This window comes from Cygnus olor, chromosome 11 (genome assembly GCF_009769625.2).
Source record: "Cygnus olor isolate bCygOlo1 chromosome 11, bCygOlo1.pri.v2, whole genome shotgun sequence".
Lineage (NCBI taxonomy): Eukaryota > Metazoa > Chordata > Aves > Anseriformes > Anatidae > Cygnus > Cygnus olor.
The window spans coordinates 18,068,957-18,190,852 of record NC_049179.1 but is presented as its reverse complement, the minus strand read 5'-3'; the positions used below and the strand labels follow the sequence as shown (position 1 = coordinate 18,190,852).

At 40.0% G+C, this 121,896-nt stretch overlaps 2 protein-coding genes across 3 annotated transcripts; both read right to left on the bottom strand.

Annotated features, from left to right (window-relative positions):
• Positions 1–23,087: 23,087 nt before the first annotated feature.
• Positions 23,088–76,237, bottom strand: LRRC28 (leucine rich repeat containing 28). 2 transcript variants are annotated; one of them, XR_005823284.1, is made up of 11 exons: positions 76,111–76,219; positions 73,538–73,766; positions 69,574–69,614; positions 66,906–66,943; positions 66,011–66,148; positions 43,391–43,597; positions 36,937–37,039; positions 33,155–33,330; positions 30,496–30,655; positions 27,224–27,476; positions 23,088–25,535 (listed from the first exon to the last, which is right to left on the bottom strand). XR_005823284.1 is itself a non-coding variant. In XM_040569806.1 (10 exons), the coding sequence occupies exons 2-10, from the start codon at positions 73,703–73,705 to the stop codon at positions 27,404–27,406; spliced, it is 1,104 nt and encodes a 367-aa protein (XP_040425740.1). In that variant the 5' UTR covers positions 73,706–73,766; positions 76,111–76,237; the 3' UTR covers positions 23,088–27,403. The 2 variants fall into 2 exon arrangements, 1 of the variants encoding a protein (XP_040425740.1); XM_040569806.1 differs by having other exon boundaries at positions 23,088–27,476; positions 76,111–76,237.
• A 20,660-nt stretch (positions 76,238–96,897) lies between these two features.
• SYNM (synemin) lies at positions 96,898–120,492 on the bottom strand. The gene is made up of 4 exons (XM_040569651.1): positions 119,582–120,492; positions 113,557–113,681; positions 106,035–106,108; positions 96,898–104,497 (listed from the first exon to the last, which is right to left on the bottom strand). The coding sequence occupies exons 1-4, from the start codon at positions 120,365–120,367 to the stop codon at positions 100,680–100,682; spliced, it is 4,803 nt and encodes a 1,600-aa protein (XP_040425585.1). The 5' UTR covers positions 120,368–120,492; the 3' UTR covers positions 96,898–100,679.
• Positions 120,493–121,896: the final 1,404 nt, after the last annotated feature.

The following is a 121,896-nucleotide window of genomic DNA, read 5'->3' as shown; positions in this document are numbered from 1 at the left end:
AGTGCTGCCGAGTCACAAGACAAAAACCAGCCTGGTGTTTACAGCAGGGTAGGAAATACCAAATTAAAATAAAAGCATGACAAGGGAGGAGTGCGGACTTCGGGGGAGAAAAAAATGAAAATAAATCAAAACCACCTCTAAGGTCCTGGTTTCTTTGTCATCAAGTCAGCGCATTACGGAGAAGCTCTGTTTGGAGCAAAAGGGTTTTTGTGAAGCTTTATCTTGGCCTTTAGCAGACAGAACCGACAACCCTGAAGTGGCAAAAACCACTTGCCAAGTGCCACCTTCAGCGAACAACGGAACACAACACCATGCACCGAACAGCAAACTATCAGCTCCCAGGAGGAAGTGTCATTTTCACATCCAGTTTGCTACACAAGAGTGGGAGAGAAGCTCCAACTGTTTTGAATTCATGTGTCAAGTCAATCACAGGAACAGATAATATTGGAGTTATATAAAATTTCGGAAGGAACCCCCACCCACCACCTGCAACACTCACTCGCCACTGTCAGAACAGCTCTGTAACTGAAGACAGCACTGAAGAGAAGTTGTCCTCCTGGCTTTCTGCAAAGTAGCTGATAGGATCACCACAATTTCATTTTACATACGAACTGAGGCACAGGATGAGTGTTTCTTTTTGCTCCTATCAGGACAGTATCTGAGAGTCCCCACTAGACTCTAAGTGCTAACTGTTTGGTACAAGTTTAAAACTCTTCCATCTGATCCTAGAAATTTGAATTCTCAAAAGACTTCACAGGATCTGCATGGAAGGAAGGAAACATTAGCAGCATGCCCTGCAGACTGCTCCAATCCCCCCCCCTCCTTTTTTTCCCCTCTCTGCAAGGCCTTGCCTTCCCCTCTAGGGAAATCAAAGCAGATCTCTGTAGCTTCCTCTGAGTGTCTTTACTTGCGACTTTTGTTCCTGCACACAGATGGCATCAGTGTCAGAGCTGCGAAGTTAGACATCAAAAGCTCTGTTCAGAAGAGCGGGTCCGAGGACGAACTGAAACATGCTGAGCTGTGGTCCCTGCACATTGCTGTGCACCTTACTGACCTGGCTGGAGTCCAGGCCCACCGCCTCCACGTGGGCAGCAAGGGATGGTCTCAGACTTTCTGTGGGTGCTGTCACATAACGTGCTTATTCCTGTCCACACTTAAACCAGGCAAATGGCATTAACAAGCACTGAGGAGCTGAGCCTCTCCAATTATTCACCTCCAAAGAGTTAAGAGCTTGCCCTAGGGTTCTTTCCGAGCCCAGGCAGGAGAGCTTTGTGTGAAGGGTACCTCAGAGTCCTGATGCCAGGCACCACGCTGTCCCTGCGGAGACCCCAGGGCTTCCTGATGCTGGAGGCTCGCCCTCCGATCTTCCCCAAAGCCCTCCTCTCTTCCTCCACCTGCATCCAGGGGTAAAACCCACGGAGTGCAGTTTCACTCTGTTGTGCTGCAGTACACCGAGAAAGAATTGCACCTGCCCTGATTTCCCCATCCACCATTAGCCAAATTAAAGCCGCGCCAGCCCTGTCCCCTTTTACAAGCTCTGTGTGAGCGCAAAGGGAGAAAGCCACAAGGGGAACAGATGCTGCGGTTTGAAGAAAAAGAGAGAAAGAAAAAGATATCATTGCGCTCTGAAAGCATCCAGAAACGTTTCTATTCAATTCATTCGGGCCTACACAAGATCAGGGAGAGCACAGGACTACTGTGAGGAAAATCTAGGTCACATATGATCACAGCAGCACAGCTGCCATACTCTCAATGGCCATGTGAAGCAAGGACTGCAGCAAGGACCTCGCTTTGCTAGAGAGGTTTTTTTTTTTTTCAGTCCGGTTTTACAATTCCCCCTCATTAAGGTGTATTTTCCGGCAGGCCTGTGAGTACATTAGGTCTTCAATTGGGGTGAAGGATTTAGCTATAAATCCCAAAAATGATTCAGTAAGTGGAATTTCTGTAGGATCGTTTAAATAGTTTATAGGCTGCCAGGCAGGATTTTAACCTTCTAACAGCGACAGGAACAGTGTTACTTTCCTGCTCTTTCGAATGCCAACACATTTCTTAGTTCTCTTTGTTTCATATCTGTTGTGGAAAGATACACATTCCTCCCATTTTCATTAAGGAAACAGGAATCTTATGCTATTTTAATACACCTGTGAAAACTTCTTGAAATTCTCACATTCAGTGCTCTCTTTTTATTAAATACACAGGTCAGTCCCTGCGGTCCCTTCCCACCCTTCAAACACAAGAAATAAAATAGATGCATGTGCAGAAAAAGACTAGGACAATGTAGCCCCCAATCATTACTTTTTTTCCTTACATTTAACCAAACGCTCTGTCACCCTCCCTTCTCCCCTTTTCTACACCTGAATAAAAACAGGAAGGATCTGAAGCCAAAGTACTGAACACTCCCACAATTCAGGGGATTAGAGGGAAAGGACAAATGTTCATGGGTGCCATGCAGCTAAGCCAAGCATCTTGGAGCAGCATTCATTACGGAGCTCTGCCAGAAGTCCTCACGCAGGCAGCTGTAGCACGAGCAGCTGTGCGGCTGGGGAGCAGGAGGAAGTGATACACAGCCCAAGTCAGGAAAATAATGCACGGGGGATCCTTTTGGTGGAAGCGAGGATGTTATAGATAAAGCATTAATAAGGATTTGTTCCCCAAAACAAGCAGCCCAGACAGCAGAGCAACAGGAAATCAAATCACCTAACGGCAAAGAAACTGACTCATGCCTATTGTTAGGCGCAGCCATTTGTCTCCCAAGGTTTTCTAAGCCTGACGATGCTGCAGCCCTTTCCAAGCCCTGGGACCAGCACAAACCGCTTCCAAGCTTAGGGGAAGAGGGGTGACACTCGGGGCTTAGGGCAAGGACTCCTTTGAGTCATGGCTGCTAATTATATACATTAGTATGTTTCAAAAAGACAGGCATTTTAATGCATGACAGCTGCAAGAGCAAGGACTTCTCTCAGTATCTTAGGTAACACGTCTGTTACCAGGGACTAGAAGCAAAGTCTCTGCTCTAATGTTAAAAATCTGACACAGAATTCACCCTGGCTTGAGATCGCACGTGCCAGCTAACCCTGGCAGCACAGCCCCCCTGCCTCCCCCTGGGGAAATCCTGGGGGCCCCCGATCCTTCCCCAGCTGCATCAGCCTCTGAGATTTGTGGGGACTGGGGGAAAGGGGCCGGCAGGCTGTTCCACAGTGACTCTTATGCTCCGATTTTGCAAGTGGCAGAGAAGTGTCGTGCCTGCGTGTTAGCTGGTTTGAATGCAGAATTCTAATCAGGTGAACTAAGTAACTTTCAGTCTAATTAGGAGAACAGTAGGTTTGTTCTTAATCCACCACCATTTAATCTTCCGACTCATTAATTGTGCACAGGCTCTATGAATATGTATATATGGGAGGAAAAAAAATTCTGTGACCTTGATGAGAATGATAACAGACACGAAGTAGGTGCGCACTCACCTTTCATCACACTCACTTTATTATGTAGATTCAACAATTCCTATTGCTCCGAATCAGGCTATTGAGAATTACAGACAATCCCGCAGCCAATTAGGAATCTAAGTCCTGATGAACGACAGAACCTGTAATCATTAGCACAGTACTTACAGGGGAGATGCCGCCTCTGCCAATTTGCATGCAAATAAAAATACATCTGTTTTAAAAGGCCATACCAGACAATATAACCAGTGCACCAACAACTGGGTTGAAAAAGAGAGGAAGTACAGAGACAAAAGATTGAGAGCACTAATTAAGATTTTGTTTACGATCTTGAATATCCTGTTCCAATGCAGTATCATTCATGCGATCGCTAATGAAAAGCTATTCGTAGCTTTTTATTGACCCTTCCATTTTTGAAGAATTTTATGTAGCATTTGAATATACTTAACTTGGTCATACTATTTCTGCTGTAGAATAAAGAGGCTCAACTGTCAGAAATAGTTCCTCATTTTACAAAATTATTCTGTACCCCTCAGAAAAATAAACTTATGGGCAAATTCTGATTTGCTTGACAATATCTTATGAACATTCACTGGGGCTGTGTCAAGCGGCTTTGCCTCATTTTCTCATTCATCTACTAAAGGAATTAGTGTCATGCGGTGCCGAAAAGAGTAGTATCTGTACTGCTGAAGATGCTACTCTCCCATAACAATCTGGTGAAATTCAAATCTTTCAAGTCGAGCAGCTCTCGACTGGAACCATTAGATTTCTATAGGATTTAGACTTCATTTCTCCTTTTATTTAAATTCATGGGAGACCTTCCTTTGACTGCAGTAAAAGCAGGACTGCAGAAACCACAGCTTTAGGTCTGCCTTTTTTTTTTTTTAAAAAGGTCTGTTTTGCTCCTCCTGCATTCAGCTACAAAATCCTCTAAAATTGACCTTAAAGCCCACACACTTTCTGCAGCAGTAGTTGCATAATTCCTACTGAACTAAATGGGAATTGGGCCTAAGTACCTGGTGTGCTTTGGCCACTACACCTAGAAAATGTTTCACTAGGCATCATTGGTGAAACACAGATGCAAGTTTAGGCTGGAGACAAGCCTAAAGACCAGGGACTGGAAAAAATTCTGGCTCAGACACCTGAGTAAGACTGTTGTGGAGCTGTTGATAATCTCTCCCTGGGACCTCTAACAAAGCTGAGAAGGAGACCAGAGAAGCAAGCTCCTGTTTCCCTGCTCACTTGAATTTTTTTTCCTAGAAAAGACAACCAAACTGTCCCAGCAGCATAGTATGGAGCCAAGAAACAGCACAAACCAAAAAACACAGCAAGGAAAGGGACCCTAAATCCCCGTCGGGCAAGAAAGACCCCAAAATACCAACAGGGACCATGTCAGGGAACTGCAACCTCCTGTTGCTTGCAGCAGCTGGGAGGATGACAAGAAGAATGTGGGTCTCTGCTATGCAAACAACCCGGCAAATCCAGCTGAAATGGGGAGTGCAAGGCCAAGAAATCGGATGACACTGTAGAGTGGCAACACAAGAGAAACAAGGGTTGTGTTTACTTCAGTTTTCCTGTTCACCCATTCTGTTTCCAGCCCTTTGCTCTCCCCTTGTTTATTTAAAAGACTCTCTGGACCAAAAATTCAACCCAGATCCCCAGATTGTGATGTGAGACACTGCAAAAGTTATTTCTTCCCTCAGCAATGAAGCAAATGCCGAAAGAGAAGAAGGCTCTTTTGCTGCCGAGAGAGCCTTGCCCTGAAGTGAACCAGCATCTACACGTGCAAAGCCTTCACCCCAAGTGGGGAAGACCTTTTAACTTGACTCTACCAGACATCAAGGGGATTAAGGGTACCATTTAACTCAGCCCAACTTCTCAGCTAACAGTATCCTGCACTGCTCTTTTCCATGCAGTAAGCGAGTTCACTTGAGCCAGCACTTAAGGCTTTTAACTATAAAGCAAGCATGGATAAAAAGTTGAACAGGCCACGGAGATGCAACCTGAAGCAGCCCCTCTAACATAACCAGCTCCTGCCACAGGAGGGAACAGGGGCAGCCACCATCCTGCAAGGTCCAGAGTTGTCACTTGGGGTCACAGACAGGCTGTTCCCATTGACCTCAACAAGCCAAGACCTGCCACATCCACAGCACAGCAGGATTCATCCACCTAGCAGCATCCCCAAAGCCCAGCTTCTGTGGAGAGGCTTCTCACAAACACTGCCTGTTTCCAAAGGATGGTTTGTGCTGGGGTGAAATGAAACAAGGCCAGTTGTTGCGTTTCTTTTTCCCCGTGGAGCAGGTTCAGGCCAAAGAAATTTAACTGCTACTCAGCTGTTTTCTGCTGACATCGCTTGCATTCCTCTCTCTTCTCAAATAACATTTGGAACTCCCTGCCAGATCGTGCAATTTGATATATGCCCCGATGATAGAGGGTGGAGGGGGGGAAGTACGTTTGCTAATATTTTTCCATTACAAATCTAAATGTCCCAATCTACAGTTTAATCTGCAATAAAACCAGCAAATTCTGAAGGCTGGGTTACTGACTCAGGGCCAATACTTGTACCTGAAACCTTTACATCCAGATGACTTTTACCTATTGATGTTAATTTTATCACAACCTCTGTTTCCAAGCTACAGCTTTTGAAATAACCCACTCAGATCTCGAGACAAGATTTGATTCTGTTTCGAGCTGCTCAGCTGGCATGCAATCACAGTACCAAAATCCTCATTCAACCCCAATGAGATTTTTCCTTCCCAGGTACCTCTAAGGACCTTCAGAACTGAAAAGGACGGTTTGCCTTTCATGAACCCAAGCTTCAGTGGCTGCCACCAACAGAGGAAAAAGCCAGCATTTACCACACAAGGTTTTTCCTATACTAATGGCAGGAAATACCACAAATACCAGGATGAAATAAAAATCCACAGCCCCTCCAAATGCCACATGAATTAGCAAGGTAAGGGCTCAGAATTTCTGGTATTTAGAAGTCAATGCTCCTCTATGTGTTCAGAAATTCCGGGGTCTATTACTGCCTCTTATCCACAAATACGTATTTGCTTACTTTTGTCTCCTTGTCATGACAGCAGTGCCCTCAGAATTATTATGTTTCAGGCATAAGCAACAGGGATGATCATGTCAGGGGAAAAAAATAAGAAAAGGAAAACACTGTTTTGCCCTTGCTCTAAAGAAAAAAAAGAAAAAATCCTTTCCTTTCTGCTTGGACTGAACCATGCTGGGATACTTGGCTCCATTTATTTTACCATCTCCCTGCGCGTCTCTCCCAGGGCTGGGAGGACTGAAACACGATGAGAAATTTTACTCCGCTGTCAGCTGGCCTGAGGACAGATCTCTCTGAAGAAAGTCACCTCCCAGGGGGCTCACAACCAAGCAGCATTTCAGCTGCCCTGCTGTAAAAGCCTCGCTCTCCCCATAAGCAGAGCCTCAACTTCTGGACATGCAGCTGGAAGACAGCCCCTGCACACATGAGGGAGGGACAGAGCAAAGACAGCACTTGGAGGGACAGACAGCCCGTTTCGTCCCTCACACCCGTGTATTAGCAGCTGTTTGTCTAGCTGTATGTTCTACGAGATTAAGTCTCAACCCTGGTGTAGGCACCAAAAGCATAAACGTCCACAGCCTAAACAAACCTCCATCTTGCAAGCAAAACTTAGGGCAGGGCAAGTTTCCACTTTTTATATTACTTCAAGATTTATCACCTAATCTAAATGATACTATCACTCATCTAAATTACGCTGTGACCACTTCTCACTTTGGTGTCTGGGGGCCAAATATCACTGGAACCTGACAGAATGTACCAGCAACGAGTCCTGGATCTACCCTCTCCCTTTACATGTCCCTCAGGGCTCCTCACACTGCCAGAGACTGCTGGGCTAACCTGATACAGACATTGATTCATTCCAAGCAGCCATTAAAACATCTCTTTGTAAGGGATTTCCGAAGTATATTTATCCCGTGGTGCTCCCCAGTCCTTTACCCCTGTGGGGATATTCTTCAAGATTTGGTTCTCTCGGTGTTATTGCCTTACAGGCAGGAGGACAGTTAGCTGGTTTGGGGCTTATGTGAATAAATTAGCTCTTAGCGTGGATGAAAGCAAAACATGACAGAATTTGGTCCTTCTGATTTAAAAGGTCTTATCTGGCCACAGAGGGAGCGAGTAGGGCAGATTCACCTTCAACATGATAATCTCCTGCTAGCTCTCCTTACAGCATTCCCAGCTTCTGCCCTTCACTGGATGCTGAGCATGAATGTGGGAATGAATCACTGCTGATCTTGGCAAAATACCAGTCTCCCTCCCTTTGCTCCAGCTTGGAATAATCCCAATTTTCCAAATGGCTTCAGTGAATCCAGGATTTAAGTTCAGCTATTAAAAAGTAGCGGGAACCCATAAATCACAGGATTTATATCTGTGAGCTCTTTGATGCATTCTAAACAATTACTAGGAAATATATGATCTTCCTAAAAATAACTATATACATGAACACCAAGGGAGAAGCTACTGTCAAAATATAATGCGTGGACAGTCTCATCTCCACCCACCCCCAGAGACAGGCATAGAAGACTCCTCTTTATTCTCTTTTGCTGCTCACAACTGTATTAGAATCGATAATATGCTGAAGTGACGCATGCTTACAATGATGTTAGAGCAGTATAAAAATCATGTAGGAAATTAACGTATACTTGCTCTCCAGTCCCACGGGGTGGTGATTGCCAGCCCCACAGAAGGTCATTTATTTAACCCATCATATTGCTCACAAAACAGCTTGCGATTACCAAGTTTTACACCAGGCTTGTATAAATGGTGACATTTCGCTCCTGCCACTCACATGGACATGGGAACAGACCAGGAGAGCTAACCTAGAAATATTCCAAGAAGAACGAAGGTTAATTCACTTTGTAGTCCACACCTTGCCAGAAATTTTTACCAACAAAACAGAACTTTTTCAGCCTGCAGCTGACTATGCTGCTCTGTCATGGAAATATACAGTTTTTAGCTTTTGCTGATGTTGGTTTTGGGCTTCCACTATTGCTATTGGTGTGTTGCTAGAGCATGGCAGAGCACGTGTAGCTTACACATATGGTTCCCTTAACAGCATCAGTGGGAGCTGCCATCACTAACATACATGTGGTGACAAAGTGACTTGTACCAATTCGGTTTTAGAGGCACAACCAGGCTTTTAAGCTGTGTATCACGAATGCCCTACTGAATAGATTAGCGCACACCTACCATCTGCCTCGAGTTAGGATAGATCAGGAAAGCACTCACCAGAAGTACATTAGCTCCAGGTCACAGGAAGCACCTGTGCTGCTGTGGCACCAGATGCCTACTGAGCATAATATCTGCAATGGCAACAGAAATGCACACTCCCTGCTGCCAACAGTTCTTCTGCAACAAGACATGACCAACACACAGCTTCCACAATTAATGCGATTTCTATCATTAAACCCCAAAATGCTGCAATTCTGCCATGAGTGCTCTGAAAACCCTTTAGTGACAGTGTACAGTGCAGCAGAGATGGTCTGGGGAGCATATAAAGCAAATCCTGCAGATCCTCCAGTATGCAAATCCATGCTAATATATGCTGCCTTGTGCATGCTCAGACCACTGAGATGCTCCAGACTGCAAGGAAGGCAATGGTGAGAGCAGGCTGAAACAGGAAGAGGGAGCTCTTCCACTATCCCCCGTAGAAACCCAAAGAAAAGGATATTTGGGAGTTTTGTCTCCTCTCCTTCCCCATCTCGTCTTTGCTCTCACAGCTGCAGATCACTTCACCACCTTCTGTTCCTACTTCCATCACCTCTTGCCCAAGAACGGGGACACTGCTCACAAGATCACAGTGCAGGAATCCAGCAATTTGCACCTCTGAGCCTCCTGTACTGCACGTTTCCCAAGGCTACGCTTGCTCTATGGTCCTGCTAGCAAGAAGCTACCAGGGAAAACAAACACAGATTTGCCTTGGGGAGAGGCTCCAACTCCAAATAAACATGAAACTGGCAAGTAGGAATTGCTGTATGGAGCAATCAAAACCTCTGTTTTTGGCTTCTTCTACATCTAACTTTTGACTGCATGCTCTGTCTGCACAGGATTAGCGTTATTGGTGCAACCCACTTCGGAGATCTCTGAAAAAGATTCAGCCACTGCTGTATGATGAGGGAAGATGTCTTGATTTAAGAACACAGACATTACTAGAAAGGGAAAAAATAAAAGGGTCCCTTACTGCTCCGACATATCAAAAGCAAACTAATGAACCACCAGTTCATAGAACGACCCTGCTCTTCATTTCAGAGCCAGGCTAGCCTTCTGTGTTAAGGACACTGAATAACAAGAGCAAGAACAAACAGAAAGAACCCTTTCCCCCTGCCCAAAGTAAATTTTGAAATGAAATCATTTAAAAACTACACCCTTCTGCCCTACTTTAAGGTCCACATAAGAACAGATGAAAAGTTTTGTTCCATTGGCAGAAGCAAGGCTTTTGATCCTCAAAGATCTCTTAATCGCTTTGCACATCAGTTCTTTTCATTATTTCAAACACACTTGAAGACAGCTACTTTTTTCTCTTCTTCCACCCCACCCCCCAAAAAAAAAAACTTTTCTGTGTTTGGGCCACTTCCCACCCAACTGTGGCAGTATGGCAGAAAGCTGCTTGTTCTTTATACACTGCAGGTTTCAGTACATATACTTGCTGATCTGCCTCAGACAAGTCTTGAAAAGCACCGTCTTTGCAAGTAATTGCGCTAGCTCACAGCATCCACCTCTTCACCCTCCTGGTGCTTCAGAAGAGTTCCAAGGAAGATTATATGCTCCTGGTTAAAAAAAGAAAGTAGTTGTTGGTGGCACTGTTGTTGTGCTGTTTTTCTGTTTTCTGTTTTTTTTTTTTTTTTTAAAGCTTGACTCAGAATTGGAATCTTGGTCACATCAAACTGAACTTAATTCAGGGTTTCTCCAAAATTTCATGCCTCTGCAATTCCAGTAAGTCAAATACTACAGCAAATCACCAGTATTGGACAGCACTCTGCCAGAATTCACAATAACCGGGGCCTTCTCAGCATTCCAGTAAGTGAGACGAGTGCTTAACTGGACTCAAAGCATTCCAACAACTATGTACAGTATCCTTTATTTTTTTATTAAGTTGTTCTTGCTCCTGGTTTTTGGCTCACTACCCAACTGAAAGGGTAGAGACTTTTTGAAACAAAAGCATTACTTTTGTTCTTTGTCCATCAAAGACTTTGATGCAAGCAAGCTCTTAAGAACTGTAATACAAACTATAGATAGAGATCAGAGGTGGAGTCAGAGCTAGCCAGCAGACAGGCTGTAGGGGGGGGATAGATGGATAACACCAAAACCAAAGCCCACCTGGAGAGCTGCATGTAGGCAGCAGCGCAACAGTTGAATGTGCAGAGCCAGAGGCATTGTTTAGGCAAGTGGGTGGATGCTTTCTGAGCCAGCTTCATCTACTCAAATGGTGTCAAAGCCATTGTAAACCGCCTTGTGAAATTCTGGTCACAAAGCAATCCAGAGCTGAGGAGGGCCAGCAACAGAAGGCTTCTGGCTGCACCAGCACAGAGGCGGCGGATGCTGTGTCACGGAGCAAGGTGCAGGTAACAACCGTACGCTGCTCGGCAGGAAACCTCGCTCCTCCAGGCCAGTCAACGCTGCCAGCCTGAGACCCTTGGGCAGCTGGGAAGGACGCTGTCTCCATGTGATCTGGGTTATCAGGCAGACTCCTCCACGTTCCCATCATTAACAAGAGGAAAGGCTGTCTTGCTGGCAGGCGTCAGAAAACCTGACTTGAACTTCTGCCCCCTGCATGCAGCTATCAAACAGTTCAGTCTCTCTGAGCCTCCTTTTTCCTTGCCTACTCTCTTTTTCCTGCGTTTATACCCTAAAGGCAGGGAAAGTCTGTCTATAAATACATACGGTACATAGCACCACATCACTTGTACTGGTATTTGGGCTTTCAAATTCAGCCACAGTAAAACAACATTTGGATCCTGGTCATTTATTCCACTGTACCAGATGAGTCAGATGAAACCAGCTGAGACCACACTGGCCACCACTGCCCCGCAAACCGCTCCATGGGCATTGAAGGGAGATGACAAAACAGATCCCCGTCTGACAACTGTCCTCCAGCGCTGCAGGCTTGTGGCTATCTCACAGGGAAAGAGCAGTGGCCAACACCAAGCCCACGCAGACCTCCCAAAGACCGCACACGTCCACGCAGCACAGGAGAAAGCAGACCTGGAAAGATGAGCTCTCCCCTCAGCAGCTGCTGGGAGCAGACACTGCCCAGCACAACATGCCTTCCAGCCCTTGCCGGAGCACAAAGCTCAGCAAGACAGGGCTAAAAGGAAACCAGGGACTCTAGCCACCTCCTGACTAGCTCTGCACAATGGAAATGCCAGACGCAGGCTGACAGCTAGCGTGTGGCAGGAGGAAATTGCTCTTAAGAACCTCCCAAAGGACAGAGCTTCCTCACCTACACGGTCACAGGGGTTACTTGCTGTAGGTGGCTCCGTTTTGCAACACCTTCCTGCAGCTCAGTCCTGTGTCTGCCGCAAGCCACAGATGGGTCCTGTGCATGGCGGGGATTTCTTTATTTCTGTATGTTATACCTACCGGTGCCTTGCTGCTTGCAGAGTAATTACCAGTCCTGTCCTTCCCAGTGCACGTTGTAACATTAAACCTTGTATTACTTGGCAGCAAGAGCTCACTTTTCAAGCAGCTGTGAGAAAGAGACCCCTCAACGGATGCAAATAAACACGATCATATTTTTAATTTAATTAAAACAAACAAGTAGTGTTCCAGGCTGTGCAGTACATATCCATCTCCATAAAACTCAATACAGACCAAAGGAGACCTTCTGGCCTCTCTGATGCTCTAGGAGATGCCTGGTTTTACTCTTAGTATTGCACATTAATAGAGAGAGAAAACTTCAGGAGCATCCCTGACTCCTTTTTGCTTACCCCCTGAGAAATCTGAGGCCAGCTGCAGAGGTGACCCTTTCCACTGAAATAAACCCAACTTGCTGGAGATGGAATTAAACCTATAGAGAACCTCAACTACCAGCTAGGTCTGACTAATTTTTGACCACTGTGTCGTCCCTCACAGCAAGAGGAGGCTTGTAAAGAACACACCTGGAAGCTAACTCACAGCAAACGCAGATGGCTATTTCCCCAGTAGCAGGTCTGAATGCCCAGCAAATTTCCACCCTAGCTGACCTAATTGCTGATGGCAGTAGTCTTACTTCTATCAACGGAGCCCAGTGCTACAATTCACATCTGTGATGACCTCACCTAGCACTGGTTCTTGGAAACACACAAGCAGTGACAGATAGACTGATGAAATGCCTGCAGGCCTGGCGTCACCACGTTGCTGCTTCGCACACAGCTACAGCAATAGCAGCAGCAGATGGAGCAGAATTGTTCAAACAGCAGAGCTAGTCTTTCCTTAGGAGACATACGGCTCCAGCAGCAGATGAAAACAACCAGGGAGGGGGGTTAAGGAGAGCAGTCCTGTAACATACGTGAGAAACATGCAAGGCTGAGCAGTGGCTCTGTATCTTCTGTTGTTCCTGGCATGGCAGTGTGTTAGATATACAACTTTTTTCACGTAGGCCCAACTTGAAATGAAACACCTGATAGGTAAATATTTCAAACTACATCCTCAAGATAGTGTAGACAGCCAGAAGTCTGGGTCCTACAGTCTCTGGCATGGTGCAGATCTCCGCCACAAAGTAAACCCCGAAAGGTGAAGATGCACCACATATGCACAAAGCTGCCAACATAGATGTGCTCATGCACACTTCCCGTCTACGCAGAGATGTCAAGAGAAGAGCTTTTTGAGTTAGAAAGGTAGGCAATGAAAGAATTTTAAATTTGTGTTGTCCCCTAGCATATAAACTATATATTTTTTAAATACATGTATATAGTTTTATAGAATGTTATTTGGTATTTTTATAAATATTTTTATATATGTTTGCATATATAAATAAAATACAGAATAGAAACAGCACAAGGACCTACACTTAGGAGCACTTGGCTTAGTTTATGTCCCTCCCATACACTTTCTGTAAAGTTCTAGTAAACCTATTGTACATCTCTCTCAGGTTGCTTTGTTACATTCATAGAACAAAAATAGTAATTCTTCACCTGTTTCTGGTTAGGATCCACTTACATCAGCATCTATCAATGGAACAGTTCAGACCACTAATTTCTCTGTAAGCTAAATATTGCCACTAGTGCCACAGGAGAGTGGTGAGGGGTTGTCATTTGGAGAATGATGTGGTCATTCGTATCATGGCTCTTTCACATCATGCTAGACTAATATGATTGGGGCAAAGAAACACATTGCAAATTCACAAACTCAGGATACTGCACTCTGAAGCTGATCAGTGTAACTGGGTGGATTAGAAGGCTTTGCTGTGGAGTTTGGAGACTTGAGGCCAGAGTTTTCTTTACTGCCTCCTGCAGATGCTTTAACAGAAGATTGTTTCCAGTACCTCTGCCCACCAGCTTTTCCCACTTCAGCCCATAGCTTGTGGGAGATTTGTGCAAGAAACCAATCTGCTATTCTAATGCAACTCAAAGCCAGTTCCTTCAGTGGACAACAGCGTCAGAGCAAATTTTGTATCTGTTTTCCCAAGGTCCCTTCTCTCAAACAAATAAACAAAAAAAACACTTGTTTTCGCAGAGCTTGGGTTAAACAGCCAGTCTTGGAAATGTACTGAGTGGAGTGATCCTCCAGCACCACCCAAAACTACCCAGCAAATGAAAACTCGCCAAGGCTATTAATTTGACAGCTGGGGGGGGGTTGAAATGAAACCTATTGCTACCATCTGCACAAAGGAAACAGAGGCAAAAGAAAAACCCTGCTGAGTGAGCAGAAAGAGAGGTTCAGAACAGCAGAGACAACACAAACCATATGACACACTTGTTAGACCTCCTCCCTCCTTTCTTCTCCCACACTAAATGCTGCAGGACAATGATCAATCTATTCAACAGAAGCCTAAAACAAGACCCTCAGGACTGCCAGTGGTGCAGGTCTCTGTTTTCTGACAGATTCTGGCACATGAGGGCCCCACTCCCTGGTCAACCTCTGAGACAACAGAAGTAGTTCACATACTCTGAACTCCATAGATGGTTTGGATCTAGAAGACCTTCTGCAAGCTGCAGTGGTCATGAAAACCATTCTCACAGCTAGAATTTGGGATGCATCACATTTTTACTGCTGTTTGTACTGCTCAGTGTGTGAACCAGAGTAAACAAATGAACTTTCCAAAATAAAGGCAATTTCAAAGGAGCTTGATTTAGTGCAAGCCTTTTATTCAACTAATTTTACCCCAAAGGCAACAGTGGCTACAGCATGTGCTACTTCACAGGTGAAGCAAACATCTATCACAGTTACCCTCCTTCCACAGTGGGGGTTAATCTGCAATCAGCTCTAATCAAACAGCTCTATCTGTGGAGCTGGTCCCTACAGCCACACCAACATCTTGGGCTGGAAAGCTGGCAGGAATACCTTGGTAGCGCACCAGGAGGCTCTGGGAATTTCATTACATTTTCCATTCACCCAGCATGTCTCCGGAAGGCCATCTACAGAAGAGAACAGAGCTAGCATTTGCCGCCCAACCCTCCGGAGTTTCTCCTTTTACACCCACTGCCAAAGCACAAACGTCCTTACTGTAAGCCAGATTCTGATCATCTTTATTCCTGGTAATATCTGCTACAGACTCCTGCCCTAACATCTACTGACCAGCAACTCAGAGGGAGCAAGCCCTTCCTGCCACCTCCAGAAGTGCTCAGCACCAGTTCTCCTTGGCCTCAAGCTTCAGCTGCAAGAAGAAAAACATTCTGGTGCTGTCCATGGAGGAGTTTGGCTGGCATCCTCCCTCTGAGGCTGGGCAGCAGCTCTGGCACATGTCTAGGCTTGCTGCAGTCCATCTCTCGACTGACACTCGCAATGGTGCTGTGGAGTCCAGCCTGTGCATCTGGCTTTTCACTCAAGCTTCTAAAGAAACTGCAATTAGCAGAGCTGGCAGTGGCAAGGGGTAAAGAATTTATCAGCTCTGCAGTTCATTTTAGAGAGGGCACATGGAAAATGCAACTCAGCTGGCCTCACTCATCTCCTCATCTGAGCAGATGTGAGGATATCCGGTAACCTTGTTGAAAACAGGCTCACCTGGAGAGGTTCAGAGCTTTGTACTAAAACCTGAGCTCTTCCAAAGAACGGTTTTCACTTGGTGACTGCAAAATTCTCCTCGCAAGCAAATAATCCTTCTGCAAACAACAGACCACCAGCAAGGTCACACACAGAAAGAGACATTTCTGTGCTGAAAGCATACACTAAGAATGTCTGTACATGCCCCAAACAGGAGGGAAAGGTGCAAGACCCAGGAATCATGACTCCAGCGTCTGATAAAGACCATTCCCCCGTTACAGGATAATATATGTCACCTTTTCAGTATGTTCACAAGACCTCTGGGAGCTCAGCAACAGCCAGGCAGACATCCCGCCCCAGGCATCAATACACCACTACGGACAGTAATGAGGAGATCAGGGTTTGGTGCAATCCTGTACTCTACTTTACAGCAATTGTCTGAAAGAGAGGTGACACTGAACCCCAGGGGTTGCCAAGAGAAGTCACAGCAGTGTGCCCTGAGATGACAGACAGCTGTGGCGTAAGCAAACCTCTCTGCAGGACTGTCTAACTCCAACTTAACATTGAGCTTCTGTTTCAAGTCAGATTTTCCCCTGATGTGCCTCATCCTGCCCAGAGACAAAAATAGAGAAAGTGAGAAAACAGACCTTTATTACCAACTGCAATCCCCACTGCCCAGCAACCAGCACTGCACTCCATGTTAACCTTGCATAAAGAGAAAATAATGAAACCCAACAACCCGCACTACCCACAAAATAGAATATAGACAACACAAGCCTAATTTATGCAGCTGGGGCAGCAATCACCATGTGCCTGCAAGCTGAGCAGAGCAGAGCTGCAGTCCTTGTCCTACAGACACTTTCTAACCTCTGCTCCTGCTCTGACTGATCATGCTCCAGCGGTGCTGATGCAGGAGGTGAGCGTGCTGCAGGGTGAGCCGTGTCACCAGGTAAGCTGGGGCTGCGAGGCCAGGTCCCCTGTCTGTCCTGCTGAATAGGATCACTCCCTTCCAGGGCTCCTTGATTCTTATCTATTCAGAGTTGACTGATTTTTTTTCCCTGATGGAAAAGAAAACAAAAGGTAGTGGATATGATGATGACTATAAAGCTGTAGTTATATAGGAGTTAATTTGCCAGCCAGCCGCCAATGTCGAGGGGAACACAAGGACTGCACCCTGCTGCTGGCATTGCCTACCATAATTATCCTTAACCAAATCGTGGTTACACCCTGTTCCATACAACACTGGATTTCCATCAGATCCAAACATCTCAGACAGATGCAGGGCCTGTTTCCGTCCCTGTTGATGTCCCCAGCATGACTTTTAAGGGTCCGAAGTGCAAACAGAACTGCTTATGTGACCTTGGTATTTAACAAATGATTTGGATGAGCCAAGGTAAATAGGCACCATGGAAAGCAAAGGAGCTGTTCTGACTGAAGGAGCACATTATGCCCTCGCATTATTTTATGAGGAGCACATTAGCCCTGAAGGAAAAGTGTGATGTGACGAATCTCCAGTCACTATAAAAAGGGCTGGTCTCTAGAAGGAGACAAATGAGTATCATCCTGTCCACCAGAGATACTCACCCATTCTTCCCCCACCCATGAAATTCACTGAGAAAGGGCACAAGGGTCTTTAACCCTCTCCCATCCTTTATTTTCCTACTCCTCTCTACCCTGCAACAGCCTAGGGGACCATCCCTGTTCCCAGTCCAGCACCGACAGCAGGGAAGCCAGCACACAAACGTCGCGCCCGTGGCTGCAGCAGGCCCGGTGCTCAGCATGTCCCTCGGGACAGAGCAGCACCCTGCTGCTGCGCAATCGCTGCAGTGCTGGAGCCTGTGAGTCTGGGCTGCGAGGAGCACGCTCAACCTCTGGCATATAACCTGCAACACGATCTCCCTCACTTCCACGTGGGGCATCCCTTTCCTCCTGTGCTGCCTAGCATGGGCACGAGCTTCATCCACCTGCTGTGGGCTGTTCGTTGGTCATGTGTACTCCTCTGACATGAAATGTATATGTGGTTTCTGGGATGCTAGGAGGACATCACACCCAACCTGCCCAGGGTAAGACAGGATTCATGGGAAGGAAGCCTTTTGAGCTGCTGCAATGGCAGGCTGCAGTCTAGTCAGGCCTTAACCTTTCCCCTCATCCCCAAAAGAGGCAGCAACACTCCAGTTAGGAATTTGGAAGCCAGCGAGTATCTTCCCACAAACAGGCCAACTTTTTGGCAGACGGGGGCAGGAGGGCCAGGAAGGCACACAAACACATGCTCTCATAAGGCCATAAAGAGCTTCTGTTTCCCGACACTGCAACAGAAGGAAGGCGGAGGGAGAGAGAAAAGCAGCAGTCTCAGGCCACGTGGCAGGTCAAACCACCGCCCAGTTTGTTGGCATCCTCTAAAGTTTAAATATGCTTTGAGCCAGCAGTGAATCATCCCTGGCAGGTAAGAATGATGTTAATTTATGACATGCCAAGTGCAAGCAGATCTTTTGGTGTCCGTCCAATGGTTTTAGTCTTATTAACACACAGCGATGGCTCAGGTTGCAGCTGTGCACATTAAACTCTGGCAAGTGGCATTTTAAACAATGACAAACTTCAGAACAATCACTCCACACATGGAGCCAGGCCAGGCAAAATTGAAGGGTGGCAGAATAAAGGTCAGGAGGCTAACCTGTTTGTCTGGGAGAGGAACAGGTGGCCTGCTTGGGTTGCTGCAGGGTCTTTAAACTGTCTGAAGGACACAGTCACGGATCATTTTAACCCATTAAGCTGCTTAAGCCTTCCCTTACACCGATTTGAACTTCAAGAGAGTATTAAATCTTAAAGAGCTTAGTAACACATAAGAAAGCTCTCCCTGTGCTTATGCGCTCACAGCGCGCAAGCTGTGCTGTGGAAGTGCACATCCTTCCTTGGAAAGCTGGCAGACCTGAATGCAAGACTCCTCTGGCAGCGGCACCAGATCCACACAGCACAAAAACAGCAAGCTTTAAATCGTAGCATTGCACCAGAGCAGCAAGTCCCAGTGGGCAACGTACAACATGGGTGTGTTTAACAAAGGGGAACACATGACCATCACCACGATGCTACTCAGCAGGCACAGGGACGCTGTGCTCTTCAGAGCCAGAGGAGGAAGACAGGTCACAGAAGAAAACAGTTCCTCCCTTACCAACCTCACAAGGGACAGAGATAACAGTGATTGCTGAGACCCTGTGGCAGCCTCCAATTACGTCTAGGGAACTCAAACCACATCCAAGCAGGAGCGCTGAACACAAGAACATCTTCTGAGTGCCACTTCTTACCTTGACATCTGGGCCCAGTCAGTCCAAAGCACAGCTGCCAGTCACGTCTTCATGGTGGGTGAGACGTGAGACATTCTCACTGCAGTAACGTTAAATATTCCAAGCCATGCTTAAGAGCTGCATTTCCCAATTTGAGCTGTTAGTTCAAAATAATTTTTCAAATTGTCAAAAGACAGATGTTTCAGAGCAAAACAGCAAAATAAGATCTGACATGTAACAATGTTTTCCAACGCAGTGTTTCCAAATCAATTGTTTTCAGAATTTCTTATAGTCAGAAAAAAACCTTATCCTTGCAAGTCAGATTTTTATTTTCCAAACAAGTTTTATTTTCCAAACAAGTACTTCCCAAAAGAAAGAATTTTAAACAATAAAACTGTTTGTGTTAGACGAATGCAAGAATTTATCTACACATGAGACGTGACCCAGAACAGAGAAGAGTGTTCATAAAGAAATTGTCTCAGATTTAAACTCCAGGTGTGTGGATGTACTTTTTCCAAAATGAAATTAAAGGAATTAAATTCCTTTGTAACAAGGCACTTTCATGCTTGACTAAGAGCATCCACACATGAAATTAATCGAGAATACCTAAAGACATAGTAAGGTCTCGGGCTACTGGCTGTAAATGAGAACGGTAAATTCATTCTCTCTTGCTGCTTCTTGCTACAACTCCACACCTGATCCCCCTGGATAAATGTTCCTGAGAGTAAAGAACTAGTCCCAGCATGTCTATGAACACCTCACAATAATACTTCAATAAGATGGAGTAGAATCAATATTTTTCTTCTTTGCAGCTCGGGGCCACAGAGCAGCGAGCTGGGCAGGGATGTCAGACAGCACACCACCCAGCACAGGGCAGGGAGGGGCACTGGCTCAGCACTGGCCTGGAAAGAAATTTCTAGCTAGAAGATATCAGCTCCTACACCATCTGAGCTTCCTTAAGGGAGAAGGAAAAAAATAGAGGTAATTAATGAGAGCTTTTCAATTCAAACCCTCTCCCAAGTATGCTTCTAGGAATCAGACATGAGAAGTCTGGCTGCAGTTTAGATAGAGCTGCTGGAGAAATTTGAGCCCCCAGGTTTCACAACGGAGGCTCTGGAGCCAGGATTAGATACAGCTAGATCTAAAGGTCTGATACACAGCATTGATTTAATATAAATGAATCCATTAACTTATGTTGAGTTAGATATCCTCTATTCATCTGCAGCCAGAAGAGAAGGCATATTTGTGATCTAGATAGTTTTACATAAATGTGATTACACGCTTTTGCCTGCTGAAGAACTAACTGCTGTCACTGTGCAGGTAACACACAGATACAGTATCTGTGAAAATGGGACCACAGCCAGGGTTTGAGTATTGACTACAAAATGGAGCATCATTCTTAAAAGGGCTGAGAAATAAAAGGAGGACTGTTTTCAGCTATACAGGAAGAAAAACAGAAGCAGGTATTAAACTGCAAGAGTAACGAGCATATCAGCAGAAGTATAAAAGCAAGTTATAGATCATCTTAACTCTTCAAGGATGTAAGATACAAACCAGGTCCCTTTTGTGGCAGCTACTATCTTTGTTTCTATAAAAAAACTGCCAACACTAAGGTGTGAATATAAAGAATAATTTGTCCTGATAATTTTAGACATGGGATTCTTTACTGCCTGGACAACTCAGCTTTTCATCCTACTTTAAAAAGAGCACTTACCAAGAATTCACATATGAGTTGTTGCCAGCCCTCTTCCAAGCTAGGCTTTCTGAAGAAAGTGTTTTTCTTTGTATTCCTTCTCTTCATGTATCATATGCACCGTTTTGGCTTTTTACAAAATGAAATTAGAAAGCTAACAGAAGCAGTGCAGAAACAAAGGCAGCCAAATTCAAGTCCACGTTCAACCTGTTTCAAAACTTCAGTGCCAGCAAAGTAATCACAGTTATCGGAAACTGACCCAAGAATATTCAGCTTAATTCTAATTGCCTTAACAATAAAAATCAATGGTTAGAACTAACACGTATAAAGGAAATATATAAAGATGGATAGCAACAAGTGATGAAGTTAAATAATAAAACTTGCCTCTAGAAAGAGCTTGAGTTAACTTTTAAACATTTTCCACAGATCTATGCAGCATCTTCAGACCACATCTCCAATTTACCAAGGATTACGTGCCCTGTTTCTTTGTCTCCAACAAAATATTAGCCTTCCAGTGGAGCTTACCTGAACCAAATGGAATTTAACATTTTTTGCTTTCTTAATAACTTGATTTGCTGTCATGAAAGTACAGTAACTGAACATTCAGAGTAACAATCAAAAATCAAACTCAGTATTGCTTTTTACATCATCAGAAAGCTTTCTCAATTGATCCAAATGAAATCAAAAAAAGTCCAGTATGTAAATTCTTAAGGCTTCCAGAAAATGACAGCAGAACACCTTCAGGGCACTGCTCCCCATACCATGCTTGTAGCCATATTTAGCAACAGAACAGTCAATGACTGACAACTTTCTTTGTCAGAAAGAGCCAGTCAATATTTACATTCCTCATGAACGTACAGAAGAGGATCAGGGTACTTGAGAAATTAGCCCTTGATTACCATTTGGGAGACATCATAAAGGCAAATCTCATCACCACCTCCAACAACAGAACTGCTTTCGTTGAGACTCAGTATCTCTCACAAACACATCAAGGTCTTTTTCCTGCGTGTAGGAGATGTCTGAAGGGCATAATGGGTGCTCAAAAAACATGCTATGAGGGTTTTAATATTTAAAATGTCAAAAGATAAAGAAAGCATTTGGTCAGCTCTCCCTCTTTCTTGCTGAAGTAGCAGGCAGAAATCTGATGGTTATAAATGGTCACGCCCAGGCCCCTGAGCCAGCACTAGGGAATACCAGTAGTATTCTTCAGTGCAGAAGAAAGAGGGCTCTACTATAACGTTAAGCAAACATTGAAGCTGAGAGACACGGATGCAGTGGTTCATTTCGGTTCTCAAGTTCCCAAAATGTCACCACATAGCACAGCCCGAAATCTTGGCTTCAAAGTCACAAAATATCCAGTGCCTTTCCAACTGAGATCCTCAGCTCCTCTCATTTCCTGCATACAATAGCATTATTCAGCCACTGAAGTTTCCACTTAGCTTGCATTTATGCCAAGTACTTTTAATTGCAAAGGAAAAGGATGTTAAGCTCTCCCATTTGTTTCTTTCTAATTCATAAGGGACACGGCAGTGGTTGGTAAAAGTTATAGGTTAAGGGCTGTTCTCATCTCTTAGGGGACTTGCATCATCCTGCTGCTGACACAGAGGTTACCTCCATCACAAAGGTAGGAAAAATTATCATTTGTAAAACACTCAAAAGGCATACCATTGTAAACTTACTAGCAAACAAGCATCAGCAAAGTCTGAATGGTATTTAAAACCTTCAAGACATCAGTGGTAACTGATGTTCAGAGTCACCTTGATCAGCATAGGTCTCATTTATGACTGGATATGCTAGCAGTCACCAGATACATGTACAATAATTCAGAGAATGTCCTACTCAAAGAACAGAGCAGAACAGAGTAGCAGCATTGACCAAATCAAAATACGGCACAGCTAGGAGTGAAGTAACTCGAGAAACAGATGCTTAATTTCTGCTTATTCTTGGCAATCTTGTTCCAATGATATGTTAGACAAGGGGAAAAAACTGCTGAATGCTGCTCAGTAAATAATACATGAACCAGGTCTGCGTCTATGGACTATTAGCGTGGCACGTAATGCAGCCCTATTGAAAGTTTTTTTCTTTTGATCAATCCGTAGGAGGGCCTAAAAGTAAAGGCCAGGTTGGATGGGGCCCTGGGCAACCCGATCTAGTGGGTGGCATCCCGGCACAGGACAGGGGGGTTATGGCTACATGATCTTTAAGGTCCCTTCCAACCCAAGCCGTTCTGTGATTCTCTGATAAAGTCAGATTTTCGTAAGGCTTTTGGTTTTATTAGGCACTATCTGGTGACGTACATTGTCTGGGAAAAAAGGGTTACGTGAATTGGTGTTTTGGGCTTGGTAGTGTTCTGAAGTGTCCCCACCCTACCTCTTCCGCCTTGGGAAGGAAGACTTATTAGCTAATTACTAAGCAAATGAACTGAAATGTAAATTAAATATTATCTCCTAACACAGCTTAATAGCCCCATGAACAATAGTTCAGTTAACTTTAATGGACTATAATTCTATCCAAAAATATAGTTTATTAACAAGCACATACAATAAATTGCACCACTAACTTGAAATAAAATAGCTAGCAAGCTCACCTTCACACAAAGTGACATTTGATTAATACAGAGCAAAAAAAGCAATACATATATGTTTTCAGCAGACAAAATGAACTCAGCTGCAATCCAAGTTCAAGCTGTAATCCAAATATGGGTACATACAGCAAAAACAACGAAGACTTCACAAGAACCTTGCCATTTCTTTCTACCAGACCTTTGGTCTCTTACAAAATAGGTCTGTAATACAAAAAGTAAGAAAAACTCTGGATTCAATTTACTCATCCTCTTCCATCACAAGTTAACTGTAACATTTTGCAACAACATGAGGAGTAGTGAGAGGGAGGTAAGAGGCAAAGAGAATCACATCTTGTAATTGCATATAAGTTCAGCTGCAGATAGAAAGGTTGCCTAACAGTAGGCACAGAGATCAATGACATCGTCCCCATTTTTGCAAGAAATACAAAGATGGTAAAACGCATTCTTCTCTCTCATCAGTTAGAACTTGATCCAACGTCAACTGACATCAACGCAAAAATTCTTCTATTATCAGTGGTACTGATGTGGCCACAGAGGCCTTCAAAAAATAAGTCACCCTCTCTAGTGAAAGGTTTGTCACTCTCCAGTCTTCAGCTTGGCTGTGATGTCAGTAAAACCTGACACGCTGTTACCACATGGGCATTAAGTCTCATCCTCCCTTCATGCCAGAAAAAGGGATTCAGCAGAATTCGATATATAAGACTTGAAGCCAACTTGGCAATAAGCAGCTCCACTCTGTTCAATGCAAGATCTTACCCTCACCACAACGAAGTAAATAGATGATTTGTAATGAACTTCAGGAAGAACCCAAGAGAAGCACCAGGCCAGAACAGGAAAATATTCATTTCTTGATATTAGAGCTTGTTCTTTGCTTGGGACAGGACATCTATATTTCTGATACTCTATAGGGGGCAGTAGCAAGAAGGCTCCCAAGAATAATGCTCCAGACATAAGAGTGTCCAGTGTAAAACTGCTCAAGTAGTATTTTTAAACAAAGCCAGAGATTCCCATTTCCTTTGTGGCAGGACACGAAGTCATCTCTATAAGCACAACCCAGTAGGGTCTCGGTTTTATTAACATGGTGTCTCTTATGAGAACATAAATATAATTATGCATATGCTTCTTAATTACATTAGGAGTTAACCTTTACTCACAGAAATTTCACAGCAGTATCAATGAGTTACCAATTTATCTCCTCTTTCATTTCCTCTCCTGCACTTCTTTTTTATGTCTACAAAAATCAGAAACTTCTCCTGCTCTCACCTGAAGCAGAGTTGAAATCTATTTTTAATCTATTTTTATGACAAAAAATTAAAAAAACCACACCCTTTTAAAATACTGCTAGAACCCAATTTGTTGAGAAATTAATCTCAACATGAACTGGTCTGACCAACGAGAATAATCAAAAACTACTCAGAAATAAATGCTTTAAACAGAAGCCATGAAGTATTTGACCTCGTTTTGAAAAATTAGTGGTACAGTTCAATCAGCAGCAAGCTCCCTCTCCTCTCTGCAACCTGCAGAGCTGGCTCTCACATTAACTAGTTATGAAGTACTCTTACAGAGGAACAAGTTTAGAAAAATTTGGACAAGTGAGAATGGAGTTACTTTAATCTAGGACAATATCACCCAAAGATGCAGATGAATACAAACACTGTTTGTATTAAAAAAAGAAACATGAAATTCAGCTGCATTTTCAGTCTCTATTGGCTTTCCTCTTCCTTGTTTTATAAAAATAGGGTATGACATTTCAGCTTCAACTGCATGTTTAAGTCATTTATTCATTGAACATGCCATTCTTGAAATATCATCTATTAAAACGTTAGTTAAGATTCATCCTGCTTATAGAACAGACTCAAATTTCTTCTGATGAACTATACTTGCAGACAATAATAGACTGATATGATCTCAAAAATTATCGTGGAGGAAAAAAACGAAAAGAAAGCTCCATTCTTACCACCTGACTCCTAATAAAACCAACACCGATGTCTTTTAGCCAATGAGAAGATTTAACTCCCAATTTCATTTACATAGTGAATTCAGACTAACTTTGCTTTAAAGTCTATGAGTTGCTATTAAAAGAGAACAAAACTTCCAACAAAAGTATCTCCTTCAAAGGACACAGAGGAATAAAAATAATACTGAAAACTCCTGGTCAAAGTATTATATGAAAAAGTAGCATTTCTAACACTACCATAGTTCTCTTACCATCCATTAAACACACTGGATTCTGTACTACACTTGCACATTTCTGATACAGGTAGATACTGTACATGGGTAATGTACATCTCAATTGTGCAGTTCCGAAGAAAGACAGCTGAAGATTCATTTTGCTGCGTCAGGGGTAAACCCCATTGGGTGGGAAGGCCTGTTGGGGATACCAACATTGAAATAAATTAGTGAAATGACAGTAAGAAATCCAATAGTAAAGTGTCTATTTGGACATGGCTCTTTCCCCTACTGCAAAGCAGATTTATTAAATGGGATTTATTTTGCAAAGTTTCACAACTCTTAAAGAGTAGATGATACTCACATTCCTGAAGGATTAAGTTCAACATTTCTTAATGCTAATTCAACTCTCCAAAATCAACCCAATAAAACCAGCAAAGATTTCACAAGTGACATGCACAAACCTAAAAATTCCACCCTCAAAAAATGCCTTTCTGGTAGTCCTTTAAGCTCTTACGATACTCCATTTATTGAAGAGATGCCAGGAAGCCTGCAGCGGGAACAAATGCTTCTTTGGCAATAGGAAAACATTCTAATGCCTCCTCCCTTCAAAGTATGCACACCTCACCACAACATATGCTAATATACTACCAAGTCTCTTTATCTTGCCTTTTTTATAACACACTGTTTCATTCATATTTATTTCAGCATATAACTAACCACCGGAGAGCAGAACGCTGTGCTAAATCCACAAATAGTTTACACCTTAAAAAATTAAAACAAAATGAACACATTAAAAATTATATGTTCCAAAACAAGTCAAAAGGGAGTAATTCTATATTAACTGTTTCAATGTAAATTTTAAATTTTAATCCATGCAGACATTTTGGGCCTGTTTTCCATCCTTCGTCCTTTAAAATTAACATGATCTAAAAAAATAATTTCCCAAATAGGATATTGATTAGAAATTTGTGCTAAATTTGGCATTAGTACCCTAAAAATAATGTCACAGCCCTTCCATGAAGGTATCTGTGTAACATGCATGCCCACACGTGGGCAAACACATACTTCCCCCTCCTTCCTCCAGCCTTCTCTGAGGTTAACACTCCACAGACAAGCTCTCACAAATTAGTAAAATGCTGAATCTAGGAAAATGAAGCCCAACTCTTTGTGGGTCTACAGGCTGCAAGTGCCAAAACAATAAATATGAATAAATATTTACACTGTTTTCAAGACTAGTTCAAGTCTTTCTCCTGAAGAACTCAGAAGCAAAAGGGAAAGGGTTTTTAAAAATAAAACATAAGTGATTAAAAGATGATTAAAACGTAACCCCAAACACACTGGAGCAAGGTCACTTAGTGTAGATATCAGTACCACCCTTTGTTACTGAAACAGGATCTGTAGTCTCCAGACAAAGCCTAGTTACTACAGTGGAAACAGTGTGTCTTTTAATAATACCAGAAGGAAAGACCTGCTTTTCATACATAGCTTCAAATACCACAGCTAACTGTCAAAGACTTTGTATACAACTAGGATAACTCAGGAAAATATTGAGATGAGAAGAAAAAGTTAGAATTCTATGGAAATAATCAATGGAACCTTCAAAGGTTTGTAGAGGCTTGGACCTATATGCACCAAAATCCAGCCATAGGGTGAAGATTATGGGAGCAATAAGTGAAAACTTTTGTCACTTATTTTTTTTAATTAAAGGTCGGTAGAACACTGTTAGAGGAATGAAAACTGCTTCAAAATATACAATGGATCCACCTGAAGGCAGCCACATTTGCGAAACACTGGAAATCTGGAGTCAGAACTTGTCAATTTGTTTGGTTTGTATGCTGTCTTAAAGGAGAAAGAAGTTAATACTTTTAAAAGCTTGGTATTTACACTTCCGAAAAGTTTCTGCACTTCACCCAAATTTGATAGGGCAGGATTTAAGTGCCTCTTAGTGTTCCCGACTGGGCACTTCTGCTGCTTTGGCACACGCGCAGTATTCCAGTACCAACGGGATACGACGTCTAATGCAGCTTTAAACTGGCAGCACTCCTGGGTAGTTTTAAGTGTTTATCAACTCAGTAGGTCAAATGTCTGCAGACACTGGGTGGAGCAGCAGTATGCCACAAAACTAACAGTTGTCCTCCTAGAAAAAAAAAGGGGGGGGGGAGAAACAGTTGTCAGTAAAGATTAAAGTTCCTGGCCCCGTTCCACAGCAGACAATATGCTGGTCTGTAAAACACAGGATTAGTCCATCTCACCCCGTTAGAAAAAGACTCAGTTGATATATATGAGCGCCTGATAGAAAGCCAGAGAAGCACAGTAGGGGTTTCTCAAAAAAACCTTCCTGGTTTCTTATGTGCTCAGTTTAAAGGAACAGCATGTGGTTTTTCTCTCTGTGCAGGGTGTGGCTGGGTGTTATAGCCAGTAGGTTTAACAGCTAAGAGGAAAATAGCTGGGTAATTCTTTGATTCTGCTTGGCTCATGTGTTTCTTAAATTACTGCTTGTAGGCATGAACTAACTGAAGTCCAGTGTCGTTTGATTCAGCTGAGTGAACAAACCGGGCCCAGACCTTCACAAAGGACAACGAATGGACAGCATGGTCATGTTGTGCCGGGCACTCCAGCAGGGGTGTAGGCACAAGAGGGCAATACCAGCCTCACCGGGACCCTCCTCCTACCCCCATCCTGGTCAGGACCTAAATATCCACTTGTCAAATGTTAAGAACTGATTTTTACTAACCCAGAACTCACACTTTACCCAGTGCTAATGTCAGCGGTGCTTTTTCAGATACAGAAATCCAATTCAACACTTAACTACCCCTTCCTGTGAGAGGATACAGGATGCAACGCAGAAAACCAGACAAGATACTGGCATGGATGTGGCATGTGCTAATCAGCACTGCTCAAATATTCAAGATCCTTACCCTGTGTGTTTTCATGGTCACTGTAAGCTCTTCAGAATAGAAACCCTGCCCTTCACATCTTTCTAAACCAGCTTTCACACCTCTACACTTCCACATAATCTTACCATGTCAAGTACAAGCTACAGAGATAAGGATGACAGGCTACCCCGCTTAGATCTCATTTTCTGTGGATTTGCATCAAATGTCAGCTACTCAAGACTGTACTCATTATTGCCTTTTGTAGAGCACAGTACATTCTTCTCTAAGGGAGGGAATGACAACTGACATAAGGTAATTAAAATATCATTTTTTAACACATGAAAACCATGAAATATTTATTTGCAGTTAATGTATTTTTGAATGTTAGTTTTCTTCAAAAATAACCTTGTATGTTTTTCTTGAGTCATCATTTTAGTAATTCCTAGACATATTAGTAGACACTTATTGTTTATCATTTCATAATTCTAATTGCCTAGAGTTGCTCATTATGGAACTTAATTAGGAAGTAGACCTTTCTCCTCTCCCATTGTTGGATTATTTCAGATAATAAAAGGATTCAGTGATTAGTATGCAGACTACCATCACTTTCTTAGAGAGTTATACCATTCTAATGGAGCTCAATGGCTGAAATTCCTTTATGGCATGATCGTAAGATATTATGTCACCCTGAATATAAAGAATGTGGACTGTCATGTGAAAGAAATATATTTGAATGAACATGAAACCCATTGAATTTCAATATCCAACTTAACTGTAACAGAAAAGACAAGTTGAAGTATGCAGTCTCTACAATCAGATGATCTGAGAAAGATGGCTTTTCCAAAGTAACGTTTATGCAGCCTTCTGGCTGCTGCCCAGATTTAGCATAAAGTTGTTTTTATTTCATAAAGCTGAAATGCTTACAAATCTTTAACATGTTCTAATTGAACAGCAGTTCCTTATTTTTATGGAAGGTAACTAGCAAATAAATGGATTTCAGCAGGGCAAGAACTAAGTGGCATTCCTAGGCATTATATATACCAACAAATAATTTTCAGAAACATTCTGTGGTAGAGCACTTTTTTTTTTTAACCTCAAGGAGGTGGTTAAGATACCAAGCTTACATCTAATACTGTTGGACGCACAGCATCTCTAGCATCTAGCATTCACCGCTTTCTATTTAGAATATGACAATTCCTCTCTCCCAAGTCCTTCCAAAAAGGATAGGGGGCACAGCTATGTCAGTGGGATAGAGAAAAAAAAATAAAGCAAATCAACCTTAAAAGTGACAAAAATTCTACTGCCACTATATGCAGATATTTACACACAGCAAATTTGAGCTCAATATTGATAAATTCATGTCTAAACTCAAGAGCACTTTAAGCCAGATTAGCAAACCTCTCTGAAAATTCTGAGGTTTGTGATAACGCTTTTGCATTGCGGCATGTGGATTCATTGATATTATGGCTCATGGTAGCCCACCGGATCAGCTGCTCAGACTAACAGTGGATAGGGAAACAATCACTGCAAAATGATCAGTTTTAAGTTTTTTTTTCTTCCTTTAAGGTATTTTAAACCTTCATCTACATAAGGGCAATACTCTGTGAATCACATTGCAATTTTGAGTCCCTCCTATGACTGTACTTCCAACAAGCCACTAAGTCTGCATAGCCTTGTCTACTTGACTCGCGAATGCTGCAGACACAACTGCTGCAACGATAAATAACTGAAATATTTTTAACATATGTTTCATAGCAAGCCATCTTTTTACAAGGCAGAATGTTTCCACTGTATCTCACAAATTAATTCACGTGGAAAAGAAAAAGTATTTTATTGCAGAATATTTTCATTAAGATCTGGCTTTAGAGCTTTTTTCTACTTTTAATCCTAGAACACTTATGTGGTAGTGGCATCCTCCTGAAGTCTGGGTTGAGAGAATCAGAGGAAGCATTGGTGTTAGGCAGTATTTCTTTCCAAGGCACAGAAGTACTATGCATGTACTGCAACACCACAAATAAGTCAATCCCATCATGTCAAAGCCTTTCACTATCTAGCAGCAACCTGAAGCAGGCAAATGTGATAAGCTTCGTGAAGCAGTCTACCAGCAGTATGCTGGTTGCCTTGTAAATAAGAGATTTGCCAACCTCTACGTGCATTCATTGGACAGGGGCTTTACATCTAATAGGCTAGCGCACTAAAAAGAAGTCCTTAAGAATACATTTGTTCCATAGGTGTTTTTCTTCCTAAATGAAACCCCAGTGTAATTTCCTGTATAATTACCCTTGATGCAATCCTGCCATTGGAGTTTCCCTCAAGGGAAAGAGCTTTGGGTAGACAATGGTAAACATAGGCTGGCTGCAGCGGTGGCAGTGTCCCAAGGGACAGTGCAGTAATTCCAGAAGGCTTTTGGGTAGTGAGATTGGAGTCAGAAAGTTCAAATCTAGAGAAGAAAAACAAAAAAGACTATCATACAATTGTTTTGTTACAAAAAGTCCAACGCAAGAAGTATGATCCAACTCAGAAAATCAGCTCTCTCATTAGCTTTCTTATGACTTGGTCAAAAGAACAGCAAGGTAAAGCAAATGACAGCAATTAAGGCAATGCATATGGTGCTTCCCACGTACAAATTCAACAAGGTCAATGTGTAAATTAAACATCTGTGGGCATAAAACTAACTTGGCCCAAATATCCAGGTGAAAATATCATAGCCTAGCATAATCGTCATCGGAAAATATAGAGACCCCACTCAAAAAAAAAGATCAATATATTCATAATCTCTTAAGCGTGCCCCCATATTTAAAATATGCCTTTTTTTTTTTTTTAAACCAAACAGGATACCAGGGTCATTTCACAGGGAAGAATAATCATGTTCTCAGGCTTAGCCCAAGTCACGCAGTATTTTATAAATTAAAACCAACATGTTAATCTCCATCTACAAACTGAGGGACAGCCAAGAGAGGTGAATGAATTTAGGTGCTGAGTAATCAGGACAAGATGCAGTGCCTGATAAATCAGTTTTGCAATATCACACTAGCTTCAGCTTTCAAACACTGTAAAGTTTAACCCCATACACAATGTTCCACAACACCATCAATTGAGGTGACAGCATGACAAATAGTACATCTGCGTCAGAAAGAAAAGGTCATATTCCATAGCCAAGCAAAGACTGAGGAAAAGTAGCCCGGTCACTTCTGTTGTGCTTACCTAGCAGCAGCCAAGCACTTAACTGCACCCTTGAAATTGCAAACTTAAGTAACAAGTGATAGATCAAATCTGCTCCTTTAATTGCATGCCACCTACTTCCCCAAGACAACATTATCATTTTCCTGTCTGAACTATGCTTTACTCTCACCTCAGTGAGATGTGGGTGTCTCCAGTGGTAATGCACGTAACCTTTAATAAGGTTACACAGAAGCATGCACATAAAAACACAAACACTAAAAGACTATACAGTATAGTGTAGCAAACTGGAAGTACACAAGAGTTAAAAGTTTCACCATGTTTTTTAGGTTCTGCACCTTGGCTGCAACCAGACAATCCTCATGAACTTGTACAAGTTATCCACAAACCCCTTCTTAAATTGACTTTGAAATACTATCTTGCTATTCCAAACCAAACTTCAATGTCTTGAAGAGCATTCACAAAGTCAGACTCCAGAAACTGTGAAAGTCACAACCGGGTGAGTAAAGTAGTTACGAGTGACTTACAAGACATAGAACCCTTCTTTCTTTGTGCCTTATATTCTCAAATTCCTTTTCAAAGACTAGAACTTTGAAAATCAAAATGAAAGAGCACCCATCATTGTGTAGTTTTGGGGTAGCTGATATGTTGATACTAAACAGCTCAAAACCTCTCACCTCCCTTCTAAAGGCAGAAATATAAAAATATCCACTACCCCAGAGTGGTCAATTAGATTGTGCTATGGATCAGTTAATACTTTCCACACAAAACAGAGCCGCTTCCTATGATCATAGGCTTGTATGTTTACCACACCCCTTAACATGAAGCTTATTCCTTTCCATATATGAGCAGCAAATATGCTTTTCCTGGCAAAGCAGTAGCTCAGCACTTAAGACTTTCTCCTGTGGCCATGGTACAAGTGACCCCTTACCATAACCCTCTAGTAGTTCCACCCTAACTCTCCATACTTCTGCCTTCTACTGTCACCTGTAAAGCTGATGTATTGCAAGACACCACTAACAGAGGAGATTCATAATACATCCAAATCTGACAAAACCTGAATCCGCAGATATTACCAGATATTGCTAACTCATGTGACCGCATAATGCGGAACCAGATAAGCCAAGGGCCAGTTTACAGCAGAGTTTGAACTGGGGCAGAACTAAAACAGCCCAGCTGTCACACTGTACTGAAATGGCCAATGGCTGCTAGCATTTCTCTTGCCTTATGCTTAACGAGCCTGCCAGTTGAGGAGTGTGCTGCCTGGCAAGAAGCTGCATTGTTGGCTGATGCATCTAATCTTGCCTCAGGAACTGTATTTCTCATCTCATATTTCCATTAGAGTTTCTCCTGCAAAAAGCGTCCTTCTTTATACAGTCCTCAAGAAAGCATTTGTAAAGCACTGCTCTACTTTAGAAATAGTCTTGGGATCTGTTCTTGATATTCGATATTTTTGTTGTAATACAGCATTTCAAAAATAATTTGATTAAATAAATCATTTAAAACATTAATCTCTGTCCATCTCTTTAAAGAGCTATTTGAAATGTTCCTATCATTGCCAGAAAAGCACTTCCACTTTCTCTGTGATCATAGAATCACAGAATGGTTTGGGTTGGAAGTGACCTTAACAATCACATAGTTCCAACCCCCCCGGCTATGGGCAGAAGTATCTTCACTAGACCAGGTTGCTGAAAGCTCATCCAGCCTGGTCCTGAACATTTCTAGGGTTGCGGCATACGAAGAAAGAAGAAACCCATACCTTTTAAATACACGTAGTAGGTGTTATAGAGGGTCCTCATGGCCAGTTCTTGCAGAGGCAGCACATGATCTGTTTCTGTCCCTATAGATTTTACCTCTGCTGGCAAGAACACAGTTAACTGTCCCGATGAAAAGGACAGCAGTTTCACCTCCGAAACTTGAATTGGAGAACCACAGCTAGAAGGACACAAGACATTTAAGAAGTCATTAAGAAAAAATAAGAAAGAAAAATTAAGAAAGTTAACTTCATGGGGAAACCCACATGACCAACCCATAGCACACTTGACATTGTTCTTCAGTGCAGCACCCTTCGAGAAGGACTCCTTGCACAGTGGAATACATATGGACACAAATTTTCTATAGATCGCCCCCTTCAGTGTCATGCTAGTCACTAGACATTTGAAGGTCTTATCAATTAATATTCAAAAGCTAGAGAAATGAGAACACAATCCCAAGGAGGTGAGCCAAGCACTACCAAAAGCAGTCACGTAATCTCATTTAGCATCTGAATGACATTTATTAGTAAGTATTTTACATAAGGGAGCAGTTTCATACATAACAGTTGGTTTCCTATATCTTGGATCAATCAGTGGTGAATGATAATGGGTCTCTCAACTACAATATGAGGCAAGCTACAGCCGCAAGCAAGTCTGATTCAAGTGTCACTGGGTGGTTCTGTACTATACCTTTCCCCATCCACAGAATTCCCTTGGAGAGGACAAAAAAAGGAAAAAAACCAGCCTAAGCTAAAGTGTGAAGGTCCCCTACTAAGTCCTAACCTTATCCTTCCCAAATTATAGTGAGACAAAGGAAGGTTATTTGGATTCAAGTAGAGAAACTTAGCCTGTATTAAAAATAGTAATTCTTTACATGATCCGTGTTGCAAGTTACCATACCAAAGAGACACGCATAGGAAAATTCTACTGAGGTTGCGGAAGTCAGAGGAATTGAAATTATGACAACTTAAATTTGGAGCCAAGACGAACTTGTTAGGGCCAGTCCTAACAAATAGAACCAACACATGTCTGTGAGCCTTCCCAGATATTGGACCTAAAACTGAGGTAACCACGTTCAACCTTATCAGATGCAGAAGCAATCTGACGGAACTTCTCTGATAACAATCACATCTCCTTTGATTAAACACCTTTGAGAAACGAGCAAAGAGCAGCATCAAACAGCAAGTAAATAAGCCTCTTGTTAAATATTTAATGCTTCCCCACAAACCATTAACAGGTAAAAGAATCTAGAGATCTAAGATCCAATATTCCAATAATCCATTCCCCAGCAATGAATACCCAATCAATTAGCTACCACAACCAATAAATCTCCAATACCATATTTTCAAGCTTATCAACCCCTCGCCAACCTAGACAGAAGATAGAAGACAAACCCTTAAAGTCACTACAGTTTCTATAGCTCAGAACTGGGCTATTTGATTTACTCTGCACAAAGGGAGCCCACTGTGCCTTCCCATTACACTAAAAACAAAGCAAGCAAGCAGAACAGACCAACAAGAGGAATAATTTAAGAGATACATCCTTATATCAGAATGTATTAGGGAAAGAATCAAAATGTTTGAGTAATACTGGGTACAAGAACAAAAATTAAAAAAAGAAGTCCATGGAGGTTTAAAAGGTGAGAGAAGAGTAGAAAGATTGTCTATCCAGCTGGGAAAAACGATGCTGCAGAAGACCCTTGTTGAATAAATCAGAACAGGGAAAAAAGCTATGGCCACTTATTGGCTGCTTTCAACAAGAGTGACAGACACCTAACTGCAAACTATGAAATCCAATCTGAAAAAATAAGATCAAAATTTATTTTGAGTACCGAGATCATCAACTCTTATATAAAAGACTTTCTCAGTCAGCCTGACTGCAGGATTCCCAGACAGAGATTCATTACTTACACAATGCAATTTATATTCTATTTTCAGAAATCTCGCTTTATTTTAGTAACAGCAACATGTCAGATTTAATTGTCCAGTGGATGAACAGACAGTACTAAAGCCAGGAGCTTCAAATATTTTGCCTGACCTGTAAAAACTTGGATTGGCTACTAATGCTTTCTTGGAAGGAACACAAATGCTTCAAATGACCATCACCACATGATTTTAACAGCGTCACGCAGCACATCACCAAATAAAAACTTTTGTTTCTTACACATGGGTACTTTCCCTACACTGAAAATTTTCCTCATAAATGATTTGCAATATTTCAAGAGGGTTTTACAACAAAGACAAGTATTTGATTGGCATGCATACTATTTTATATAATGAAAATCCAAGTATTTTATTTTTTGGATTCTTTATTATCAAAAAGAGATTTTTGGATTGTCACATTTTTTCATTCCACAGAAGCACTAAAGGACGTTCAGTGTAGCAACTGCAACGTTTTTGGTTTCTTCTACTCTAGATTTATAATACATTTCAGAGATGTTAGCAGCTAGCCTCAGCAGCAGTGTACAAGCAACGAGAGCAAGTAGAACTGTTAATATCTTCTTAACCATCAGCCTCTTCCCCCATTCCCCTCCCCCCCCCTTTTTTTTAAAAGACATTTTGTAGAAATTCAATGATGACAAAAGATCAGTACAAAGACAAAAACAATTTGAGTAAGCATAAAGTAAGGAATTAGAACATTATACAAATTAGCCATGTGGTTGTTTGAAATCACCTGAACTAGGCAGACAGGATAGTTGGACCATACTTGTTGGAGCATTTTCTGTGTTATCAATGGTGGTTTGGACACAAGCAATACAGTTCTACGACCTGTTAGGTCAATTTTATCTATTTTTACAATTGACTGTTAGTCCTGAAAAAACGAAGGCTAGAAATTATTTCTGCTGAAAAACAAAGTCAGTAAAAGTTTGAGACTGCAGACATTTCATACAACTGCAAGTATTTATATATCACACAACCAGCTGACATGCGAATATTAAAAAAAAATCTTAAAATGCCAAGACTCAGCACCTCGCATATTGCAATAGAGCGCAAGCTGTAAAGGGGGAATTTATATTTAATGCAAGATCTGCTGAGAGCAAGCATACCAGAAATTTATAATTAGATGGTAATGAGGACAATCCTCCTCTGATCAGTTTTATACCAGCAATGCTCCATTCATTTCAGTGGTGCTGATCCTGATTTATGCTAGTGTCAGTGCAGGAAGAATTAAGCTACTGTCCTAGACAGACCACTTTTTCCTCACATCGTAACCACAAACATGAGACAGCCTAGGGTATTTTTAAAACGGACACTTAAAAATATACCTGTCAATCCCTAATTCCTCAAGAAAGTTACTTATTTTAGTTAGTAGGTAACCAAGACTTAGAAGAAGCTGATACTGGGATGTAAAAACGAGCAAAGCTGCATGTGACGTTCCAAGATACAGCCCAAAGCTCACAGAGATGTGAGAACTTATGAACTAGATAGATGCTGCAACACATGAAGAAACAGTTTGTGAATTCTTCAGCTATGGAGATTCTGTGAAGCCTACTTTTCTGGCCATCTTTCAGTGCAGCTAGTATTCAGCTTCAGGACTTACATTATCACTAAAAATTCCTTCAGAGTAACTGCACCAACTGTTATGGCTCAACGTGAAAATACAAAGTCAGCGATTAACAGAAAATTTGCTGCAGAAGTGAAACAGAACTAGCAGCTGCAGCAATCCCCCTCAAAGTAACGTTAGTTCTGAATCAGTCACAAAAATCATTTCTATCACACAGACACGTATATCTGAGAAATTCTAAACTGAAAATGCAGGCAAAACATTTCAATTAATTCACACCTACCCGCTGCAACCAATGACTTTATTATACAGATAGGATGGAAGGCCTTTGAGATGAATGTTGTTATCCACGTAAACATACTGTAGCTCCCGAGAACGACCTAAATCTGGGTTTAGAAAACAAATAAAGTAAGGGAGAGAAGGAATGACAGTGGCAACTCTAAGCAAGGCAATTCTCCATAATTATAAATAAATTAATCAGATTCAATGTTAAGCAAACAAATTAGTACATCCTAGTTGTAACATTTCAGCAACTTATTTTAATAATTTTAATGCTATTTCTAACCAGTTTTTCAATTCACCCATAATAAATTAAAACCCTTTTTCAGTAGCCCTGCAAAACCCACTACAAAGACTTAAATTTTGACATTGATGAACTCTAGCCAGTTTGAAAAAGCAAAGGGACAACTCATTTCAAATCTCCTGTGAGAAATTCGTAAGGTCAAGTCTACTTCCATTAAGTGGCTTTGCATCACTGAAATCACAGCTTCGTTATCTGTAAAGTGGTGAAGAAATAACCAAGAATGTGTTTCCCACTGTTTCTTTTCTTCAGGAAGAGATGCTTACTTAATTACATTAGCCATAACTAAATACAACCAGTGATCATTCCAAAACAAGTCTGTGATGTGTCAAGTTACAGAACACAAAAAAACACCCAGCCATTAAACTGCAGAATATTACACAGCAAAAGCTGTGGCTACAACAACCAATATATCCAAACACGTGCTGCTTATTATTTTTGTTAAAATATTCGTTGCTGGCAATCAGAAGCAGCAAGCACAGCGTATTTCTAGTCCATGAAGGTATGCTTTAGATATGTTAATATATTAAATATGTTAATGTAACTCCCGCTATGACCATGTAGATATGGAGTGATTTTGTTTAGAAAATTAAAGTGGTGTAAAAATAGAGCAAAAGTAATGGCGGAAAAATTAGGTTTCTAGGAAGAATTCTCAAGCCAAAATTTTGCTTATCAGCAAGATGTGGTCAGTCTGCTACCAAAGGAAGTGAAAAACACGTTAATGAGACATTTAAAGACAAACCAAACTAACTAAAAAGAATAGAGTTTTGAACTGTCGAGAAAGCTGACACGTAGGATCATCTGGGCAGCCCATTTCATCCGTCGCTCCTACGCCATTCAAGATATTAGGTTAGGGAAAGACATATGCCTTTAATAAAACCCAGCACCAATGTCTGAAAGCCTCTCTGCGTTGGAGGAGATAGCTGCAACCCAGACAAATTGCATTAAGAAAAGATGTGTATGCCTCTCAACTTCTTAAACTTTTATGAGTATGCTATAGAAAATAAGCAAGACAAACAAGCATTTGGTGAATCAGCAACACTGGAAGCCTCTAGTAATAGCAGCTAGTTCTGACTCCCCATCTCTATCAATTGGCAGTTATCCTGATGGGCACAAAGATCAGGTTAACCAGGGAAATGAACAGTTTCTGCCCCTTTCGTAACCGTGGCCAAGAACAAAATAAAAGTTAAAATGTTTTTCATGATACCTAGGTACAGCTATTCTGTGTGGAATTATGATCTCTTATCGTTCCCTACAATAGTCATAGGTAATACAACCCGTTCTTTATCACTGAGTTTTATCACTGAGTAGTTTCACTTGTACAGAGAGCTCCGGACACCACTTAGCGCAGATAAAGCAAACGACATTTGAAGTGATCTCCCCAAACATTTGGCCATCCTAAAATATACTGAATGTCTTCAGCTGTCACCCACTTGAATGGCAGCTGGAAGCAGCAGAGACCTTAAACATGCTGGGGGCTTCAAAGGGTGCCACAGCATCACATCTTCCATAAGGAACAAGAACTGATACCATCAGAAAACTAACAGGTTCCTCTTCTGAGAGAAAAACGTTAACATGGAAAACTTGAGTTTGTTTTTTTTCTTTTAATACAGGCCCTTACCCTGCAACAATCTACAGAGGTTTTGCCACAGGCTTCAGGGACCGTGACCTGGGCTTTTTTCAGACTGGAGTCACCGGACATCACAGGATGTTTCCATCCATCATACTCTTCTTTGACCCTGTCCCCAAAGATATTCTAGTTTGAAGAGCTATCCGCCGCATCCATCAACTGTCCTGCTCCAAGAAGCAAGCACAAATATCTCTGCTGACTGATCGGCACTGCTGTGAGATGCTGCTGTGCATCGCTGAGAGCTAACACCTCAAAAAAGATGAGGTATTTTGGCTCAGTATTGCGGGACTGAAAATAGTTTAGTGAAGTTCTGGAATATTTTTAGATGAAACAAAAACATCACTATCCTACGGCGAATAAAAATATTGCAATACTGAAGCACTAACACCGTAAAATATTATAACAGTGGAAAAGAATTAGCCAATAAAATTAAAAGTAAATAGCATGTGCATGGCACACCTACAGCTGAGAGAAGATTGCCTCATGCTGCAGAAACCAATTTCACTAAGAAGAGCAGAAAACTATGGGTTGCTGGGGTAGCTTGAACGTGATAGTGTTTAACTCATTAATTTAGAGAACAGAAGAAAATTTTAAGAGGGCTCATCTTCTTCATTTCTACACAGATGTATGCAAATGGGCTGGAAATCAGGCAAGTCGAAAAAAAGCCCTAAAGCTGTTCTTTTCATACGCATTTGGGGGTGGGAAGGGGTAGGCTGCATCTCATCTCTTCCCTCTGTCTTTATCTTATGCTATGTTTAGATTCTAAGTTCTGAGTTGACTGCATTTCCTAGGTAATTAAAGCAAATTTTTGGATGTTAGACAAAATATCTCAGTAGGAAAAATGCGATTCCCAAAGCCAAATAGCCTGTAACTATAAATGTTCCTTTGATATAGTTTCTTTGCATTAAATAACCAAGCATCTTCCAGTCCCCCAAAGATTTTTTTCAAGTTTCAAACACTATCCATAAAGCTTAAATTTAAATAAATCACTTTAAAAAGCTCTTTGTATCCCATCCCCATTAATTTTTGTCTTCTATCAGTCAACAAATATTGTTGAAAATTCCCTAAAAACACACTTCTTAAGAACTTCGTAAAATAAGGAAGCTCTCCATCTCTGAAAAGGCTAAAGCTACAAAGGAGGTTTTTATGTGGCTTTTGCAAGCACTGTACTGTCTAAAACATTTCCACTTTCCTCCTTCCAGGCTCCCAGATCAAAGACCTTTCTCCCAGAAATGACCAAATGCCATGAGTCCTGAACAAACCCCAATTCTATTTTTTTTTCCCTTCTTTTTCCTTTTTTTTTTTTTTCTTTTTCTTCTCTTAACCTCAGGGCCCTGGCATATGCATTCCACATGGCTGAAGATGGAACAAAAGCTCTTGTGTGTCTGCTCTGATGCTCTTTTAACCATACTGTGAGGCCAAGGACACAAAAGCAGCATATACTGAGGTAGAATAAGACCTTTGTTTACTGTGCACTGATAATTACTAGACCCATTTTCTAAACAAGAAGTATGTATGAACCCTCAATAAAGTGATATAACACTGAGTATTCGCTGTCATAATATCCCCTGTACTGCCAGTATACTTCGTAATTTATGGCCTATTTTAATTATATTTGTACTTCATTACATAAATTATTTTTATTTTTGCAGTGTCATCAAATTCAAGTTTCTGCTTGCAAAGGAATTTGCTTTCAGGCATTGAAACATTTGCTCATGGTGAAAGTTTCAAGCTAGCTTTCTATCAAAGGGTAATTTTGATTCTGAGTAGATTGATATAAAACGATCAGTAGTTCCATCTGCCATTCAAGAACAGAATTCTTAAAGCATTTATTAGGACAGCAGGAAAGCCACATCCTCCACCCTGACAGTAACAGCAAAAACAAAAAAGAAAAAGAAATGCACGGGGCTGACCAGGAGTTTCCAGTTAAACTTACACACCTAATTTGGGTATTTTTAGAAATTTATTAGGAAGGCCTAAAGGTTCAGATCCACACACTTTTTCGTTCAGCTGCTGGCTATTTCAGTTTATGTTCAAATAAACTCTTATTTTCCAATACAGGCACATCCCAAAATTAAGTATATTCTGCACAACAAATGACTAATTCATTGTTGTTTACCCCATCTGCTTGTACCAGTTATGAAAGTCAGAGTGGCTTGAGGTATTTTTATTGCATTTTGCGAAACTGATAGATGTTAAACTTGTTTCCTTTAGATGCATTTGCCCTCCAACTCGGGAAGGGTAAATATTACCATTTAAAAGAACGTACAGGTCAAAATACTACCTGGTACCTCTCCAGCAGTGCAGTGAAATTGCAGTGCTATTGCCAGAACAAATCTAACACCTATCAGCCCAGGAACAGGAAAACAAGGGTTTCCACTACACATAACAGGAGCCATACAGGCAGCAACATGGGACATAATCAGATGTGGAAGAATGGGTACCTTGCCACAGTGGATGTCAACCACCATATGGAAAAGGAAATCACACTTGAAAAAGCAGTAAGCAATACATTCCAAACGTGACTATTGCTGCTAACATGAACATGTCTAATAAAAAATAAAAATAACGTTCTGTTTGGAGATGAATAGGAGAGCAGGCATCTTAAACGACTCCCTAAATTAAAAAAAAAAGACAATTACTACTTGAATATCACTTGGTTCCACAGTACCTTTCGCTGCTACTTAACCTCCTTAGTCATTGTCACTATTAAAGAGAAGTTAGATGTAAAAATACACACAAAAAACCATTAGCCAACACATGCAGCTATCAGAAATAATGCTACAATTATGCCTTAACATCAGTAAAACTCTAAACAAAATATTTTCCCATACAGCAGAAGATAGATTTAATCTTTTTGCTTTTCAATGCACTCTCTTCTACTTCATCACATCTTGACCACTCCGAAGCCTTCTGATGCTTCAGAAAAAAAAGGATTAAACATTTACATTTATACTGTGCTGCTTTCCTTCTGAACTCTAGGATTTACGATTCAGTTTCATATTCACAGATAGCAAATTATCTCCAAATGTTCACCAGTGAGTCACTATTAAGAACTACTGAACAAGGTCAATTGACAGTCTTTGATGTTTCCCATTATTTTAAAAGTTCCTTTTGAATGTTTTGAATTTGAGTCTAAAAATAAAGAAAAAAAGAAGGTGTGTCATTATACTACAGATTTATTTCCTCCTTTTGAACTTAAAACACTTGAGCAGATCTGTGGCTCATCCAGGTCATAGCTCACTCACAGATAAGCTACTAGTGCAGAAGCAGAGGAAACTTTTACCCTTTAATATCTCACATTTTCTCCTACTGAGCAGCATCTTATTTTTAAAAACTGAAAATATTCAGCTTCTCTTGCTCATGAAATGTAGTTAGGAATATTTGCCAAAATAGGGCTAGCTACTCTTTGATAGTACTGTGAAATCTGGATGATGCATCCTGGAACTCTTCTCATTTCTGTAATGACATATGTTGGGACATAACTGAAACACTATGTCTGGAGACATTATTTGCACTTACTTGTCAGTGCAAATAAACTAAGGTGCTAAAATTATTGGAACTACCATCTACTGCTTTAAAGACTAAATCACTAATAATTAAAAAATTAAGTTTAACCTATGCAGTTAATTAATTTAGAAATGAAATCCTATTTTTTGCCACCTCGATTTTAAGCCTCTTTTCTATGTAATTATTGTAGCTTCATCTGCACCTAATTAGCCTAACTGAGCGCATTCTAGAAGAAGTATTAATGGCTATTCAAATGGCATGACAAATCTGCATACATGTCTGTATTTCAGCAGAGATTAGCTCCTTGGCAGGACTAAGGAGTAACTAACACATGGAAGACAAGTTGCTTTTCACAGACTATACAGTCCACTCGTACTAAAATCACAACTACTTCCTACAACGAAACGCCACTCGCTCACTATGCCTCCTGTTCTCCACATCCGAACTGCTACAGGGTTGAAAAGGAGGTTGATAAATTTTTTCTTGTCCTCCTGCTGGAGAAGTTTTGATGGATGCCTGCACACAAATTAAGCCTTAGCTAGATTATGCAGTACTGAAATTCCTAATGATGTAAAATAATTTCTATGGATTTACTGTGACTCCGCAGCAAGTTCCAAACCCCAGCTGAAGAATCTTAGTTAAACCATCAGATCCAGCAGACTGAAACAGGTCATTACCCAAAGTGGTGGCACTCGGATTACATAGTACTATATTTAAACACGACATCATTTAAACTTTTTTCCCCCTCAGTTAGCTAAAAATAAAGCAAATTTGATAGCTGACCTATGGCTTTAAAACAGACATGAAACCTCAACCTTTATTTTTTTATTTTTATTTTTTTTTTCATATATTAACATTATTTTCCAATAATGTGATCACTGTTAACAGCTCCATAAACAGAGTTGGTAGGGGCCAGCACGGATGAAAATTTGTTGCTATGTTTTTTTGGGGAAGGCAAACTTGTTTCCCTGCCTCTTCTGTGACCAACACCCCAGCTCAGCAAAGGCAGTGACTCACCAAGGGGCAGAAATGCAAGGCGGTTTCCAGCCATAGAAAGCTCGTTGAGGCTTGGTAGCTGGCACAGGTGGCGCGGAACATACCACAGGTGGTTGCGGTCTGCAGTCAAGTACTGCAGCGAAAGGCACATATGCAGCCTTTCCGGTAAGGTTATCAAACGATTGGTTGAGATGTCCAGCGTTTGCAGCTCCCTCAGGTCTCCAACCTCTACAATCAAAAAGGAAGCATTGACATACGTTAATACAACTATTTTCATAAACAAGACCAGACAAAAAACTCACTTAAATCAGAAACAAAGGTCAGCAGTTAGCTGTCCTGTTTCTCTCTTAAGATACTATTCTATCAATCCATTCTGAACTGATACTCATTATCTCCGTCACCATCTTATTTCAAATCTTTTTGACAGGCAACAGTTCTCAGTTAGGCAGTATATTTATGTACACACTCACAGTGCATTGCTGAACTGCGTTAATTACTATGAACAACATCAAGCAGTTCCCTAGGTCTAAATCAAAATAAGCAGGAAAAAAAAACGGTAAAATAATCACACTACATAGCTTGCTGTTACTGAGAGTATTTCGCATGACCCCAAATTCAACATACACATTTTTAACATTTGAGGATGCAACTCTGATATACACCTTACTTAAGATTCTCTCGCAGTGAGACTAAGCAGGAAGTGATAAGCATGCATCTGTAAGTGACAGCCCTTCACCAAGCATGCTTAGGAACAACAGCTGTCTTCATGATACAAGTCAGAAGATCTAGCTTAATTTAGGAAAGAGACTTCTTCATAAACTGTAAATTATGTCAGGTCACATTATAATCTATTACAGTAAACTATAAACTACAATGTTGCAATAACTACAGCTTCTAGAGATTTTCTCTTAACCTTTTACGAATCTGGTTAACATTTGCAATTTTAAGAGCAGAAGCCCATTTTGCATTTTAAATAGCATTGTACAACTTTTTCTGCAGGTAACAAGTGATGTTCTTCCAAGTCAGCAAGATGCGATCGAACAAGCAGCCTCCCTTGTGAAAAGGGTGATTTCCTTGCATCTGGCCTTTGGGACCAGGATGCCTTTCTTTAAGGACCGACTGACAAAGATATTAAGAAGCTCTACACATTAGCTCTCATTATCTCTTACAATTACTGTATAAATTAGATATATCTATATCTCTATAAATTATTTTCCCCAAACATGGGGAAATGCTAAGCAGTTTGGCTTAGTTTGTCCCTACTTCCCAGCAAAGGAGCCGACTCGGGGAGCTCTCAGTGCCCCCCATCCTCATGGCAACTCACAGCACCCTGCGGGATCCAAGTGACTTTGCCCTCAGCTGAATGAAGCCAGCTCTTCCAACTGATAGCTGCTTAACACAGTGCCCCAGAATTAGCTAGATTGGAAACACCAGGTAATCTACACAACCCACAGTCTATGCAATCTGCACAATTTACAGATCTATCACCAATTTTACTCATTTTAAGGTACTAAACAGGGCAACACTATTTAAGTTAAAGCTAAACAGAACCTACTGTGCCCTTAAGCTCCCTCCACATCAGGAGCTAGAAAATCCACTGCTCCCTGAGCTCTGGTAGCATCCCTGAGCATCTTGGATAGTACACCCTAAGAAGTCAACCAAATGCTAGGTTATTTTCAAGGTATATTTTCAGGTTTATTTGTCTTTTACGCAACGGGAAAAAGAGAAATGGCATATCTGAAGTTGACTGTGGGAGAAGTTTCTGTAAATGTTACTTTATGGAATGGAAACACAAAAAAAGGGAAATTATAATGTAATTATTAGAGATTTTCAGAAAAATAATAATTAAAGTTGGTGTGTGCATTTAAAAGGAGCTGCTACACACCACAACTGATCGTAGCATTAACTAGAATAACGAATCAACAACACAGTACACGCATCCTTTTATGAAATACTGACAGAAGCAGCAGCTATACATAACTACCACACTTTTCAAACCTCTTAGTTTCTACGTTAACAGCAATCATAAGCTTTATGAAAAATTTTCTTTATTACAAGAGTGAAAATGAATGGCAAAAGCAAGACAAGCACTTCTAAACAGCAAACAACTACTGTGCAAAAGAACTGCAGTAGGCTTGCCTAGTTTTTAGAGCATTTTATATTCATCACAAACAAAGCCATATGCTTTAAAGCACTGACAGGAAGAGAGCCACCTACATCCAGCCAAACCACTGACCACATGCAGTCAATAATAGGCCTAGCTATTTTCATACACTAACCTTTTTCTCTGCCACTAAAAACAGTTTTCTAATTCAGTTTAGGTCCAAAATCCCATAAATGTTACGGTTGGCAAAGCTGGCAGAGTTTCAAAGGCATTGCTAGAATGATATGTTTCAAATCTAAGAGGAAATAAAAGTATTCTCACTTTATCCTTCATCCAAAAAACACATACTTGTCCAAAACTTCATCCTCTCTACCTTAATCTTCCAATGCAGACCAGATGTAAACATCCACTTTCAACACGTAGTGCCATATGTTAGAAAAACACCCACCAACCCCTGATGAAGTTAAAAAGTAAACCAAACCACTTAAAGTGCCATCAGATTAAAGACCCAACTCCCTCGTCTCCCACCATAGCACTGGAAGCTCATTTGGAGGAACATGCTCAGATACTTACTTAATGACACTAAATTAGTTTCCATCTCATTAAAGCAAAGGAAAACAAAGAGGAATAACACAAAATATAAACAGTCCATTAATAAGCTTTTCAAGCTTTTAGTAACTAAACACTATTATTTATACCTTAAAAATCTCTCAAGAAATACTGAAGGATGCTTTACCTGACAAAGGGTGAAAGGCCTACAAACCTCTCTTGTCATCATCTCATCAAGCACCAAGACATCTATGAGGGGTGGGCTTTGGAAAGTTTAGGTAGACTCAGAAAAAAGCTATACCTGAATAACAAGAGCCACCAGGGAAAGGACTGTTATTCAGAGATGGGTTTTTTAAATGGATAAGAAAGAGACAAGCATTATACATCGCCATTAAACCACATGCAGGAGTTGCAATTACATTTAAGTGAAGTCCGTAAGTGTGTAATTTAGAAATTGATATTAGCTCTAGTATTAACTTGACGACTATCCAAACCAACAAGGCAGTGAGCTGAGCCCCCTTTTGACATCAGGCTCAAACTCTCTGTATCTCTGCTCAACTCCTAACCCGGAGCGAGGCAGACACGTGGAGGCAGGCCGAGCCCAAGCGCCGATTCTTGGACCCGAGTGTTTCAGCTGTGTCCATCTGCACACATTGCTGCCTTCACACACAGTTGGGCAATTCTGTGGCTTGGCCATCTGGTACAAATGTGCTCGTGGGGTACTTCTACACCAAGTAGCTGACAGCCTGTAAATTCACATACTGCCTTACCTCACAGCAACTTGTGCGCAGGCTTATAGCCAACGTCCTGCCTACAGCCTTCTGAACGTGATTTCAGCGACACCAACATACATACGAATACTTCAGACTGTATTCCAGAACTGCCAGCACTCCTGTAATTAATTCCACTTTTTATCCTTGATAATAGGAGGACTTAGAAGTGATAACTTCAGCTCTGAAAAGCAGCCCTTGCGTTCACTGCAACAGCCTGGAGAAAGGGACAAGCGAACTGTCCTCCTGTGTGTTTGCATTTCCAAAAGAAAAGCTGCCAAATGGGTTTGTCTCTCAACACAGGGAGTGAAGAAACATCAGCACACTTCCCCCCAAGTGAATACTTCAAGGAATTGTAGGAAGTTTCAAAAATTATTGATCTTCTACCAAAATGGACCGTATCTATATTACCATATCTGGCAAAACAAAAAACAAACAAACAACTGATTCAGGTGGCTCAAATGCCAGTTTTTAATATTAATTCCCAGGGTTTCATCCAAAGAAAAAAAGTCCATCTGGAAGTAACCAGATTATACAACACAGAATAATTGCCAAAGGCAATTCAAACTTCTTTAACCTTCTGAGGGTATAGGCCTCACCAGCTGCATAACTCAAAAATAACTAAGTTTTCTTTACATTTCAAGAGCAGTCCCACCTTTCCCTGATGGGCCATAACCCAAAACTTCATTCAAAGATATATGAAACACATACACAATTGTATCGGAGTGAATGGAAGGCAAGGATTTACTTTAAATCAAACACTATCCGAGCCTTTCAATCCAAGTAAAGGAAAAAAGGGGAGAGGAAAGAGCTACAGACCTACCTGCATGAGTATGCACCTCAAAGCAGGATATTAAGAGAAAGCAGAGAACCTACAAGGAATGGAAAAAGGGACTCATCAGCAAAGAGCTGCCACTTAGAGGTCAGACTGCAGAGATTAAATGAAAACTGCCAGGAGACCAGGAAAATGGGAACTCACAGAGAAAATTAAGAACAAACAAAAGGTTTCTCAATAAGAACAGCAGAGCAAGAAACCAAGAACTGGTGTCAACAAGGGGTAGAAATTAGGAGAACAGACCCAATATTAAATTAGCTTTTTGCATCATCTTTTTCCTATAAGAATAATGCTTTGTATGAGGACAGAGACAGCATACCTCATGGGAACAAGGACAAAGTACTGGAAATTACCACATCCATTGCTAAAATGAAATGAAGCTGCTCAGAAAATTTCCACCACAAAAAACTGAAAAAATGGGTTATATATCAAAACTGCAAGCTCAGGAACGAGTATTCTTAATGAATAAGACATTTTCTGGGACAGTAGCCTACGGCTGGAGAACAAACATAAAACGTGTGTTCAAGGAAGCCCTGTTAACATAACTTGGTGCTCGTCAGCATCTTACTGTAAGGGCAAAGAGCAACCAGGAGTAACCAGTGCCGGGAACACGAGCAGGAAGCAGAATGAAAATGCAACGCAGATCTTTTCAAATGTAAATCAAGGTATTCTGGCTTATCTTTCTCTGATGAATTTTCTTAGTTAGCACATGGCTATCATATCTCATAGCAAATGACTGGGATGGAGAAATATTACCAGTGGTGGTGCTCCTTGAGGAGCTACTTTGTTTAAAAAATCCATTTTTCTGCCTTGATAAGTAATAGTTAGGTTTTGCTTGGTGATGACAAACATTTTAAGCATTGCTAACATGACAGATAATCAAATTACCATTCAGAAAGAAAAGCAAGGACATTTAACTTCAGTGACTGAGATGGAACAAAAAATACCTGCTTCAAACAGCGAGAGAAGAGAGGGACTGGGTACACTGGTTCACCACATAAGGGTCATGAGCCAGCAGTGAATGTAAGTCTGACACTTCCTAGATATAGCCAGCATTTTCTTAGGAGCAAGGAACTATGTTAATACACTTTTGCACTGTTAGCATCCATGGCCTTGCTATTACCATATGAACATTTCCATCTGGCATACTGCTACAAAGGAGCCTAGCATGAGGTGATCCTCTCTCGTCTGCCACCCGCTCTGCAGCCCCAGCAGCATGCTGCTGTTCCACGGCTGCAGTGCCCTGTATAAAAGTCTTCACTATATACGGTCAGTCATTTTTTTTCCAGCTTTTGGTACCCTGGGGGATGAATTCTTACAAATCCTTACAGAATGGAGCACGGGGAGGACTGGCTGCAAACGAAGCACTGGATTTCATGCACGCAGTGATCCCTTTCTGTCCTGGGTTCCAAACAAAGCGGTGGATTGTCTCAGAAAAGAAATATGACGTGCTAAGAGTGGCTACCATCCTTCTTACAAAAAAAAAATCTGATTTTCATCACCTTTCATGAACCTCAATGCAAGATGCATTTTCCTATCAGACCATACAATGGTGAGTGAAAGATGTCTGAAGCCTTCCATACTTTCAAAGGTTATTACCAGTTCCATCTGAAAAAAAATGCAAGTCTCTATGCATGCCTGTTAGTTTTAAATGTGTTTCTATTATCAGTTTAAAACTGTATTGGACAGGAAACACAAGTTTAAGTTTAAATTACTAAGAGCTTGAGGGAAAGGGTATTTTAGATCTACTCTGGGATGTCTCAGGAGAACTTAAATAGTTTTTAAGATGGTTAAACCAAATTAAATAGACTATTATATATTACATTAACTGTCCGACTAAGTAGCTCACATTTCACAGCCCATAAAAATGAAATCCTCTTGCACTAATTGGTGCTTACGATAGACCTGTGCCATCTTCAAACAAGGAAGTTTGACCATAACTGAAAATTGGGATCATTAAAGATAGAGACGGGGGAAGCAAAAATAATCATGTATACATTTTGACACTGCTGTATGAAGAGCTTTTAGTGTATCGTTAGTGAGAGCTTGCGAAGTGTGAGAAGTGTTGTTTCCTCATGCCTAACAAACCTAAACACGATTTATTCTTCCTGTCTGTTACTGATGCAGACTATTTGCTCTGTAGTTTAAAAAACAAAACAAAGAGCAACTGGAAGATGTGTTGGGATAGTGCTGCAACTATTTCATGAATAACCTGTCTTTTAAACAAGGTGCTGAATATGCGTTAAAACCCATAAAAATTATATGGCAAAGAGCCTCTATCCCAGCTGATCAAGCTGAAATCCATCACTTTTAAGAAAAACTTAGTCCCATTTCACACAAACATCCCGACTGGAAAGAAGGAAAGATTTTCTGGGGCAGAATTGTCTTTGTGAACGAAGACAGTCATTAACATCTCAAAGATGTGCCCAATTGTCAGTTTCACCTACCTCAGCCATAAACAATATTGACATCCTCAAAAACATTTCAGCACCAGACAACTCAAAACCAAGCAACAAATATGTACTTTGAACGTACCCACATAGCATCTCTTATCCAAAACGTCACTGCTAAATGTCACAGTAAATGCCGATGTAGTACTGAACCTTATCGTGTACCTTTGTTCACAAGCAAAGGTGGGAAGAGTGGCATTCCACAGTCCAACCTCACAAAACATTAACTTCCGTTCCGCAAAATTCCACAGTCCAACCTCACAAAACATTAACTTCCGTTCCGCAAAATGGCTGAAAAGAAACATGAAGCACGAGGGTGTCTTTCAGTCAAACCATTCGAAAGGTCCCCACGTTTTACCACAATTAAACTTCAACTGGCCACCTTCTCTATTTCACAACCTCTCCTCAGCATCATCCCTGCAGCAGCAGGCAGGGCGCCCAGCTCCAGGGTGGTTATCGGACTGCCTCCCGCATCTCCCTCAACGTGCAGGCATCGCACCTAAGCCTACACAGGTCTCTGTGAACCTCTGCAGGAAATCACCCACACAAGTGAATCAATTCTCCAGCAAAGACAAATCTTCTGAGGCAGTAAATGACTAGAGGAGACATACTGTTAGGATTCAGCACGATGCCAACGGAAGCAGCTACCAGAGTGAGGTCTACGCATTCGCTCAAATTCTTTAAAACAGATGCCTCGCCAAGTCTCCTTATGTAAGATAATATTTTTAAACTGTTATTCTTAAACTTCGATTTATGCAAGGTTGCAAGCAGGTTAGGAATTCTGTTTTATTTCATAATTTGATAGTCTCAGTAAGTTAATCAGACAATAAAATTACCAGAAATTAACATACGTGAGAAGAGCGGAAAAGGATGGTCACAGGGCAAGAGGGATAAGGAAAAAGGTTTAGAGCAATGAGTAACAAGCCATCCAAAATAACAGGAGTAAGAAAAAAAAAGTTGTTTATGCACAAAGGTAACTCAAGGTCATGAAATGATCAGCTTGCCCTTTTTTTCCTCAGAAAACACCCTATTTTGTGCTAGTGTACTCTACCTAGTACTTTACTACCCCACAGCAAAGTACTGCTCTTACACAAACAAGTAAGAAATGCAAAATTATTTTACTAACTTTTTTTCCCAAATTTTGGATAGAGGAGCTGACACAGAGCAACAAGAGAATAACACTTGGTCAAGTATACTACATGAAAAATTCTGCTAGCTCCTTACGAAAAAAAGTCCCATTTAGGAAGTGATTTTTTTTTGCCATTGTCTTCCCTTTGAAGAACAGCTGTTTACCTTTCCCTGGGTGTTCCTGGTGGTATGAACATAAACAAATTTGCTATGAATAAAGCATGAGATCTGTTATGCTTCTCTTGTTTTGTTTCTGCCTTATCTTTATTGGTGCATATCATCTACAACTCACCGTGTACTAAGGTCAACACACTGAAAGAGGGAAGAAATGCTTTCCAGAAGGACTTAGTGAATAAAATGAAGAGCTAATGATTTCAACTGAGATGCTGTCCAGATAGAGACGGCTACTTCAGTAACATGCTTTGATTATGTACAACAAACCACTAATCACCTAAAGACAAGGCAAACCAAATGAGCATCCTAAGGAGAGATTAAGGAGAGAGATTAAGGATAGTTCAGGAAGCCACAGAGACGGACCAGTCCTAGCCATAAATTCCATGACAGCTTTTTCCGTTTTTCTCCTTCAGAGGAAGGACTTCAAGACTGGCGTCTCTGACAAGAGTATAGAAGATCCTGACCCGTTACTACTTCAGTGTCTAAATAATCCAAACAAAGACCTATCTGTTGTGACCGTTGCTATCATCCGTTTCCAACCATCTGAACACAGACATCTTTCCTTTTCCTAAGGTTGTGGTTTTTCACCACCCCCTCCAGGAAACAGCTAAATGCATAACAAAAGCAATAGGTCCAGGTTAGATTTTCATCTTTCAGTGGAAAACTATCACGCTGTATCAAGCCAAATTAAGCCCACTCCTTTATCTTACTCTTGGGAGATGCCAAAGCAGCCTCTTCCCCAAAGGTAAACCTTAGTCTCCATAACAACGAAAAACGAACCACAAGTTTGACTGGGAAGAGGGAAAGGAAAAGAATCAAACCACTATTACAGCAGAGAAGTCACCAAGTTTGTTTTCCAAAGGAATAGTAGTGGATGGGATTGCCTCAACTCGAGTCCCATGCAAACCAGAGTTCTTCTAGTCCACTTCACAGCAGAAACTTCAACAGGAGAGCACTTACTGCAAATTGCAACAGTCATTATAGGAGAGGGACTGGCTGAACATCCACAGGGAAGTCCTGCTGTCATACAGGTGCAACTTTCTTACAGGAGAACTCTGGATCCTGAAGCCCTTGTCTGGCGGCAGCTTCTCCTGCTCCTCCCAGCTCTGAGGCCACCTTGCAGACCGGCTGACATGTGCAGGCAGGAGAGCTGCTACAGGGGAAACGGTACGGACTCACTACTAACAGTTTCTAACTAGGACAGGTACCAAATAAGACATCTGACTTCAAACACAAAGACATGTTCTGATTTTCAAAATGATGAGAGAAATTGCAAGCCTTATTTTAATCAGTGAAAGCTCGTACTGCTAGGCGTTGCACAGCAGCACAAAATAGACAAGGCTTGCAATTACACTCCAAATAACCCCATGCTCAGTCATTCTCAACTGCACTACCTTAGCTACACAAATAAGCAGTCCTAGTCTATAAAGCTCTCAAACATTAAATAATTACCAACCAGAGTATACTTGCAGTTGTTCTGTATAAAAGCCTTCCATAAAGGATGGCAATGTAATGCAGGTTAGGACAATGCTAAGTTAAACATGGCTCTTTATTTTAAATACTAGGGCAATAAAATTAAGTTAACAGAAATACAGGTATCAAACTCTGCACGTGTGACATGAACCACAGGAAAGTTAACCTTATGTCATACCTCCAGTTATACGCATTCTCTTTAAAGGCTTTTCCCATTTACCATTGATGCCCTAACATGACGCATTTTATTTTGCCTCCATTTATTTAACAGACTAGCTGAATAAGAACAAAGATATTGATAATAAGTAGTATTTTCATTTAACTTCTCACAATGTTACATATATGACATTGGCCAGCAAGATCAAAATGAAAATGGATACATGCTAAAGTTCTTCTATTGCACAGCGCTAACAATTTGGTTTGTTCACTTCCAAAGACTGAATGGCTTTTTTCTCCAGGCTTCCCTGACCACCCATGGCCTACCGGTGAATTGCATTTGCTTAATGCACACATAAAATCAACTACCCGTTAATATAGCTCATCACTGTCCCTAAGCTAAGTAATGTAAAAGAAAGAAAACCAGAATCAAAGGGAAAACTACATCCATAGACAACTTAAAATTTTTTCCCCTTTAGACTTAAGTCTTTATACTTTTAGCATCCAACCCTACAAAAACGACTAAAACTAGGGTTGAGAGCTTATTTTTAAGTCACAAATGTTTACTTCTTACAACATCATCTCAATTTCTTTCAAATTAGTAAGAGGTTTTACATGAAATGTGAGTAGCAAATGACTGCGACGATTTCATTTTCTGAAAATTACCTGTTAACTAAATAGCTGAATAGGGTCTGTGAACTAACAGCTACTGAATTTTGTGAGCAAGCCTCAGCCATGTGCTGTCACAGCAGATGCACGCTGTTTTAACTTTCACTCATCTTCTTACGGTGGTGAAGGATACAACGAAGTGCAGTTTTTCACCACTTATTTATAAACCACGTTGGCAAAGACATTAAGCATGGGCATAACCCTACTGAAAAGCTGGGTATGCTTGTACGGCTCACTTGGCCTTTGCTTCGGACCCTCCTGCAGTAGGTCAGAGCAGCAAAACCAAGTTGGAGCCCTCTGGCAATGCTGTACACTGAACGCAATATGGAATTTCTCCTGTCAACCTGCACTTTGCCCATCGGTTACTGTTACCATATCCTTTTTCTTACACTTACAAAGTAATGAAAAAATTCAGAGGAAGACGACCCACAGTTCAGTATCTGTTCAAAGCTGAAGTTCTCTAAAAGCCTGACTAAATGCCATCGAGCATATTGTGTGCATTAAAGAAGTTTTCTTTCTACAGAAACACACACACACACCATTGAAGCATCCTTCTCAGCATACATCCAGCTCTCAAAATCTTGGAGGTTAAGTCTCAGCCTTGTCAGTACACATCTGTCTTCACCCCTATGAATGGCTATTGGCAAATGTTTGAGACAGGCCCTGAGCACCTTAAAAACCCCTTTAAGTACAGCTTCACTGAACAGATCTAAAAAGGCAGACTCTTAAAAGTATTTTTAAGAGCATCTGTTATGAAGTTTCTGAAGGGAACTTCATATACATCACATATGTCTTCAACCAGGCAATCAATAAAGTCAGATCTTCAGTATCAGAGTCATCAGCAGAAGAATTTAGTGCTGACATGAGTTACAAATCAACTTCTGAAATTCCTTTACTTAGGAAGTTAGCCTGGTATTAGGCACAACTTGATCGCTCACCTCCAGATTAACTTCTTGGAATACGTTGACTCTCAATAATAAGCAATTTTTCCAGTAACAGTCACTCAAACAGGAAATACTTCCATTAAGTCTCTTATTCTTCCCCTCACAAAATAAAGGCAGGCTAACGCACGCGTTGTGCGAGAAGGAGAACCCAGCTCATGCTAGCCTTAAGGTCTGCTGCTCTGAGCATGACTGTGGCCAGCGATCACATGGAAAAAACCTTTTATCAAATTCCATAGAAACTGTATTGTCATAGATTCAGCATGCTGAGGGAAGAAGTTTCAAAGGGAGGGAAATGATAACTTAAAAAAATTACAGTAACTTACACATTATAATTTTTTTTTTTTTATCTTTATGCAAGAATTAATTTGAGAAATCCTAACAATTACTTTGTTTTTTATTTAACACAAGCACAAAAACAAATAACAGACCCCACAACATCTTAAGACAGATCCAAGCACTCTATCATAATACTCCATGGTGACTACATTAATTTTCCACAGCACTGGAGACAACTGTACAGGAAGTGAGCCAGCCTAGCAATGAAGCCTCGTATCTCCTCAGTTAGGAAAAATATCAGAGATGCCACCAAGAATTTGGGGGATGGAAAAGGATGTACCAGAGCTATCATTGCAATAATGATCTGTAGAGCTTTGGGGTCCACACAGGTACTGCATGAAATTCAAAGAACTAGGAATATTAGTTTTGATAGTTTTTAATGGATTTCCAAATTCATTTATATACAAAATACCTTCAATCACTCAGTGCAAGAGTGCAACAGAGAATTACATACCTACAACATTTAATTCTTGGTTGCCTGCTTTTTCTACATCTTGGATTCAACTCCACTGGAGTAAAACTGACCAAAGCCAACCAGACAACCTCCACTGCACCTCCTCTGTTACAGTCAATAACCTCATGCAAAACAAATGCCACAAATGGAATAAATACTGAATTCAAATGTAAGCTCGACCACTTTCAAAGCTTTTTTCCTGCTCTATATAGCTGTGTCACAGTAAGTCCTCTCCATAAAACTTGAATCTAAGCTTTTAAACAATCAAAACACAAAAACCCAAATAATTTTATTTGACCTTCATTATTTAGGTCTGTGTGCCAGGTCTAATCAGTTATCACAAGCACATTCTACTTTTTAAGAGACTGTAGAAACACATTTTCCAAACTAAAAGGAACAGAATGCATTGTTTTGATGGTACAGCCTGAAGCCCTTTATCTGAGTTTTATCGAACTATACTGTATCACTGATCAAAGCAGCAATGACAACTTAATGTTCTGTAAAGTTATATACTGCTGCATAAAACTTCCCACTTTTGCCTTGTGGCCTCCACCTCAGCATGTCATTGGGAGCATACTCAAAGGTCAAGAGACTTCCAGAAGTCCTCTGTTCTTAAGTGGCAGGTCCAGCAATGGTAACAGTGGAGAGTAGAGCAAGGTAGATTAATTCCATCAGGATTCTCTTTTCATGTACCCTAGACATTCACGTTGTCATTTCTTCTGTCAGACGTTTGATAGACGACTTAGTACATCACTGAATGAACTACTTGAACGTCGGAGTAGCATTTCCATATTGACCTATTATGGATTTCATTACCACCTAAAGACACCTCAACTCGTGTATTAAAATCAGGATTTCATTTTAAATTCTTCTCCATTTAATATTTTGCATATGCTGTGTGACTGACAGACTGTTTTTAAAGTTTGGAGGTTACATGGATGTGACATTCTTAATCTGTATTTTAACAGTTTACTGAGCAATCAGTTTACTAAAAGAATACAATGGGATTTTGTTTAGTGAAATGTGTATAAATGAATTCTACTTGAGACTTATTTAATCAAAAGGCCTAAGAACATGCAACATAACTACTATATTTCTACAGTTATTTGTAAGATCTGACATCTTCATAAAGTTTTAAACTTTAAATCAGTGCTTGTCACAATTAGTTAAAGCACTCTCAACATCTTCAAAACCCCAGCCCACCCCCAACAGACAGGAGGAAAACCCCTGGAGAAACAAGGCTTACAGTGACTTGAGAAACCAGCGACCGCTGAACCGAAGGCGAGCCAGGATTCAAGAGGCAGAACCAAATCTCCTAACAACAGAGGATCCAGCTAAATCTGCTCCCATACTCTCAGGAATGCACGCATCGTCCAAGTACCTCAATGTTACAAGCAGCATTCAGACTCCTTTATCTTGGCACTATTCTTTCAGCTACTACCTAAAAGCCCTTGAGGGGGGCGGCTACGGGGGGGGAAGCCCATGGCCCAAAGCTTAGAAAACATACATGTTCCTGCAAAGACTTTGATTTTCACAAGTGGAGTGCTGCAAAGCCAGAAGCACAACAGGCTTGAGAGCACCACTGGTAATAATTAGGTTGGCTCTCCTCTCCTCCGTCCTGATTTCACCTACACCTCACCACGTTTCTTACCAACTGCTTTTCAGAGATGGAAAGGAACCGTTTGGCAGAGGGGAAGCATGGGACTGGTGGGGCCAGATTCTGCAAGTCTGATGCATGATCCTTCGCAAAAGGACCTCAAGTGAAATAGTAACTAACAAATGGCAACCAATGGACTTTTCTAGGTCTATGAAAACATACACAAACACGAGATTTTGATGCTTCACTGTAAATGAAAATTGATGATAAACTGGACAACATCAAATCACAGGAAGTCTTGTACTAATATATTCTTATCTTTTAAAGACACGTTTGCTCTACCAGGAATATAATAAAAAATTTTAATGATTAGGAATCGAATGGTGTCATTTTGAGAGATGTCTCTTTCCAGAGATGTGATGAGACCAAAACTTTCATTAAGATTTGTGACCGTTACGAATCATCAGATGAAGCGGGAACCCTTACAGGTCAATCATCCTCTGCCCGTATCAGATGAAGAATTTAAATGTAATTAACATGCTCTGAAATTGTGAGATACTGCACCCTTCTCTCAGACACTCACAAATCTATTTACAAGCTCAGCAATTGCATATGCACGCTCTTCATCTCTTAAATAGTCAAACTCAAACTGACAGAGATATTCCAAATAAAAGGATCATCAAAAAAACAATTTTTTTTTCACACCTAAGAAAAAGGTGTGACTGAACACAAATTATCTTGCTAAAATATGCAAAAAAGAAAAAAGTTGAGATTGGTAGAGTTGTACATTTTGAGCAACTTTTATATATTGTAAAACTAGTATTAGAAAACCCTGATGCTTGATAGAACCTTGGTCTCTATGCTTTTACCTCAATAGGATTTAAACCTTCAAGTTATTGACATGAAACCATGACACCAATTTCAATTTGTCCTTGATCATTTTTCATTTTTCCAGACATGAAGTGACCACAGCTGTTTTAAGATCTGTGTTTCATAAAGCTGCAGGTATTTGGAAATGAACTGAGCCACACCAAAATTTCTTTTTTTCTTATAACTAAATACAACATGGCCATTAAAATAGCTTCATTTCCAAATGTTTTTTCCAGTATTTTAGCTCAATGACAATAGCAAGCGTTAAGTTAAGTTTGCTAGCCCAATAACACCCGTACACAAAGCAATATTTGAACACACGATTTAAATGTTACAGTGATGGCTTCTTCCAACTGTTTCCTATTAGTTTCCTGATTAATGAATTACAACACATACACACTTAGCACACGCATTTCTGACAACCTGCTGTGCAACACCATAGTAAGCAATACCACAGGCCATTGTTGAAGGAGATGTTTTGGGTATTTTTTTCTCGTTTCTTAACGTCATTTCTGATGCAGTTACGAGAAATATTTCAATTCCAGTACACCCAATACAAGCCTATCTAGAAGAAGAGTTGGAACAAAAAAAATAATCTATGTTAGAACAACATTTAAAACTGAAAATATAGCTCTAGAATTTCTGACCGTATGTTTATACTACTGTTTTTGCTACCAGCATCCAGCAACATTATAAACCTTTCACAGTGTACTAAAAAACATTGTGTAATACTAACAAAGAGGCTTTCAGAAGACCCTCAATGAAGGGAAGTGGCACAGAAGTATCAAAAAAAATACCTAAGAAGGGGCAAGCAGACAAATAGAGAATAGTGAACAGGTCTGTATGTACAGATGACTCATTCTGACACTACACAGGTTAGAGTATACAGAAAAAGTTCAGTTAATAAAAATTTCCAAGAATTTAATGGATTTTTTTTTAATCTGTCTTCACTTCCCTCCCCATAAATTTAAAGCACTCAGAAGTACTAGTAGTCCTCCTGAGAATTTAAACCAAACCAAATGTTTGAGCAATGCAGACTCTGTTACAAAATCTCACACCACCAACATCCTTTAATTAAATAGGCACCACTGTGTTTGGACATGCATGAAAGCTAATCTGTTAAGGAACACCACTGGTACAATACCCTACCCTGTGCTTTGGTCACCTCTATTTAGGTCACCAAGCCCAACAACAGTCAGTAACCATCCACATGGCCATTTTGTTCTCAGCTCTTCAGAGATGATTCTCTTCTATCATTTCCTAGCGGAATTTTTTATTAAAAAAATATCTTTCTTATGGGTTGTCAAGACAGAGCTGTATGGTAGCCAGCAAAATCAAAATATGTCAAAATCTTTTCCTCCTGGAAAACCAGAGAGTATCTTTAAGACATAATTGGGTATTTTTGTTGCACTTCTACATTAATACAGCATAAATACTGAAACCTTACTAATTCTGATGTTAAAACCATAGTAACAGGCAAGTGTTGCTAAGTTTTACATTGATTTAGTTAAATAAAGTGTTTTTCTTGTTGAACATAACAGTCAGTGTTAATTTCAGTTGGTAAACTGACTGGTAAAATATATGCTCTGTTTAATAGACCATTGCTGAATTTAGTTCATCGTATAAAACAATTTGTGCTAAGAAAAATTTTTGTTTTAAATAAAAAATTAAGACATCATGTGCTTCAGCATAAACAATATATTATGATAAGAACTGAGAGAAATTTTTATTTAGGAGCCCATGCTCCTTTAAATAGTCACAGACTTACAAAGTGCAAAGCTCATGTAACCTAATCTATGTTTTCCTCAAATCCCCACAAGTCCATTTACTTAAAAACACCACACTCCTGGATTGGTGCCTGGCGTACCAAACCTGTCCCGTCGTGCATATTTTTATACATGTTACTAAATTAGGAAAGCAGAGTGGACTAAGGTTATGCCAACTCTGAAAAAAGAACAGGGTCTGCATCAGTTTGTGCCTTGGCTTTTAAAGTCCCAATCATTATTTAAAAATGAGCTTTAATATGTATCAAAGCAACATATCCTAATCAGAGACAGTAATAAAAGCAGAATGGAAATATAGGAGGAAAAAAAACAAACCCACAGATGTATTCTTTCTTCCACCCCCTCATTTTGAAGGTTCTAAAACAAAATATGGAAAACAAGTTTAAAAAGTGAGTTAGACTACATATTTTCATGTCAGGTCCAGAAAAAGAATAGCATTATTGGCATGCTGTAGCCCTGATCAGTGGAAATCTACTGTGAAAAGGGAGGTAGGGAAAGGCATGTAAACATAACTTCTTAATTAAGATTTACTGAAATACCTTATATTGAGCTCTATTCAGAATTACTAAGCCAAGTGTTCAATAAGTCTTTACCAGTGAAATACTGGTATGAATAGTAAATACAGATATTGTACTTTATGGTGACTTGAAAAAAAAAAGAAAAACGAACATGCAGTTCTCACATCTCAAAGCTTCTGGTGCCCCCAACTAGCAAAGCATATTGCTAAGTCTGTTTTGCTTCGCAATTATCAACCAACATAACACTCCTAGAGTTACTTTCTAAACAGGCAGAGCAGTAATCAACAATTATAGTTTGATTTATAATTTTAATAGTGACTGAAGCCTTCCTATCATTACCCCTGAAGTTACCTATCCAAGAGAAAATGGTATTGTATTTAAGTAATATTTTTCCAAGTTCATCTTCATGAACTCTTCCAGCCTTCTAGAAACACAAGCTGTTTCAGTTACAAAAAGGCACTCATCTTACCACTGTATTTCCTATTAACTTAGAGGGTTATTAGTTATGGAGAGATAATTACTCATTTCCTAATAACGGGTAGGAAGACTCAGTCCTCCCCAATATTAAATACAACCAACCTCAAAAAGGTGTGGTCTTCACAAATGGAATGGGAACACCCAAGTTCTATTTCTGGCTAACACTGACTCCTGCTGTGGCCTGAAGCAAATCTCTTCTGTTAAACACACTTTTTTCCATCTGTAAAATGAGGATAACACTCCCTTATCAGCTTCACAGGATCTTTCTCAAATGCTTTGAAGTTTTATAAGTCTACAAATGTATTTTAATGAGGCTTAAACGGACTTCATTTCTAAAACAATTTGCCTTAAAGAAAAAGAATTTCAACAGAAATGAGGACTACATATATTTCTAACCTCCCCTAAATATTTTTGCAGTCTACACTTTAAAAACAGCAAAGGCACACAAATTTTCCTTCAGATTCAACCTAAACGAAGCAAAATGGCAACAAGTGGATGCAATATGCAGAAGTCTCAGGAGAACACAGAAATGTCAGCTTGAAATGGAAGCAACGTGTTTCCTTATACGGGGAAGAAAGGGCATCTGCTAAACCTGCATTTGAGTCCTGCAGAGATCTGTGCCTCCCTGCAGCCACAACCGCTAGTGCTCCCTTGTCACCTGCACTTTCACTCTGCAGATCAAAGAAATAGCATCACACAGATTATGTAAAATTTGTTATTGTTTGACTGCATTTTATTATTATTTTTGCCTGATCAATGTACTCAGCTCGCAGCATTTAAGAGTTGTTCCCTGACAACAAACACAAATGGAAACTTGGTCTAGCCCATATAAAGACAACGCTGACACGTGTATTTTTTTCCATCTTAACGGGAATTTTGCCAAAAGATGTGCTGGGATCATAAACCATACCCTATTCTTTGCTTAATTACTTAGCTTTTGCTCTTGACTTGGCAAAACATTAAGCTTTTCATTTTAGTAAATCTATAATTAACTCCAACATGTGCTGAGTAAACATAACCTCATTTTTAATTAAATCTTAGAACAAGATGCTACGACTTGCCATTTCTAAGGAGAAGTGTTTGTCAAGCAATGTGCAATCAAAAGACTAATCCTTGTCAAACACAAAACTTAAGTCCAACCCCGTATAACCCACCTTCTTTTCAGTCATCTGTTGTTCAAACATGCATTCACCAACTACAGGACCAAAACGTAAACCTGAAGAACCATCAATTCACATCAAAAGTTTCTGAGGCTAAAGTAAAGCCAAGTGTGAATGGAACCACACCAAAACTGAGATAACTGAAGCTTTGGGACTCCTCAATAATCTTTGTTCCAGTACAACTTATTGGATTTTTTTTTTTTTTGCAAATGATACAGTACTTCTTACAGAAAAAGGCAAAATAAATATAATTTCTCAAGTATGAAAGGAGTTGAATATGTAATATATACCATATATACACTTCATAAATGTCAGGAAAAAAAGGAGCCAAGAAGTCATTTCTAAGTCAGAAGGTTCAGAAATTTACTTCAGACACATTGAAATAGGAATAACTACAATTATAAATTAAAATTAAACATCAACTCTCTGAATACAGAGAAATCTTTAAAAGTCAAGCTACAACAGAAGTTAAGTTACTGTTATAATAAGAAATGACATCAATCCTGATTTACGCTACAACTAAGGCTTTTCAAAAAGGATTTCTGGCATTACACATTTCCAAATGGTCCTCAAGAATTTAGATGAGTTAAGTGCTATAGTTACATAGTAGAAGGCTTCACGAAAGTTTACTTGATGTTAAAGAGTTACAGATTCAAGCACCATATAAAAGAATTAATAAATTGTTTGAGACAGACGCTACTAGATTTACAGTTCACAGAGCAAAAAAATGCTCAGCGTTTTAATGAAAAAAGCACTCAGGAGAATTTCTATTTCAACATGCTTATTCTGGACCTTTTTTTTCTATTTGCTGTTCAACAAGTTCAGCTCCATCATCTTTCAAAATTCTCACACCACTGTGTAGATGTGTGAGGAAAGCCACATGGTTTCGGTGGTTGTATGCAATTCAACAAGGTGCTTGCTCTGAGACCAAAGTGCACGATGTTATCAACGGGTGACACTGATTTGGTAGTGTTTGCTGAGCACAAAGGTAGGATTATTATTTACACTACATGAGTGCTACAGTACAGAAGGTGCTTTCTGATCTCCAAGCAACACCGTTTCCATGCTTCATCACACCCTTTTCTCCCCCATCAGTCTCAAGCGGTCTGACTTCTTGAGGAAACCAAGGCTAACGCATTCATGCTGCCTGCATGTATTTTCGTCATTCTCCCCCACATCCTCTCTCAAAATAAGTTCTTCAAACTAGTTGGACAGACATGACCAAACCTGAGAAAGAACAGAGGTCTTCAAGTTACTCAATTCCAACAAGCTGTACAAAAACAGGTACATAAAGACTAAAACCTTCGTGCCCATCACATTGAAGGTAGCCTGCAGTACAGACTCACCCTTTATTAGACTCTGAAGGATGCCCACAATTGCCTGTTTCAAATGTTTTAAAACTCAAGCTATACTGAATTTCTATAAAGAAACAAATACTAACAATGAATGTTAACAGCACAATTGAGGAACAGAAACATTAAAACAAGATAAATCAACACGTGCTATTAGCTTCATTGTTTTTCTTTTCTTACTCACAACTAATGACAACAAAAGAAACCATTCTTCAAAATATCAAGTGCAATAGCAGAGTGCCCTAAGTGTCTGAACACCATTTACCATCCAACTGTTCCACGGATGTATTGAAGAGATTTAGTTGTATCCTTATGTTTAGATTTAGTTGTATCCTTAATCAGCTGCTACAAAGAGGGGGCACCATCTTTTTAAATATCCAGGTAGTTTCAACAAAAACTGAGGGTACTTGGAACACCAGGCACTGGGAAAGGAAAGATGAGAGGAATGACAGGTCAACAACTCCCAAGTAAGCTTTTTATGGGATGACATCACTGTGCTGCAAGTTGGCCTAGCCGGTTACCCAAGGTGAACAGTGATCAGCCTCTCTTAACTGGATCCTCTGCTGTGATAAAGGATGCACTGCCACTTGTGTGATATCTGTGCAGGACTAAGTCTGAGGTAAAATAATGGTCACAGGTTTTGACAAGTTACTTCCACAAGTAACCTTCAGGTAAAGGCAATGGTCATTTCTTTAATGCAGCTTTTTTAACCCTGCACCATTTGCATTTGTAGAAACTCAATTATATCTTTAGTGGTAACTTACTGTTTTGTGAATCACTAAGAGGAATGAAGGGCTGTTTTTCCCTAAGTGTTGCAATGCCATATCTGCTGTAAAGAAAGCAGTTAGCAACAACCCAGTAAAATCACACCTCATCTGGCTTTGTTTTATTAGCTTTGCTAGTTTTCCTGACAGAATGCTATTTAACACTCTATTATGAAGATTAATGCTACCAATAAAATTGAGAACAATTCACCAAAACTCACTATTTTGCTCTATTTTTCAATTGCTGAATATTAGTGGCATTTTCAAACTTGAGTATACATTTTATAAAGTCATCTTTAAAACCCTCACAATCTAAGTAAAACTAAGAAAACATACATGAAAGCCCTCTTCAGGAAGCGTTACGTTTAGGAAACGCTCAATGCAGTAGATTAGCTGGGCAAACTCTCCCGCGTAAGTGAAAGATTAATCTTGCCTGGACTGATAACACGTAAGCTGTATGACATCCAGCCACGTTGACAGTGACAGCATCTGAACAGACAGAAGTAGTCATGATAGAAGTGATGGCAAATGTATACACCAACGGTACTCTACCAGCACAACAAAGACCAGACATCCCTAGATTCTCCAATTTAAAAGTAGCTACAGTAGTATTTCTAAACACAAAAAATTTTCATGCACCCAAAACGAAATGCGCTTAGTGATGATGCTGAGTACCAAATCTCGTGTAAACGTCAGGGGAAATTTAATGCAGCTTTTCTATGCAGCCGATACCAGTTCCTAATCAAATGTGGTAGACTTGAAATCAACTCTTTAGTAATGTAAATTATCCTTTTGAAAGTAGTCTTTTTTGGAACCTTTTTAAGTTAATGTGTGAAGTTTTGCAGCAAATGTGTCACTTTTTCTTTGAACAAGTCTTTCTTTCATGGTACAGCACCATAAGGTAAATTATCTTTGAGGAACATAAAGCGCACTCAAGTCACTCCTTTCATTTGAATGTAGGACATCTTAAAATTGATGGAAATTTTACTGGCCTTGGGTCATAACGTTTAACAGGTTTATCTAATTTCATTCCAGAGCATTTATATAGTCTTTTTTCCTTAATCACAATTATTCTTTGACTTGTTCTACAAAGCTTATTACGCCTAGAAAAGTAGAAGGAAATGACAGCTAGATTTCTGCAACCACGACTTCAAGGAACCACTGCAGAATATTTCTTGAGAATAAGCCATGTGAACTTAGAAACACATGAAAGTCACATTGAAAAATTTAGTTAAAATTCGAGCCAAAAGCTAGTCCTGTTAGACTAAGTTACACAATTTTTTGCTTTATTTTTTGAAATAATGACCTTGTATTTTATCATCTCTACAGATCAGAAAACTCAAATATCCCAGAGCAAGATTAAAAATAACATAATGAAAAGAAATTTTTAAATCATTGTCATCTTGTCTGGAAAGATAGAGGGGAGATGGAAGAAGAGGAATCAGTTACTTCTGCTTATCAAAGTATTTAGAAGGCAAAAAAATAATTCAAAATCTGCCTGTGGCCAACTCTTTCTGACTTTGTGTCACATTAACTTTGAGTAAATTTTGCTTTTTTATTATAAACTAGCAAGACCAACATTTGTTATCTACTGTCACAGTGAGGTGGAACTGCCATAGGCAAAGCTACTAGACACATGTCTTTGCAGAAAAAGTATGAGGCTGTTTGGCTAAAAAGACAGAAGGAGGACTGGAATACTTCATATTCTGTAAAATCAGAAGAAACCTCATTTTATCATAATGACATTTGTCATTAGCATTTTGTGTCTTCTTGAAGAAATTCAATGTTTTCTTGTTACAACAGCAAACACTGTTATACAAATACTTTTTCTTTTTTCCCCCCTTCAGAGACATTTTTCAGGACTTTACCTCAAGTCCATACAGCATGTCTTATTATTTTTTAAGTATAAAACATACTTGGCACAATGAAGTACAACAGCAATCCCTGCCTCCTCTTTAAACCCAAGTTGTACCATGCTTCAGCTCTAAGACCTGAATAAACCTAGAGCAGATCACTGTGCAAATTAAGTTCAAATGGATTTTGTCATTGCTCTAATCCCTCACGCATTTGTACTTACCTGCGGGTAAATATTTCAGCTGGTTGTTAGCCAAGCGAAGATGACGTAAAGATCTCAGGCGACCAATCTCTGGACATACAATTTCGAGGGCATTATCGCTTAGGTCCAGAAACTGCAGTTTAACGAGGGAGCCAATGGCTTGTGAGAGAACAGATTAAAACGTGAATGTGACCCAACAGTAATGTTAACATCTTAATAGGACTATGAGGGGATAAAAAGCCACAGTACCTAACACCTAAGTCTGAGCAGATTTTGATGCATTAAAGCCAGTCTGACAACTGAATGACATAGTTGGTGGAAATGCTCACCTGTCTAACAAACGGCAGTGGTGGCAATGAGATGGGGAGAAAGAAAGAAAGGGATGTACACAGAATACTCCCAATTCTAGATTTTCGCCAGATGATTCTGCTCTGAAATATTTTTTCCATTCCTTGCCTTTGAGTCTATCCAATCTACATATTCAGACAGAGCTGCAAGTGCTTTCCTGAGGATAGACACAGAACTCTACTGTTAGCGCAAGGAAGGAAAACCAGTACAAAGTCTTGATACTTTAGGTTTCAAAACAATCAAGACCTAAAGCAGCAGATTATTCTGGATGGCTCAAAGCACAAGATGCTCTGGATTTTAATTTCTGTAGATAAGTGCCATTAGCCTTTTCAGTTTCTTCAATTAGAACTGAAGCAAATAGCCTTTAAATGCATTTGAAAATTCATTAAAAGAATGTAATAAAACATAAACAAGGATATTATCAAGCAAGGGCTACAATGGTATGTTTTGTATGAAAAAATCTTTAATGTTTTATGGGAAAATAAAAGAAAAATAGGCCTCATCAAAGAAGAAAAATGAATATTTTATGATTCCTGCCACTTATTGTGTGAGCTGGTAGATTACTTACCTTCAGGTACAACAACTATGTTATTTGAATGAAGGTACCTGGGGGGAGGAGAAAAAAGCAGAGGATACCACCTGTTACCCTCAAGGACTTCTGCTTCATAATCGGTTTGCAAAATATCTAATTTCAGACTGAAAGAGCGCCCTCAAAACCTCTCTATAACCACAAAAGCTGTGGAAACTATATAAACTGGCAACTGCCAAGTATTTAAGTTTCACTTAGACTATTAAATGATTAACATAAAAATAAAGCAATAATTATTTAAAACAAAACATTCACAGTTAGAATAACGGGCTTGAGTTTTGAGAGTCATAAGAAAACAAGAAAAATACAGCACAAAGAATAACCACACTGGACCATACTTGATCACCAGGTTATCCCACACCAAAAATAGAGTTAAACAAGAAAAAACTCAAACCCACACACGAAATACCAATTACAAACATTCCTCCCTGTACATGAAAAAAATCTCGCACCGTAATGGCCTGAAGAAACATACACGATCTATTCACCTCAATTGGGCATTTCAAATCTAGAGTACGTTTTTCCAGATGAAAGCCTTATCTTACCATTGTCACTTAGGTAGCTACTGAGGGCGACCAAATCTCTCATTAAGAATACTCAGCACCCTCTGCTGGAGCTCTTCCAGCACTACTAGTAACTTAAAAACTATTTCTACATGATTTCACATATTTTCGTTTTCATCTCTAAAATCAGCATTGCTGCAAACGAATGGATGGGTTGTGTGGAAAATAACAGCTACAATTTTCAAGTATTGATATATATATTTGTGAAGAAATACTGAATACTCAGTGCTGAGTTGCTTAAGGCACACAAAGGGGTTTGTTTGCACAACACATTTTTTTCCGTTCCATTCAAACAGCATTTCCAAGAGCAGGATCTTGTCTTTTCAGGGAGATAGAGGCAGAACAAGGAAAAAGACACGAACATCTAAACTACATGTTGCACCCGAGCTTTCTTTTCCTTTAAAAATTGCAGACATTCAAAGTCCCCTAAAAATATAGGAAACACGGGGATAGCTGATAGGTTTGTCCGGAGAAATCCTTACATATAAACTCAGGATGAGAATTCTCCTATTCATTTTATCTGCAGCTCCTAAAAAATACTTGTGACTATTTCATTCAGGCAAGTTAAAAGATGTATATTACAAGGATTTACAAGTAACCCAGAGTGACAGACACAATACACATAGAAGCAAACAATAGCGAAGTTCTTAAAAACATACAGTAAATTGCTGAACATGTAACTGATTTTCTTTTTCCTGAAAGTTACATTTGTCTGTAACAGATTAACAAACGATTTTTTTAAATGAAACGTTGATTTTGTGGTCTCTTCCTTTCTCTAACAACAAAGAGCTCTTACTGACTGATGTGAAATTTACACATACTGTTAGAGCTACACAAATCATAGGCTCACTACAGCTCTCTGTAGGCCACTATAATGCATGGGATAATGGTCATACACCTAAGCTTGCTGAACCCCAAATTATTAGGTCGGACTCCTACAGTTCAGTGTTTCTAAGAGATTATTTTAAGCCATAATTTACACAGGTTTTCACTAAAGGCTTCATCAGATATCATGGAGATTTCCTGATGCCCTGTGGCAAATCTTTAAATACTAAGCATATCAAGAACAAAAATATTTATTTTACTGCTTCAGAGCATAAATAGACTCACAAGACTCAGGCATGATGAGACAAGACTGTTTCTTAAGCAAGTTGGAGGCTGCAGTGACCTACAAAACTGCTCAATTATGGTCGTGTGTACCAGAAAGGTGTGGTTTCAAGGGCCAAATTATGATGACAAGATCAAACACCTGAATGCATCAGCCTACTCAGATACACACCTCCTCCTCTTTGGAGCTTTCCCTTAAATAAACAGAATCAATGGTTCATCAATTACCAACTGAAAGCAAACCAAATGAGTTATCAGGGGATGTCCCTTTTAACCTCCAAATGCTATTGTGCAAAGAAATCAGAGCCTGACAAGAAAAAAAAAGTGGGAGGGAACAAATTGTTGGCTCAGGGCTTACAACTTCAAATTAATCGCCAAAATAAAACAGTTCATATGACACCCATTCTTTGGACAGGATTGGATAAACTATTCTGCCTACAGCCACCATTAAGTACTTACTACCCCTGCTTGCTCACTTCTGCTCCTATTTGACAAACTCTGACTAGGTTCCAATACAAAAAAAGTCTACAATCAGCAAATCCAGAGTGATAATACCCATAATAGCTGAAAGTGAGCAACTAGGGGTGTGCTAGAGGCAGTAACTTGTTGCTCTGGCGCTGTCACAAGCACACGGCCATTGCTTTTGGAGGTTCAGTGCTTTACCAGGGTCACAACACTCTGCACGGGAGCTGGGGGTAGGCTTTTTTCTTCCCTTAACATCATAGACATTTGCATAACAATTCTTGTTATACAACAAACTAGAAATTATAAAAAAAATAATAAATGACTGAGTACATCTGGATGTACCCATTTAAAAAAAAAGTAGAAAACCAACACAAAATGACCCTTTCTTGCCTTCCAAGAAAATCCTTCACACTTAAGAGGCAGGTTATCTACAAGCAATACATTATGAAGTTATTTTAAGATAAGATGGATCAGCATAATAAAAATATATTAGAACTCCTACACAAACTCACAATTCCACGAGGTTTGGAAGCTTCTGCGCAAGGTTTTCTGGCTGAAAAAGAGTTAAGAGAGTTTTTAGGTTTTAAAACAAAGAACAGACATATTGAGTACCCAACTCATTTTAATAACCACACTAAAACATGTTAGCAGCTAGTCAGAGAAAAGCTGCAATGAGGAGTTGGCATACAATACCCTACCTCCACACCCCCACGTACTCTCCATCAGTGCAATCTGGGATGTGTCAAGGGCGAGCAATTTATTCCTGAAACTGAACTACAGCCTAAAGGTGAAATTCACATGCCCTCACACAAATGGTAGGCAGACTTCTGGGGCTGAAAAGATGGAACACAAAACCTCACTTTTGAAAATATATTAAAATGAATTAGTTGAGGCTGAGAGACTGACTAAAAGCCATAACCTTTACAGACTAAGTGGAACAGGAACTATACAAGATATCTAACCATAACGTATTTTGTTCTGTAAGGCTGACAAACTTGTGTAGCTTGATCAATAACCACCAAGCCAGAAGTGCTGAATCCAACAAAGCAGATTTCCATATTGACGTTAAAATGCATATCGTTTTCCAACTGCTGATGCCTAGCTGCAGTTCTGCTCCCTGATGGCTCTAATAACCAGGAACACATACCACGAAATGGGCTTGCCAAGTTCCAAATGTCATGTTGGTAATGGCACTTAACATTACCCTGGGTTAAGACAGTTTCATTGCTTAAAAAAAATGCACGTCAAACAGATTTTATCTGAACAAGACCACTTTTTACATTATCCATATATGCAAAAATTTTAAAAGCAGCTTGATCAAATGGTCAGTTTCCTTTCAGAGAGGCCCAGCAACTTGCACTGTCATGTAAATTTCATCTGTACTATTACCTAAAATACTTAACTTTGTATTTATAAATTTATTATGAAGAAACGCCAACCTGATGAAGTAATGTCATGATATTCTTTCATAACAGAAATGCCACATCCTAGATCTGAGTACAAAAAATGATTTATTTTTAACTAGGGAGCCACAAATGTTGGCTCCGTAATAAATACATCAGTTGGTATCAAGACTCAAGAAACAGGCTACAACTAATCAGCTGTTGCCACCTACTGGCATGTTGGCTGCAGTACACTTACCTTCAGCACATAACTTGGTACAGCTTAATCTGAGGAAAACATAAACGGTTGCAACATGCTTTAGCACAAAAATGAATCAAAACTTGAAATTAAAAATGAAGGAATATGAAAAAATGCTCTTTCATTCTAAGCCCTTTATTAGAGTAAGACCACTAATCTGAAATACGAACTATTTTCACATGGTACATGAGGTTTATACTTTTATTTTTAACTGCTTCATTCTCTAAGACAGAGAAACTCAAGAGAAAATTTGACAGTTCGGGAAATCTATCACAGAAATTCTGCTCATCTTCTTGAGTATGGCAAAACCAACTGCTCTGAATCAAATTCATTCAATATGACATCCCACGATATCATTAAGATGAAAAAGAACTATTCACGATCCGTCTACCGAGGAGTAAAAAGTCAGCGACGTACAGACTGCGGTCTGTTGGTGACACAACAACAAACGACGATAAATGAATAATCACTTCTGCCACCACTTTAGGGAAGCTTGCCTCATCCTTGCAGGATATATTTCAGCAAGTGAACCTGCTCATTCATCTCAACAGGACAGCATTGCACTTTCTGAGTCAGTAAATTAAGAACAACTATTGTTTGATACAGCTAGATCATGCTTCTGACAGTGCCATGAAGGCCAACTCTTATCTCCTTGTTATAGATGAGGAAATCGGATCACTGGAAGGCTAATGGTATCAGTCTAGCATTAAAAGAGGAGCAGCAGTAAGACTTGACATGGGGATGCAGGTGTGCTGTACAGCTTCCCGATCCACTACATCGGTCCTCTATCATTTTATCTTGCCAATGAAGACAAAAACAAAGTTATTCTTAGGCAAGGTGTATGCAAATTTTGACAGCGTAACTACTCCAGACATCTTCATCCAAATCATCTGTCAAGGACTGGAGCAATTTTAGAAGAGAAAAGAGGAGCAAAGCTTCCTTTAGTCAATGTTTTTCAACTCAAAATCAGCTGGTAAGACAGAAGGAAGCACCACCTCCAAGAAATGCAGCAAAGGTTTTGTTTTGATGATTGCTCATAATCTACACAGAAGTATTTATTGATAAGCTAATGCTGATCTCACACAAACTGAGAAGCACAAGGCTCAAAGAGACATTACAACTACACCTCTGAGACAGGATCACCCTTCAAAGAAATTGGTACATTTTCTCTTTTAAAGTCTCCAGTGAAAGGAATACTGCTTCCCTCAATAACCTGTTACAGTCTGCAGCTCTTCTCAAATGAGATTTTTTTTCCCCCCTGTGTAACTAACTACTACTATACTGAACTTGCGAGTACTACTTGTCCTACCAGCAACGGACATAAAATAATAAAGTTTCATTATGAAAGCACTGCTTCATAAAAAACTCATGACCTCTGTTCTCACCCTTCCTCCAATTCCATTTTTAACTCCGTCTTCTCTTTTCACAAGAGGAATTAACCTAAATCTCTCTATCTTCTCCTCATAGAGTCTGTTCTCTAAAAATCCCTTGTTGCTCCTTTCTTCTTTCTGATTTACCTAGGTCTTCCCTAAGTATGAAGCCCCAGACTACAATCCTTGCTCAAGCTCATGCTTTAACAGCGTCCAAGGATGATCTTCTGCTTTTAATGGAGATTGCGAAACTTTCTACACACAAAAAGACACCTGCCTTATTTTGTAACATGCTGCTGATTTGATCTATTTTGTTCCACTCCAACTAAACAATCACTGAATTTGAGCATCAAGGCAGAAATGTTTACAACATCAGGCTAATTTTGAAAGCAGTTTTAACCATGAAATGCTATATGCCCGTTATATCATTAAGCAGAGGACATTCCTGAGAAGTGCCAAAATAATTTCCTATAGTACATGCAAAAACAAGTGACTTTCAGGATGAAGTTAAGTTATAAAATCTTCAGAATCCTTTCAGCTCTTGCCATATGAAGCAAAACCTTTATTAAGGAATTCTAATGCGTCATTGTCCAAGCTTTAAAAAAAAATACTCCTTAGGGGCAAGTACAGGACTTCTTCCAGGAAGCACTGAGAAACATACCATTTTAGTGAATTTTAAGTAGTCAGGCCCTCCAAACCCTGCCCTGGTTATTAAATTAACTACCCTACCATGGAGAAGCCCAAGGAAAAAAGAAATTGAATTACTTTGAAAGTTCAGTGTATTGACAGTGCCAAGCTTTGAGTCTCTCTAGAGTTCTGCCAGCCCAAAACAGCTCACACAATTGTAACTACCCCACATTGAGCTCCAAGCTCCCAGCATTTGCGAGATTTGTTCAGTTCAGGGAAAAAAAAAAAAACAAACAAAAAAAACACTCAAAATCAACACCACCCCCCAACCCTTAAATTAACTCTTTATTCTTCCCACCAGTGACAGCCCACAGACTTAAGTGCTCACTGGCACCTTATCAGCAAGCTTTAAATTAGACCCAGGGGTTGGCATTGCCTTTAAAAATAAGGCACACACCAAGACAAACGTTGAACCTAATGAAGCAATGCAGGCTAGACTGCACAGTATCTAACAGTAAAAAGACCTGACCGCTGACACTGAGCAAGACTTCCAAAAGTTTTAAAAAAAAAAAACACCAAAAAAAAGCAGGTCTTTACAGAGCTCCAAAAGGGTATACAGGGAATGGCATAAAGTTTCATTTATTATACTCTACATCACCCGTGCAAGTTAGAACATAATACAACCACATGCTTATATTGCACAATAGATGACATCAATCAGGATCAGATTTGCTAAAAGATCATTATCTTTTTAAATTCTCTATTTTTTTTTTCTGTTCCAAACCCAGAATTTCTAAACACACAGACAGAAAACATCGCAATAAAGAGGTTGTCGTACCAATGTGGTCAGGGAATTTCTTTTCATATAAAGTCTCTCCAAGTACTGCAGCCCCTCATCCTTCAGTAACTCCAAAGGAAAGTGATGGAGATTTCTGTAATTTAAGAACAAGTTCTTGTGCCTTTCCAGCTTTGCCTCAGAGATTGTTTTACATAGTTCTGATGCCATGACTAATCTTGTTCCAAGCACTGCATCTAGTGCGCTGCATCTTCTGAAAACAGGCCCATCTCTAGGAGACAAGAGGAGCAAAAAAAGACAGTATCAAGGTTTATGCCACACATTCTTTTGTGGAAATAGTTATTATAGCTGATAGTCTATCAAAACACACTTGTTCCTGTTAATACATAAAGTACCCAGAACCTCCACACCACCAGTTATGCCAGAAGCAAGTTTTTGACTGTTTTCTGCATAAAGCCTCAATATTCAGACCAGCACTAACAAGATCTTAAGACATACATAATCACACAATGCTTCTTTTTTCCCCAGTCATTTTCCGCTGACCTTTTTAGACAGTGTTGTCAAAGCTGACATCACCAAAATAGAAAAAAAAAAACAAAACTCTCCCCTAAGCACTACTGATGTTCTGTATCTGTTCTGTAACGAGTTCTTAAAGAAGAATCCACGTATCTTAAGCAAAATGAACCATTTATAAGAGGACTCACGTTTGGATCACTTAAAACAACTTCATGTAGATTTTAAGAGGGACTGACAAAAGGCTACAAAAGTTTGTTAAGCTTTTGCATATAAAACTACCAGGAATATTTATTAGTTGCGTTTGACATTGAGGATGGACAGCAAGCACGACCGTTTTGAAATAGCATAATGGAAATTCTACAGCAAGAAAATTTAATAAGAGCTAGATGTGACTGCAGACTTTCAGCTGCCTTAACTAAAATTAAAAACAGAAAGAACAAGGCATCAAGCTTTAACTGACGTCAAAGCCAAAAACCAAAGTTCGAATATAAGCTAAAAATTAACCTGTATCTAACACCAGACTTTATTTAGCTTCTTTTGCAGATATAACTGTAATTCTAGTCATTCTTACATTGTGTAGATTTGGATAAGAGCAATGTTATGTCTTTTCAACTGTCTCAGGACTCAAGAGAACATCATATATCCAGACCATTTATAAATTTCAAGTTGGAGGTTTGCTGCAGACTTGTGCATATAAATTCACTTCCATGAAAGAAAAGGAATTGCAACTGTTTCCCACCAATAAAGTTTTCCATTTTAGTTTATTCTTTCACTAAGGAGATACATAACATCTACTGGAAGTAGAAGTATAGGGTTATTGACAAGGAAGCCCATCTGATTATCAGGTAGCCACTGTAAATAAAACTCAGCTGGAGACTGAGAACCGGACCATCCATGTAGACCAAACTACTTTATCAGTTCCAGTAATTCTCTTGATTCATAGATAAGTGGCTTTTAGCAATGTCCTATGCCCTTCTGGAAAAATACAGCAATTTTTTTCATTGAGTGCTATACGTACTACTAACAACTGAGATGTAATATCCTGCATGCCTCTTCTAGTCCTAAGCTATCCCCAGCTCAGGAAACGCTAAGATCAGTTCTGTAAGCAAAGGACTACCATTTTCAGAATCCTTTCTAAGATTACAAAGTATTGCCCTAACTTAGGTTAAACAGCGTTCATGAGAAGGAAAACCACTGTAAGGAACAGTTGCCTCTATCGGCTATCACCTTCAGGAGACAGCATGCAGGCACCGCTGGCCTGCAGCGTTAGCTGCACTAAAGCGCTCTTAGTTCAGCGGGTAGAGGAAACAAACTCCGTACCTGTGATCAGCCTTAAAGTAACCCAAGGAGGAACATCAGAATTTTTAAGTCTGTGAGCATTTAAGCACTACCTGCTGCTACACAAGAAATGATGAAGGAAAGCTCATCTTTCCCTGGTAAGAACAAAGCAATGCCAGGCACGCTGACTGTTTCTGCACGGATCACACCTTACTCCCCACTTTTTCCATTTGAAAGCATGGCTTTTAGCTTTGATTTTTGTCTTTAAAGGAAAGACCTATTAGGTCAGAGAGCACCCACGCAAACACGCCACAGCTTTCTACTTTCTCCAGGGATCACGTCTCGATGCTCTGAACTTGCCGAACTTCGCAGCTGAGGCTCCACGAACCGCCTGGACCGCGTTTAGCCGCGGATATACGGCTACAACCCGTGCAAGCCCACAGATGCCATCACCACACAGCTCTATTTTGGTTGTTACCCCAAAGGAAAACCCTCCGAGCCGCCTCCACCGGCAGCCAACCCTTATTTTTTTATTTTTTTTTTTTTTGCCTCTAAATCCCCTTCCCGCAGAGGCAGCACGACAGTGCCCGGCGGAACCGGCACCCCCAGCCTCCACAGGCAGGAGAGGCCGCCTGAGGCGGGCTGCGGCCGGGCACAGCGACGGCCTCGGCCCGGGGAAGGCTTCGCACCCACACCGCGGAGAAAGCGCCGAGCCCGCGCTCTCCGGGGGGCCGGCAGCGGGCGGGGCGGGCAGCGGGGGGTCCCCCCGTCCCCACCGCGACGCGCCCTGCCCCGTTCCCCGGCGGCAGGCGGCCACTCACCGGCGGGCGGCGGGCAGCACCTCAAGCCCGCTCCGCTCGGGGCCGCCGCCGGCTCCGAGCACCTGAGGGCGGACCAGGGCGGGCCGCGGCCGCGCGAGAGCGCCGCGCAACTCTCGCGAGACGCCACCAGGCCACGGCGCCGCTCCCTTCGCCGCCCGCTCCCGCCCGCACTCGCCTCTCAGCCAATCACAAAGCGTGCCGCTGCGCGGCATCCAATGGGAAGTTCGGTTCTGTCAGGGATTGGAGCTCTTGCAGAGGCCAATGAGGAGCCGGCTCGCCTCAGCGTTTGGTCCGCCCTCTGCTGTGGCGGGGCTGCGAAAGGCAGAGGGGGTTTAGGCTGCAGGTGGGGGAGCTTGGTTTTGCTGCTGGCCGCCTGGCCGAGTTGTTGCACACACCGGTTATCCCTTCCTAACAGCTTTCAAAGGAAAATACCACCTGCAAGCAAAAGTTGTGGCAAAAGTCCATCTTCCCCCCTAAATTTTGTTGCAGCTAATGCTATTTTGCTGACAACAGACGAGACCCTTAGGCAATCCTGTGGACGCCCCCAACCTCACATTGTCCCCATTTTAACCTCTGATAGTTGGTCCAGATGAAACTGATGTGGGTCTACACACTGTTCACCTGGTTTTGGTTTTAAATGCACATGTAGAGATGTCCCATTACATAAGTCCTATCCTTAGGAAGGTCTTGTTACATCAGTGTTCTAATGCCAGCAAATTCCCTAATATTCAGAATATTTAATATTACTGGGTATTAAAAGTTCTTGTTTGCTGAAGATTAGCTCCACAAGCTGTCAAAAAAAGGAATCCTGGTTTCTTTCTATTTCCCACAGACTACTTAACATAAATTCATTTTAAGGTTCACAGAGCAGGTCTGCAGCAGTACCAAGAAGCTGAATGTAGAAGCTGAATACCTTGCAAAAAACATTTCTTTTCTCCACAGAAATTTCACCTGAAGCAAAAACAAAATGCAGAGAAAGCTTTTTTCTTGCATACACATTTCTCTTTTCTTTGTGTCTAAACAAAGAACAGCAATCCTTTATTGCTCATTCATCATTTTCCTACACTTGGGAAGGGAATAAATGATTTTGACAAGTATATTTTTCAGTCTTATTTGCCACTTGCAATTTCTTTGGAGTTGTTTTTTTCAGATAAATAAATTGGATTTTGTCGAAGTAATTTCAGACAAAATAATTTACCCTTCAAAATTCAACATCCTCCGTATTTATCATATTATTCTGCATATGTTATCTTTTACTGTGGCTGATAGTACTTGCCTGTTTTTCTCAGCTGGATGTTAAATTTCAGGAAGGGGCCTGCTTTCATACCACCAGGGCAGTAAAGACAACAATTACATCACACACTGGTCCCACGCTAAGTTTCTGAGAAGTTAGAAGTTAAACATGATTCAGACCAGAGGAGAAGCTGTCTGTGAACACAGTTGGCATCACCTTCCTCTGAGGGAATTCAAACCAAATGTTCCTATTCATGATATTAAGTCAATGATAACAACAGAAACTGTGTTTCTGCCTTCTTCCAGTAAACTGCAGGTGAGAAAATAAAGCTTTTATTCTGGAGACCTGCTCTTATCACAGCTAGGATCCTTAGTGTGTTTCTTTACGCATATGTTATAATTTGGGGGTGGTTGGTTTTGAATCAGTGACTGGGAGGAGATAAAATTACTCCACTCTCATTTTTTTTACAGCAAATTTTTGTCTGTTTCTTTTTTTTCTTTTTTTTTTCTTCCTGCTCACAGCAACAAAGGAGCTACAGAGATCAGAGCAATGCTAAAATGTCCTTGGTTCTGCTCTGTCATGAAAACAAATTCAGTTCTCAAACTGCTTCTTCAGTCATTATAAAACAATTTCCACTGGGATTCAACGTAAACTGCAGAATCAGTTTGCGATCAATGAAACTGTTAAAGATGTTGACGATATATATAAAGCACTGGATTTGTCAATATTCCAGAGGGGAGTTTTAAAACTGAGAATTTGAAATGGTATTTTGTAATGTCTCTTTTGTTTTCTGTGTGAGACGGTTCCTTCTAGCAGTATTTTAAAATGTCTTCTCCCATTTGACAAAAAAGAGTAACATACATGAATCCCTCCAGACTGCTTCTCAGTTGGCAGAGTCTTTGTAGAAAAAGATGAACTGTTCTTTGCCAAGACAAACAAACGAACATCCTCACCCACCTCAACTATATTACATTTTCCTCCTATCTGCTATGAGATCTCACTCTCTCTTCTGCCTTTCCTCCTGAAGCAGTGACTCAGGATTCTCTATTGTCTTGCAGAGCCTGCAATTGTCACGCTCACTCATTCTCAGTCTGATTTTTGTTCTCAACTGTTGTGATCACAGTCTCCCAACTTTGTGTCATCAAATTCTGTGCCATGCTTCTAAAAAGCGCTGCTCTCTCAGATCTGAAATCTGATCCTTGAAGCTCTGATCCTGCACAGCACAGGTGTAAAGTCTTGCCTGTGTAGTCACAAGGCTAAAAATGATGAGCAGAACAGGAGCATTGGAATCTGTTCTTCCATTAAGGAGAATGCTTGCCGCATGGTTGCCAAGTCATTCCCATCCCATGAGTGAGACTAGTGGGAAACCCTTCACTAAGTAGATAGGTACTGTTTCTTTACCGTAGTTTAATTCTTAATTTTGTGCTTCTGAGAGCAGGTAAACCAAGGGGCTCAAAATTTACATCGTTCCCAGAAGTATGACTGATCTCATCTGTGCCTACATAGAGAAACTAATAAAGCTTGTGTTGAAGTGCAGCAGCTTTATAAAAGTAGATCTATTTAAGCTGTTTGCAGTTGCCAGTGTCATCTGTTGGTTTACTGGAACAAATCCAGTAACTGGAGCAAATGGGTACAGCTCCTCTGGCGATCCTGTTTTTGCCAAACCTGTACAAGCCAAATGTATTTAGTGTGAATAAAAACGGATGATGATTTGCTATCAGATACATTACACAAAGTCAGTGTTTGAGACTAAACTTTCAGAAAAGGCAACTCAAAAAGTCTTTCCGTAGTAGTCTTACACAACCATTTTCTTTTGTTTTGCCGTGACAAGACAGGCAGAACATGAAGAATCTTTTTTTTTTTTTTTTCTTGTGATGATTTCTAACTCTATCTTGCAGAACTAGGAGGTCCAAAACAAAATGTATCATTGAGCTTCTGAACTTGAGCTGTAAATATTTTGAGGTTCGGCTTCCCTAATGATCAGTGAGTGTTTCCCACCTAGAACCGTGGATACCACTTATATTGAATCGTGTGCATTAAATTAGATATTGTAAGTTTAGAGTAAGATCAAAATACTCACTGAGCAATCAAACAAAGGTCAGCTGTTTCAGCAGGAAACTCTACTGTGACTGATACATGACAGGAAGGTAGTGTGTCTTCCTTTAATGTCGGATAATTAGCAAATAGTTGACCCTTTGCTCTTTAGTGTGTTAACTGACACTACCAGAGGGGCTTTCTTAGACATCACTATACGCTGGGAGTTTTGACGAAGCAAAAATCCATCACTAAACACCAGGCTCATGCAGTTACACCCGGTACAGGGGAGGTCCTGTGGGTTAGAGGAATCTTCTAGGCAAAAGAACCAATATATGAATCCTGTGTTCAACAGATGCAGTTTCATCCTTCTTCAGCTTCTGCTTGCTGAAGGGTTGGTCTGTAGTCGTGTGTTAGCATAGGACGCACACGAGTGTGAAAAGGAGTAGTAACCCAGCAGACTCTCTGGTATATCTGCCGGATTGTGACTGCTGAGAATGTTTCAGTTTGCATATTTCTTCCAGTACTTCATATTGATTAATTCTAATTTCATATCTATTAATTCTACTTACTCGTTTTTTCACTTTACAGTGTCTTACATAATGTTTTTTCTGTATATACAGCTTTCTTGTACACAATGATACAAGATCTCAATTGGGAAAATTTTTGAGAGCTTAGGATTTTTTTTTTTATTTATTTTTTTGGCATTACTCATGAATTCTTTGATTTTTCAGCCATATGAAGAAATAAACTCACCAAAACCTTCTGGGTTTAGCAATGCACAAGTAATTTGCTTTCCAGAAAGTCCTGGCTCCTATTAGATCTTTCCTAATTTCCAGTTAATTTTGATGTAGTGACAAAATGATCTTATTTAAGTGGAACAAAATTACAGTGACTCATCACAGTACTGCAAACTTCAATTCCCTAAACCTTTTAAACTTTGCCTTCTGCAGCAGTACCAAGAACTGGAAGGCAGATGGAGCTCCTGCATGCCGAGTGCCAACATGCCACGATTTGATGCGTAGGCATCATCCACCTTTGGCGTAAGTCTCTTTTTTTCTTGCAGTTTATTTGTTATTGTATTTGTTAAAGTTTAACTGGCTCCTTTTTCACTCTGGGTTGTCTCAGTGACACAGCGATACTAATGAAAAAGCTCAAGTGCCGTAGTTTGAAAGAAATTTACTTACATTGTCTGCTATGGTTCAAATCAGCTTTGCTCAAAGTAGAAGCTTTTAAAACAGTCTATTTTTCTAAGTTGGGCTGTGCTCAGTATTTGAGGAAAAAATCCTGATGACCACATTGATTATGTTGTTGAATGAATTTCCTAAGAAGTAATGGAAACTACTGGCAGTTTGGACAAACAGCAATTTGAATGAAACAACCCTAATGCAGAATAAGCAAGCAGTGGATTTTGGCCCTGATCGTGCAGTCTCTGCTCGTTCTAAATTCGCACTGATATAATTTTTCTCGACTGGAAAAAGAACAATGCCTCACTGACTGCCCCAGAAACCCTGTTAATGCACTAAGCAGATAAAACAATAGGCAGAATCAATGTTTCTGCCACTGATCCATCAGGAAATCTCAATATGAGATCACCACAAAGTTAACAAATCAGCCAGCTCTCCATGGCGTATTCCATTATTAGACCTTCTTTAATAACTGCTAAAGACTCAAGTAACATATACGGAGATTTTTTTGTGTGACCTCTTCTTGACAAGTTAGACTTTCAAATTGATTTAAATTAACTTTGTATTATTTTTCAACCTGTCAACAGCATTGTATATCACAAATACATTAATGAAAAAAAAATTCTTTTTATTTGGGTTTCACTTTATGAAGCTTCTTAAACTTGAGTGATTTGACTTAATTAAATCCACTTATAAAGTTGTCTACAGGGTTTTGCTTCTCTTTCAACAAGAAAATAGTAAATCTTATATAACAAACAGGCAGCATGGATGTTTCTTAGTTTCAGGCTGCAAATGGTATGAAATGTTCTTTGGTCTATTTTTATATGACCTCAATTATATATATATTTTTTTACTACTGCCCTCTGCTGCCATTGAGGCTGTACAGTGGTTATTTCTCCGTTCTGTCCGGCGTGAGCTCTGCTTCCTTTTCACTTTCACTGCTCTTCCCCCAAGTTCAACCCACAGATTTGCTGAGCTTGCAATAATCGCCAAAGGCTTCCTGAGTGTTTTTAATGATTCATTGGATATAATCAGAGCAGAAGTTGTTATTCATTCACCTGAAAGCAATGGTTTTAAGGTTATTCTGAAGCTGTTCCTACTTCTAGTTGTCAAACTTATTCCAATTCTTTAATCTGATACGACTATTGCTGCCTAATGTCATTTTCTTTTTCCTCTTAGATATTTATTTTTCTGAGGGAGGAGTTCCATGCTCTTCTATGTGTCAGAATAAGGACATTCTTTATAGAGAGACTGCATATTGTCTGTAAAGATCCATGAGTCCTATAAATTTACTTACAAATTTGTCCAGAATATTGAATCGTTATGTTCTCATTCACACAGTTCCATAAGTTTAGTGCATCTAAGCTTTGAATTGAAGTGTGCTGCATTTGTCATGGGTTTTTATTTCGCATAATACACAGACTTGGAATAACATATTTTCATATATTTATGAGATGTTTCAATTTCTTATGGAAAAGTTGCAAGTGAGGTGCCAAACGTCTTGGCTGAGTAAGAGTGACCGTTTTTGTAATTTTATTCTGCCATTTGTATCAGAAGGGTGTTAACTCTGTGGCCTGTTACATTATGATAGAAATGAGGCAGGTGGTGAGCTATTTTTCATTCCTGGTGAGTATAAATAGTGAAGGGGGGAAGCGTGGTGTATACACAGCTCTTTGATTTATGCAAGCATATTGTGGAACCTGTTATAGTGAAGTCAGATATAGAAATCTTCTGTTCCTGAGCCCAGTGGGAGATTTGCTTGCAGAGAGCTTGCAGGGTTTCTCCTTTTTGTGTACGCCATCCCTCTGGTTACAGCTGGTGTCTGACCTTTCTTTTTATTGAACACACTAGGAATAGTTAAATATTTGCCTGGGTCTTCCACGCATTGGGAAGGCACTCAATAGACTGTGATCTGTTAAATGCAGAATTCTTAGTTTTCACGAGTAAACCAGAAGAGTCAAAGAGAACATATATTTGTTTTCATTTAATGCCCTTTTTATCCTCTCAGAAACATTTGATGTAAATTCCTGAGTACTTTGTTCGTGAGACGTCTGACAGTCAAAATTTGAGCTAAAACAGGTAGCAGAAGTCAAGATAATGTCTAATTTGGCTTGAGAAGGCTCTGAGATCATGGTCAGTAACAGTTTTACGGTAGTGACTGCTAAGCACATGTATTCTTTTTGAGCCTCCTTCCTGGTTTTGTCATATTTGCATGGTAACATTGGTAAAAATCCTGACCGAATACTAGCTACCAACTCCCATTTTCCTCAGTGTAAGAGGTGTTTGGGAGAACAGGGTGTTGTGTCTGGGACCAACTCTGCTCCTAGGGAACTCTTCTGAACCCTGTCTGTAACAGGTTAAAATGTTCTGCTTGACAAAAAAAGCTAGCTCATCTCCACTCAAAATCAGAAATGAAGACTCAAAGTAATTTTATCTGACTGTCACTAGACCCTCACACTGAAACTCATTCTTGTTTTTTACCAATGGCATGGGAAAAAGAGTCATGTGCCTTTTACTTTCTTGCAGGGATTAATACCCCGTAATTCTGCAACACTGATGTATTTAGGTCTGTTAAAGCCTTTTAGTGACCTAGTGCTCTTAGAACTGAAATCATGCTCAGTTAGTTCAAGTTTCTTGAAAACACAATGATATGCTTATCCTTTAACTTTATCCAGTTATCTTTAGTGAGTGATTGCACCTTTAAAACTATAATCCATAGATACATAGAGCTACGAATTAGATCCAGCCATACCAACACAGCCTACAAAAGAAGTCCAGTGGCAACTTTATAATAATCCTTGAATTAATATTTGTTTCTTTATAAAATGGAAGCCAGCCAACAACTGCACACAAAACATTTACAAAATTTGGCTGCTGGAAAGTACACGCCTGTCAATGTACCAACGCTGCAGTCCTTTTGTGCAACTGAAAAGGAATTTTCATAGCTGGGCTTTTGTTTCTGTTACATTTTATTTTGCCTTGAATTGGTGGCTTGGTAAACCAGTGTCTCCCCTGTGAAATGCTGAGGATCTCTTGGAACAACAGGAAAGAAAACTAATTAGAAATATGCCTTGTTGTTCCTATTTTATTTTATTTTTTTCAGCAAGAATATAATGCTAATTTAATCAGGGCTACAAAGTATATTGTAAAGTTAAAAGGATTTTTCCTTTTATTGCATCAGAGAAAAAAAAATAAATAAGGATCTGAGTTCACCAATACATTTGTGAATACAAATATTTTAGAGCATATATTGTTTCTGTGCATGTTTCTATCATCATCATCAAATGTGTGCTAAAAATCTCTAAAAGATTTTTAGTCCTTGCATTAATCAGGTAACCTTTTTTGTACTCAGTACCACAAACACACAAGTATTCAATAATCTTTTTGTACATGAGCACGACTATACCCTATATTAAAGACTAATCACACTAGTAAATAATTTTTTTTAAGAATTGAGATGTAAATAGAGGCACAGTTCAGACTGAATTCTAACTTGAGGAATTTTGCTGGGTAGACAAAATAAAGACAGCTTCAGGTTGCACATAGACACCACCTAAACAGTCATAGTATACCCTTCAACAAGTGGGAAAAGATATAAAACTGATAAGGTGTTGTGATATTATGAAATGGAGAGGCATGCTTCCATGGAAGATTTATGTGGTGTAGTATGCCAGCATTTAACTGCGTTCGTCAAATTTGTATGGGTTGATGACAGCGTAAGTTTTATTTTCCTGAAGAGGACGTCAGATCTCAATGATTTGGCCATCCCACTTCCAGAGAAAACTGTGCCAGTGAAGCAAATAATTTTTTCTTCCATTTGCAGGTGTTACCTCCTTGACCTGTTTACCACACGAGTCGTTTTCAAAGTGGTACAGGGTGAATGGCAAGCCCTTTATGTTTGAAAAATCTCCAAACCTTTTCCTTCGGTTCCTTGAGGGAAGGACTTCACTGAAAGAACATGAAATAACTTCTAAAGATATTTCTCCTTGCAGAGAGACAGAGTCAGGGATCAATGCATAACAGCAATATTGAAAGATAAAAGCAAAAAGGGAAAGGAGCAAAGTTTAGTAGATAAAAATAACACAGGGTAAGTGCTTAGATGAGTCTTAGTGTTCTGCTTTCAGCTGCAGTTATAAAGCGTTTGAGTTTGTTCTGCACCTGATGGAAGAGTTCAAAAACCACAAAAGGTGTAGCATATAAAGGGAATTTTCCCTTTCCAGTAAGAATGGAAGTTATGCCCTGAGAGACAGGACTTTTCAGCTGGAAGCTCCATCTTCCAGAGGACTAGCAACAAACATTTGCTGTAAGGTTTTCTGTTAGATTTAGTCTTGTTGCTCTATGTTAAGATGCATAAGTACATTCCCTCGCTATCGTCAAGGAGATATTTTTTATTTTCCAGTCTTTGCTGTGAATTCTAACACAGTAATCTTGAGCCCTGTTGAACTGCTTGGTTTCCATGCTGGAAGAAGAGTACTTTTGCACAGTTTGTATGCTAGTTTAAAAGTAATTTTGAATCTGGCAGATTTAGAAGATCTGTAACAAGTTAAAAATTATCACTGCTATTCATCTTGCTGACTTAAGTCTTTCAAACTACTGCCAAGTTTTGTTGTTCTTGTTGCAATATATACACTTTCTCTTGAATGGCTCAGTAAGCAAGAAGGAATTTGCTGTTTTCAGTTCAATAACTTGGTTTAAGGGACTGCACCATCACATTTTACCATCTTAAATAATATCTGTTTAGGATTCTTCTACAAGGAGCACATTGTCCTATTCTGTTTTTTATTATTTTCTTGAGATTTTTCAGTTTTATCTTCCTGTGCTGAATTCTTTCTGTGGCACTCAGTACTCAGCAATATGCAAATATTGCAAGCATAAGATTGCAATATTACCCCGAAGCTAGTAGTATTTCTCTATTCTTTTACTCATACAAAGCTAGAAAAGGGTAGGATCTTTTTGCAAAAGGACATTACTCAGTAAAACTGAAATTCAGCTCAGTGAAGAGATCTATTGCACTCCAAATTATAGCTCTAAGTGCAATAATACGAAATGACCACAGGGTTGTACAGACTTTCATCTCTGAAAGTTCAATGAGAGGAAATTCCAGTGAATGTTAGTGCAAGGAAGAAACTATGCTTATTTATTAGCAGTAGGAATCAAGGGGGAACCAAGATAAAATAGGGATTTTGCAGGGCTGAGTCAATTATTTAAAAATATTTCTAAAAACATTTGCTGCAGACAGAGAGGGTCACTCAGCGATACAGATAGACCCATGTCCTTAACTTTCCTACATGGACTAGCTATCTGGTTTAAGCAGATCAATTAAATGCAATGTGTGGGAAGAAGATAATATTTCCATTGCATGATTTATGCTCAGTATTTCATTGTTTTATAAAAATGCTGCTAGCAAAGTACTTTCATGCATATTTTAAAAGGCTATTTCAAGTGACCAGAGACAGGAAGGCAATGAAAGATTTGTGGATAGCAAGTTTATAAAAGGAAAATAAACAGAAGGAAAATAAAAACCCTTTTTCAGCAGTATTTGACTTGCCCAACCCACCATGTGATAGGCATTAGCAGACTTACAGCATTTTGCTCATAACGATTAGGTGCATTCCCCTCTGGTTTCAGACCCCTTGGAGTCTTCTTCTTTCCCACCCCTCAACGAAGAGGTATATTATCGTCAACAGGCTTAGGTATTAAGTCCAGTGAAATTACAGAAGTAGAAATACGCACTAATCAGAAAAGCAAACTTGCTGTTAATCTAAGTTTATATGAGTCCTATCAGTATTTTAGCCAAGAAAACGGATTCCTTGTGCTTTTCTGTGTATTTGCTTTCTTATTTTCACCTAACAGTTGGATTATTAGTTTTGCTTTCGTGCTTCAAGAACTTGGGAAGAAACCACGGCAATATCTTCTGTCTAAGCAAAAAATGTTTCAAATTTTGCTGAGCATTGCATCAGAGAAAAGAGCTTTGATTATGTCAGGATGCTACAGCCTTGATTTAGCCCCAAGTCCACGGTGAATGGAATAGCAATATCTGTCTCTGCTTTGTCATACCTGACCTGCCAATGCAGACTAGAGTTTTCCTGTATTTTGTTTGTTTGTTTGTTTTTTCCAGCTGGGGCTGTCCCTTCATCAGGTAGCACCTTTCAACTCCTTCAACTCCTGTTCTGTTCCTACAAACCTGCAGCTCTGGGGAGATCTACCATTGACTCTGTCTGCGTTATTCTCAGAAGAGGTCTCATGCTGACTGCCCTGTACAGCTCTAGCTATTGGCATCCACACAACCCTTAGGTACAGGGCTTGGGTACAAGTCCTCCTCTGTGTCTAACCCTCCCAGGAGGAGCAGAAAGGAACACATATATGGCCATTGTGCTGCTCTGAGTGTGGGCTTCAGGCTAATACATCAATATAGATAAGCCCTGGGTTAGAACTGTAACATTGCTGGGCCTCCACAGCTACACTGAATCTCCAGTGAAAGGAGAATGATAAACATTTTAAAATGACGCACAATCCCAAGTCAAATTCACCAGTGCAACTGATAAGGTTAGCAATATTTGATGACTGCACTGCCATATAAATTCTAGCTACAGATTTCTAGTCAGCTCCTTTCCCAGTAAACTGCAAGTGATCGTTTGATTTATCCACTTGAGATTTTTAAGTGCTTTAATTTCCTGGAGCTATTTACAAATCTTAAAGAACACAGAGAGAACTTCCTTAAAAGGGGAAGAAAAGCCACTGCTCTTATTGCAGCCAGAAAAGCTTCTGCAGTCAGACTGTCCTATTGTTAGGTTGACTGAAGAAAGAGGGTGAAAAAAAAAAAAAAGAGTGGGAATGTGTCCTAGAGCACAGAAGTCCCATGAACAATCATTCCCAGAGGTGGGAATTTTTTGCAAAGACTTTTATTGTCAATTCCAAAAGACAGTCAGATGTAGATGACATTAAAAGGAACATCCTGGTTTTCACGATAAACATTGCTGTTGAGAAGGGATCACACAAGTAAGCCAGCTCTCAGAACATTCAGGGCTTATAAAATTTTGATTGAATTGCACCAAGAGCAAATTGATAGTGCACGTTAGGTGGGATATGCTGGCAAGTTTACCCCTCCTAACTTTCTGTTCATTTCAAAGCAAGTTGTAATGCTTATATATGGGTGTAATGACAGGTCAGCATGCAGGGCATAGATGCCCATTCTGGGGTCACTTACCAAGGTTCTCGTGTTTTCCTATGACTACTTGTAGTACACTTGTTAATACTCCAGGGACACACAGATCCCAAATAATCATCTTCCCTAAGCATTTCAAACCTGAGTACATTTCTTCTCAATTCCAAGTTTTACAGGCTGTTTTGGGTAACTGCTCCGTACAGGTATGGATTGCTGAAACATCTATATCAGACAAATTTAGCTCTTTTTTCCAGTACAGCTCTTTTGGATGCACTCAGTTTGAAGAGAGAAAATCAAAGGAGAACAACCTTGTAGTTCTCTTATGCTGGCCTGCAAAATGGTGATAACCATGAGCCAGACTGGCCTTGCCAGGGTGGCCAGCATCAGCTGGTGTCAGACTTTTATAATAACACTTCTCCCCAGCACTGAGAAGCATTCAAGACATGTGCTTTTTGTTTATAGCTATTCCCATAAATGATATTCATCTGAAGTAGCTTGTGAGACAAAGAGTACTTCAGTGTAAACCTTCAAAGGGTGATACCAGAAACAGAGCTGCACACAGGCAGCCTTGTTTGGAATTGTTTCCCTCTTTGCTTTTCAATGCTTGAGCCCCTTCCAGACTGTGCTCTTTAAAGAGCATTTGAATACAGTCTGCAAAACACAGCAGGCACCAGAGAAAAGGACACGTCTTTAACTCTGCTGTTCTTCCCCAGGTTGCAGTTGTCACGGTTCAGTACAAAAATAATCGTACTGAATTTCAGCCATTTGCAGTTATTTTGGAATCAGTTCTATTTGCTGTAAACTTTCTGGATTTATATTTCATGCTTATATATTGTCCCTTATGCTATGTAAAACACACTAGCATTTTCCCTATTAATTTATCATAGTGTTACAATTTAATGGCACTTTTGATAGGACAATCTCAAAACACATCAGAACCTGTTTAACCTCATTAACCTATTGTTGTGTGTTTAAACTCATTTGAGAGATGATTAAACTGGAATTCAGAACGCTCATGTCATTTTGCTCAAAATGCTTATACAAAATAAGCCAGGATTTGGTAATAGAACCCAAGTTCTTGCTCACAGCCTACTTTTTCACACCTCTGTCCAGAAATATCACTGTGCAATACCAGTCTGAGGCAATGATCAGAGTTTTAACAAGAATCATGTTTAATGCCATCGGTTTTCAACATTTAATCTCTACCATCAGAAGTCAAGCATGAAAAATACAAGTTCTCTCTCACAAGAGAACCAGCTGTAATGAATTTCTTATTTGTCACTCAATAAAGTACATGAGTATTTAGATCAACAAGACTTTAGTGTTTTTGTAGTGCTTTTATCATCTTCAAATTAAAACAGCTCAAGGCAACACTATAGCTGTTTCACTCCATTTATCTACCACGTTAATTTAATAAAATGTTACCCAGTCTTCAAGTTCTATATTTGCATTAATAATTAAATTATATGGCCATCTTAATTTAAAAGGAAAAAAAAAATGTAGACGTACATGTCGTGCATTGCTGAAGAGCTAAATAATGTCATTTGAGCACAGACCCACTGTCTATTGCTAGGATTTTAGTTCTGAGATGTTCAATGTCCAAATCAGTCAAACTGAATTTAATTTAGACATCTAACTCCCTCAGGCCCGGTTTGAAAATGTCAGCCTAAAATAGCATGTGCTTGAGTACAACGAAGCAGGAAGGCACTTCTGATACATGTATTTGTACGTACAAACAAATATCACAGAGTATTTTGGAACAGCAGCTACCCCCTTCTTCGCTGAGCTGAGTTCCCAGGATTAAGATAAAAGTAAGGAGCTGCAGCAGTACTACTGCCTTCCCCTTGCATAGCACCTGAGTGAAACGAGAGAAAGAGCTCCTTGAATTAACCAGGTAGTGAACAAGTGATCATAGGAAAGATTAAAATAGCTGCTAGTGAGGTACCAGTTACAGACTAGCCCAAATGCCAAAGGTTTAGAAAGTGAGCTAATGCTCTAAACAGGACTATATATATTAGGTAACTCTCATGAGTCAAGAAGGGAATTTAGTGCTACTCAGTAACAGGAACACAGAAAGCAGCAACACTTCGATTGCTTACTTTTGAACAGGACCAAGTTCATTTACTTCATTTTCAGTTAGAAAAAAGGGGATATCAGATGTAGATGCACAAATAATTTAGTTAGGTTTGTAATCCGGTTGTAATATCAATGTAAATTTTTTTTGGTTATAGTCTCTCTGTAGAAATACTGTAATTTTTCACCCAGTTTACCATGAGTAGTGCTAAAGAAAGAAAAAACAAAGGGAAATATATGTAATAACTTGGTCTTCTTTCTTCAACATATTTAATTGCGTAGCTGATACTGACATCACTTACTAGTTTGCTCATAAATTGATGCTGTGAGCAACCTGCAAGTTGAAGGCAGTGGGCTACCTCAGTCACACTGTGCTATTGCCATGAGCAAGAGCAGGGTATTGGATACGTTGTGCAGATTTTCAACGTGCTAGGAGAGCATTTCCACAGTGGAAAATTTTCAGTGATATGTTTGCTTTGTTAGCCACAATTTCCCTCGTTAATCATTACAAATAGATACTTTGATTACATTTTTCCAAATGTTAGAGGTTGCAGATATTAACGCAGTGAATCAAAACGCATTACAGGCAAAAGCTTGGATGAATACATTTGGATTGTATTTAAGGATAATTATTGCAATACCATATTAAAGCTCATGGAAGACAATGGCAGGCTCTGCACTGTATTCAGAAGGCTTTGGATGAGGCAGTTTGCAAAAACAAATTGTCAGAAACACAGGAAACTCTTACCTATCTTGGTTAAATTCCAGAAAGTAAGTTTTTTGGTGGTGGTGGTGTTTTTCGTTTGTTTGTTTGTTTGAATGGCTCTCTTGTGATAAAATAAAGAAATTCAGGTGGGAACACCTGATGTTACTTTGCACTTATAATTAAGACAGGTTTTAATTAAGGGCATTTTGACACTAGCCCACATACAGAGACGACTTTTTTTTTTTTTTGAGTATGTAGGATTTATTTTCATCTTATTTCATAACAAAAATTGAGGTTACTTAGCTCATGTAGGGCTTGATAGTTTTTCCCTCTCTTCCCTGACCACAAGTTTTAAAATGTTTTGATCATTATTTCTCTAACAAAAATCAACTCTACTGCCCGAAGAAGGGCCAGGAATGAAAACAGCTACGCCCAGGGATCTCAGCCCAGAGGTAGCCAAGCCAGAGAGGTGCCTTGAAGTGACAGAATGGGTAAAAGGACACAGAAATATAACACAAATGAAACCGAAGCAGGTAAAACCATTAGCTTGAGGGTTGGCAATGTTATAAAGATGCTTTTCAGATAGGTAAGTTATACCCTGGCAGATCTTACTCTGGCTGGCTCTTTGTAATGAACCAGGGTTCTTCATCTAAGTAACAGAAACTTGGCTCATCCGAATCATCAGCAGAACTAGGGCAGTATGAAAGCAAGCAGAGAAGCTAAATCCCATATTAGTAGTTGCTGCTGACTGATCCTCTTGGAGGATGTGATGCTGGCATCTGCATTCCAACACTCATGGAAAAAGTTACGCTTTTCAGTTCTGCCAACTACTATCAACCTGTATTATTAACTAACTTATCCTGTCAGCATTTCCAGAACTTGGCTATGGTAGGAGCCAGGTACTCTTCTCCATCGGGACACTGGACTTTGTTATGAACTCTAACTTCCCTGCTGTCTATATGGTTTAAAAAGATGGTTTATGGTTTCTAGCCAGCTATATGGTTTAAAAAGAAATTTAACCATTACCTATTTCAGTCTGCACTAAAACTCAGGCCTGTGAACTGGAGAAGCTGAAGAACTTGTACATATCCCCTTCTGTTGTCCTTGATTAAGTGTCACTTAATTGCTGGCAGATAACTGGGGGCAAAAATCTCCTCAAATGACAGAGTCCAATTGCCAGAGCCCAATTGCCAGAGCCCTCCTACACTCTTGGGAATTTGGCTGGTGGTTCACAAGCACTGATAATAGGAGATTCCTCCCCTCTGCTTGTGCCGGCAGGAAGTGTTTTATTTATGATATCATAAAATATTTGCTCTGCTTCAAGACGAAAGAAGAGGGTTTGTTGCTGCTTGCCTTCCAAAAATAATAGTTTAAATCTTATTCCTTTGAAAACAAGTCCTAAAAGGGAGTCACCAGATTACATTGCTGAGGGTTTGATCATCTCTTGCATTAAATTAATATTCAGCTTACTGTTTACTTTAATGGTGTAGAATCAGGGCCCAACTATTAGCCAGTCTTTGCAAATGATAATACATTCAAATAATTGCTAACAAACATGCTTTTACTTTCTTCTTCTATTTTTTTCCTTCTTCCTTAAGCTGGAAAATACTTGTGCCAGCATAAAGAGAGGGATCAGTAAGCCATCAATATATTGAATGGCCCACCAGCAACTGATGAAGCAATTGTACTTTAATATAACAACTCAGTAGGGTGATTTTAATAATGAGCTTGTTCTCTGTAAGTTTCCAGAAAAAAAGGAAACTATTACATTTATTACAGAACACTCTGTTTTACCTTTTGTTCTGACACAGAATTATATTCACTTAGGAATGCTAGCAAAACAAGTTTTCCTTATCTTTTTGTTTTTCCCTAGTACAGTTCAAGTGAATTCCCATGCTTCAAATGAAGTTTAATCTATTTTCAACTACAAGCAAGCAAAACGGTACTTGGTGTCACATACAACAAATATCTCCAAATTAGATTTTATAGCACCAGTTTAACCCGTTGTTATGCTGTTCGCTCTTAATTGAAACATGGTGAAAAATAAGATGTAAAGCTAGTTCTTAAAGAAGAAATGGGTGGTGTTACATAACCCTTTACAGAATTAGTATAAGAATTTGTATACGTATATATATATATTCTTAATTCTTCTGTAAAAGAAAGCAAGAAAGTAGCCTGCTAGTTACTCCCTTCCCCTCCTCCTCCCTTTGGTAAATCTTGTATTTCAAGTACCAATCACTTGTTACAAGCATTTCCCAGAAAAAATGAAAGTAGCCGTTTGATTTTATAAAAGCACAGTCATTGACTTTATTTTAAGAGTCTCTATAGCAGTCTAAGAAATATTATGGCTTGCTTCATTTTAAAAAGCAAGTACAGAACTTTTTTTTTTTCCACACTCCATTGCTCAGATCTTCTCCTTCTGCAGGAAAATTCTAGTAATGTGCTGTTATTGGTCTAATTGGAAGAAATTTGTTAACTTTTACCAATTTATAAAGATTTTTCAGCATGAATTGTGCAAACTGTTCCTTTATAACAACTGATCTGAAGATGAGTTGCAACATCTAACAAAAAGATAAAACTTATAGAGCTGAATACAAGCCACAAAAGTTGCCCGATTCAGAATTCAAAAAAAGAGACCAAGAGTCTCTTAGCACAGGCTGGTTTTGTAGGCTGTTTTAACTTCCATTCTGCATTATAGCAGCAGCTGCAGGGGTCATTTCCAGCATAGCTGTATGGAATCCCTTTGAATAGAAGTTTTTCCAGATGTGGCTTTGAGTCTATGAAATGGTCCGGCTCTTCAGTATAAAAGGCAAATTGGAAGTTGAGACTGCATTTGAACAATTGATCTCTGAAAACTCAGAAGTATATCTTACTGGTAACAGTGAAATTAAAAGTTAATAATTTATAGTATTGCATTGAAAGCCAACTATAAAACTAGTTATTAGAAATCAATATGTTGTACTATTTTCTTAAAATGTTTATGAAGCAGGCTCTGGAAAAATAGTTTCATATTATCTACTGGTACAGCACCCAGCACATGATGCATGCAACAGGAAAGTATTGCTTAAGTGAGAATGAATAATCTCATCAGTAAACCAAGAACAGGTCATTTGAAACAGGGGAAAAACAGGCACCTGAAAACATTTCTGTTTTATTTCTAACTTCATCAGTTGATCTGGAAAGGTGTATTTTCCTCCCATCTTTACTTTAACATTTAGTAAATGCAGTCTTTGCTCAAAAACATTGAGCCTCGAAACACTTTGTCCCCTCTAATATTGTGACCCCAGATTATTCAGCCCATCTAAGCATTCCTTGGCTTGCATAAAATCACCATGATAAAGGAGGGAAAAGAAAAATATTAACTCATAGGTTCATAGCAAAAATAAAAACATGGTAGTAAGTAATATGGAGGTTATTTACACATTTTCAGGGCATTCTCTTGTCACTTTGGTTGGTAATCTAAGGATTTTAGAGTAATCCTAATGCAAATTTCTAATGCTCTGCTGTAAGAGCAGTTCCTTTTGCCTAAAATAAAATACCATAGAAAAGTTCTGTTAAGCTTTCATTAAAAACCCTTGCTAAACAGAACCTGATCTACCTTATCAATGTTTACTCCAGTGACAGTCCAAGAAACATATATTGTTGAATTATATGGTGCAGTGCCTTCAGTTATAAATCTCATTTTGCATCCACAATGAGAAAAAGATTGAGAGAAATTCAAGAAACTGCTGACTTATATTCAGAGTGAGTTTTTAATTAGATCTCTTCTCAGCTGAGCATTTTTTGCATCTTATTAGAATCTATTCCTTTGCACTTCTCAGAGATATTTAGGCACAACGGTCACAAAATGCCTGCAGGAGAAGACAGATGAGTCAAACTGTTGGAAAGTTCCCAGGGCAGCAGTTCAGATAGTGAACTCTTCAGACTTTTTCCTCAGCTAAATGTGAGACGTGTCATTGGTCTAACAGTCATCGTCTGAAAAGATTTGATCATGTGCCACCTTCCTGATTAATCAAAGCAGCAAGTGCAAAATCAGAAGCAAATATCTTCACCTTCAGCTTCATTCCTAATTCATATGAAGAAATTCAGTAACTCTTTTGGCTAACTGCTCTGCTTTAGTGATAACAGCAAATAGTGACAGAGTTGGTCATACAGCAGCTCATTGTTTTGACAGGATGATGCAACACCACTAAATAAAAATTAAGGCAAAATTATGGCCTTAAAAAAAAAAAAGGCAAAAGCATGTTTCCAATTACACAGAGAATGTGCTTTTTTTTTTTTTTTTACGGAGTTATGTGAAACGTATGAGTATCTTGCAAGCATACCCTCTCTGCAGCATTTGTAAATATTACAAAATTAAAATAGCAACAACGTGGACCTCATAATTAACTATAATCTATTCCATCTTCAGAGTCACAAAAATGCTGACAAAACAGAGGTTGAATCAGACAGACCAACCCACTGACAGCACCAACCCACCATGAGTCTCCTTCCGACTATTGTCCCTAGGCACAACATTAATATCAGGAAACAAGGCCAGTACAAGACAGGCTTTTCTTTCTTAACAAAGGTGACTGTATTTGTTCCATTTCTCTTATTCATCATGAAGACCCAATGTCCCTTCTTTGCATGAAATACTGAATAAAAATTAATTTCTTTGAGGAGAGACTGCTTGCATAGGTAAGTATAGGAAAAATTAATGCAAATAAGCATATGTCTTACACTTTGTCTTTTCAAAATATTAGTCACTGTCTTTCTACCTCCTTTTGTAAAAAAAAAAAGAAAAAGAAAATGCACTGAAATTCAGTACAGAAGAAGTAAAATCAAAGTAAAATTCAGGCAGACATAGCTGCCTCTGGACTTCAAATCAACTTATTACCTTCTTCTATACCTTTAGTTTTCTGATCTATTCAAGGCACTTTTTTTATTGTAGGATGAACTATAAAACTAAATGGAAAGTAGAAATTTTATCCTTTCAGAGGCATTTTGGTTCAAGCATATAGTTTTTCCTATCAAATCTATAAAACCCGAAGCAAATTCTGCCTAGTATCAGCATTCAGCATCTCATAACTTTCTCACTTGAAAAAAAAAAAAAAAAGAGTCTTTAGGCTTGACTCCAGCTGTAAATCCCTACCACAGCAAATTCACAGCATGATTTAGGAATGAAAAATAAAAACAGTATCATGGTTTGTGATAAACTGAGATAATAAAGGCTGCTGAAGTTAGCACCATTCAAAAAACAGAGTTTTTCCTAGCTGCAAAAAACCTTTCCTCATGTGCTGGGCATGTTGCTCTCTGTTGTGCTCGTGTTTTGTTACAGGGAAAAAAAAGTCAGTTTCACCTTTTAAACTGTTCAAAATTTGGAGTATGAATAAATACCTTTTTTTTCCTCATTTAATTTCAAGTACTCCTTTATAGAATTTAACACCCTATCTTCATTGCATCTTTGAAGTGTCATCACAACTGACAAGTGTGTCAAAAACAGGAAACTGAAAAGAAATCTTAACTAGTGTATCAACACCAATCCACCATGAGAGCCATTCCTTGCTATTCAGAGCCACGCTTCAAGTTTCAGAGAAATCAGATCTTCCTAACTGACGGTTTAAGCAGCAATACCTCTTAACTTCGTAGATGAACGCTGAAAACATATTTCTGACGGAGGCCAGTTTCAACGGAAACTATGCTGCTGATCTTTTAACCATCTTCAAAATATGCTGTGTTTTGTCACTAACTTCAGATACTTTTTTCATGTTTTTGGAGAAATGGAGAACCATGGATTTTTTTCAATGGGATAAAACTAGCTGATCTCTTAACAAAATCTCACTTTCACACACACAAAATTCATTATGACCCATTTCTTCTGTCAACATAAAACTGAGTTAAAGGCCTAATATTTTACTTCATTACAATTAAAGTATGTGGCTAAAGAGAAAGATAAGCTTTAGAGCATATAGAGTGGTACTGTAAAAAAAAAAAAACACAACAAACTAGCAAACTAAAACAAAAACACACATCTCTTCGCCATTAAAAGTCTAAGCATGCATAAAAAGATTTTCTTTTGCTGGAAAAGGGTAAAAGTTAGTACTTGGTCAAGTTATAAAGCTGGAAACTCTACGATTTCCATTTTCTGTGTTGTTTTAGCCTCTTCCTCTCCTGCTACCAGCTGTTGAACTCAAGAACCGCTGCTTGTCCCCCCATGTTATGTGTAGTTGCTATAAAGAATATGCTATGTTTTCCCATCCTTTCTATTATTGATGTGAAAGAGGAATGGCTTTGCTGGAAATAAAAATTATATTCGTTCTTTGGACTGAAATGAACTCATCAGTCTGAGAGACCTTAGAACAAGATATTTATAAATGCAAATTCCTTTTTTTTTTTTTTGGGGGGGGGCAATGCAGCCTTAAAAATATCAGACAGGAAGAAACAGAAACATCTCCATTGATTTTGATTGTTTAATACTCAAGAGTGAAAAAGTGTAAAATCACAAAGCTTATACCACCACAAAAATGCAGTTTCATTGCAAGTAACCAAAACACAAGCTGCCTGCAGTCTCATACAGCTGACATCAACAACCCAGTTTCAACATTCTTACCGTCTTTTTAAACACCTGCTATTCACAAACAGTCAATACAGAGTTCTAGATCTCTCACACATCTTTCTAGATTTGATTCCTAGACCAGTGGTTTACACATTTAGAAAAGAGTGCCCCCACTCCTGATCTATTTCAGCATATAAATACATAGTTTTTACCCCCCAAATTAGTAATTATTATTTTAAAAGCTTTTTTCCTAATCCGAACAGCATAAAAATTCTTTTTTGTATTTAATGAAAAGCACAGCTTATATAAGCAAGCTTCAGAAGCGCATGCTGACCGAGGTTATATCACCAATCCTTTCAGCCATGTTATAATACTTATGCAGAAAGTGATTATATAGGGTGAGTTAGTACATTACACAGTAAGGTATATTTGCTCTTACTAGTAACCTATGGCCCTGATTCTGCAAATGTAACTATTAGGCTTGCAGGATGTGATTGTCTACCTAACTACGTTTCGTTGCCTGGAGGTAGTGTTATCCAAAAGCTGTCATGGTGTCAAAATGTCACAGATTAATGAGAGCTAAATGGAAAATTGGCTGCTTATATAAAAGTTTTTAAAACTTATACCATCCATACATGTTTCTTCATAGGTATAAGATTTCTTTGTTTTCACAGCCTGAAAGTATTCTTGCAAAGGAACTGTGCATGTATTCAAATGTTATGCTAATGTACATTGACAATTCCCTAGACTAAACTAACTTTCCAACAGCTCACTAAAATCCTGATCTTAAATGGAACTAAAGAAAGTACACTGAAGAAATTTGTCTCTCCAGACAATCAAACTAGTACTATATCTTGGTATAATCTACTATACCTGACAGTGATGTTAATAGGAATTTTTAAAGAGGTGTTATTGCCTCAATGGAAATACTTTTTTTTTTTTTTCCCCCTCCTGCAATACTAGAGACACCTTGTTTTGTGATTCATATGCTCCTTACTGACTTATTCCTTCAGTTGACATAATCTGCTGCGCAGGTGAAGATAAACACAATGGAGTGTTGGTAGAGTTGTTCTTAAGGAGAATGTCTGTCAAAGCTTCCACAAGGTATCAATAAATAGGATTGACCTTATAAGTAGCTTTTTGTTGATTACAAAATACATTCTCTGCAGATATTCTTAGATTTATTTTACAGTAAATGTTTAAGTTATAGGTTAGAATCAAACTTTGAGAATATTAACACTTTTTATTATTATTATTTTTTTTTTTTTAAACTCTGTTGCTTATTATAGACCTGACTCATTTCTTTATTTAGTTATTTACTACCTGAAGTACAGAATTTGCTTGCTTACGGTTATGCATCTAGCTGGAAAATTCTGGTTTATATGATATTATTAAAATAAACATGTTACCATTTTTAAAAAGTAGATGGTCAGCTAAGGAAACAAAAGTATAGGATGATATTAGAAGTATGACAATTAATAACATCCTATTTATAAATAGAAGCACAGGATCTTTTATAAGCACGTATGAATAATTTTAAAAAATATTATTATTATTACACAGTGAATGGTATAAATAAGCTCAGCATACATGCCTTTAGTGCTCCTACACACCTCAGTTTCCTATTCGTTTTCCAGCTGTGTGTTACACAGCCAATTTCAACAAATGATTTCATAATATGTAACTGAAAAAATATCCAATCCTAACCAACACTGGCACTTGTGCTGTTGCATTTATATAAAGCCAGGAAAATATACAGAAAACTTTGTAATGCAGACAAACCTCCTGAGTTTGTCTTTGGAACACTGATAACAGCTTAAATATACTTTATACAGCTTTAAATTTAGTTACTAAGGCACACAACGATTAATCTGTCCCATATCTGGAACAGAATGATATGTCAGTCAGCATGTAGCTTCTCCTTAGCTTTGCATTTACATTCATATTATAAAGTAGCAGTCAGTTTCGAAAAATCTAGCTTCTGTTAATATTAAAGAATCTGAAAAGTGAATATCCATGCCAGACTAAGATAGTTTCACTAGATTCTAATCTGGGTTAGCACACACAGAACTATGTTTACAGAACCACAGGAAAATAATTCTGAGACTACCAGACCGGCACACCACAGCCATCCGGATACGGGTGTGTATGCTCTGCAGAGAAAGTGTGAGAGAGTGAGTGAGTGAATGTGCGTGTGTGCATGTGAATATAGCAAATATAGCAGCTTTTCATTTCTCTATGATTCATATTTCTTGTATGTGTCCAGTATCGTATCTTCTTACCCCAGTGACAAAAATATTTTCGCTGCTATTTTTGTTTCTGCTATCACTGCACAGTTCAGTACAGTTACTGGTTCTGGCTTCCGATCCGGACTTTGAAGTCACTGAATTGCAATCGTAAAACTGAATTATATCCTTCACTTAACCCATGTGCAATCCAAGTGAATTAGCCTATTTTCAAATGGTTTAAGTAGAAACCAACTTTGGCCTGAGAAAAGTGTTATAACCATAAAAAGGAAAAAAAAAAGTGGGGGGGGAATTAAAATCTCAGGTTGGGCTACGAAAAAAAGGACATCTCATTTGTAAACAAAGAAAGGATTATCTGGAAATTACCTGACACGTGATGATCATAGACGTGATCAATATAATTTTTACATTTTTTCTTCAGAACGGAAAACGTATCAGCTAATTCCACTGTTATGAAATTATGCACTATGTAATGTTTAACACTTCGCTCTTATCCTTAGCAATACCTCGTGTCAAGGTAACCAATATACTGCAAAATAACTTGATGTTGTTAATTTGTGTAGACACTGAAGCTGTAAAGAGTTCTTCTCCTTACATCAGTGGAAATACTATCTAGCTTATTTTTTAAATTGGATTTTTCAAAAATATTAAATGTACTCTGCAACCATAAAATCAGTATTTCTCACTAGGAGTATCACGAGAAATTCTTGCTTCAGCGTTACCTCTTGTTTTTTGTTTTTGTTTTTTGCATTACATTGTAGCTATACAAATAACACCATTTTTGTCATTTCTTGCTGTGCATAGTTTCACTCTAAGAATTTTTTTTAGTTATAGATGTAGTAATTTTATCTTATCTTACAATGATTTCATTAGGTATCGCATACAAGTACACAGAAATGGAACTCAAAACCAGCTACCTACCACTTTCATTAGTCTTATGACCTCTTATATTTGTGGTTAGTAGCTTAAGAGAGAATTGTTGAATATTTTAGTAACCAAGAAGAATATAGTATTCAAAAACTGAAAAATCCTATTCAAATACACACTTGTTAATTAACCTGCTATAAAACAAACAAAATTACAATCCTTTCAATTCCCCACTAGTAAATTTCTGTCTCTACAGGTGGAAAAATCTCAAGTCACTGGAAACACATCTGGGGAAAAACACATTAACAGCATGATTTCTCCCAAAAATAAAATTTCCAGTAAAGTAAAAAGTGTACTGAATAGGCAAAGGCTTAAGATTCAATACTTCTCAGTCCACTATTAGTATCTAAACAGATTGAATGTCTCCCCATCCCTTTTTTTTCCTGTTTAAAAAAAAAAAAAGGGATAATCACAACCTGTATAAGCAAATTACCAAGTAGACTTCATTAAAGTGTCCTTTCAGAACCACTGTCCATCATTCTCATCATCATCTTCCTCCTCATGGTCCAGATAGAGAAGAGCAACTTTCTTTTCATCTGAAATAACTGACCTTTGGTCTACCATTCTTTGCAATTGTACAGTTTTATCAAAAGCAGACTCCTCCACTACCTTTTCACCATGACCTTGGGAAAAACTGGAGAGAATATAACCACTTCTTTTACTTTCATTTTCTACAGTGTGGTCACTTTCAACTGTAATCTGTGACTGATTAAAAGAAGGGTCTTGCTTATTAGATATGAGCATCGTTGCTTGCTGTTCCCCACTTGCCACTGTAGATGCTCCACCCATATTGGGAACATCCATTTGAAAAGTAAAAGATGTTTCTTTGGATCCTACTTTAAAATGCTTTACGGACCTACCGCTCTCAGATGACTCTTCTGTATGTGAAAGATCTTCCAGTGTTTCAGAAATGGGTCTTGTAAAAACTATTTGCTCAGTGTGAGTTTCCCCAGGACTTATTTTAACATGCCTGAAAGATGTATTGATATCTGAACTACCTTCAGTCTCTGAAAGATGTCCTCCTTTATTAATAAACTCTGGGATTTCAGAAAGGGAGCCCTGATATATGATACGCTCAGTGGTTTTAACTCCTGTCTGACCTAGTCTAAAATGCTTTACCGAGCCTTCTGAAAGAGTTCCGTCTCCCACTTCACTGATTTCTATGTGCTCAGTGATGGGGCCCTGGTAGATGATTTTTTCAGCTGTCATAAACTCTTTGGGACCTAACTGAATGTGTCTCACTGAACTTTCTGTCTGTGAGAAGTCTCTGGCGTCACTGACCTCCACTTTACCAGAGATTGGTCCTTCAAAGATAACTTGTTCTGTATGAATCTCTTTTGGACCTAATCTGAAGTGCCTTGCTGATCTGACATCCACAGACCCTTCTGTCTGAGAAAGATTCTCCGAGCTATTGAGCTCCAGGGAGCCTGAAACAGGCTCTCCAAAAGACATTTCTTCAGTTACTTGCCTTGATCCTACTGTAACCTGTCTTGTGGACCTGCTGAAATCTGATGAAAACTTCTGCTGGGAAATATTTCCAGAATCAATCTCTTCAATAGTTGTAGTACTGGGGCTTCTAAAAATTACTTCTTCTGTGGTTTGGATTTCTTTAGGACCCAGCTTAAAATGCCTCACAGACCGGCTCATCTCTGATGAGCCTTCTGTCTGAACAACATCTTCCGTAGCACTGAGCCCGAATGTTTCAGAACCAGGCTGTTCATATATGATCTGCTCAAATCTCTGGACTTCTGTTGGACCAACTCTAATACGCCTGATGGATTTGCTCTCATCAGTTGATTCTGGTGAGTGGGAGACTTCTCCAAAATCTGCAGTTTCCAAAACTGAACCATCATAAGTAACTTTTTGAGTGGTATGATAGCCTGTGCCACCACTCCTCCTCACTGTGGATGAACTGTAGACTTCTTGATCAGCCAAAGGAGTGTATTTATCACTACGTGAAGAAACATCTATTTCTATATCGCTTTTACCATCAACAACTCTCTCTGAGCTCTCTTTTTTCACAGAGTGCAATCTTGTCTTCTCCCTCTCACCTGCAATTACTTCACCAAGCTGAGCTACATCAAACTCATCAGCATTAAGGGTCTGAGATAGATTGACTTCAGCAACAATTGTCACCGAGCCTCCCTCATCTGTTTTGTCAACTTTTTTGATATCAAATTCTAAGCTACTAGAGTCAGCTTGATTTTCTTTTGTTAATGCAGACAGCTCTTCTTTCACACTTTCTGGGAGACTGCCTTCCAACTGCTCCAAAGCTTCCTTCAAGTGATGTTTAGGGTCCTTAGTTTCCTTTGATAAAAGACCCTTTATTGAAGTCTGAAATTCTTGGGGTATTTTTATTTCTTTTTCAATAACAACAGATTCAACATGGGATGTTCCGGCTTTGGGATGCTCTGTTTTTAAAATATGGGCACTTGCTTCCTCTCCTACCACTCGATATGTTTCTTCCGTAGAGCTTACAACTTCATCCCTCTTACTTTGTGTGCCTTGCAAGAATTCATCTTGCCAAGAATACTTAATAGTTGATTCTTCTTCTATATGTATTTGCCCATATACTGAGTCATCGTCTTTTTCATTAATAATAGGATGATCATCGGGAACAGATACAAAATATTTTTGTTCAATAGGTGAGTCATCTTCCTCGGTGACTTCCTCCACATGAGTGAAGCTCTCGTGGCGTTGTTTCTTCTTTTTAAGATCTTCATGTGTAAATGTTACGGTTTGTTCCTCATCACCATAGCGCTTCTCTCTCTCAGGGAATGTATCTTCCACTTCTTCTACTTCAAAGGGTGTTGAAAAATCAGTCCTTTCATCAGTGGCGTAATCTAGTGGTTCCTCTACAATCTCTACATTAACAGACAAATTCTTTTTGCCCTCACTTCCTTTCAGGCCCTGATGTACTATATCTTCTATCTTCTGTTTGGAGGGAGTTCCCTCAATGCCCTCTCGAATCACTTTTCTAACATCCTGGTTTGAAAGACTTCCTAGGTCAGCTTCATCAGAAATATCTATCTTTTCCTGAACGCGAGATTGCACTGTGGTCTTAGTCTTTATTTTCCCATCATCTGGTTGTTCTTGCTTATTGAAATAGGTGACTTTTGTGTCTGTTGATATTTGGGAACTAGAAGACTGTGTAAAACTTTTAAGAATGTCAGCAACAATATTTTCTGCAATATTTTCAGTTGACAGAGTTCCCGTTTTATGACTTCTGTCACTAATTCTCTCTTCATCTTTCAGACTAGATTCTGTAACATTGACTTTGTGAATTTCAGCAGGCTTGGTTACATGGTCATCTGTGGAAGTTTTAAAACCTTGAAACCTTATGTCTTCTTTATTCTTCTGAGATACTTTGTCAGGAGCAGGCGTTTCAAGAGTGATGGGTATCTCAATGACATCTTTGCTTCTGGATACGTCTGTATCTTTTTTGGTTGATTCGCTTTTCAGAGTTCTTGCATTAGAACTATCAGCCCCTGTTACCTTCTGATTAATGACTTCCTCACGGACATATTTTCTCTGTTCTACCCCTGTTTTTGTCTCAGTCTTCCTTCCAAAATCAGCACTTCTTTCTTGTACGAAAGTCTTCTCATCTGTCTTCTTTTTCTCCTCCTTTGTTTGTTTCTCCAGCTTATCTTTTTCTTTCAGCAGAGATATTTTTTCCTCAGTTGGTTTGCTACCTTCTCTTTTTTCTTTAACCGTGGCCCGAGTTTCGGTTATGGTTTCTTCATATGTAGATGGTTTAAAATTGGTATTCAGCTCATAAATTGGAAATTTAGTGAAGCTTGGCTTTGTTCTTATATTTTCAGTAATCTCTGGCTTTTTGTCAGCTTTGTTGTCCTTGTCTGATCTTTCAGTGTGTGCTGATTGTTTTGAAAAAGATACTGTGGATGAAGCTGTAACTTCTGTTTTCTTTCTTTCTGGTATTGTCTTTTGCTGCATCTCAGTGTTTCTCCAGCTGCTGTAGGATGGAGTAAACGCTCTTAATTCTTTGTGATCTGTCACAATCCTTTCATCCGTTCTAACAGTTGTCGAAGGGCGATACATTGAACCAAGTACATCTCTTCCAAAAGCTTTTCCACTCGCTGATGTCTGTGATCCAGCCTGTGTTGATTGAGCTGAATAGTGTGCAGAACTGCTTATACTTGCTGCAGGTATTCTATACCTTGTATCAGTGATCCTGATAGCTGGTGAAGCTTGATTTTTATTTCTTTCTTGATAAGCAGAGTAAATATCTGTGTAGTTATATGAAGTGTTTATAATATCTGCAAAAAGAGTATAGGTGACCAAACATTAAAATAATGGCTTGTATCTAAAAAGAATATAAAATATAGAGAACTAGGAAATGTAATATTAGAATTCTGAAAGAAACAATGCCTCTTCATTTTCTGTCAAACTTTGGCAAGGCATTCCTGTAGGTTTTGCATGATAATTATGTCTATGTATAAAATATATTAAAGCTGAAAGCAAAGCTTTTTACTAAGTTGCAAGTGCTTGCTAATTTTATGTTTTGTAATCTACTGGTTTTTATGATATTTACTTAAGAATTACACATTTCAAATTCATATTAAGGTTCGTTTACATTTAAAACTTCTTATTAAACAATGTCTGCTAATATCCCAGGCTTTTTTTTTTTTTTTGCTTTGTTAGTCAGAGTGGCCTGAAGCTGTTCAGTTTCTATGAAGAACGAATGGCATATCTGCAGAAATTGACAACACAAATACAACTCTCTGTTGCCACAAGATACAACAAACTACAACAAAAGAGAGTAATAAAGAACCTCTTAGGCCATATCTGTGCAAGCTAATAAAATGGACCAGGAAGCATTGCCTGGCTCTAAGACTGACTCAAATTTACTATTCCTAAAAAGCTAGCCACATCTGCTCTGACTTTTGTAGTGCATCCTGGCCTGCGGTAACCACTGAACACACCTGAGCATTGTCTGCAAAAGGACCAGCTAGTCCAGATCAAACTGTGCCGGGGCACTGCTAACAATTTAACACCACATGCAAACGTATGCGAGTGTTTCGGCCTAGGCCCGACTCTGTTTAATTTGCTGCTACAGATACAGCCTTCAAGCCTCTTCTGGGACTACTGCCTATGATAGTCTGATGATTTTAAGATAACACTTAAGATAAAACTCAGGCGTATTATCTAGACTAATTCATGAGAGTGGAGAGTGGCCATCACAGTCAGATCAAAGGTCCATATCGTGTCCTGTCATCTAGTGTCCTGTTTTCAGTGACCAACAGTAGATACATAGGGAAGAGTATAAGAACAGGGCAAGTAAATAGTGATACTTCCCTGGTATACTCTCACAGCCTCCAGAGATTTGCAGCTCCTAAGATAGAAATGGTATCTTTATGTTTAGTAAGTCTTGGATTTTTCTTTCGTTACTCTGTTTAAAGATCTCTTTAAATCCACGCAAACTTATTAACACTCACAATATCTCGTGATAATGAATGCCAAGGTTTTAGCTAAGTTTTGTTAAATACCTCTTGCTCCATACTTCAAAACTCTCTTCAGAGCTACGTGCATCCAAAAGCTTTGCTTTTAGAGCTATTTTTCTATTAGAGCTACAAAACATCACTTCCTGCTTACCTTTTCCACCTGATTCATGATTTTATAAATTATCTCATATAGCATAGCACTATGTTGATTTAAAATACTGAAACTCAAAACTGACTCAATATTCACTTTGCTGTACACTGGTAAGACATATGCTTCAGAAACACCATAATGCAATAGTTTCCAGTTATATTTAATTTCATTCAACTTTCATTTTTAATAGTAATTTTTTACCTTGAGACAATTGCCCTGCAAGCTGATCTCTCCATGTAATAATCCACTGGTTGCTCTCCCCTTCCAACAAAGCTCTGCAAAACACATAGAATGCATTCCATCAAATATTGGGAAGAATAATCATAATATTTAAAATGTATAAGTCTTAGAAACTGAAATAATTATTCTGCAGGTAGGTCAGATCCTGAGTGTTTTTCACATCCCATATTTTTATCAGCGGGAATGAGAAATCTTTAGCTTCTTCCAGATTCTTAGTTTACTGAGTCCAATTCTTCAGAACAATACAATAATCTTACAGTAGGTTATTGCAAAGAAACCATACAGTTTTACGTTAAAACTTCCAAATTAGTCAATATACTACTTCTTGACATGGGCAAGATCCACCAATTTCCACTATGGAATCACAGAAGCTTGCAAAATTTTCCAGAATGATGGTCTTATAAGAGAGCTAGGAAAAAAATGAAGCCAAATAAAACTTAGCAAATATTCAGTAAAGCTTTTTCAGAGAAACACATGGAAGTGTTTTATAAAGAAAAGGCAAAGATGAGAAAATATTAGCAAGTAAATAATCAGGAGCTTTCCTGCTGGTAATATAGTACTAAAAGTGGTGCAGATGATATATAAGGGAACTGCTACACCCAGGATTTCTAATTTCTATCCTCTCCAAATGAAAAGGGAAGAAAAGTATTACTACTGCTGTCAAATGCTGGCTAGTGCTGGAGGAAACAGCTTACAGTTTTAAATTGCATTGAAGTAACTATTCTTTGATCTTATTCTATCTGAAATCAACACAACATATTTTACAGCACAGAACTTGGAAAAAAAAGTTGTGATAGAAACTGCTCGGTTTCTTTTAGTGGCACCTCTCTTTGTCTCCTGTGTTCATCAGCCTTCCATCTATTTGTTTGCTGCTGCACCTCTCTAACAGTTCCAGGAAGCTGCCACTTCCACAAGCCTTGTGGTCAAGGCTTCCTCATGTTGACCAACCCAGACATCATATTAGCTCAGGTGCACTTTTTCAGAAATGGACAGGACAAACTAAATTGTTTACTTTTATGGAGATTATATCATTACAAGCAAAAGAGCTTGGATAAAAGATCCAGCAGGGAACAACTGCTGATAATCTGCTCCCTAGTTTTGCCTATTACCTACTTTCAGTGTGCTAACTCACAGAAAGGGAACCGTTAGGTTGCCTCTTCTGTGCTGCTGGCACACATCATCTGTTCTGGGAGACACTGCACCCAATCTATTGCTATCCTACCTTTATGCCAAACATTGTTCCCTATACAGCATGCAGGAGCAAAGGCAACACCTCCCCTCAAGAACAACCTGACAGCAGCCACAGCCTCGCTCAATTCCTAAATAACTTGCTACCCTCCATTTTCTTCTTTCTACAGCAGTGGAAAATACTCCAGAGGTACATTTCCCAGAGATATTAGCAAAGCTGAGGGGCAGAACATTTTCAGAATTAACTGTTCTACATTAAGAAAATTCATACAGACACACAACATACTTATGTCGCCTTGGGGGAAAAAGGACTAAGTCCATTCTCTGTAATTACCAAACTGCCCTATAAAAATAGAATTGTCTTCTTCCATTTACCAAGTACAAAAAATAGATGCCTGGGTGACATCTTATTCAGTCCTGGAATTGTTAGATATGGTGGTCTGATAAGACTGGATGTCAGAATTCCTGGTAAATTCTCTGGAAATCTGTGTGTGCTTTCTTCACTCCTGCTACCCATATGCTTGTACAGTCTGACATGAAGATGTTCCAGCTGCTCTTCAAGAAAAGAGGAAAAAAACAAGTGTCCCTTTTCCACTTTTGCTGAGGTATGAGCTATGCTATACCCTGAAATAGTGCTAAACTGCTGCGTTGTGGTGCAGCAGCCTAAAAATCCTACGGCAGGTTCTTTAAATATGCAACTGAATGCAATAATCAGCATGGTACTCCGGTGTTCTTATAGTCGCTTCCACTGCTGAGGTAACTGTTTCATCATTTCCAGTTTTGGAAATGCCAGATGGTTTGCACTGATAACACAGAGCCGCAACGTGAAAGTTGTCAAGAGGGAGGCTGGAGGACTCTGATAGCTGAGGCTTCTGACTCCCTGGGGGGAGCTGAAAGTACGTGAAGATTTTGGGATAAACACATTTGCTGGGTATTTCTAGAAAAATGAATAATGCAGACATTTTAGATTAGACACCTGTAGATTTTACATGACATGACTAATCACTTTGGACATTGTATGCTTCTTTTGGTTTCTGACTGCTCCTAGATCCAGTAGGGTGATGCTGCACCAGCAAAGATCATTTGCAATTTTGTTCTTTGCAACCATGAATTTGCCTAGATTCAGAAGAAAAGACAGATTACAATTACCTAACATTATTTACAGGCTACTTTCCCCCTTGAACAGGCTCAGATGAACGCTTTTACTTGTAGTTTGTTGGTCAATTCAACTCTAGGACATCCTTTATTAGGTAAAACCAAAGTAAAAGCAACTTGTCTTTGTGCATGTCAAGAGAGGCTTGCTAGGAATTAAATCACTTCAGCACTTCTAGAGAACGTTCCCAAGAGCAAACATCTTATCTGATGAAGTTAATGGATGCCAAAAAATTTGTTCTGAAAGACTTGCTAGAAAAGTTGGTGGCATTACAGAACAGTACCAAGGAGCTGGCAATGAAAGCGTTAAGCATGATGAAGGAAACTAGGAATGTGGGTAGTTTGACTAAGGATTTCTGGCTGCTGTTAAAACAACAGTTGTTCAGTTGCTGCAGCAACGTATGAAGTCACTAAAAATAAGTTCCAAGAGGTAACTGTATATGGCAAAGGGCAACAGCACACAGAAAAGCTGGAGCTGAAATATTACTACTGAAAATATGTTGTAATTGAAAATGAAAGGCAAAACTTCATGAAACCTCTCTAAAACTGGACAGTGTTCTACTGTACACAGTTCATAATGCATTTCTTCAAGTTTACCAGGTAAACAAGAAAATATTAAACTGACTTTAATTTAATAAGCCAGCATAAGAAACTGCAGTGCAATGTGCTGAGCACTTGTTGGGAAGCCAGCAAAGTCAGGTTCTGTTCATCAGCTTCACCATTGCTTTAGTTTATGCAGGGCATTTTGCTTCTCTGTTCCTTTGCATATCTTCTTAATACTAACTTTAAGTCATAAGCTCTTTGTGGTAAGGACTGTTTAAACCTTATTTTAAACCTGAATAATAGATTAATCTTAACTGTATAAACTTCTAAGTATTTACAGTAATAACAACAACAACAAATTCTTCCAAGCAGCACTCTTCTAAAAAATAACTGCCAGCCACTTCCTTGAAGTCAGACCCCACATGAGACATATCCACGCTGTGCTAAGACTTAGTTTAAGCGTTGACAGAAAATACTACAACTGCACCTTTAACTCGTCTCATTATTAATACCATTTATCTAAGGTAAGCAGCTACATGGTGGCCAACCTAAAGACCTGCTGTGTGCTGGATGATAAAAAATTAGTCCAGGAGAGCAGGTGGATGAGATAAACTGGCTGGGGTGGGAAGAAAGCAGTTACCAAATGTAAAATGATGCCACGCAAATGTTATTGTGGTCATTCACAACAGCAATAGCTTGCTCTGTCTCAGTTACAGAAACGGTTACAGAAACCTGAGATAGGGGTAGTTAGCCAACAGGCCACAAAAACTCATCCTCTCCACCCCAGGTATTTGAGAAGGAGTGGAGAAAAACAAACAAAAAAACCACTCTCTGGGAAATGGAATGAGGGAAGCATTTTTAGGGGGTAAAGGCCAATCCCACACATCTCATTTCCATCGTGGGATGAGAGAACAAGGACTGTGTGAAGAATATCAGGTGATTGACTGCACATGAAAATCCTTGGACATGAAAGGCTCAGAATATTCTCCAGGAAAGAAAACAAAGACAAATACAAGGTATTGGATGGCACAAGTTGTAAACAGACAGTAATGCAAGTGACTGGAGAAGCTATGGTGAAGAGCTGAGGAGGCCTTAATGTTGGCGATGATTTCATGAGAGGTAGGATTGGAAAGGTTCAGAAGAAGTGTTGATGGAGGAAACCACCCTAAGAAAGATTGGAAAGTAGGCCTGACAAGTTTTTTTTTTTGGGAAGTCTTGACAATGACCATGACCAAAAAAACATGCTTTGTAGGCTCCACTGCTCCAAAATGCAGGGTGATAGCCTAGAACAGAACATTTGTGTGACACTAAGATTTCAAAATAAAATATTTCAACAACAATACAGTTTAGGGAGATTTAGGGAGAAATCTTAAGCTGGTTTTCTATCTGCTTTTAATTTTAGAGTCTTAAACAGTGAATAGTTCACCGCTTCTTTCTGGAAATAAAACTCAGAATAGTTTAAGTAGTTGTGGTTTTGCAGGTTTCCAAGAACACAGACCAAAATCAAAAGGCGCTTGATAAACATTTACTAAGCATTGGAGAAAAAGGATTGGGAATGAATATTTCCATGTGGTATAACTTTATAAAACCATACAAGATTTCACTTCCTGAGTGGGCCTCAGCGCCCAGAGCAGAAAGTCTGAGCAGAACCCTAGAGGAAGTACACTTGGTCCTTGGGGAAGGGTGTTCCTTGCAACAGGGAACCTTCTTGCCAGTTCAGAAGCAGCACTGACTAATGGAAAGAACTAGCTTTAAAAAGGGACCTGTAGGAGTTGTAAAACAAAGGGAAAATATAGGTGGGAGGTACAAAGACAGCTCCAAAAAGTAGACCAGACACCACACCCTTGACCTATAATGCCAAGAAGCAAGGAACTGCCTAAACCTTTATGGAAACTTCTCAATGGAAAGTTCAGGATGTTGAATTGAGCCTGAATAGGTGCCTTTCGTTTCCAATACGCATAAGCAGGGGTATATGTGAAAATGAATGGAAGCTGGTTTCATGTGCCATGGGTATCACAGATTAAAAGGCCTGGCAGAAAGACTGGATTTCAAAGTACAGATCAGCACTCCAGAATTGTCTTACTAAGCAGCTTACTAACTGGATCCATGCTTTTACCCTCTGACAGCAGAGCTGATAAAGGCCATCCAGTAGGGAAGGCATTATTTTCTTAAGTGAGGGGAGGAAAACAAAACAAACAAACAAAAAAGGTAAAACTGCATACGTGTAAAACAAATAAAAAAATGCTTTCCAGCTTCTGAGATTTTAGAAGAATTTTGTTTGCAAGCATTAGTTTTTTTGTGTTTTTTGTTTGTTTGTTTTTCTGATCTGAACTGCCCATTTCTCTGTATTCATCTCCAGATCTTGTCCAGTGGATAGATACTCATTTGTCCACTGAAGTCTGCCTTGCCAAGACTATCAGTGATACCAGTTACATTCACTACAAACAGATGAAGAAACCCTACACGTTGAGAAAGCATCTCAACTGGGCAACAACCACATGCTGCAGATGGATTGTTCTCTGTTATCAAGGGCTGGAAATCCTTAGACAAACCAATAATGTTCAGATAATCAGTGATAAAACCTCTGGAGAAGTTCCAGAATTTCCTAGGCTTTCAAGGCAAAGCCGAAACACTGATGGTTCACTTATTCACTAAGAATGTGTCAAAACAGCTAAACATCTGGGCATTATCATTCCCAATTCTGGCTGAATACTAATCATTGAATCAATTCTGAAACTTCTGTTATTGTGAAAGTGCTAAGCCCATTTTGCAGATGAATAAACCAAAAGGGGAAAGTTTAAGTGAAACCAGAAGTAGTCAACATCACAAATGGGATTAAGTTTAGACAAATCATATTTTTTGGCAAAAGTAACAGAATGCACACAGATAAGGATCACTATTGGCTACCTTTTCCAGAGTCTGCCTCTCCCACTAGTGATGCTGTAGACACTACTGGCTTTCCAAGGATCACTGCGATCCCACTCCACCAACAAAACATCCAGGTACCATTCCTCACCAATTTATAGCAAAGAACTTGTCCCACACGCTGCTTGTGATTGCATCCCTTCCAGGAGCCAGCCTGGGGCTGTGCATCACAGCATACAATACTCAAAGCACCTTGCAGGGACTCTTTTTACTTTTTGATGGACTACAGACATCTTTTGCTCTCTAGTTTGTTACCAAGCTATTCAGAAGTTACTATTGTAAGCTCCTCAAATTTTCTATTATACAATAATTACAATTAAAATACAATTAAACATTTACGCAGGTTGAATATGAAAAATGCACACTATATAAAAGAGCTAATGACTGAGGCATACTTCCTTAAAAAGGATAGAAAAGTATTTAGGATAAAGGATAGGATAAAAAAAAAGGATAGGAAAGACATTAAATGTTTGCAAATTATTACTTAGCTCAGTAAGAATTGCACTTCTCTCTTTTTGAAGATCAATAGCTCCATGAAATTTAAGATATTGTGCAAGTTATAGAACAGAACACGATCTTTAAAATAAAAGTATCTACCTCCAATCCATATGTTTTTGGTTTTGTTTTTCTTAGCCTTCTGAATCAATTTTATGCCACGTGCCAACCAATACATCATGACTGTTCAGACAGGAGAAATACTCTGGCTTTTCAGCTGCATAGCTACTAAGTGGTTATATATATGTGTGTATATATATATATATATATATATATATATAAATGTATATATATAAATACACACATACAGTACTGAGGATTTATTAGCAGAAAAGTTGGTTGTTAATATCTCATTCTTGACCCGAACATATTTCCCTAAGAAACCAAGGATATAGAAAGCCAGGATTTAGTAAACAGACTTTTCTGTGATCTTCCCGCTATTCTGCGATTGAAACAAAACAAGAATGGGAAACTCACTACCGACATTGATGCTGCAAGTGGCCAGTAGATGACATATTTAAATGATGAAGTGTGCTGTGTAAGTTGACAGATGGCAGCTACACCGCCTCACGTTTTACTGATTGCAATTTTGAGATATTGGCTCCTCAGCTCGTAATCAAATACAGCATCAACAATTCACATCAACTTGATCAGGAATAAGAAGGTTTCTTACATACCAATATATTTGTACAAAGGTACAAAAGGATTCCCGTAGTTTATATTGGCTTCTCTAACATGTTCTACAGACAGCAGAATAGAATGGGTTACTACAAGAGTTAGTTTTGCTCAAGGGATCAAATTCCATTCACTTCTGCACACTAGTAATGCCTATCAGTGTTACTAACAAATAATATTTTACTATTCTTACAAGTTTTTCCAAAGACCTCAGACAACTTCACAGGTATTAACAGCCTCCTGAAGGGGTGTCATCTTGCTTGCACAATCAAGCACAAAATGGCACGGTAACCATATCACAGAACAAGCCAATGGCAAGCTAAAAACTGCTACCAGGGATCCATTCACTCTGTTCTAACAAAATTAGAATACATACAAGGAGTCTAGATCTGAGGTTCTAAAGTTAACTGCTGGTATTTTAAATGCTGGAAAGATGAGTGGGACTCCCATATCTGGGATTTAAATTACCTCCGATTAGACAATTGAGTGTGACTGCAACTCTTACCTGTAAGTTTCAATTTCAAGGATGAGGCCGGCTTTCACTTGCAGTAGTTCTTGATAGTCCTTCAGGTAGTCTGTGATCGACATGGTCAGGATCTGCTTTTCTTCTTCTAGGGCGTCGATTATCCGCTAAACAGAAATATTGATTTTTAGTTTTGAATGAACTTCAACATCCGTCACACTTGCATGCCTAATAACTTAAGTTTTAATTAAACAAAACAAAAACAAACTCTGAGAGAGCAATAAATCAACATATTCCATCACTTCAAAAAACAGAACAAATCAACTCTGTGACCTCCCCATATACATTATTATTAAAGCAGAATTTTATGCTAAGATTTCACTTTATGCCTTTTGAAGCTAGTTGAATACTTAAGCAAAACCCATTCAAATGCCCTGTACACTAAATACACTGCTTTATAAATGCGACTTGAATGTGATTTATTTTATCATTTTAAGAGCTTAGGTATACGCGTTTAAATCATACTTGAGATCAGGAATTTTGGCAATTTCTTTGTTAAGACAACCTGGCTGATTTCTCTTTGTTAGTATTTTGAGGTCCATAGACATGTGTACCCAAGCCAGTCTTTGGATTCAAGTATCTGGAGATATTCATAGTGCCTAGGAGGTAAAGGATGAACCTTCAGAGGTTCCTTCCAGTCTGGTTTTCTACAGTACTTGGATGCCTGCTTCATAAACCACCCAACATTCTCCTGACTGCTACTCAGAAGACATAGAAGGGATTACTCATTTTCATCTTGATACCTAAAAATAACTTTGCACCTTTACATGATGACTATAAATGATGAGAGTAGGACTAATGAAAAACCTGTCCACCCTCCTTTAACAAGTTTGAAAATGGAGGCAGAAGCTGATAAGCAGAAAAAGGATCCAAACTGATCTAAATTTGAACACACTCTAAAACACTAAATGGAACTTTAAATACTGGGTAACTGCACCCGACAGAAAAAGCAGCGAAGACTTATTCAACAGAACATTAAGATTTGATTTAGACCAAGGCAAGTGACTCCTCTTGAAAAAACACTGCAGGACACGAGTACTCTAATCACTGGTGTTACATCTCACATGAAGGGCAAACTCCCATCTCCAGAAAATAAACCCTCCTCTCATAATTGAAAGGAGCTTGTTCAGTGCAGACTCAGAACTCAAAGTATTGATGTTAGCTGCTCAGTGTGATTCTTAATTGTTTCCTTGCTACGGATATAATCTACTAACTCAAATCTGTCCTCCTCAGCCAGCAGACTGATGCTAACAGAAATGCTATAGATCACACCTTGTTCTGGGAGCTAGGAAGACAGAAAGGATATCTCAGCAAAGGCCTGACTCCATTTGGTTCACAGCACGTTGCACTAGGCAGGAACACCAAACTGCCACTTACTGAACAAAATCTCATACACACGTACAACACTGAAGAGGAATTCATGACAGCATATATTAGATGCATCTTAACAAATCCTTTGCAATACAAACTGCAAAATCAAGACACTAGTGGTCTAGTTTTCAAAAATTCAAAATACTTCACTTTTATGCATCAAGTGTTCAAGTATCACAGCGTGAGCAACAGCATAAAAACAAAGATACAGCAGGGGACTCCCCACTCTGGTTAATGCCACTATGATACACTCTCGGCAGAAGTAAGGTTTAAGAATTAAGAATGCGAAGTGCTGGCATTGCCAACATTAATGGCCTTTTTTAAAAGTTTAAGCAAAAAGAAAGCTTTATGAAGGAAGCTGCCTGTATCTTCACAGACATGTAGGTACATCTCTATAACACATTCATCTTCATTTGCAGCTGTTGCTATACAATTACACTGATGCTTGGGTATTAAACTTAGGTGATGTGACAAACCTTGCCTACAGTCTTCAGTGTATGTTAAACTCCTTTTTTTTTTTTTTTTTAATGTCAGAAGACAAATAATATCTGCAGCTAATAATAGCAAATAATATCTAAAACAATACCATCAACCATCCCCAGACTCATCCAGCCTGCAGTGGAGGTAACGCCCTGTGTGGTCGTGCATGATGGCAAGCAGAACCACTGACCTTCAGCAGCTCTGAGGCAACAGGCCTATTCAAGAACTGACACAATGGAAAATCTCAAGATGAGAAGGGAAGAAAAGTGCCAGGCCCTGCTTTTAGAAGGAAAAGGCTATCAAAAAAGAACGGAGAAGATGTTGCCAGAACCAAAAGAGTCAACAAAAGGACCAAAAGACAAGAAAGACTGCATCTCTGTGGGACCGACTACCAAAGGTGGTAAGAGCTCTGATACAAGAAGTGATTTGGGCATTTGTTGCCTCCCCATTAAACAGAGACTAAAATGTACATCTGCATGCATATGTTAAAAAGAGCTTCACAATGCATAGGTGTTGCCGAAGCCCCAGGAGAACCTATACAGAGAGTCTGTATGCTGGACTAAGGGTGCAATTCCAAAAGACTGGGGATAGGCATGCCTGTGCTTAAGGCATAGGAACTTTGGTTCCTCACCCCAAAGGTCTGACTTTGAAAAACCACCAAGATTCTACCCACATGGGATCCAGAAGTTTGAGTTAAATACAGTGTCCTAATGATTACCATAAGGGGCTACATACCTTAGCCAACTGTGCAACAGCTCCGAAGGAATTCATTCCAGCAGGAGCAGACATTGTATAGACTGGATGGCAGACAGCCACCGCCTGGCCTTCCCTTATGTTTAAACATGATGCAGAGGACAATTGGTCTTACGTACTGCTTCCAAGCATGCTAAAAGGTGTATGAAGTTTGGGAGGCTGCAAGCTGACCAACTTCCATTTTGTCAAAGGTAATCTGTATTGTTGCAGCCATGTTTGCTTCACACTGGAGTTTCCTCAAAGGGATTAACTTGCAAAGATTTGTTTCTCATCTACATGAACTGTCCTCCAAGTCCTGGTGAGGTCCTACCAGGACCGAACAACTGAACATACGTGATACTCATCCTTCAGATGTCCCTTTCCAGTCAGCAGTGGGAAAATTTTAGAAGGGCAGTGGCAGGAAAAGAATGTACTTGGGGTGTCCAAACTGTACCTACTGAGGGAATGAAACCAGGGTTTCAAACTCCAGCCCTTTCCATCTGGTACAGTTCACCAATCCCACAACTCACTCAGGGGCTCAGTAAGGGGAGGAACTGACACTCTCTGCTTAGCTGGCTAGAAACTGGTACACACAAAAAAATGCACATAAAATATTGATATTATATGTTAATTTGACAAAATGTTTTCTTCTCTGGAGCACCCAGCATCACTGACACGGGAACTAATCCTAAACCCACTGAATTAATGAGGAATTTCTGCCTCTTCCCAAAGCAGCAGGATGAGCTGTGGCCTCTTTTTGCATCTGAAAAATACGGGGCTTCCTTCTCCTGTCACTCCATATGAGAACTGGCACTCAGATCACTGGGAGCTTTTGCGTGAGTATTGTCAGAGCACACAGCTAAAATTATGGAAGTAAGACATAAAAGATCTACTGACTTCATCCCTCGGCATCCAGGATGAGTGAAAATGTTCCAAACAATGCGTGATTTACGGCCTGCAGGGTTCAGCTGAGTTATAACTCCAAGCACATATTTCTATTTAACATTGCTAAAAGCCTTAGCGAGGATAGGGATGGGGCAGGAGACAAGGACGGACATATAAGGCGACTGGATGATGTATGGAAAGTATGAATAAATCTACTTGCTATTGCAGCTGCAATGGACAATAATCACTTGACTAAAATCTGTACATACATATCATTTCTATGTGACACTTCCCAATAAATAACCACAGAATAGATGCTCTTTAAAGAGTAGCTTGAAATCCATGCTAAATATACTTCTGCCAATAAAAGAAGCAACGACAGGGAAAAAAAGGCAAAAAAAAAAGCTTTGATCACAAGAATAAAACCTGAAAAAGTTACTTCTACACATTCTCTTTTTTTTTCCTCACTGGATGTGAATGAAAGGCTTTTTCCTTCTCACATACAACAGATTTGCCATTGGAAAAGACCTTTTCCATTAGAAACCAGGCAGTTTAGATAAGGAACTGTTCAGAAGTTTTAAACCTTATGGTGTCATTTTCACTACAATTCAAATATTTTTATCTATCCATATATATAAAGATGAGACAGCTCATATGTTTTCAAGTTGGATATCAAAGCACTGTTGTTTTTTCTTTTATTACTATTTATTACTTACTAGCTATTGTTCCTGTAAAAATACAAAGCATGCCAGATGCTCCTGAGAGTAACACTCCTGAAAAGACAGGAGTTTATCATCTTAGTAGCAAAATTACAATCCAGTTTTGAGTATTGAAACAAAACAACTGCAGGGCATACATTGATTTTGATTATCTGACTTCTAAAATGTGTTGCACTGTCTCCACTTGGTCTTCTCTATAAAATTCTTTAAAAATGCAAGCAGATACAGAGACAACACACTGGTATAAAAACACCTGAGTTTAAAGAAAGAGTTGGGCATCTGAATACACCCAGTCCGACTGGTTCTAGAAGAAAAATTTGTAGTGTGGATAACGAGTGATACTAAATGCTCCTTTTAAAATAACACTGTATATAAAGGCTTTAAGTTCAAGCAACGATGATTAAAGGTCAGTGACGTTTTCATTTTAAATCACTAATAACAAATATAGATAGCAAAGAGAACATATTTTGGAAATCAGAATAACTAAATATTAGTAGGTATATGTATATTTACATAAACTTATGATCCTAAAAAAAAGGTTAAAAATGTTCTTTTTCCTCTTTACATTTTCACCTGGCTTTGACCAATAGATAGATTTAATTAGTGAGAGATTTACATACAACTTCTAAAGCTTTGGAAGAGTTTGTATACGTGACTGGAAGAATAAACTATCCTGTCAAAAATGAAAAAAAATTAAAGTTAAAAGCATTTCTGATTACTTCTTACATGCCTAATTTGCATCAGTTCACAGCAATCTGCAAGCTACACAACTTGCAAACAAACTAGTAGCGTACAAAAAGCAGACCCGCAGCAGGTCCCAGTCCTCGCCCACTGGCCAGCACCTCCATGACCTGCCACGGCTGTTCGACCCAACGGGACCGCGAACACACGGGGTTCGGACAAACAAGGAGCTCCAGCAGAGTGTTAGTAAAAGGTCTAGCAATGAACAAAAGAAATGTTGCCCTCGGGAAATGGATCGATGGTCTGGATGATCTAATATGTGCTCTCTGCCCTAAATCTGATGAACTGATATTTTGTTGTCCTGGCATCTGCTGATCAGTTCATGCACACAGGGTGATTATATGTGCTGCCAAATGTTATTCTGACTGCAAACAAATCCTCAGCTACAGACGCTATGACAACTCTGTTTAAAACCACCAAAATCCACCTGCAACAGCTACCAGTTATCTACAACATTAAAGTTTTATCTCCAAACAATTCCCACACAGCTTTAATTTGTTGCACTGTAACAAATCTTCCTGTCTTCAAAAGACTAACTTTTCTCAACTACAGCGTGGACTACTAGCATTTCTCTACGTCCAGAAGTGCATGTAAAGCAGAAAGTAAATTTGGATCCTTTCTCTGATCCCAACAGGTCAGCCTCAAGTCTCCGGGCAGAAGGGAAGCTCCATGTCCCACCGCCCAGGGACGTGGCTCGTCCATCCCAGCGTCAACCTGAGCAGGGCCCTGGCAAGGCTGCGAGCCAACTCTTGGAACTTGGCGAGGGCACGTCGGGAGGGGAGCACCTGTCACCAGCGGGTCTCCTCTGGGTCACCGTCACCCTGCGGCCCCCCACCCTTCGCAGCGGGCTCTCCCTAAAGCAGGGCAGGGGGCTCCCTGCAGCCCCCAGGGATGGGCTTGGCAGCAGCCAGCTCTTGCTGGGCCACCTCCTCTTCCAGCCCGGGGAAATCCTGCTGCAGGGGTTAGGGGGCTCCAGGGCTCACATCCCACCAGGGGCCGGGACCTAAAGCAAAAAGCGAGCGGGAGAGCAGGAGGAGACCCCGGGGGAGCAGCGAAGGGGCCGGGTCCCGCCACGGTACCTCGTACTCCTCCACCTCGGCGCTGTGGCGGTCCTGCCCGGCCAGCAGCTCCTCCTCCAGCCGCTCCTGCAGCCCGACCAGCTCCTGGCCCTGCCGCCGGAGCTCCTCCAGGTGCTGGCGGCACTGCCGGCCCTCCTCCCGCAGCAGCTCCAGGTCCTCCCGGCTGCGCTGCGCCTCCTGCTCCTGCAGCGCCCGGATCTGCTCCTGGTAGCGCAGCAGGGTCTCCCGGCAGCTCTGGCCGAGCACCATCTCGTAGGTCTCCTCCAGCTCCTCCAGGCTCAGCGCGGACAAGGGGGGCGGCAGGGCGGCCAGGTCAAGCCGCAGCTCCCGCATCTCCACCGCCTCCCGCCGCTGCCGCTCGGCCAGCTGCCCGTGCTCGACCTGCAGCTGCAGCAGCAGCTCCTCCAGGGCCACGCAGTCGCCCCGCAGCCTCTGCAGCAGCTCCCGCTGCCCGGCCAGCTCCGGCTCCAGGCGGCGCCGCGCCTCCAGCACCTCTGCGCCCAGCAGCCGCAGCTCGGCCAGCTCCCGCCGCAGCCCGTCCCGCTCCAGCTCCGCTTCCAGCTTCGCCCGGCTCAGCTCCTCCAGCTGCACCCGCAGCCAGCCCAGCTCCTGCTCGGGCACCCGGAGCCCCACCAGCTCCTGCTGCCGCAGCTCGGCCAGCTCCCGCGCCAGGAAGCGGTTCTCCTCCTCCAGCTCCCGCACCCGGCCCACGAAGAGCCGCAGCCGGGAGTTGAGCTCCTGCAGCTCCCTCTTCTCGTCCCAGCCCGCTTCCCAGCGCCGCCACATCTTGCCCGGCCTGCGGGCTCGGGGCCGCGGCGGGTCCCCGGGCTGCCGGCGCCGTTCCCCTCCCGCCGCCTCCCCGCGGGGCTCTGCCCGGCCCCGCCGCTGCCCGCTGCTCTGCCCTGCCCCGGCCCGGCCCGGCTCGGCTCGGCCCGGCCCTGCCCGGCCCCGCACCGCCCCCAGGAGCCGCCCGCCCCCGCCCCCGGCCCCGCTCCGCCGCCCCGCGGCGTCCCCTGGCGGGCCCGGCCCGCTCCTGCTGGGCAGCTCGGGGTCCACCCGTACCGGTGCTGGGCCCCAGCTCACCTCAGGCAGCAAAAGCTGGTTTAGGACGCCGGTTTTGGGGCGTGGGAGCCGCTGGAAAGCCTCCAAGGTTGAGCCTGTGGCACAGCTCACCCTGGCACACCATACGTGCCCCCCCCCTTTCCTGGGCCTAACGCAGAGCAGCAGTGCCCGCAGCCAGCGTGTCCCCACATCCACCGCCTGGTTCCGCACCGTGTCTGGGCTGTGGGCACAGCAGGATCCCGCTGACAGGCGTTGGGACGGGTCACCCAGGGAGGTGGTGGAGTCACCGTCCCTGGGGGGGTTCAAGGAAAGGTTGGACGTGGTGCCTGGGGACATGGTTTGGTGGTTGACAGTGGTGGAAGGGGGGTGGTTGGACCAGATATCTGGGAGGTCTCTTCCAACCCTAACGATTCTGTGACTCTGTGACTCCATGAGCTGCTCGGCAAGGAGGCAGGGAAGCAGCACTCCCTGTATAATCTACCAAATTAGAGGAAAAGATGAGGAGTGACTCATTTTAACCTTTTTCATCTCCCCAGGCACTCTTTCTCTCGCTCCCTCTCACGCACACACTTCAGTTTCACGCAGCGCTGTTTTGCAGAGATTTGCTGCTTCACACAAGGCGGCAAGCCCCCCGCACCTCTACCATCACTGCATTTATTCCCCTGGGTGGTTCCCAACACAAGTCACACTGGGAAGCAGCTGGAATTTGGCACAAGCCCTGTGAAGCTGGGGACTGGGGCACAGTCGTACCGCATCCACCCTCTGGGGGCACAGCATCCCCTGTTCTGCTCTGTCCCCCCCTTCCTGAAGCCCCTCACCTCTGCAGCCCATCTCTCTTTTTCTCAAAAAGGCCAAATGTTTGCTGCTGCTTGGCTCTCCGCAGAGTGAGTTCCCTTTTAATCTCAATAAAGCCTCCAGGATTTGAGCCCAACCACCGCAGATAAATCATTGGCTTTGGCCTAAAAGTGAGCCAATTCAGCCTTGGCAGATTTGCTCTGTCAGAGGTCACCGGGAAGCTGAGATTTACTAAAGACACTTGCTTTTTCTTGGCCTTGTGGTCAAAATCAAGTCCCTCGGTGACGCTTTAACACCTGCTGTTCTTTTATGAGGGAAACCACTGTGCTTCTGGGAGGAGGTAGGTTCCTGTGGTTTACAGGCTTTTTCTACCTCTGATGTCACTGTTAGCCTAAAAACCCCAAATAAAGAGCAGGCTGGCAAGCAGCGTGCTGCCCACAGCAATGCTGCTGCACTGA

Bases quoted from the DNA above. Each gene is read 5' to 3' on its own strand.
- LRRC28 (XM_040569806.1), bottom strand. From the start codon at position 73,705: ATGGCATCAGAACTATGTAAAACAATCTCTGAGGCAAAGCTGGAAAGG. The intron at 69,615-73,537 runs GTACGACAACCT...ACTCTTTTTCAG, and splicing joins GAAATTCCCTGACCACATTG to CCAGAAAACCTTGCGCAGAA. The intron at 30,656-33,154 runs GTATGGGTTTCT...TTTCTTCTCTAG, and splicing joins CTACTACGTGTATTTAAAAG to ATTTGAACTTTCTGACTCCA.
- SYNM (XM_040569651.1), bottom strand. From the start codon at position 120,367: ATGTGGCGGCGCTGGGAAGCGGGCTGGGACGAGAAGAGGGAGCTGCAG. The intron at 106,109-113,556 runs GTAAGAGTTGCA...TGTGTTTTGCAG, and splicing joins CTTGAAATTGAAACTTACAG to AGCTTTGTTGGAAGGGGAGA. The intron at 104,498-106,034 runs GTAAAAAATTAC...CTCTTTTTGCAG, and splicing joins TGCAGGGCAATTGTCTCAAG to ATATTATAAACACTTCATAT.